The sequence below is a fragment of the Pholis gunnellus genome (genome assembly GCF_910591455.1).
Source record: "Pholis gunnellus genome assembly, chromosome: 7".
Taxonomy (NCBI): domain Eukaryota; kingdom Metazoa; phylum Chordata; class Actinopteri; order Perciformes; family Pholidae; genus Pholis; species Pholis gunnellus.
Window position 1 is genome coordinate 6369518 of NC_136533.1, and position 144179 is coordinate 6513696.

Consider the following 144179-nt stretch of genomic DNA (forward strand, 5'->3'; position numbering starts at 1 on the left):
ATGGATGAAAATACATGTTTTTTTTGTTAGCTTTTGTTCCTATTTGGGCAAAATGTAACCAAAAGGAAGATTCTTTTTCCATAATACTTCTCCATTAGTTCTGTCCTGGGGACGTGGGTTTTTACCACCTGACGTTGTCTTCTCCAGTCATTTGATTGGTGCGATATCTGTGTGGGCAGGCATTAAAAACAGTTTGAAATATCACTTCAGTTCCAAGGCCACACCAGCCAGCTGGGGCGCCGACATTGTTCGCTGGTATTAAATCCCTTCTGTCCCTTCTGTGAATTGTGTATTTCAAAGTAAGATTTAGCCTCGGATGAAGAGTGGCAGCATAAAACCTGTGTTACTGCCCAAATAACCTTTGGATCTGACTGCTGCTACCTAATAGTTAAATCAATAAAGCTGTGACTTGGTTTCAAATCACTGCTCTTCCTCACTTTGGAAGAATTTAGGCTTCCACCCACCTTCACATACTGAAAGTGAATGAACCTTTTTCTGAAACATTGAGTCAGGTTTGACAGACGTCTTCGTAGCACTAAATGCTCTACCTGTCCTGTATGAGCCTAATTGTCAGGTTGTTAAGTCAGTATAATGAAAAATCAGTCGCTTGGAAGAAGTCCATGTGGAAATAACAGGAAAACACTCAGCAACTTCTTTAATCACCCTGCTGACTGTATCTGACCCTGATCATGCTGATTCTAGAAAATAACATTCATCAGGATAAGATAAGGCAAAAACAATAGTTTTAAGTAATTATTCTGCGGTTAATTCAGCCAAAACATGCATTCTGTCTGGTGTGTGGTTTGATTGTGTGTGTAAGGTTGTATCCTCTCTGTAGCCTTTTCAACATTCAGATGTTTGATGCGGTTCAGAGTGAAGTCAGACGGCTTTTTTTTATCGAAAGCTCATTACTAACTGCACAGAGAGCTTTTTTTCTCTGTCTCTTGCAAAGAGAAATATTTAAATGTCAGATTTATTGGAGACAGATCAAATTCCAGTTGCGAGAGTTGTTTAAGGAGCCCATGACTGAATAATCAAAGTAGACAGAGCGCAAATATATCTCTGCTTGCTGGTACACTCAAAGACACCTCTTCCGTTGATGATATTTTCAGTTAAACTGATTTGCAAACATCACAGTCAAGTAGCTCTGTCAGTGTCATGACTAAAAGGTCGACTGGAACTGACTGTAAAATGAAAATCAAAGATATTTTGGGGGTCAATTCTGATCTTTTGTTTGTTAATCCAAGGCCGATCTGTACACAGAATTTTCGGAGTTTCGGAGACATCCTGGATTGAAACATCACCCTTAGCTCAAGTAAACATCTTTTTAGTGATGGCAAAGTCAGACATTTTGTATGGACATTCATGGTCCCCAGTGGATGAATCACTACCGGATGAATTTAAATAACTTTGGCGAAACTAATAACATCCACATCAGCCTCACCTGTGCTTTGTGTTCAGTGCTAACTGACAAAAGTTAGCATGCAAACATGCTTAACTAGCATCATCATTGTGAGCATATTAGCATGCTGGCATGAGCATTTACCTCTAAGTACGGAGCTGGTAGCAGGGACCAGAGGAGCCGGGGATCGAACCGCCGATCCTCTGACTGAAGGACGACCCGCTCTACCTCTGAGCCTTGCCATAAGAAGTTTGAGTTCAGAATTTGTTGTTTTAACTCTGACTTGTTGAACTGCAGGTTCATCCTGTCTCAGCTGGCGCCGCTGCTGACATTTCAAAGCCGGTGCCAGCCGGTGCAATGCTACTTTTGCCATGCACCAAATGAGCTGTCTAAACCAGAAAGTCAAAGTGTAGCTGGCATGGAAACAAACAGATCTGTGAGGAGGTAGCACAGAGAGACAGATTGCTGTGCCGTGTTATATCTGGCCGTTTCACTGAGGCAAGTTAATTTGATTAGGAGTCATTGGGCGAGATTAAAAGCAAAGTTGATTGATCAGTTGTTGGGAGAGCGAGCTGACAGGCCCGTGATCCCTTCTCTTCCTTCTCCTTCTCCTTCTTCTTCTTCTTCTTCTTCTTCTTTCCCAGCTGCTCCCTCGTTCTCATTGCTTTTTCAACACAGACCCTCATCTCTTCTTATTTTCCCCATCACGTTCTATTATCTCATCCATGTCTCACTTCTCTCCTTATCTAACCTCTCCTTCTTATTTTCTTCTCTTTATTGCTCTGTGTGTGTGTTGGGGGGGGGGGGGGGGGGGGGGGGGGGGCACATAAATCAGTGTGTCTGTTTCTATTGATCTGACCTGTTTCAACATGCAGCTCAAATGGAGGGAATTTCTTGTTTTCTTTCTTCCTGACTGTTAGCAGCAAACAGCGGCATATACGGCATATTTATACCCAGAGTGCAGAATCTGCTGCTTTGTGAGCAGGTGCGTTGGGTTTGCTGTTTGTGTCCAGCTGGGGACACAGAGGAGGCTGACTGTAGTGTCTGTTTCCTCCCTAGTCACAGCGATTTTTGGGGACCGTGCTCCAGACCACAGAGAAACCAAAGACACAAAGACACTGTGCACACACTGTGCATACTGACTCTTAGAACTACGATGGGATTACTGGACTAATTGAAAATGGAAGGAGGTTGGTTCACACGTTCAGTTTCTATCTGTGTATGAAGAACAGAGTGAAACCATATTCTTAATGTAAAGTTATTCCTATTGATGTGTTTAAATCAGTCATGCTGTTCCGATTAACAATCAGAATTGCAAAACAAAATGTTCTTGATTATTAAGGGGTTGAAGTCATTGTTGTCATTTACTGTATGAAACATAACAATTTGACGGAAACATATTAGGTGAAGAATCTAGTTTGCTGAGTTGTTGTGGGTGACAAACAAATTAAGTTTGAACCGTAAGTGGCTGCATTTATATAGCGCTTTGACCAGAAAGGCTTTACAATTTGCCTTTCATCCACCCACTCACACGCACACTCGCCATACAAGGCGCTGGCTTAATCATTGGAAGCAATGTGAGGTTCAGGCTGTGGTCGGTCGTGTTCTTTTGTTAAGGAAGGTTCCTAACTGAGTGAAATAACCTGTAAGTATCTGCTGTCAGTGGCAGCCTTGATAAGAGCTGGCTGAACTCTCTAAATGCTCAGAAAAGGTGCTTCCGTGCTTCCAACCTTTACAACCTTTCGGTCAAAACTATTGCCAGGAAAGTGTATAAAAGGCAGGTCCATTGTTAAAAACTCCACAGGTTGTCAGAGGTAAAGATGGAATTTATACGTTTAAACCACTAGTTGTTATGACAACATTCAGAGAGACTGAGGTTATTTCATTTTCCACATTGAAACACATGATGCATGATTATTAACTCTGACTTTTCCTTTTTGTTGTTGTTTTTTTCTTGAGAGCCTCATTACTGATCTGGAAAAAATCACAGGCTCCCTTCCATTGCATTACTCACATGCCACTTAACGCTCATCACAGCCTGTTTCGCACGCTGACATTGTGACAAGATATTCATTTCATGCATATCTCGGTAATTAAAACGTCCCCCCCCCCCCCCCCCCCCCCCCCCCCCCACACACACACACAACGTCTTTCTGTGTGCGCTGGAGGAAGACGGCCGCTTCAGGCTTTATGAGCGATGTTATCAGAGACAAGAGTCCCTGCAGCAACGGTGAGATAAATCTAAAGAAGCGAGAGAGTCTAGATCATGTGGGCAGGAAGATGACTCGTCAGTGGGAAAGCGTTTACGCAAATGCCCACCTTTCCCTTCACTGCTGTGTCTTAATGAGGTGTCAGCCGATTGGAAAGTCTCCAATCTAAAAGGGAAGATATGACATGTCTGATGATGTCATTGAAATAAGAAATAAGACACAATGGTTTAGGTTGAGGCCAGTGTACTTCTTGCTCCACTTCTTCTGGTTTCATCTGAATCATTGCAGTTAAAAAAGATGTGAACATTACAGGTCCACATTACTGTTTTCCTTCTCTGATTATGAATGTCCAATCAAAGCCGATGGTAAATGTAGTCCACTGAAGAAACAGATACCCTACTGCATGCTATAGTGACCTGGAAAGCCGATTTCTCCTGTTGTGTCTAAATGTACCACAATGCATTGCGGGCAAACGACGAGTTCACTACGTCTGATAAAGAAACAAACTCACAAAATGTAACACAAGTGAAGAGAACAAAGGATGTTTTTGAGCGCCATTGCGCCCCACAGCTGCCAAAGCTGAAGCAGCACTCTGTAGTTCTTTCTTGTCGGCCTTTTTCACACTAAATCCCTAACTCAGATAAATAGAGATGAGGTTGAAAATCTCCACATTTTTTCCTTCTGTCTGTTTGCGTCGTACCATCTTCCTTATCACACTGTCTGAGACACTTCTGCATAGATGGCATTTGTCAGATGGTGTCACGAGATATAGGAACGAGAGGGGAGATAACGAGCAGCAAAGGTCACAAGCTAAATTATGTTCTTCTCTGTCGAAGGCAGCGTGTTGGAGATCCACCTGAAAGTTGTGAATTTGACAACTCTTAACAATACCTGCTTTTGTGAACCATAAGTCACCAATTTCAAAATCGATTTAAAGAAACATAACATGGAACATAACAGCTGATGTCGAATATGTGATACTTGAGTTCATCTGACAGGGCTGAGGGGTTATCTCAGACGACTATATTGGGAATAATTGCACTTTTTTCGACAAATGATCACCAACGCCACCTCGAGCCCACTGAGGCGCCGGAGCGCCCACGCTGCCTCATTGTTATTTACTAAATCTGTCTGAAACATTGTCTTGCTCTATCTCTCTCTTGTTCTTTCCCCTCCTTGATCCTTCCTCCTCTTCTTCCTTCTCTTGAGATGCCCCTGGACCAACACTCATATGTTACCTTAAGCCGGGCTGAGCCAAGCTGATCTGAACGATGCCGGGCCGGGTTTGGGGGGGGCGGGGGGGGGGGGGGGGTTGGTTGGTGCTCACACTCTGCTAGAGATCCCCCACGCTTTGCTAATGGCACATCAGCATCCGTCAGTGGGCCCTGCACTGCGTCAGCCACTTTAATTGGCCTGCATGGCCGTTGCCTGCAAACCGCTCAGCAGAATTGAGTCCCCCCCCCCCAACCTCCAGCCCTTTTCTATATCATTAGTGTAATGCTCCCATTTCCCCCGAGTCACCAAGATATGGGGAGATTCCAACAAGCGGGGGAGCAGGAGGAAGGAGGGGAGGTTGGGTGGAGAAAAATGACTCACACACCATCGCCCACCGTTTTTTATTTTTATTATTTTGCTGTTTGCAGAGTGAGAGTGGGGCGCAGGAAAATATTGTTCTCTTTCGTTTCGTGGAGGAAAAAAGGCCCTGCTGCTGTTTTATGAAAACTGAATTGATTTGACTAAACTAAAAAAATCAAAAATCAAAGAACTATATGCTCCTATGGTGAATGTACAATCACGGAATTCTCCCAGAAGCCTAGTATAATTAGTCAAAGCAGTATAATTAGAAAACTAATAGTATGTCTTTCCTGTGTACGATACATTTCATCTCTGTTGATATAAAAAGCAAGCCAGTAGTCAGTTGTTTCATTGTTGAATTTCCCGAGGGCCCCAGACTATGATGGGCCCCAAAATTCACAGCTCCGTCTGTCACAGTCCTCGACATTTTCAGTGGAATTGCTTAAGTAGGAACAAAAACAACAACAGATTTCTGACAAAGTGCAGTCACTGGAACAGTTTGAGATTTTACCGATTCATTGTATTGTTTGTATAGAATATGCTCTCAAACACCAGCATCAGTAATTAGTCACCTTTAACACTTGTGGTCTTATAAATAAAGACTGTTGCCTCCGAAACAAAGACTTAAGTAGCATGAATAAATCTCTGACCGAATTGTCAGCAGTTGAATTGCATTGTGGGTAATGCAGGCGGCAGGTTTTGATATGAGGAACAAGAATGTGTGGAATTAAGAAGACAGTATCTCTGGTTCTGCTTTTAAAATATGTGAATCCGACAATATTATAGAAGGGTAATGCAAAATCAGTGCTAAATAAATTACTCTTTTAAACTAGGGTCTCAATCTTTACTTGACCTTAACCGTAAGTAGTTTTAATTACCTAAACCTAATCAAAGGATCGAGCTCGAGACATTATAAGGATGATAAGTTTTCCAAAGTGTTATTACTTGTATGAAAAGGTTATTGAATTATACTCTGCAAAACATAATTAATTCCCTCTGCTGAGTGTTCAATACATTATAGCTGAAAATCAACCCAAATATTATTCTGGATGATGAACCAGAATTACATTTTTAATTAATTCTATTCTTTAGTTCATTCTAAGCTCTGGTTGTCAGACTTTACTCTGTTGGATGTTGTTTTTTTCTCCAGGCTGGCTGCAGCACCATGTCCTCCGCTGAAACTGGGGATATATCAGGCTACCATCTGAGTGGTGAGTGGACAGTTCCAGCATATCCCTTTACTGTTTTGTTCTGCATGCGTGTCCTTGTTTGGGTTAATGGATGTGATTGTATCCACACTGTTGTAATTGTATTTGAGTGTGTATATCAGTATGAGAGTATTTGTATATCCTTGCATTTATGTTTCTGCTTGCAGGTTATTTGACAGCTATTGTCACCTCCGTGCACCATCTTTACAACTCCTCTGGCCTCGTCTGGAAGGCCATCGATGTTACAAGACATTTTGACTTGCCCTGTAATTGGCTTATCTCTTGTGTTAAAAAAAAAAAGTAGGGATAAAGCTGTCAAAGTCCCCCACAGAGGCAATTCATCTTGAGAAAGCCAGCTCGGCACAGGCTCATAATCCATCTCTAAAATGCAACATGAGATGTTTTGATTTTTAAGAGCGGCCTTTCAATTTTGTCCCAAACTATTATTTGATTTACGTAAAACTTTATACATCCTGAATGCTCCCAAAGTCATCTCACTGCTCAGTGCTAAATGACAAGGCCTGGAACAGACTGATTGTGCTCAGTGAATGTGAGCTTGTTAAGACTCTCACTGATCTTAAAATATCTGTCCTGGGTTTCTCCCAAACTTCCACCAGTGATCAAACTCCTCCATCACATTTCAAATACAGACGGTTATGAAGCCAAACATCATGCTACCTTTGATGAAATGGAAGTAAGGATAGCTTGAAGCACTTGTTTTGTGTACCTGTTTCAGTGGTGCGTAACCCACCCGGCTGGGAGGTGGGAATCTACCTGGTGGGCTTCCTCGTGCTACTGGCCGTGGCCGGGATCAACATCTGGAAGTTGTGGAAATCTGGAACGTTCCCCGCGCCGTCCCCCTTCCCCAACTTTGACTATCGATATCTGCAAGAAAAATATGGAACCTCCTTCTCAGAAGCCAGACAAAAGGTATACCTTGATATTGCTTCTCAGAAATATTAGTGTTGTGCGTAAAAATATATATATATATCTCTAAAAGGCAGGGAGATGAGAGGTTTAGTGAGGTTGAAGTTAGTGGTAAAATCAAGCAGCTTGGAGCAAGTGGTGAGCAATCATGTGGGACGGAGGGTCGAGACGTCTGAGGGTTTTCTTTCCAATTGAAGACGGCAGCAGCTGATTTCAAAGAAAGGTTTCCTGTGGCCGAAGCGCTTTTGGTTTTTTGAAATTCACTGCTTTTAGTTGCACCTTCAGAGTCTTGGGCCACAATGACACATGATTGACTATCTCTACATCGTTTAGGAAAACACGCTTTAACCAAAGTAATTTCTGAGATCTGAGAACATGACGACATTAATGCAAAGAAAGTTTAATGGCGCAAGACACACAAGCAGGACAATCACCTTTGTTTTTTCGTCCAAATCACTTTGGCTAACCTGATCATCTGACGTGTTTCTTGCCCATAGCGTTCTTGTTAGCGATGTCACAGTGTTTCCAGATCTCACCAGCTACTTCGACGAGTACAATGTTATTGATAACTATAAGGTCACGCGAAGAGTGTGGACACTGCCAAGGCCAATCCGCTCCAACATTGTATGGGTTTTACCTTGACCTACGCTAAAATGTCTGGCCCGAATTTCATGAAACTTGGTGGATGGGTGCATCCACCAAGTTTCATGAAATTCGGGCCAGACATTTTTCTGTAATCCTGGAAAACACTGGTAGCAACAAGCTGAAAGTGGAGCATTTAGCTGCTTAAGCGCATTTCCCTCAATAGTTGGTAGAGACCAAAAACAGAGCTAAAGGAGTGACATAACTCCAAGTGAATGCTGATGATTCTCTCAAACTACCGGATGTGTGAATAGTTTTTCCTGTATTGCAAACAGTTTACAGTTAGTTTTCCATCTCAGTACCCTTAAAATGTCGTTACTTAACTCCTCCCTGAAGCGAGTGGCTGCCAACAACCACCGGCGGACCTCCACCACCTCCAGCCGCAAACCCAGCCTGGCCCTCGGCGACACCCAGGACTGTTTCAGGGATCTGGGCCACCTGGAGCTGATGAGCAGGGAGCTGGACCCGACCGGCATGGCCCAGCTCAACCGATCCATCTCCACCGACTCGCTCAGCTCCATCTCCTCCATCGCAAACAACTTCGGCCACGACTTCACGGTCGGCCAGCTGGAGGTGACGCTCGAGTTTGAGCCGCCCAGGCATCCGGGCCAGGGGCCGGGACTGCTCCACATCACTCTGCACCAGGGCAAAGACCTGCTGGAGAGGGAGGAGGGAGACTTCCCCCGCTGCTTCATCAGAGTCTCCCTGGGCCCAGATGAGATCAGTGTGGGAGTCACAAGGGTAAGGAAGCTGTTGTCTTTTTGTGCTTGTACAACTATGTGTGTGGTTCCCCTCGGTATGAGGAGCTACTTGGCCTTGAGCGTGAACGACTTTGGAAATAGTAGTCCTGCAAAAGACTGGAACTTACCAGCTTAAACTGGAACTTCCAACCACATCTCATGGTCTGATCATGCCATGAGATCATCACCTGGTGGACAAAGTTGTTGCTCTCTGAATAGTGGGATAGAGTTTAAGGAATGAATCACTTCAAGGTACCCTGCAGTGTTTTAAGAGTGGTTTCCTGAGTACACATGTGCATGCCTATGCAGGTTACGCATTGCACATTACCGCCCATGGTGTTATATTCTACTAATCTACAGCGTGGTAGTAATCAAGAAGCAAAGCATTGCTGTAATAAAATAACAGGTTTGAAAAATACATTCAACACATTTGTTATATCTCAAGGATACTCACATTGTATTGTTGTAGATATCTGCTCCAAATGCAATCAGGACAATACATCTAATAGTAATTGAGACATTTCAGTCTGGACCAAAGCGATGGACAGGCCACGCCACAAAAAATTACCATTGCAACAGTTCAAAACTTTACTAGGTTACAAATTGATGGTCATAAAGACAAAAACAGCAAATCCCCACTTCGGCACTACAGTGTGTGCTTGTAAGTGGGAATACACGTGCAAACATGGCTATATGCTGATGCCAATGTTAAGTAGAGGCAATGCCTTTTTTTAGTGGTTCAAACTTATGATCATTGTATAATTTAGGCATCATTAAAGTTCCTTGTTAAAGACTTTCAGCATAACCGCCATTAGAGACTACTAATGGGGCAGAAATTCAGGACTGAAGAGGAAAAATAAAAATAAAAAAGCTTATCAGATGGTTGATTAGCTGTTAAAGCTGTGACGACTGAACTAGTTCAAAGGACTGAAGATAAAAGTGGTTCCTGACGTTGATGGAGTTGACGCTGTCTTGCTCAGGAGGAAGCTTTTGCTCACTTGAACCGTGTTGAAGATTTGAACCCTGGCTGAATTCTAGACAGAGACAGTGATCAGTCCCACGGGATGAGAGGCTTGATCCTGCAGCTTGACAAGCCAATCCGTTCCTGTCTGACGGAAGAGCCCGTTTCATTTACTTGAGGGGCGAGCCCTCTGGGAGCTGGATGTAGTCAGGAAGGTTGTTTCCACATCCTTTACCTTCATCGGGAGTAGATGTGATTCACTTTCAGCTCACTCAGGCTCTAATTTAACCTGTGTTTACCTGCTTTCTAGGTTATGAATATGATGATATTACGTCTCATGCTGTTTTTACGATGATAGGATTTGTAACGGCCCTAATTATGAGTAGTGATTGCTTTCCAGTTCACTCAGTTTAAAATGTTGATGCTTCAAGTCACAATATAATAAATGTGTGTGAAAGTTAGATGACAAGGTTGGATGATGTGAAAATATAGAAAATACCATGAGACAGTATAAAACCATACTATATCGGGTGTAAAAGACCTTCAGGGGCAGCAAATCAATGAGCAAGACAATGTGATGAGGTACATACATTTTTGGGGGATTTCTTTTTGTGGAGAAACATTTTACATAAGCTGTTCCTCAATTAAAATACCACAAAAATGTACATTGTCATTATTTATATCACAATATGAACTTTAATATATTGTGATATAAGATTTCTGTTTATTTATACAAAATAAAAAAAGATTGATAATTATGATCAAACTAAAAAAACTAACGGTATCTGACTCTAACTACTTCTTAATCTTCACACATTACATTATATTTTTGTTTTTAAATTCTGTGCTTGTGTCTTTTGTCTCATCATTTTGATTAACAATGAGTAGTTATATTCTTAACATCCATATTCTCCACTAAAAACAACTTCATGAAAAGCTTGAATCTAAGGTGAAGGGACAGTTCAGACAGGAAGAGAACGGGGGGACATTCCTCCATCTGCTGCACCTGCCGCTCGCCTTCTGCTCTTAGAGAGACGCTGCCAGACAATCCACTAATTCCTGCCCGGCTGTGAGTCACCGTCCTCTCGCCTCGTGTGGACGCGGTCTAGTTTGTGCAGGCTGACGGGGACGGCACACAAACTCACCAGGGGTGTCCCCTTACCTGAGCGTGTTGTTGTGTTGTATTAATGCGTTCAGGCTGGGTGTTATAGTAATGGAAGCAGCGGATCCCTCTTTAATGTCGAAGAGTGGCAAAGACCAAAGAAATGCTGACATCGGCTTCTCTCGCCCTAATGGTCAAGCCAGCTTCTCTCTCTCTCTCCCCTCCTCCTCCCTCTCTGTTTTCCTGTGCTTTCTCTTGCTCGTTTTCTCCTCTCTGTTGTCACTGTTTTTGTTTTCGCCCATCACCCGTCTATCACTCCCTCTTTCATCAGATTTTGCCCCCTCATCTCTTTTTCTCTCCATTAATTTGCCTTTTCTTGCTTTTGTTTTGCCTGTAATAATGTGCATGCCACTCTTCTCTCATTCTCCCTTTCTCTGTCTTCCGTAGAGCACACACACACACACACACACACACACTTTTATTGCCTCATTTTCACCACACACATCGCCATTGTTATCCCCCCCTAAGCAATAAGCCTGACAGTGCAGACGGACTCATATTGTGCATGGAGTGCAGGTCCGTGTGCTGGGCTGGCAGAGAGACACTGCCCGCTTTGTTTCTTTATTGCACAGCAGATGTTGGTATTAGATGTAAGATTATAGTGCTCTTCGTGCTCTTCATGTGTTTGATATGAGGGGTAATCCAAGGTCGGCCTCACAGGCTGATCCGCATACCCTGCGCTCTTAATTCACAATTCTTTTATTGTAAAGTGACTTGTTGTTTTATCGAAAACAACTCCTGCTGAACACATGCTTTTGTTTTATTCTGTTTGACTGTATTTGCATTAAAGTATTGTATTTAGCAGATATATTTAACACTTCAAGAAAAAACACTTGTGTGAAAAGAGCTATTATAAGATCCACTCTGCTCTGCACATTCGCTAGTTGCCTGGTAACTTCCGACTGCCTGGTAAACCCTCGTTTCAGCACGTTCTTTACTATAGGATGGCCTGAAATCAGCGTGTGGTCACTGAGGCAGCTGCAGTCTATCACTTCAATCTAAAGTAGTCATGGGGTGCTCTGCTGGCCGGGCCAAACTGCCTTCAGAATCTGCTTTTCATTGTAAAAGCTGTTTTTGCTGCCAAGAAAATAAATTGAATAGTGACTTGTGATCTGAATCTACTTGGTTTTGAGGCTGGACGATGAAAAATAAATACATATTTGTTTTCATGTCGTGCAGATTGGTTTGCATGTGTTATTTTCTTATTTCTTTACAGTATGATTCTGTAGTGCAAATCTCTATTTGCAGCAGAGTGAAAGGAATGTGTTTGGAAATGTGACATGGTGTGAAAAGTATCCACCATGACCTTGTTCTCTTAATGTACTGCATGTTCTCAACAATCCAGACACATTCATCAGAAATCTGTAAAAAAATGTTATTCGCTCTCTGCAGAGTCTTCTGCATAATGTCTTCTGATAAACCTACACATTTTGTATATTTGATTTGTTGTTGCTCCCAGTATTGAGCTCGGTATAGTTCTGTGGCTTCACTGTCGGTCTATTTTGACTGGTTCTGCCTCACTTTGAAAAAGAAAAAAAAAATGTCTTGCCTATAGATAATTTGGGTTTTATTTCAATTGCAAGATATTAGACTTGACTAATTTAGTTTACATTTGATTAAATTAGATTAAACTTTATTGCTTGTGCACACAGTCAGCACCGGTATAACAAAATACGTATCGGCATCTAACCACGACGTGCCAACAGTAGCATAGTGCATATTGCTATAAAAATGAGGGATGTACACAGAACAATAAGCCAATATGTAGTATCTATGAATGTACATAACTCTACAGCTCCACTCCAATACAATGAAGGTGAATATCATTTAGTTTGTGGTGCTGAAAATTGCATTTAAGAAACAGCAGCGAGTCTTTCCAGAAACAATGTCCCTATTGCTATAGATAATCACACACACTGCTAGTTTAATGGGTATTAGAGTATTTCAAAAACAAAATAAAAAGGTCACCTCATTTGAATTGAGGGAGCAGAAATCTCAGTCTTTTTTATTGTAGTTGTATTGACCCTTTAACAGACGTTCTGCTAAATGCAAAGTGTTGGTCATTGTGTGCTTCACAGCCTGACTCTGAAGTCGAGCGAGTCAGGTAGAGGATGAAGACACTAACAGATGTTACAGCCTAACACCACATGTTTTCTTGTAAAGTCAGCCTGATTCTTGTGATTTATCTAACAATCTTGCAAAGGAGTTTTTATTACCTCTGTGTTTATTTTGCCAAAGTCATCAGTAGCAATCAACCCTTACTTAAACTCAGATGACCAACGTGTCTGCTGATGCCTCTCAATCTAACACAAAGTTAAATTATCTAAGAGGTGAATGTTAGAAGTAAAAATACCCTTACATTTCAACTGTCTTATGCCTCTCACAGATCCAGACGAATGCATTCACCGTGATTTTTGACCAGCACTTCTCCGTCCCCATGGACTCGTCCTTTTTGGAGGAGTACAGCCTACGTTGTGCAGCTTTTGGTATCGACGCTGAGGAGAGAAACATCAGCGCTGGGGTCGCAGATCTCAAGCTGTCAGACCTGGACCTGACCATCCGACCATTCAACGCCTGGCTCTACCTTCAAGATGTCAATAAGGTCAGTTATAATTCAGTAATGTGTTCTCGGGTACAATGATGCAATGCAATACAGAAAAGAACTAGCAAGGTGCACGCAGTATGCAGATCTCCACCAGGTGTATCTACAACCACCACTGCTGTGTGATTGAATGAATACGACTCACAATTGGCTAATCCCCAGTCTAGACACTGATGGGCTGTAAGGTTTCGTGAAATTCAAACAAAAAAACAAGCGGTGATGTATGCAGGCAAGCAGCTCAAAGTCGTTGTATAGTACGCTACATGCAATCTTGCCACAAACAAAATTAAACTAAGCAGTATGCCCGTTTAGCTGCAGCTGAGTTGCGTCAAGGTACAGCAGTGTGTGTATTGGTAGTTATGTTAGCTGTTAACTGTAAGCGGTTAGACAAACACACCGTTCAAAACAATAAAAGGTACCCTCAGAGCAGCGGCCGATAGGTACGCAGCAGTGTGTGTACTGGTAGTTCTGTTAGCTGTTAGCGGTTAGCCAAACACACCGTCCAAACCAATAAAAGTAGGCTACAGAGCAGAGGCCGAGAGGTACGCAGCAGTGTGTGTACTGGTAGTTCTGTTAGCTGTTAGCAGTTAGCCAAACACACCGTCCAAACAAATAAAAGTAGGCTACAGAGCAGAGGCCGAGAGGTACGCAGCAGTGTGTGTACTGGTAGTTCTGTTAGCTGTTAGCGGTTAGCCAAACACACTGTCCAAACCACTCTGGCGCAGAGTAGGAACTGGGGGGCGGAGATGGCGGCCAGACTCAGAAATAACAATGCTGTAATAAATGATTCGGTTTAAGGCAAAGTTTAGGCACAATTCCAATATGACATTTCCTGCAGTACATTTCAGTGCTGTCTGAGAACCTCTGCTGGACATTCAGCAAAACTACATGTCATATTCAATAAATAAGAATCAAAACTGAGTTGAGTGGATTCCTTGCTAAATGTAATGAGATTACAGATTATTAATATATCTGATAAAACAGTCACAACAATGCTGATGCTCTCTGCCACTCTACTAGTGACTCTCACAGGTGAAAATAATCCCACCATGTGATACAGTGACCACAGACACATGAGCATGATCATTAAAGTCCTTGCCAAGACCAAATTACTCTTACTTACATTATTTATATCAGCAACAGTATTCATGGCCGTGGAGCCCCTAATGTGATAGTGGAATAATTACAGGCTTTGACCATGTTTAATTAAAATTAATAAATCAATTTAGCAGTTTTGAAAAGCTATAACTAATTAATTAATTCAATTTTCATTTCCATTACTTAGAATAAAACTCATTAAATCGTTACATTTGTTGATTCTATTTACTTATTGCAAATGAATACTGAAATGGAATTACAACATATTTGTACATTTGAATTTAACACATTGTTTTCAACATTTACAGTTTCCATTTTGTAATTGCTCTAATTCAAACACAGCTCTACCTGATTAAAGATGTATAAACCGTGTACCACCTAAACATGTAATTAAGTCAGACCCACAGTAGTTGAACACGCTCTGTTTGGCTCGACTCCTGCCGACACCAAGTAGCAGGCTGCTCACACAGCTAAATTTCCAGCTGTGTGAGAAGATATTTGCTTTACTGTTAAAGAGATGATGCTTGTGGAAAGTGCTTTAAAGTGTGCTGTATTCAATGACTGCCATGCTCTGGTATGACTCCACAGGCTGTGGATGCAGTTGGGGAGATCCTGTTGTCTCTCAGCTATTTGCCGACAGCAGAGCGCCTCACAGTTGTTGTGGCCAAGTGCAAGAACCTGGTGTGGACCAACAGCAAGAACACTGCAGGTCGGGAACATTCGTTTGTCTGCTGTTTGTGTTTTATTCATAAATGTGTGTGAATTGGAGCTGCATGAAGTGGCCGTTCCTCTCGAACTATAAATCTGTCTGCTTTTGAATCTATACACATTTTTCAAAATCTCTCATATGCCGTGACTGAACACGATGCGTACTGACTCGCTAAAGATATGTTTATTCATATAAACAGGCAGATAGGACTTAAATGACTTCACAATAAGTGCCACACTATCATTGTGCCGACAAAGGTCACCCTGTGAAACACTGTCATTATCATCCACAGAGCTAATTGTGTGTGCAGGACTGTGCCTGATTACTATTTAATGAGGAGTTTATTAAATACAACACTAACTGTCTGTGTGGGGGGTGTTTATGTTTGCACACGTGTAGCTTGGGTTTTAGAAGATTTAAACTCGGCCGTCATCATATTTGCTCATTGTCGTCATCAGATCCATTTGTCAAAGTGTATCTCCTGCAAGACGGCAGAAAGATCAGCAAGAAGAAGACTTCCACCAAAAGGGACGACACGAATCCCATCTTCAACGAAGCCATGATCTTCTCTGTGCCGTCCATCGTCCTGCAGGTGACACTTTGGACCGTGGCCACGAAGTCCTGAACGATGAAATGATGAGATGACACTTTATTAATCCACATGGGGAATTTAGGTCAAGGAATAAGATAAGATAAAATGTGATAACAAAAACAGAATAATAAACCAGCATTGCCAATAGTAACTGAAACAACAGTACTTAAAGTATTACAGCAAAAATAACAACAACAGGTGTGCAGGTATGTACATGCAGCTAAGTTATTACTATATAAATGGTTCTTAAATGTGTACTAAATGTCATGGCGATACCTTCAATAGTTGTTGAGGTATTTCACTTGAAACCACAAATGTAGACCTCATGGTGAGTCTACAAGAAAGGTCAGGGGATCACCAAAGTCTTAAGGGTTCGCCATCTGAGGTCGATGAATGTCTGTACAAAATTGCGTGTCAATCCATCTGGTAGTTGTTCAAATATTTCATATGTTTATCCATAAATACTAATATAAATATAACTACGATATCATCATTAAAATCTTCCTGTAATATAAAATGTGCTTGTTAAATGCATGCATCAGTCCATGCATTTAATCCCAGAGATGTAACTGCTCTTACACCTCTGGCTAGTTACAAAATGAGCCAGACAGTAATACAATTAATTCAGCATAAAAGGTGATGTTAAAATGCCAAAAACTATAGAAAGAAAAACTACTATTACACATGTCCATTAAACTGATTCCATTAGGATCTGGATGAGCATGCTGTTGAGAAGACGCTGAGTCATGCTTACACAGCAGGTTGTGTAACCATGTTATGTTGTTTGCAGGAACTCTCTCTGAGGGTGACAGTGGCAGAGGCCACGGACGACGGCCGGGGTGAGAACCTGGGTCATGTGATCATCGGCCCTGAGGCCAGCGGGATGGGGATCACCCACTGGAACCAGATGCTGGCCACTCTGAGGAAGCCCGTGTCCATGTGGCACCCTATACGCAGGATCTAGCTCTGTCTCCCTCTCGTACAAACCCGACCTGTTTCAAGTAAAACACTCGCTTAGTCGCGTTCCCTTCACCTCTACCCTTATTTGGTGCCATGCTCTAGTCTGTTAAACTGTTTTAGGGAGATAAGTGTTTTTGGCCCACATGAGGGTAGGTCAATCTGCTGGTAACATATTGGAGTAAACACCTTATCTTCATGGGGGAGGGGGGATCTGAAAAGCCAGTGTTTGACTCTGAACATGGTGTTTTTATTGACCCGTGGATCAATTATTCGCTTAAATCCTGTCTTTAGCATTTGGCTTCATTCTCACTCGGTTGCATTATGGGTGAGGGTGACATTTAGGATGGAGCAGTGCATATCCCAAATTACACACTGAAAGCTGATGAGTTTTCAAATGGTGTGCACCCTACGTATTAACCGTGTCCCCTTGGCTTGAGAATCGGGCTGAATCACAATTCTCAACGAGAACAACAGCAGAGGAGACAAGAATATGTGGATACTTTTTTTTCCCCCTCTCAAAATCTTTCGGTTTGGACTTTTAGTAATCTCAATTAACAAAATGAGCCCAGCCTAGGCAGGAGTAACCCCCTCTCTGCATGGTGCCTACTCTGGTTGTAGCCTGTTATAGCGTTCTAGAGAATGACCGACTGGACGGAGGGGTGGAATCGCCTCTCTTTCAGGAAAACACTCATTTGTCTTTTCAAACCAGTCATTGATTGCGCCTACTTGATTGATTTCGTAGCGGTTTCAGAGCCGAGTTGAGTTAGCTCTATTGGATTTGCTTGTGTAATTTGTTAACAGTGAGATTGACAAATAATAGAGGTTTTGGTATGTTCAGTATTTATTGTGCTTTTCAACAAAAAAAAAAAAAATCCAGGTACTCTTATCCAGGTGAAATAATTGTAATTTGTAGCAGTTGTTACAGGGTGGCCAAATCAGATGTAATCAGCATATAAATGTCATATTACATTGTTATATTTTTAACATTATTAATGACATACACATTGCATAAGCATATTTAACAGTGTAAATAATGTACTAGAATATTCTACTCATTGCCTTTTTTTCCTCTTAATTCTGGGTGCAAATTGTGTTTTTCATAGTGTTACAACTATACATCAGTCACCAAGTTAATTTATACAACACTATATTTAACACCAATATCACTGCTGGTCAACTAACTATTATCAAAACACCTCTGGGAATTTAACTTGTGATGTAAAGTATACTAACCCCTTTAAATGGGTTTACAGTTCATTTTGTCTTAGAGGAAACACCTTGATATTCTGATTTATAGTTGTTCGTCACCCGGCACTTGTCACACTCATTTTAGCTTTTGTCATTAAAATACCTGCAAACTTCTCGTTAGCACTGATGGTGTTCCTGGTTAAAACCAATAAGAGCCACTTTGCAGCTTGAAGCCTTAATGGTAATTTTGCTAAACGTTTTTATGATTAAAATGAAGATAATGTGACAAAAGTCAGAATGTCAAGGTGGCTCTTTATCTGTCTGAGATATTCTCTACAACATTGTGCAATAGTGCTATTTTGTTGTACTTTGAATGTGAATTATCACGTGAAATACTGCTAAATCTAGAAGCATCATCAGCCTTGTGCACTGTTGTGATTTTTGTTATAATCAAGCAGAACATAGGCTACATTTTTGGTCATGTTCTGATTGCATTCCTCACTTCACTTTGAAAATCAATCCAAAAATAACACACCTCTGGTCATACAATAGACAATATTTCCTACTGTGCCAAATAATGAAGCAATATTTTCATTTACAATCAGCATTTGCATTTGATTCAACCAAGCTGTAGCCTTCATTTGACCATGCATGAAGTTATTTAGCACTTGATGTGAATGTGCCTCAAGAATACAGTGTATTGTGTGAATGCTGTTTGAAATAAAAGCAATTCAACAGTAAACATTTGACTACATGTTTATCTTGTTGGATACCACGGCAGTAGAGAAAATGTAGGTCTTTGTACTGTATATATTATGATAAGAGGACTGTAAAGTGAGCTATGGTGTATACCAGAAGTAAGATTAAAACAGATAGATCTGCATATACATGTTTGGGAATATGCACCAGCAAAGCACCATGGTGGAAGGAGTATTCACATGTTTTACTGAAGTAAATGTAGCGATACTAAACCAGTAATATAGAATGCAGTAGCTGATTTACATTTCATAATCTAAATTTGCAAAGGAACTAGTAATTAAAGCTATCAAATAAATGTAGTGTAGTAAAGAGTATAATATTTGCCCATGAGATGTAGTGACTTAGAACTATAAAGTAGCACAAATAACTGATACTCAAGTAAGGTACAAGTACCTTAAAAGTGTACGTTACTTGATTGCATGTATTTAGTAGATACCACCATTATTGCTAATGTTAGCCAATGTCAGCTAACATGACCAAGGCCTAAAAGTGGGTACGACTTTATTACCTGAACTTGAAATCAGTCCAATTAAAGACTTTTGCACATTGAAACGTTATAGTGAAACTCAGTATTTTGTGAAGACAATAAACTTGGTTCTTTCTCCTCACACTGCGTCAACAGAGCCGAAAGCAGGTCAGGTTCCTCCTTTCAGCCAATCAGAAAGGAGGGGTGCAAGAGGGGGCGGAGCCACATTGAGCAAAGTCGAGGAAGAATTTTGTCAAACGTCAAGATATTTCTACAGCATCTACCCAACAGTTAGTAGTGTAAACGTGCCCTAACGCTGACCTGTCGAGATGGCTAACAACAGGGACAAAGCTACCGATCAAATGAAGACGTGGAAGGAGAACAGGGCGCTCCAGGTCCGTGTATATACACTGCATTTGATCAAATGTTGCTTGTTGTCTGACTTGGGATAAATGGGTGAGAGGTCGTTTGAGGTAAACCAGCCAACGTTAGCAGCCAAAACCTCAAGCTAGCTTGTCGGGCGAGCTAGCGTTCAAGTTTCCTTAGTTTCCAGCTGTTTGTGTTCAGGGCGTTTATAATCGTTGTTTTAGCAAAAGGCTCTCTAGAAAACGCTCGTCTGCTAACGTTACATGCTAAACTAGCCCGTGTAAAGAATTCAAATAACGTAAAGCAGCGTTAACTGTCATAAAAACGCATAAAAGTCCTTTTTTTTAAGGAGGGCAATTCAGTCTAGATATAGAGATATTAAGTAACTAGGTTAGGTCATTGTCTAAAGGCATGTTTGTGGTGGAACTTTACCCCTGTGAGTTATATAACCAGAGCAAATAGCTGCTATCACCTTAAGTAACCCTAGTTGTAGTCCACGTCTCCACAACCACTTCATATTAGATTAGATGTTGTACTTGTCTCAGTATATTTATATATATATATATATTAATTAGGTTGTTTGAGCAGCTTTGCAAGTTTTCAGTCTGCATGTTTTAACTGTGAGCAGAGTGCATCTTGGGAAATGATTTACAGCTGTGATAATAAAGAAGTTTAACAGTTTAATATTGGTACTTTTTATATTCTTAGTGCAATACTGCAAGCATCGGTGCGTGGAGTTGTTTGCTTCCATGCCCTTATTTTTTTGAAATTTTCAATTCTGTTTATTTCATCTCCTATGCAAATAAATGCACTAGGTACGAAGGAATTTCTTTCTGCAAATTTTAAGCGCTTCACAGTTACGTATCTTGCATAAGTTAATGTTGTTATTTTTTTTAAAAGCAAATTCTGTTTGCAACAGAGGCCAGACACACTGACCACAGGGGCCGGCCATCCCGTTGGAGATAAGCTGAACGTGCTGACTGCGGGACCGAGGGGCCCTCTGCTTGTCCAAGATGTGGTCTTCACAGATGAGATGGCCCACTTTGACCGGGAGCGAATCCCAGAGAGGGTGGTGCATGCCAAAGGGGGAGGTGGGTGTTGCATGAGTCTCTTCTGTGTCACCTGTGTGTTGGCTATACTATAAGAAGTGTTGTCTCCTAATTGTTACTCTTTGCAAAAGGGGATATTGTTGCCCTTTTCCCCACCTCCTCTTTACGGCAGATACTGAGCATATTCAGTTTGTTGGCCTTCTTTGGAGGGAGCATTCTTTCCAGTGCACGGCGACATAACACTCCACTAATCTGAGTCAACTGCGATATTACATATTTAAGATTATAAATCTTTTTATTCTCTCTATGATGCAGGAGCGTTTGGCTACTTTGAAGTGACTCATGACATCACTCGCTACTGCAAGGCCAAGGTCTTTGAACATGTCGGCAAGACCACGCCCATCGCTGTCCGCTTCTCCACCGTGGGTAAGAGTAACCATGTGTTTATGTCTCATTCAGTCCTTACTGAAATGCACTTTTGTTGGAAAAATGCCAATAGTTGCCAATTCTTTTTCTTTTGATCAACTCATTGCGTAATCGACTAATAATGCAGTCTTCTTCTTTTGAAATGAGAACTGTTGGCTCTGACAATGTCTGTGGAATTATCTTTTTCTTTCTATCAATCGAATGTTCTCTCTTATTTTAATTTTATTTCAGCTGGCGAATCCGGATCAGCAGACACAGTGCGAGACCCCCGAGGCTTTGCAGTCAAGTTTTACTCTGAGGAGGGCAACTGGGACCTGACTGGCAACAACACCCCCATTTTCTTCATCAGGGACACCATGCTGGTGAGTGAGTGGAGGATGGTGTATGAGCCATAACTTGAGACTGGATCTGAACACCCAAGTAACCACAGGAGCCCATTGTAGAACTAGTTTTATCAGTCATGAAAAACCAAACCTGTATGTCATACTGAGGCACAAGAAATGATCAAATACACATTTTACAACATTTTTTGTTAACATGGATCAAGTGTGAAACGTGAGCTGCCCACTTTTCCCTCTACAGTTCCCGTCCTTCATCCACTCCCAGAAGCGCAATCCCCAAACCCACATGAAAGACCCTGACATGGTTTGGGACTTCTGGAGCCTGAGGCCCGAGAGTCTGCATCAGGTAGCTGATTCTGGTTGAGTGTACAGAGGACTGTTTCAGAAATGAAGATTGATGGATGCATAATTCCCCTGGTTGTATTTATACCTGCACTAACCAGTTTATGGTTTACGTCTTCTGTCCCGACTCCCCTGTGCAGGTCTCGTTCTTGTTCAGCGATCGAGGTTTGCCGGATGGGTTCCGTCACATGAACGGCTACGGCTCTCACACCTTCAAACTGGTCAACGCTGATGGCGAGCCCGTCTACTGCAAGTTCCACTTCAAGGTCTGTTTGAGCCCAGGCTTAACTCAGATTTAACTTCATAGATCCACATCCTGGGACTTTTGGCATCGCTTGTGTTACAGTATGTCGTGTTTGTTTTTAGACGGATCAAGGAATAAAGAATCTGTCAGTAGAGGAGGCCGACCGCATGGCATCCACCAACCCAGATTATGCCATCGGAGACCTGTTCAACTCCATTGCCAATGGAAACAACCCATCCTGGACATTCTTCATCCAGGTCATGAGCTTCGAGCAGGCTGAGAAGTTCCAGTTCAACCCCTTTGACCTCACAAAGGTACCACATGCCTCCACAGCAGAGCAAACTGGGGATGCAGCCGCATTATAACCTGTTGTAGGATACCTAAAAGACTAAGTTGACATTATCACAGCTGTGTTTGTAGGTTGACATCATTGTTAGCCGTTCTTAATAAAACCTGCATCAGGTCGACTGAAGAAAAGTCCACTCAGGAAATCTTTCTGTTTGAGTGAGTCAACTAACTGTTCAAGCTGTGACCACATACAGGCTTTGAGTGTCGTACGGTTTAGCTCCATATTCAATGAGTTTATTCCCTGGGTGTGTTGTTTTCCCCACCCAGCAGTGGGCTGCAGTGATTTTTCAGCTAATTTGAGTTTTCTCATTCAGGTTTGGTCACACAAAGAATACCCGTTGATCCCTGTTGGAAAGATGGTGCTCAACAGGAACCCAGTCAACTACTTTGCAGAGGTAGAGCAGCTGGCCTTTGACCCCAGCAACATGCCACCGGGCATTGAGCCGAGCCCCGACAAGATGCTGCAGGTAACCCCACAAAAAGTCCAATGAGTTATTAAAGCTGCCATTGGTATACCTAAATCTGCATTCATACCTTACATGAGATAAAAACACCAATAACTAAATCTGTTTGTATATGTAGTGGCTAGAGAATGTCTGAGTGTCTATGGTGTCCTGTTAAAGGCCATGTTCAGGCTTCCCAAGTCTTAATAGTTTTATTCCCTTCCAGCAGACCTACAGCTGGACTAAATGCTTGTTAATACATTTCTCAAAGCGTGCTCGGTGTCGACTCTTTCTTTGAAATTATAGAGACCTACAGTGTAACAGTGCTATGTCTTGTGTATCGTGTCTTTGTCTAGGGTCGCCTCTTCTCCTACCCAGACACACATCGACACCGGCTTGGAGCCAACTACCTGCAGATCCCCGTAAACTGCCCCTTCAGGACCCGCGTGACCAACTACCAGCGCGACGGTCCGATGTGCATGTTTGACAACCAGGGTAAGTCGTAGTCCGGCGTGAACGTTTCTCTGTGCAAACAGTAACAAGGACGGCGATAAATGCTAAACTGTTTAAGCAGGAGATGTGGCTCCATCATTTCCATCATTGATTTATTTATTTTTGTCCTCGCCGACTCAACCGTGTTTCGTCTGTTTGGCCTCTAGGTGGAGCTCCAAACTACTTTCCCAACAGCTTCAGTGCCCCGGAGACCCAGCCTCAGTTTGTGGAGTCCAAGTTCCAGGTGTCTCCAGATGTGGCACGTTACAACAGTGCAGATGAAGATAATTTTACACAGGTAAAGATAGCGTCACACTTTTATAGGCATGTTTAGCTGTGTGCCTCCAAGAGTTAAATAAGTGTTTTTGATTTGTGTATTACATACAATATATTCATTCTCACCCTTTGTAAAGTGTACTTTCCAAAGCAAACACTTGATTCAAAACTATATAAACTCTTCTAAATGATAATCGCACGGTATTTACATCACAACTTTACACACAAGCACCAATTCTATAGAACAGTCTGCCAACTGCCCATTGTTTTTACTAAGTATACAACACTTAACAAGAGCCTTTGGAATTCTTATTTGTAGCATGCTTTGAATATAAATGCAATTTGTTTGTTCTCAATACGCATGTTCAAAATGATCAGACACACTTTCTTTAATTGACAATGACTTACTGTATTGTACTGTAAACACAATACAATATGTTCCATTAACAGTCCTCTTATTAACGCTCTCTCCAAAATTGCATTTATGAAGACTGCTGTTCATGTTGTTAGAGGATTGATGAATATATTATTACAGTTGTAATACTTACTTTCAATATTATTTAAAAAGCTGCACTGATAAATATAATTTTATGTCAATGGATCATATGACTACTTGTGTGTCACTCATAGTGCCAAACCTACTGAGAACTATCACCCAACTCTGCTGCTCCTCTCAGCTATGTAAATACATTCAGCCTCTTTCAACTAGTTTCCAGCATTCACCTCAACTGTTCTGGTTTCCTCTCTCTGCTCTCATCTCCAACCCCCCCCCTCCTTTTTGTAAACCCACTGTACACTTCCTGCCCAATACCAAACAGCAGACAGACAAGCTGGTGAACATAGTGGAGCGTTTCGCGGCTAATGAGCAGAACTAAAATAGAGTGAATCAGAAACACGGCTCCAAATAATGTTGCTCCTGTTCTCAATGTGTAAATAAGTCGTTCATAACAGCTCTATATGGTGATTATATTCCAATGTTGTGTTGACAGGTTGTTCCGCTGCCCCAAGAGGCCATTGACATTATTACTGCTTTAACTTAATGACATAAAATTCATATCAATTGATAATCGATTACTAATCACCCACAATTAAAATACAATCATGCAAAAGAGATCATTTAAAACCTCTTTAACATGGTTGGATTCAGTGTGGAGTCCTCATGCTCTCTGATATGCGGTTTGTCTGTGAAAGTGCCGTAGTCTTTGGTTGGTAATGGAGAACATAGCTCGCCGTGTCCTGGCAAAAAATAGGTGAAATTGTGGTACCACTTGTAGTATATAGTATTACTTTGTGAATATATATGTTTTTGAGTGAGTAAAATAGCTTACATGGTCCATTTTATCCGAATTTCTTCGTTACGTAGGTGTTTGATGTATCAGAAAATATAATTTTATTCGTTCTCAGAAGTGATTTGTACTACATGTGTGTACTCTGTCGCCCCCCCCTAGCCCCCAAATTTGGGGGCTTCGTGTGCATAAGGTGTGCCACCAAGTGAGATTCCTGCTGCTACTTAGCATATTGGTGGGGTATCCAATGTTCTTTTTAAACTGTTTTCTTAAAGAAATTCATTCATGAATCTCATTTTGAGTTAATCGACTTTGACCGGGTTGTCAACTTTGTTTTTTTGTTTGCTTTATTGCAGGTTCGCACCTTCTTCACGCAGGTCCTGAACGAAGAGGAGCGCCAGAGACTTTGCCAGAACATGGCAGGTGCCCTGAAGGGAGCCCAGCTCTTCATCCAGAAACGCATGGTGAGTCCAAATCACCTCCTATTGTATCCACAAACTTCATCATGAAGCTTATCTTCATCATCATTTCTATAGATACATAATGATTGTTGGGGAAACAATTGCACTCATTCAGATAAACTTCATGTTGAAACTACAGGATGTTTTTTAAAGTGCACCAGTGTGCACAGGAAACATTTGGTTATGTGGTTTTAAAGTGTTTTTCAAAGAGCTTTAAAAACATTAAAACTTTAAAGAACTTAAAACAAACTTTAATAGAGCATATATACAAATGTAGAGATAATCCTGATGTACAAAATAAACACATTGGAAGGCAGCAGAACATGATGGGGTTTTAAGCCTGCTTTTAAAGGCTGAGTCGGGGTAATATTTTTCCACAGGTGTGATGCACTGAATCGTCACTGCTTTTGATCTCACTCTCACGTCCTCTGCAAAGAAAATGTTCCACTGTTCTCAGAGGTCTGGCTGTTTGTACTTTACCAGCAGGCTAACACTTAAGTTATTTTGTCTTTGGTAGTGAAGTAACACAATTTTTATTTAGTCTCTTGTGGGTTGGAGAAAGTTTTGGGATATTCATACAGTTTATTATTAATCGCGTCAATGCACTGAATCAGTTTTTCAACAGGATGGGTGATGTTTAACATTTGAGTATCAACTGCATAGTTATGATAGAGAAATAAACAAAATGCATTCTTAATGCATATGCGAACACAGAAGCACTGTAACCAAACCCAGTCTGGATTTATTGGGCTAGTATTTGTTGTGTTCGTTCCATGCCTCCCTCACCAGCAACACAACCCCGAGGCTTTGTGCGGATGTGGGTACAGCTTTCACATCAGGGTTTCTACTTTATTTTTGTGGTCATATAACAGTTTCTCAGTTAGAAAAAAAGAATCCACCAAATTTCGGAAACTGTGTGTCTGAAACTATAAAACTCTGTAATTGGATATTGACTTGTCATTAACTTGTTAAAGCCCCTGAAAACATGGCTTCAATTCTTAAGTATTTCTCTACAACAATAACAGCTAAAAATGCAATCATCAGCTCATAAGTGATACCTAAAGATACATATTTTCAATAGTTTAAACTCACTTTACAACAAGACTTAAAAACAAAATGCTATTCTGCTTTGCCTGGACACGATCACACCCACCCAATCCAAACAACCCACCAACGGTCATCACATTTGGTGCACCAAAATACGTGACATCACCTTTTTCCAAAAGAACCCTGCCCAGTTCAGACCAAAAGAGGAAGAAACGGATACAGACTTCTCATGAGAAGTAACCAAATGAACCGTAACTTTGGTATATTTCAGTTCACTCATGATAAGAAGCTGAAAATGTGTTTTCAGGGCCTTTTTAACATCTGATTGTCTGGCTCTTCATGCAGGTTGAGAACTTGAAGGCTGTCCATCCGGACTATGGAAACCAGGTTCAGACGCTTCTCAACAAGTACAATGGGGAGGCCAAGAAGGTAAACCTATTTCCTGTAAGGTGAAATCCAGTGTTGAGTCATAGAACTTGGTCCAGACATTCGTGGCCCACAGATGACCAATCCTAATGACTGAAGTGATTGTCTGACATTTTCTCCAGTGCCATCATGACTTTGACATTTCTGATTTTGAGGGAATTGTCCCTTTTTCATCTAGCACCACAAGCAGGTTAAAATTCAAATGTGTCTATTACTTTAATTTATTACCAAATAGTTTCAAAACAAATGACTTTACCATCAGCCTCGGCTCTACTTGGAGTAGTTCTATGCTGCAAATACAGGTTTCATCATGATATTCCAAATTGAAATACCATCCAGATATGTACCATGAAAGAAGTAGTGTTATTTTCATATGGACCGACTGAACCCTTTAAACACTGAGCGTAAACACTAGATAAGTGCGACCTCGGTGTGTTTTGAAATGAGGCCATTTAAAATGGATAAGATGTGACTGCATTGATCACCGGGGGAAATTCACCTAAATTTCTTATCATTTATTTCGTAATGTCACCAGTTTATTGTGGACTATGCTGTTATATTCTGCACACTTAAGCCATTTTTTTCTATCTCTTCCTTCTACTTTGTCTTCCTCAGAACACAGCTGTGCATGTTTACAGCCGTCCAGGAGTCTCGGCCATCGCCGCGTCCTCCAAGATGTGAGGACTTCAATTTCTGCCTCTTCCATTTATCTTATAGCAAATGCACTTTTGTGATTACCAACTGCTACTACCAGTGACAGGATTGGGATTAACTTTCAAACTACCGTCGGTGCCGATACTGGAATACTAACCTTGTAGATGATCAGGGTTGGGGTTTGTTCATTTTTAATTCAGTCAATCCAAACTATTGATTTTCTCTAACATTCTCAAAGCTAGCAATACTCTATGATGAGATTACTGAATCTCTCTATCATGGCGTCTAATTCTTTTATTATTATTTTCTGAATTTATTAGCATTTTTGTTTGTCTGCATTAAATCAATTAACCCCAACTGCTGTTGAGTACTATGACAAGTGATAATTGTTTCGTTTAATTACTCAGGTTTTGTGTGTGTGTGTGTACTACTATGTTATGATGATCCAACTCTGTTCTTTGGCTTAAGTTTATGAAAACAAATCCAGCTATTCAAAATGTCTTCAGTCTTGGTTCAAATTTGTAAAATACCTTGATTTGTTATGCAGGATTGGCTCGTGGCTGTGCTAATGGCAGGGCTTTTGTTCACTATGGGCAATGATCACTATGTTTTATTTGAGTGAGTAGAATTGGCAATGGTAAACCCTCGTCAGTCTTACTGTTAGTTGTTATATCTAGTGAGATATGCAATTGCTAAAAAGCAAGGTTCAAGATGAGGACTTGTTTCCATTACAGCTAAAACAATAGTGCCTTTTTTGTGGATTAAAACGACCAAATACAGATAATTTCACCCTTAAACTAGAAGAATCACTTATGGTTTGCTTACAGTTTTTATTTGTTAGTTTTCCACATTTCTTCACATGTAGGAAGAGACTGAGTCAATAGTAACCTGATGATCAAAGATGTGAATCTACATTGACGAATAAGTTCTGATCTAAAATGATAAAATGCCGGAAGAATCTCCCCTGATGTGGTTTAACGGCATATTACAAAATGTGACACAGTTTGTAGAGGAGCCTCAGAGTTTCAGTTTAAAGATATCATGTTGGTGACTTTCAGACTACAAAGATCCACAACAGCAAACAATCAAAGGTAGCACCGTCCAATAGGAATTGTCTATGTCACATGCTTTGTTGTGTATTTGTAAACTCTCAAATGATCATCTCAATGTAACATTTTTGTTTTTATTAATGATCAAGTGAACGTTTTTCAGATGAGATGTGTTTAGTGCCTGTATTAATGAACTTGTAATCAAAGCGTATCAGCAGCTTCCCTTTATCTCCATTTCTTTATCTCTTAGCAGGTTTGCATCTTCATGGATCTTTTGACACAGTATGTGATCAAAATGGCAGCAAGACCGATTTAATCTGACATGAGTGGGTTTCTTGTCTGTCTAGTGCTTTACCCAGTACAGTGGTAAACCACTGGACATCTACGTGCTTGTGGGCTTTTAAATCTACCTCCCAGCAGTTACCTCGTACGCAAATAGGTATCAGCTGCTGGACTGCTGTTTCGGTTTATCTCCGTTTTAGGCTCTTTAGATCCAGATGTCCCACTCTACATAATCACTCCACATAAAAGGCTTTGTCCCAAATCAATACTACATACAAATTCTAAAAAGTAGCTACACTTGGCAATATACTGTTTTAGCAGTTGGTATACATATCGGCACATTTTACCATTTTATACTCGAGGGAAATAATGTGTGACGTTGTTACCTCAGATGGGATGCTTATTTTGAAAACCACCCAAACATTTTTTTGCCAGCTACGAATAACTTAATTTCCTTTGTGCATTGCATTGTGGCAGATTCGTGTTAGTCAACAGCACATTTAATAATTCACCGAATCAGTATGTATGATGTAGCCTGTAACTTTTTCAGTGAGCCTGTGCACAGGAAACATTTGCTTATGAGGTTGTCGGGCTTTTTTCAAAATTTCAAAGAGCTTTAAAAACATTAAAACTTGAAAGGACTAAAAACAAACTTTAAAAGATCGAATAAAACAGAGTGTATACAAATGTAGAGATAATCCTAATGTACAACATAAACACGTTAGAAGGCAGCAGAACATGATGGGGTTTTAAGCCTGCTTTTAAAGGTGATTCGGGGTAATGTTTTTCCCCCAAGTGTGATGCATTGTAAGTGACTGAATCGTCAATGCTTTTGATCTCACTCTCATGTCCTCTGCAAAAGGTTCTGAGAGCTAAATGTTCGGCAGCATGCCAACATGCCCACAATGTTGATGATGAATTCAAAAAGCACTATGCGACATAGTATGTCACAGTATAGTATGTCAGACAAACGTCCAAAATGTGATGGATCAGTATGCCCAAAATATTTCACAGTATAGTATTCCATAAAAAGTCATTATTGTATGTCATAAAAAGGAACAAGTGTGTCACAGTATAGTGTAGTAATATAGTCCGTCGAAACAAATCATTAAAAGTCATAGTACAGTATGTCGAAAAACTTAATCTTATAGTATGTCGGAACAAGTCATAAAAAGTAAAAGTATAGAATGTTGTATAAAAGTGAAAATGTTTCCCCAAGCCTTAATTTTTTTAAGGCTTGTATTGTATGTTCTTTGCCATATCCACAGCCAACCCTTGTGTGTTGCGTTACATTGGAAATCTGGTGAAAAAAAGAAACCTGTTAGTTACATTGACAGTTGAGTTCTTGCGCAACTTGACGAGGAGTTAAGTTCTTGCCCACCTTCCCCTCTCCACACTCCTAACTGCAGTTGAGCTGACAGCATGAATCCTGTGAGTTACCCGACTGAGAATGTTCCATTGCAGGGGATCAATGATGGGTTACCTGGACACCCTGGTTACCCAGGATACCCTGGATACCCTGTACAGCCGGGACACCCTGGACAGCCTGGAGGACCTATGGTTCAGTACACCACTGTGAACATCGACTCGGAGGCCCCCAGGGACCATGTCATCTGGTCAATCTTCAACTTTTTCCACTTGAATCCCTTCTGCCTCGGACTGGCAGCTCTCATCTTCTCTATCAAGGTGACTTTCATTCATGGAGAATCTTCTACTATTGCTGATCAAAGAATATTGAAAAAAGAAAAATTGTTTTTCAATTTCAAGTAGCACTTTTTTTAAACAAAGCAGAGATTGGGTTAGAGGAAAATAAAGGTTTCACCATATTTGTTAAGACAAAACGCAGCCCTCACTTAGACCATGACAAGAATCATGCAGAGCACGGGCAGTTAGGAGACAATGTTCATCTCTAAGATTATAGAAATCACTAGGCTTGAAAATGAAAGTTTAAATGTTGAAACATTAAATAATGAACAGACAACTTTAAATGTTTTAATAACTTTACTGGACATTCTTAAATACAAAGAATTAGAACACTTATGTAAGGAAAACTATATATAGGAAATGGGAGAAAATCTCATTTCCAAAGTAGAAGTACAGCAAACCTTATCAGACTGCGCTTAGGGTCAGTGTTGGCGGGTTACGGCCCTTGAGGTGGAGCATTACTATGAATCAACTTCTAAAATCCATGTGCTTTGGTCCTTCCAGGCCAGAGACCGGAAGATGGCTGGAGACATGTCTGGTGCCCGACACTACGGCTCCACTGCCCGCTGCCTCAACATCTGGGCCACAGTCCTGGTTTGCCTCATCGTCTTTATTTGCATCATTGTTGGCATCGTCATAGCTGTACAAGTGAATCAGGCGGTCAGCAGTTACAGGAATTATGGGACAAATTACAATAACAATTACCCTTATGGTGGCTCTTACCGTGGCTAAATTTCAAATGGTGTTCAGAGTTGCCTGCTGCTGTGGTTTAGTGACTCTTGTGGTTCTGTGCTTTACACTGACGGCGCAATTTGTAACCTTTTATACCTTTTTTTTTACTTATATCCTCAAGCAAAACAGATACTTTTGCTATTTGTGTTACAAAAAACTTAAACTCAGCCATGTTTCTTTAATGACAATCTGCTATTCACATTTATGCCGGACTATGTTATGAGATTGTGATTTCCTGTCTGCAAGGCATGTGTCTTAACAATGGTTCTGAAAAAAGAGAAGTTTTTAATCTGTCAATAAAGACATCTGTTTTATAACTTTGAAATGTGCTTGTGAGATTTTTAAGGTAAATAAACAGATTGTGAACGTACTGGCATGATTTTCATAATTTCCACAAATGATGATGTTTTGACATTTTCACTGGTGCTGATTTCAAGCCAAAGAACTCCACCCAAAAAGGAAACAGGGGGGGGGGATGCAGATGGAAATTAGCCTCTCTGGCTAACTCTGGCTCACTTACAGTTCTACTGTTGATTAGTGGGCATTGTCCCTGCTAAATAAATAAACAAATAAACAAACAAACAAACAAAGCTTGACCCAGTGTTACAGACGACACCAAGACTAAACAGTGTGTCCTAAATCTGTATGAATAAATGCAGGACTAATTCTGATGAGCTGATCAAAAAGCAATTTAAGTTTGTTCACAAGAAAACTCCCCAGGACATCTTACTTCAAAAATGTCACCATAGTTTATATCTCCTTACACACAGAGAAGAGAATTCATATAAACATAGTACATGTGTGTGTGTGTGTGTGTGCGTGTGGGTGTTGAGGGGAAATACAGAAAAGTGATCCACAATAAGCTCTCCAGTCTAACAGCACTGCTGGTGAAACATGAGGGACTCTTTTCAGTGTCATATACCAAATCACCACCATGAAACTACGTGTATGTTGGGCTGAATTCCTTCCATGCACTTGGTTCTGGATCATTCTTCTTTCTTTGGAAGAAGACGCACATGCAGCAGATCAATCCTCGTTTATACAGTGAGTTCCTGTTTGTTTATTACTATCAGGGTACGAGTAATTTAAATTACTTGACACCAGCATGCGTTGTGCTGCACAAAATATGTAAGACAAGTCTAATTCAGCTGCAACACATCTGTATATATTGCAATAAAAATCACATCCATCTGAGGTGTTACTTCAAACTGGGAACTACTGGAGACACATGATGTGAAGTCATGTGATCAGGGTGTAGTTTGTTTATAGCCATTAAACGTTAACGTTAAAGGTTTCTGCAATAATCCAATTAATTATTTTATATATATATATATATATATATATATATATATCACATTTGCTTTATATCACAGGAACCAGTGCGGGTTGGCCTACATAAATAGATCACCCTGGCATCACTCTATATTACATTACATTATATTACAGTCATTTAGCAGACGCTTTTATCCAAAGCGACTTACAATAAGTGTATTCAACATAAGTATTCAAGAGAACTACTCGTCACCAGAAGTCATAAGTGCATCTCCTATATCTGACCTGAAATCTAAAAAGTACTTGGAGTATACCTTTTCTTTTTTAAAGATGTTTGCAATTGTCTTTGTGTTTTGTCCCAACATTAGAAATGCACACTGACCATCCTTCCCACTACTCAGTTAATGCTGGTTTAACTGCCTATGCTACATGGTTCAAATTAAATAAACTATCTTTGAATATCAAAAAATCTAATTTCATTATTTTCAGTGGCAAAAAATCTTACTCTAAGGATTTATCTAAAATTATAATTGAATCTGTTGAGATGCCTCAAGTGTCATCTACAAAATTCCTAGGAGTTATTATTGATGAGAGTTTAAGTTGGAGTAAACAGATTGACTGTGTTAGTAGAAAAATAAACAAATCTATTGGAATAATAAGTAGGGTTAGACATCTTGTCTCTGCAGACTGTCTACTTATTCTTTATTACAGTATCATTTATCCTTATCTTTCATATTGTAATATAGTTTGGGCAAGTACTTTCCCTACTTCTCTGCAAAAAATGTTGGTCCTCCAGAAACGTTTTGTTAGGATCGCAACCCGATCACAGTCACACTCATCTTCTGCTCCTCTATTTCGGAAATTGCAGATTCTCAATATTTACAACATCAACACTTCCCAAACTTGTGTTTTCATTTATAAGATACTTTCTGGTGAAGGGAATATTCCTGATCATTTCAAGACTTACTACAAATTTAATTCACAGGTTCACTCATACTCAACTCGCCAATCTTCACATCTTCATCCTCCTAAATTACTGACTAGCAGAGGTCAATTTTCAATAAGGTTCAGGGGAACCAAATTATGGAATGACTTTTCCCACTTAACTAAAAAATGTCTCTCTGTAAAATGTTTCAAAAGGTGCCTAAAAGAACATCTAACTGCGGTCTTGTAACAGTCTTTTATGTATTATTGTTCATGTCTTTCTTGTTTTGGCTGCTACATTACATTTGCAGTTGTTTCACTCATAGGGACTTGTATTGCCATTGCTTATGAGTTACTGCAGGTGTATAATCCAACATCACTGATCAAACACAGGACAATGCTCACTCTCACATCCACACACATGCTCGCACACACTTGACACAATTACATTATTTTTTATCTTATCTTTCTTTCTTTCTTTCTTTCTTTCTTTCTTTCTTTCGTTGTAATGTAATGTCTTATTTATACTTTATGTTTGTAATTTTGTAAAATTTCAATATTATATAGGTGGAGGCTTCAAATAAGCCCAGTTGGCTTTCTGCCTCCTCCTGCACTGTGATATTCATTTATCTCTGTTATGTTTGTTTGTTTTGAATTTCATTGTTTGAATTGTGCAAATAAATAAATAAAATAAAAATACTCGTTATACTGTGAGCCAGGCCACAACACACCAAATGTGTTTCTAATGAAATCCCATTGTTTATATATAATGTTGACATCTTTAAACAAGAGCTACACAAAATAAACTAAATGATTGTCACCACTGTAAACTATAATAAAGCCTAATATAGCAGATCATGCCAGATGCATTGCAAGCTGCATAAACAGTCTAATTTATGTCACAGTAGTGGGAACTAAACTTGATTTATTCCGGTTCATTTATTGTGGTCCAGTTCCCAATGACCACTTTGTTTCAGACAGAGCCCTTAGTTCATCTGTCCAATTTCTCTACCATATCAGTCAATATTAGATTTTAAAAATGTAATATTGACAAATATCTGGTCCAATAATGTGAGCGACTGACCCAATTAATTGCCATCATCATCAACTAAATCTTAATTTACCAGTTTAATTCAATTGTTTGTTAAAGATAAAACACTGATTATAAATTTTACATTTTCTCTAAAAACTGCAACAAATTAAAGGGTTACATTTAAACGGACAGAATAATGGTGCTAGAACTGTAGAAAAATAAAACAATAATAATGTAATATAATAATAATAATAATACATATGTTATTAGGTCAGAGCTTTTTTTTATTTGCATCACCTATTTGAACTAAACTCTTTATTTCTGCAGGAAAGAATCTAAATACAAGACAAGAGGTTTGTATCATAGCTCACTCTCAACACATTAAATATCAGACGAGGGTCATTTACAAGAGGTTCTGCCCTCTGGTGGCTGGAGGAAGCTATCAACAGGTGGGCGTCGCTCCATCTCCACTTTGGACTTTCTTCAAGTTCAAGTCTTCAAAGTAACAAATGCAGAACAAATAAATAAGTTGAGTTATAAATGAGTTGTGACTAGTTGTTTAACACAAAATTATGAAGAAGAAAATGTGATCTTTTAGAGGCTGGTGAGTTAATGTGTACGAGTACGTACCAGGTCTTCAGACATGCCCTCTGTCTCTGCTCGTGTTGCTCCAGGTCTTAGCTTGAGCCAGTTCCCCATGCCTGCTCTGGCCCTGAGGAGGCCCGGTCTCTTCCCGGATCCCAGTCTGCATTCCAGCCCTGCTCAGGAAAGTATGTGACCTGTCCCGGTCTGTGCAAGAGTTCCAGACCTGCTCCTGCGTTCGGGTTCTACCCGGGCTTAAGCATCGGGGCCTCTGTTCCTGCTGGAGTTCCAGCCGTGGTCCAGAGGCTGCTCCCGGCTGACCTGGCGGCCTTGAGGCCACACATCCTTCGCCACCAGTTTTGGGGCACAGTCCTGGTTTGCCTCATCGTCTTCATTTGCATCATTTATGGCATCGTCGTAGCCGTACACGTGAACAGTTATTACCAGAGTAGATATTACCATTACGGCTAATGGCTAAATTTCAAATGGTGTTCAGAGTTGCCTGCTGCTGTGGTTTAGTGACTCTTGCGGTTCTGTGCTTTACACTTACGGCGCAATTTGTAACCTTAATATCTTTTTTAGTTATATCCTCAAGCAAAATAGATATTTTTTGCTATTTGTGTGACAAAAACCTTAAACTCAGCCATGTTTCTTAAATGACAATCTATAGTTCACATTTATGCCAGACTATGTTATTAGATTGTGATTTCCTGTCTGCAAGGCATTTGTTTTAGCAATGGTTCTGAAAAAAGAGAACTTTTAAATCTGTCAATAAAGACGTCTGTCTATTTCCTTATTCTAACTCTGAACAGATATTTATTAACAAAGCTTGACCCAGTGTTACAGACGACACCAAGACAAAAAAGTGTGTCCTAAATCTGTATGAATAAATGCAGGACTAATTCTGATGAGCTGAACAAAAAGCAACATGTTCAACAAGAGCAGAGTATTGAGCCGACCACACCCAAAAATCAATACACATGCATGCTAAAATACAATAATACGATTTAAAGATAATTAAGATGTGAGAAGTACGATGACCTTAAGTAAATATCAGGAAAACATGGCAAATGTTTTACATCACATGTGTTACACCTCACACAACGCCTTCAGGTGAATGTTAAGACAACTTAAGTTTGTTAACAAGAAAACTCCACAGGACATCGTTACTTCAAAAATGTCACCATAGTTTATATCTCCTTACACACAGAGAAGAGAATTCATATAAACATGGTACATGTGTGTGTGTGTGTGTTGAAGGGAAATACAGAAAAATGATCCACAATAAGCTCTCCAGTCTAACAGCACTGCTGGTGAAACATGAGGGACTCATTTCAGTGTCATATACCAAATCACTAACATGAAACTACATGAATTCTTTCCATGCACTTGGTTCTGGATCATTCTTCTTTCTTTGGAAGTAGCAAAGAAGACGCACATGCAGCAGATCAATCCTCGTTTATACAGTGAGTTCCTGATTGTTTCTTACTATTCGGGTACGAGATTTAGTGCAATTTAAAAAAAAGTAATTTAAATTACTTGACACCAGCATGCTTTGTGCTGCACTAAAGATGTTGTGTCGACAAAAGTCCTAAAACAGTCATAGTATAAAAAAGTATGTTAAAAAGAGTCGTAATATAGTCTGTTGAAACAAATAATTAAATGTCGTAGTATGCTATAGAATGTCATAAAAAAGACCATAGCATGGTGAAAAATTGTCATAAAAAGTATTAAATATAATAAACTACTAATAATCATAGTATAGAATCCTAAAATGTTGTTTGCAGTCAAGTTTGAATCCCAGAATTTGTTTGAGATTTCCTGTCTGTGATGATTGTGTCTCAACTTTCATTTAATGACAAATGAAATCAAAACGATTGCTTTAATTTGTCAATAAACAAAAGTTGAGTTTGTCAGTTGGATAACTTTTTGAAATTGAGATTTTGATGTTAAAAAAAAAGAAAGTCATATGGTAGTATGTCATATAAAATGATTAAAAGGCATCGTATTTCATCAAAGTAATAGTATAGTATGCCATAAAATAAATCATTAAGCGTCATATTATAGCATGTCATTAAAAAAATCATCAAAAAACTATGATATAGTATGTTTTATTTATGTGTCAGTTGGGGGGGAAATCAAAAGGATTGTTTAATGGACAAAATGTTCTGTTTTTTTAAATGAATCTGCAAACTCTTTGGGGATTTTTTTAAGAAGCCAAAAGGCTTGTATTGTATGTTCTTTGCCAACCCTTGTGTGTTGCGTTACATTGGAAATTTGGTGAAAAAAAGAAACCGATAGTTACATTGACAGTTGAGTTCTTGCTCAACTTCCCGAGGAGTTGAGTTCTTGCACACCTTCCTGTACCCCATACTCCAAGCTGAAGTTGAGCTGACAGCATGAATCCTGTGAGTTACCCGACTGAGAATGTTCCATTGCAGGGGAGCAATGATGGGTTACCTGGACACCCTGGACACCCTGGTTACCCTGGACACCCTGGACAGCCTGGGTACCCTGGACACCCTGGACAGCCTGGAGGACCTATGGTTCAGTACACCACTGTGAACATCAACTCGGAGGCCCCCGGGGACCATGTCATCTGGTCAATCTTCAACTTTTTCCACTTGAATCCCTGCTGCCTCGGACTGGCAGCTCTCATCTTCTCTATCAAGGTGACTTTCATTCATGGAGAATCCACTACTATTGCCAATTAAAGAATATTGAAAAAATAAAAATTGTTTTTTTTTAAACAAACGAGAGATAGGGTTCATGGAAAATAAACCTTTCACCATAATTTTGAAGACAAAACGCAGCCCTCACTTAGACCATGACAAGAATCATGCAGAGCACGGGCAGATAGGAGACAATGTTCATCTCTAAGATTAAATATTGAAACAAAAAATTACAAATAAGGAAAAATAAAAACATGGAGAAATGAGATTAAAGAACAAAGACAACTTTATATTTGTTGCAAACTTTGCTGGACATTCTTAAATACGAAGACTCAGAACACTTATGTAAGGAAAACTATATATAGGAAATGGGATAAAATCTCATTTCCAAAGTAGAAGTACAACAATCCTTATCAGACTGAGCTTAGGGTCAGTGTTGGCGGGTTACGGCCCTTGAGGTGGAGCATTACTATGAATCCACTTCTAAAATCAATGTGCTTTCGTCCTTCCAGGCCAGAGACCGGAAGATGGTTGGAGACATGTCTGGTGCCAAACACTACGGCTCCACTGCCCGCTGCCTCAACATCTGGGCCACAGTCCTGGTTTGCCTCATCGTCTTTATTTGCATCATTGTTGGCATCGTTATGGCCGTACGAGTGAATCAGGTGGTCAGCAGTTACAGGAATTATGAGACAAATTTGAATAACAATTACCCTTACGGTGGCTCTTACCGTGGCTAAATTTCAAATGGTGTTCAGAGTTGCCTGCTGCTGTGGCTTAGTGACTCTTGTGGTTCTGTGCTTTACACTGACGGCGCAGTTTGTAACCTGTTATAACTTTTTTACTTATATCCTCAAGCAAAACAGATATTTTTTTCCATTTGTGTTACAAAAGCCTTAAACTCAGCCATGTTTCTCCAATCTGTAGTTCACATTTATGCCGGACTGTTATGAGATTGTGATTTCCTGTCTGCAAGGCATTTGTCTTAGCAATGGTTCTGAAAAAAGAGAAGTTTTTAATCTGTCAATAAAGACGTCTGTTGAATAACTTTGAAATGTGTTTGTGAGATTTTTAAGGTAAATAAACAGATTGTTGACGTACTGGCATGATTTTCATAATTTCCACAAATGATGGTGTTTTGACATTTTCACTGGTGCTGATTTCAAGCCAAAGAACTCCACCCAGAAAGGAAACGGGGGGGGGGGGGGGGGGGGGGGGTGTAGTATTTCCTTATTCTGACTCTGAACAGATATTTATGAACAAAAGCTTGACCCAGTGTTACAGACGACGCCAAGACTAAACAGTGTGTCCTAAATCTGCATTACTGAATGCAGGACTAATTCTGATGAGCTGATCAAAAAGCAACTTAAGTTTGTTAACAGCAAAACTCCCCAGGACATCGTTACTTCAAAAATGTCATCATAGTTTATATCTCCTTACACACAGAGAAGAGAATTCATATCAACATGGTACGTGTGTGTGTTGAAGGGAAATACAGAAAAGTGATCCAAAATAAGCTCTCCAGTCTAACAGCACTGCTGGTGAAACATGAGGGACATGAGGGACATGAGCTGTCAGGGCCTGCAAAGCCTTCTCTGCTGGCCTAAACAGAATCACAAAGTTATAGCTATTTCATCATTTTAAAATATTTCATAAATACACTACATGTATCATAATTTATAAAAATATTTTTCCCATTATCTTATTTTCTCATTGCACAGCTACTGTGCTCCTCAGTTGCTCTGCTTCCAGTGCAGCTTGTTTTAAGTAGAGCTTTTATCCAATCAGATTTCACCTCTGGAGGAGACCCCGGGGAAGACCCAGAACACGCTGGAGGGATTATATCTCCCACCTGGCCTGGGAACGCCTCGGGATCCCCCAGTATGAGCTGGAAAATGTTGCGGGCGAGAGGGAAGTCTGGGTCAGCCTGCTTGGCCTGCTGCCACCGCGACCCGACCCCGGATAAGCGGAGGAAAATGGATGGATGGATGGATTTCACCTCTGTGTCTCTAGGTAAGAAGAGAGGCCCGAGGCCTGCAGACTCACAAGTGCCTCCATGTGCGGTTTAAGTGAATGGGGACGATATTGTTGATTGTCATAGTCTTCAACCAATCAGATCTTTAGTTTAACATTCTTTGATGCGCCAGAGCGGCCTGCAGGCCTACAGCTACGTCAGCATTAGCAGCAGCGCTGCAGTGAGATTCTGTGCTGTGATTGGTCAGTGGGCGAGCACGTGACTGTCGTGAAACGAAACTTAACAGCAGAGGCTTAGGCGAGTAGTAAGAGTTGATATTGAAAGATATGAATGAAATTATATTTTTTTCATTTTGCTTGGTGTAGATTTTTAATTTTTTTTTACCTAGCTTTGTTTTTTGGCTGAAGGAGGAGAAACGGATTTGTGAGTTGGGATTTAACAGTGGGATTAATCTTTGTCAACAAAGAAAAGAGGATGTGATCATTTGGTTTGTCAACTGGTTCGTTTTTTTACATCTAATATCTGAATGGCCCTTGAGTGTGTAGCAGAATGCGTGTTGCTGTTGTTGTTTTTCCGTTAAGCTAGTTAGCCTAGCCTCCCGGAACACTTGCGGAGCATCAGCTTTTTGTTGTGGTTCTTTTTGTTCTGGTTCAGAGGTCACACAGACCGTTGTCTCCTAGTGAGCTCAGAAAACATTATATTTCCTACAATTTAAGCTTCTGTATTTTCCAAATGCACTAGTATTATTCAAACGTATTGTTCGGTTTGTAAGCCTCGTACCAAACGGTTTAATACAAATACGTAACGTTATATAGTTACAGCCCAAGAAACAAATAATAACTCTGGGCTGTGGCGCCATCGTGTGGTTATAAGGTGTTATTTCAGCAGTGAAGGCCCAGGTATAAAATGCACAGCCCGCCACTGGTGTCTTATACCAAATTACCACCATGAAACTACGTGTATGTTGGGCTGAATTCCTTTCATGCACTTGGTTCTGGATCATTCTTCTTTCTTTGGAAGAAGACGCACATGCAGCAGATCAATCCTCGTTTATACAGTGAGTTCCTGTTTGTTTATTACTATTAGGGTACGAGATTTAGTGCAATTTAAAAAAAAATAATTTAAATTACTTGACACCAGCATGCTCTGTGCTGCACAAAAGATGTAATACAAGTCTAATTCAGCTGCAACACATCTGCATATATTGCAATAAAAATCTCATCTGTTTTTCTGAGGTGTTACTACAAACTGGGAACTACTGGAGACACATGATGAGTAAAAAGTGGTCACTCTTACTTACCAAAGACCGAGTTGTGAAATTTCCACTTTTTATTTCATTTGACTGAATTTGTTTCATGATGACAAAACCATATCCCTGATGAGGGCTGAAAATAGGCAAATTCTTAACTCAATTTGAAATACTGCAGATTTCAAATAATTAAAGAGATTTTGGTCCTAGTGAAAAACTGTTTATTGATAATGTTTATGTAACCTTTACCTCTCTGGACCAGAACATCTTGTCTACTCTGGTGATCGTATTTACTGCAACAATAAGAAACATAATTATTATTATGACTCTGAGGATAAGGATGTTCTCGTATTGTGCGTCCTCTGCCTGGTGACGACTTGTATCCCAGAATCCTATATGAGAAGAGTTAAATTAATAATAAATGGGTCGATACATTTATGGAAACAATGTTCCATTTTGAAAGCATTCAGTGTCTCATAATAAAGTGTACAGCAGTGAAATGGTCATATTTCATTTTTTTCAAGACTCCAGGTGGACCTATTTACATTTTAACTGGTTTGGCTGCCGAGCTAATTCATCTGTTGAAGAGGTGAAATAGAAAGCATAGAGGATTAGTAAAAAAACAATCCGGATGTTAACTATAACAGAAGCGACAGAAAATGAAAACGCTGGTCATAGAGCGCTGTAGGAATGGGAATAATGTTTGTGGTTAACACAGGCTTTAGAGATTTTAGAATTTTGGTCTACGACATGAAATACGTTACTAACTACCACACTTGTGAACCTTGATGTTTTTACGGGTCTTAAAGAAAGGCAATTGCTAAGTAGTGCCTAAATAAGATCACATGATGTAATCACGCAGAACACTAGTCCGCCTTTAGATTAGTGGTGGTGACGTGAAGTCATGTGATCGGGGTGTAGTTTGTTTATAGCCTAATGTTAAAGGTTTCTGCAATAATCCAATGAAATAGAAATATATATATATATCACATTTGCTTTATGTCAGAGGAACCAGTGCGGGTTGGCCTACATAAATAGATCATCCTGGCAGCACTAAACATCTAAAAAGTACTTGCCATTGTGTTTTGTCCCAACATTAGAAATGCACACTGACCATCCTTCCCACCACGAGTTATACTGCGAGCCAAGCCACAACACACCAAATGCATTTCATATGAAATCACATTGTTTATATACTTGACATCTTTAATTAAGAGCTACCAAAAAAAGTTTAGAAATGGAAGAAAGTCGACACAAATGGGGTTGAAGCTGTATAGTCTACCAGATGGCTCATGGTCAGCCATGATGTCATACTTAATCCCTGTTGAAAACTTCATTTTTTTCGATTTTTTTTTTGATAATACAAGACTCATCGAAGAAACATTATAGAGGCTGTGTTTTCTGAGAGGTGTGTGTATTACCAGCATTATTACTATCGGTTGGCAAATAAAGTCTGTTATAAACTATGGTTTATATCTCACACACACACACACACACACACACACACACACACACACACACACACACACACACACACACACACACACACACACACACACACACTTCCTTTCTGGGTGGAGTTCTTTGGCTTGAAATCAGCACCAGTGAAAATGTCAAAACACCATAATTTGTGGAAATTATGAAAATCATGCCAGTATGTCCACAATCTGTTTATATACCTTAAAAATCTCACAAGCACATTTCAAAGTTATTCAACAGACGTCTTTATTGACAGATTAAAAAGTTCTCTTTTTTCAGAAACATTGCTAAAACAAATGCCTTGCAGACAGGAAATCAAAATCTGATAACATAGTCCGGCATAAATGTGAATAGCAGATTGTCATTAAAGAAACATGGCTGAGTTTAAGGCTTTTGTAACACAAATGGAAAAAAGTATCTGTTTTGCTTGAGGATATAACTAAAAAAGATATTAAGGTTACAAATTGCCGTAAGTGTAAAGCACAGAACCACAAGAGTCACTAAGCCACAGCAGCAGGAAACTCTGAACACCATTTGAAATTTAGCCACGGTAAGAGCCACCGTAAGGGTAATTGTTATTGTAATTTGTCCCATAATTCCTGTAACTGCTGACCACCTGATTAATTCGTACGGCCATAACGATGCCAACAATGATGCAAATAAGGACCATGAGGCAAACCAGGACTGTGGCCCAGATGTTGAGGCAGCGGGCAGTGGAGCCGTAGTGTCGGGCACCAGACATGTCTCCAGCCATCTTCCGGTCTCTGGCCTGGAAGGACCAAAGCACATTGATTTTAGAAGTGGATTCATAGTACTGCTCCACCTCAAGGGGCCGTAACCCGCCAACACTGACCCTAAGGTTTGCTGTACTTCTACTTTGGAAATGAGATCGCTTTCTCCCATTTCCTATATATAGTTTAACTTACATAAGTGTTCTGATTCTTCGTATTTAAGAATGTCCAGCAAACACATTTAAAGTTGTCTTTGATCATTATTTAATGTTTCAATATTTAAACTTTCATTTTCAAGCATAGTGATTTCTATAATCTTAGAGATGAACATTGTCTCCTAACTGTCCGTGCTCTGCATGATTCTTGTCATGGTCTAAGTGAGGGCTGTGTTTTGTCTTAAAAATTATGGTGAAACGTTTATTTTCCTCTAACCCTATCTCTCCTTTGTTTAAAAAAAGTGCTACTTGAAATTGAAAAACTATTTTTCTTTTTTCAATATTCTTTGATAGGCAATAGTAGAACATTCTCCATGAATGAGTCACCTTGATAGAGAAGACGAGAGCCGCCAGTCCGAGGCAGCAGGGATTCAAGTGGAAAAAGTTGAAGATTGACCAGATGACATGGTCCCCGGGGGCCTCCGAGTCGATGTTCACAGTGGTGTACTGAACCATAGGTCCTCCAGGCTGTCCAGGCAGTCCAGGGTATCCAGGTAAGCCATCATTGCTCCCCTGCAATGCAAGATTCTCATACGGGTAACTCACAGGATTCATGCTGTCAGCTCAACTGCAGTTTGGAGTGTGGGTTGCAGGAAGGTGTGGAATAACGCAACTCCTTGTGAATTTGCGCAATAACTCAACTCCTCCTGAAGTTGCGCAAGAACTCAACTGTGAATGAAACTATCAGTTTCTTTTTCCCACCAAATTTCCAATGAAACGCAACACATAAGGGTTGGCTGTGGACCGCAGAAAACACGCCAATAACACACTGAATCCAAAGATATTGTGGAGAATTTAAGAATTAAAAGCATTATTTAGTAGAATTTATAGCACCCTTAGTGGTGAATAGAAGTGTCACAATAATAAAATGTAGAATATGTAAGAGTCACAAAATATTTACTGAAGAATGAATTATGTTTGTAATATGTTTACATGAAGGATATTATATGTTACAGTATATTGACATATTGAATGTATTGAAATCATGAATGCATAAACACTGGAGGATTTAAACACTGTAAAGAATAGCCATCAGGGAAAGTTAAGGAATTCAAGGCAAGGCTTTTCGGAGACATCAAAGGGGACATCAAAGGGGACACAGAGGTGCTGGACAAATGGCCAACAAAGGAGGAGGAGAACCGGAGACAACTGATGAGGAAGCAGACTGCCATAAAACAACAGAGAGGACTCCTGGGTAGGACCATGCGGCCGCAGGACAGAGGGCAGGTCAGAGGTGATGTCAGAGGTGATGTCACAAGGAGGCCAGCCATTGAGATGAGCAGTGGATCGATGAAGGAGGCGTCAGAGCGATTGGAAGCCAATCACTGACCCCAGAAGACGGCCTTTGTGTTTTACGACAGATTTCGGACACTTTCCGACCATCGAAGGACATAAAAGGACTGTTTGCGAGGACGTGCGCCAGGCCATGGTAGTTCGCTTTGCAGGATCCGACTTGGTCGGGCCTGTGAGTGGAGTTGCACGTGGTCTCTGCTCTCGAGATGCATACTATCGATAGTGTATTATAGATTGTAATTGTCATCATCAGTTTACAGTCGTCATTGTTTAATTAAATACTGTTTTGAATTTGGACCGGATCGAGTTACTTTATGATGCGCCTGCGCAGAAAGAAGTAAACACAGCAGCGGCCTTGCGATTCCTCCAGAAGCTTCAGCCTCAACAATATCTTCACTATTTATCTAAGTGAAACCACCACAGAGCTGTGAGCAAACAAGCACCAGAACAACACACCAGCTTCACCGCTAATATTTCATAAACTCCTTACCTTTGTGCTGTTTTGATGTAAACAAAGGCATATTTCTCCGGGTCCTACTGTTCTATCAACATCCTGTGTCGGCTCTGAACTGTTTCCTGAAGACATTGGGATCAATCTAACTTAGGGTAACTAACATTTGACCTATTTCAGTTTTGGCCAATGGGTTTGACCCATGGGGGCGGATCACGGTTTTCGATTATTTTATTGGCTTAAAATTCTGTCAAACAACTCGAAGATCGCATCATACACTCCTCACACTCTTCCGTTTCAAATCTTATGTCACATGCGCAAATCGGCCAATCACAGGCTTTAGTAAGGTTCAAATACATCACGTAAAACTCAAATTCTGACGAAAATGAGCCATATTTTACAGGTTTTTATATAGCCAAAGCGCTCAAAATGATGCCAAACTGCTGTATTAGATAGATTGAACACTATTAGTGATACAATAAGTGAAATATAGAGTTATATAGTATATAAAAGTCCAATAAAACAGCTATTTGTGCTACTTCCAAAATCAGAATTGACGTTGGCTGACCTCAGCTGACCTTGATTTCTCAGGCATACTTCACTCTATCAAAGCCAATTCTTTTTTAAAAGGACTGTTGACGTGTTGTGATATGATTTGGGAGAGTTTAGGCCAGCTTCTGCATCATTTCAAATCAATAAAAGTGCTTTTTGTGTTAAAAAAAAAAGTAAAACCTGAACATTTTCAATTTGAGTTGTGTGTAACATTCGTCCAGCATTTACCAGTAACATATACAATGATATGTACACATCTTAACAAAGCTCACATTTATTTGTGTTATTATGCCATTTAAATTATTCAAATAGACCTTGTAGTTAGCGAGATAAGTCCCTTTGCGTAAGGGTAGGACATTTTCGAGCACAGGGCTAAAAATAGACCGAGGGTTCAAGAGGTTAAATCAAGATTGAAGACTTTTCTGTTTGCTGCTGCCTTTAATTGAACCTGATTCAAGGATACTAATCAATTTCCTGCATTTCACTACTGTATTTTATTTCTTACACTGCTTTTTAGTGTTTTAATGAATGTTCTTAATTGTTTTTAAATCTAATTTTCTTTTGCCTTATGTTTTGATGCTTTTAATGGTTTTATGTGAAGCACTTTGAATTACCTTGTTGTTGAAATGTGCTATACAAATAAACTTGCCTTGCCTTGCCGTATGAGTTTCCTTTTTTTTTACCATCAAAATCTCAATTTCAAAAAGTTATCCAACTGACAAACTAGACTTTAGTTTATTGACAAATAAAAGCTATTGTTTTGATTTCATTTGTCATTTGTTTCATTCAGTTGAGACACAATCATCACAGACAGGAAAATCAAACAAATTCTGGGATTCAAACTTGACTGAAGACAACATTTTATAACTTTTTTGAAAAGGATACTATACTATAATTATTAGTAGTTTATTATATTTAAGACTTTTTATGACTATTTTTCACCATGCTATGGTGTTTCTTATGACATTCTATGGTATACTATGACATTCAATGATTTGTTTCGACATACTACACTGTGACCTTTTTCAACATACTACAATATGACTTTTAATGTTTTTTCGACATACTACATTACTCTTTTCAACATATTTTTTCATATGACTGTTTTAGGACTTTTGTCGACACAACATCTTTTGTGCAGCACAAAGCATGCTGGTGTCAAGTAATTTAAATTATTTTTTTTAAAATTGCACTTCATCTCGTACCCTGATAGTAATTAACAAACAGGAACTCACTGTATAAACGAGGATTGATCTGCTGCATGTGCGTCTTCTTCCAAAGAAAGAAGAATGATCCAGAACCAAGTGCATGGAAGGAATTCAGCCCAACGTACACGTAGTTTCATGGTGGTGATTTGGTATATGACACTGAAAAGAGTCCCTCATGTTTCACCAGCAGTGCTGTTAGACTGGAGAGCTTATTGTGGATCACTTTTCTGTATCTCCCTTCAACACACACGTACCATGTTTATATGAATTCTCTTCTCTGTGTGTAAGGAGATATAAACTATGGTAACATTTTTGAAGTATGTCCTGGGGAGTTTTCTTGTGAACAAACTTAAGTTGCTTTTTGATCAGCTCAGAATTAGTCCTGCATTCAGTAATGCAGATTTAGGACACACTGTTTAGTCTTGGTGTCGTCTGTAACACTGGGTCAAGCTTCTGTTAATAAATATCTGTTCAGAGTCAGAATAAGGAAATGCTACCCCCCCCCCCCCCGTTTCCTTTTTGGGTGGAGTTCTTTGGCTTGAAATCATGCCAGTACGTCAACAATCTGTTTATTTACCTTAAAAATCTCACAAGCACATTTCAAAGTTATTCAACAGACGTCTTTATTGACAGATTAAAAACTTCTCTTTTGTCAGAACCATTGCTAAGACAAATGCCTTGCAGACAGGAAATCACAATCTCATAACAGTCCGGCATAAATGTGAACTACAGATTGTCATTAAAGAAACATGGCTGAGTTTAAGGCTTTTGTAACACAAATAGCAAAAGTATCTGTTTTGTTTGAGGATATAAGTTAAAAAAAAGGTATAAAAGGTTACAAATTGCACCGTAAGTGTAAAGCACAGAACCACAAGAGTCACTAAACTAAGTAAATTCATATAGGACCAGGACAATGATAATAATAAGGCTGAGGACGCAAACCAGGACTGTGGCCCAGATGTTGAGGCAGCGGGCAGTGGAGCCGTAGTGTCGGGCACCAGACATGTCTCCAGCCATCTTCCGGTCTCTGGCCTGGAAGGACCAAAGCACATTGATTTTAGAAGTGGATTCATAGTAATGCTCCACCTCAAGGGGCCGTAACCCGCCAACACTGACCCTAAGCTCAGTCTGATAAGGTTTGTTGTACTTCTACTTTGGAAATGAGATCGCTTTCTCCCATTCCTCCCAAAAAAAGATTTTTATTTTTTCAATATTCTTTGATAGGCAATAGTAGTGGATTCTCCATGAATGAAAGTCACCTTGATAGAGAAGACGAGAGCCGCCAGTCCGAGGCAGCAGGGATTCAAGTGGAAAAAGTTGAAGATTGACCAGATGACATGGTCCCTGGGGGCCTCCGAGTCGATGTTCACAGTGGTGTACTGAACCATAGGTCCTCCAGGCTGTCCAGGCAGTCCAGGGTATCCAGGCTGTCCAGGGTATCCAGGTAAGCCATCATTGCTCCCCTGCAATGCAAGATTCTCATACGGGTAACTCACAGGATTCATGCTGTCAGCTCAACTGCAGTTTGGAGTGTGGGTTGCTGGAAGGTGTGCAAGAACTCAACTCCTCGGGAAGTTGCGCAAGCACTCAACTGTGAATGAAACTATCGGTTTCTTTTTCCCACCAAATTTCCAATGAAACGCAACACACAAGGGTTGGCTGTGGATATGGCAAAGAACATACAATACAAGCCTTTTGGCTCCTTAAAAAAATCCCCAAAGAGTTTGCAGATTCATTTAAAAAAACAGAACATTTTGTCCATTAAACAATCCTTTTGATTTCCCCCCCAACTGACACATAAATAAAACATACTATTTCTAGTTTTTGATGATTTTTTTATGACATGCTATAATATGACTATTACTTTGATGAAATACGATGCCTTTTAATAATTTGATATGACATACTACCGTATGACTTTCTTTTTTTTTAACATCAAAATCTCAATTTCAAAAAGTTATCCAACTGACAAACTCAACTTTTGTTTATTGACAAATTAAAGCAATCATTTTGATTTCATTTGTCATTAAATGAAAGTTGAGACACAATCATCACAGACAGGAAATCTCAAACAAATTCTGGGATTCAAACTTGACTGCAAACAACATTTTAGGATTCTATACTATGATTATTAGTAGTTTATTATATGTAAGACGTTTTATGACTATTTTTCACCATGCTATGGTCTTTCTTATGACATTCTATAGTATACTACGACATTTAATGATTTGTTTTGACATACTATATTACGGCTCTTTTCAACATGTAGTATGGTATGTCATAAAAAGTCATAAAGTATGTTGAAAAAAGTCATCGTATAGCATGTTGAAATGAGTCATAATATATAGTCTTTCGAAAGAAATCATTAAAAGTCATAGTATACTATAGAACAGTGTTCCCTAATAGGCGGACTGCGATCCGGACCCAGACATCGTTGTATCCGGACCAGGACCTAAAACCGATAGATAATTGAGAATTATAAAATGTTCATGGGAGTGCTTCTATTTCAACCGGCGCAGTTTTTCCAGCATTTATGGCACTTGTTCAGCAGTTAGGAAATACGCTGACCAAGGGTACATCCCAAGTCTCTTAATTGCATCCTCGTTTCCCTCACTTGGGTCCTTTCCTTGCGTCTTAGGGTACATCCCAAGTCTCTTAATTGTCATTTCCTCATTCCTCGATCCTAGCTTGAACCAGAAGTTGTTCTGCGCCGCCATATTAACGGCCGTCCCAAAGCTCTTATTTAGCTCTGAGGAGCGAGGATGGAGGATGGAGGAGGGACCTCCGAGGAGCCATGAGCGAGCAACCACGAGAACCAGGAAGTCTTTTAACGGCCGACACGCCCCCTCATTGTTCATCAGTTATGTGGTTGGACGCTGCAGCCGATCGGACTGACTGACCAGAGTGAAGACAGATCACAGAATAAACTAGTTTATATTTGATTAGTTTTCTGATTCACCGTCTGGCTTAAATAGATGTTCATTGTAGACTGAACAACAAAAGGACCACAAACAACTTTCTTCATTTATTAGAAAGATTTGTGTTTTCATGATCTGATGTTTCCCTCAATAACTTTTATTATGGAAACAATTAAAGTGAGAGAGAGCTTTTTACATCATGTATCATCATTTCATTCAGTCACGTGAGGCTGATCATTCCTGAGTGTTTGATTAGTTTTATCATTTAAGAGAAACAATAATCATATTCTGGATTATTTAATAATGATGTCCCAGTCACAATTTCAAAACCTACAGAGGCAAATAATTCATAAATAAGACGATCTCATTCCACCGGTAGAAATCGATCCTGATCGGCTGCAGCGTCCGATCACATAACTGATGAACAATGAGGGGGCGTGTCGGCCGTTCAGACACTTCCTGAAAGTCTGTTCTCGTGTGTCCTCGCTCATGGCTCCTCCGAGGTCCCTCCTCCCTCCTCGCTTCTCGATCCTCCGAGCTAAATAAGAGCTTTGGGACAGAACAACTTCCGGTTCAAGCGAGGATCGAGCGAGGAAATGGCAATTAAGAGACTTGGGATGTACCCACGTGACAAACGGGGGAAAGACGAGGAAATAGATAGCAAAGCAGGAGAGTTGCACGAGCCAGAGAAGTTATTTCACATGACGATCTCCAAAAAGAGAAAAGTGGTCAGAGAGACCAGAGTCTTTATTAATGAACACACTCTTAGGTTAATTCTTCCCACGGACAGTTTAAAAGCAGTAGGCCTATGTCTCATATGTTCAGAGACCGTGACAATTATTAAAAGCGGTAATGTCACTACCAGACAAAGCACAACTCTTTTGAGCAAACGCACCCACTCACATCTGAAATGAATTCACAGAAAATAAACCTAAGAGCCCAGTATGATCAGAATCCTAACACATTAGTTCACTGTCCAATGATGTTAACAGAGAGAATAGAGCGGAAACAAGTGGTTTAATAACCACAGATAAAGTCCATGCACAAAAATGTCTCTTATTAAAAGATGAGAAAAATATAATATTGTGGCTTTTTTTATTGACATCACTTCACACCTGAATGAACTGAATTTAAAGCTGCAGGGCACTTCAGAGAAATTCATTTTTCTAAAATAAATTACTTTATTTTAAGATGCACATTTTTCAAAAGCTTTCTGTTATGTCAGTTATTCTTTATTTTACTTGACATGTATATGAATGAATATGTAACTTCTATGTATTATTTATAATCCATCCACTTTCTTTATTTGATTTGACAGTTGTTGACAACAGAGACGTTGTTACTACTGGCTTCCTGAATATATATATATATATGGCACTAAATTGCGCAAGTTAGATATTATTGTAATGTTCTGGACCTTTGCCCGAGGAGATTTTCTCAATCTGGAACTTTTGGAATTTTAATTGAATACCGCTGCTATAGCATGTCATAAAAAAGACCATAGCATGGTGAAAAAAAGTCATAAAAATTCTTAAAAATAATAAACTACTAATAATCATAGTAAAGAATCCTTTTCAAAAAAGTTATAAAATGTTGTCTGCACTCAAGTTTAAAGGTCAGAATTTGTTTGAGATTTCCTGTCTGTGATGATTGTGTCTCAACTTTTATTTAATGACAAATTAAATCTAAACAATTGCTTTTATTTGTCAATAAACTAAAGTTTAGTTTGTCAGTTGGATAACTTTTTGAAATTGAGATTTTGAATGTAAAAAAAAAAAAGTCATACGGTAGTATGTCATATAAAATTATTTAAAGACATAGTATTTCATCAAAGTAATAGTATAGTATGCCATAAAATAAATCACGAAGCATCATATTGTAGCGTGTCATAAAAAAATCATCAAAAACTGTGATAATTACATTGACAGTTGAGTTCTTGCGCAACTTTAGGAGGAGTTTAATTATTACGCAACTTCAGGAGGAGATGAGTTCTTTCACACCTTCCTGAAACCCACACTCCAAACTGCAGTTGAGCCGACAGCATGAATCCTGTGTATGAGAATGTTGCATTGCAGGGGAAGAATGATGGGTTACCTGGATACCCTGGACTGCCTGGACAGCCTGGAGGACCTATGGTTCAGTACACCACTGTGAACATCAACTCGGAGGCCCCCAGGGACCATGTCATCTGGTCAATCTTCAACTTTTTCCACTTGAATCCCTGCTGCCTCGGACTGGCGGCTCTCGTCTTCTCTATCAAGGTGACTTTCATTCATGGAGAATGTTCTACTATTGCCTATCAAAGAATATATTAAAAAAAAAAATAGTTTTTCAATTTCGAGCAGCACTTTTTTTGAACAAAGGAGAGATTGGGTTAGAGGAAAATAAACATTTCACCATATTTTTGCAGACAAAACACAGCCCTCACTTAGACCATGACAAGAATCATGCAGAGCACGGGCAGTTAGGAGACAATGTTCATCTCTAAGATTATAGAAATCACTAGGCTTGAAAATGAAAGTTTAAATGTTGAAACAAAAAATTACAAATAAGGAAAAATAAAAACATGGAAAAATGAGATAAAAGAACAAAGACACCTTTACATTAGTTGCAAACTTTGCTGGACATTGTTAAATACGAAGAATCAGAACACTTATGTAAGGAAAACTATATATAGGAAATGGGAGAAAATCTCATTTCTAAAGTAGAAGTACAGCAAACCTTATCAGACTGAGCTTAGGGTCAGTGTTGGCGGGTTACGGCCCTTGAGGTGGAGCATTACTATGAATCCACTTCTAAAATCAATGTGCTTTGGTCCTTCCAGGCCAGAGACCGGAAGATGGCTGGAGACATGTCTGGTGCCAAACACTACGGCTCCACTGCCCGCTGCCTCAACATCTGGGCCACAGTCCTGGTTTGCCTCATCGTCCTTATTGCCATCATTTTTGGCATCGTCATGGCCGTACGAGTGAGTCAGTTGGTCAGCCATTTCAGGAATTACGGGAGAAATAAAAACCCTTACAGTGGCTAAATTTCAAATGGTGTTCAGAGTTGCCTGCTGCTGTGGTTTAGTGACTCTTGTGGTTCTGTGCTTTACACTTACGGCGCAATTTGTAACCTTTTATAGCTTTTTTTTTTACTTATATCCTCAAGCAAAACAGATACTTTTTTTCTATTTGTGTTACAAAAGCCTTAAACTCAGCCATGTTTCTTTAATGACAATCTGTAGTTCACATTTATGCCAAACTATGTTATTAGATTGTGATTTCCTGTCTGCAAGGCATTTGTTTTAGCAATGGTTCTGAAAAAAGAGAACTTTTAAATCTGTCAATAAAGACGTCTGTTTTATAACTTTGAAATGTGCTTGTGAGATTTTTAAGGTATATAAACAGATTGTGGACATACTGGCATGATTTTCATAATTGCCACAAATGATGGTGTTTTGACATTTTCACTGGTGCTGATTTCAAGCCAAAGAACTCCACCCAGAGAGGAAAGGGGGGGGGGGGGGGGGGGGGGGGGGGGGGCGACGACGACGACGACGAGGTGTGGTATGTCCTTATGCTAACTCTGGACTGTGTCCTAAAGCTGTATGAATAAATGCAGGCCTAATCAAAAAAACAATACACATGCAGGCTAAAATACAATAATACCATTTCAAGATAATTAAGATGTGAGAAGTATGATGACCTTAAGTAAATATCAGGAAAACATGGCAAATGTTTTACATCACATGTGTTACACCTCACACGCCTTCAGGTGAATGTTAAGACAACTTAAGTTTGTAAACAAGAAAACTCCCCAGGACATCGTTACTTCAAAAATGTCACCATAGTTTATATCTCCTTACACACAGAGAAGAGAATTCATATAAACATGGTACGTGTGTGTGTGTGTGTGTGTGTGTGTGTGTGTGTGTTGAGGGGAAATACAGAAAAGTGATCCACAATAAGCTCTCCAGTCAAATTCCCAACATGAAACAACATGTTTACATTGGGCTGCACCTGGGAAAACTATTTTAATCAATTAAAAGACAAAGAAACTACAACCACCAGTGTTTTTTTACTTTGTTAGCCAAGCCGATCACTTAAAAGTATTCTATATATTTCTCATAACTGTAATTGACCAATTAAATTGAATTTTTAATTTCATAGAAAATTAAAATTAGATTGTTTGTTAAAGATAAAACACTGACTATTACACATTTTACATTTTCTCCCAAAACTGCACCAAGTTACAGGGTTACATTTAAACTGACAGAATAATGGTGCTAGAACTGTAATGAAAAAAATAATAATAAAGTAATATTATAATAACAAATATGTTATTAGGACAGAGCTTTTTTTTATTTGCATCATCTATTTGAACTAAACTCTTTATTTCTGCAGGAAATAATCTAAATACAAGACAAGAGGTTTGTATCATAGCTCACTCTCAACACATTAAATATCAGACGAGGGTCATTTACAAGAGGTTCTGCCCTCTGGTGGCTGGAGGAAGCTATCAACAGGTGGGCGTCGCTCCATCTCCACTTTGGACTTTCTTCAAGTTCAAGTCTTCCAAGTAACAAATGCAGAACAAATAAATAAGTTGAGTTATAAATGAGTTGTGACTAGTTGTTTAACACAAAATTATGAAGAAGAAAATGTGATCTTTTAGAGGCTGGTGAGTTAATGTGTTAGAGTACGTACCAGGTCTTCAGACATGCCCTCTGTCTCTGCTCGTGTTGCTCCAGGTCTTAGCTTGAGCCAGTTCCCCATGCCTGCTCTGGCCCTGAGGAGGCCCGGTCTCTTCCCGGATCCCTGTCTGCATTCCAGCCCTGCTCAGAAAAGTATGTGACCTGTCCCGGTCTGTGCAAGAGTTCCAGACCTGCTCCTGCGGTCGGGCTCTACCCGGGCTTAAGCATCGGGGCCTCTGTTCCTGCTGGAGTTCCAGCCGTGGTCCCGAGGCTGCTCCCGGCTGAACTGGCGGCCTTGAGGCCACACATCCTTCGCCACCACTTTTGGAGGCAGTCCTGGGTCCGCTCCATCGGCCAAGCCACTCGATGACATCGCCGAGCAGCTGGTGGCTTGGTAATCTACGGTTACTGTAAAAAACACTCTGGTGATCCTCGTACCTAAAAAAAGCATACCTACACTTAATATTTCAGATATGACAATGAAAGTGAAGTTATTTAACTGTTGACATTATTGAATAACAGATTGATATTATAAAACTCATCGAAGAAACTTTATAGAGGCTGTGTTTTCTGAGAGGTGTGTGTATTACAAGCATTATTACTGTAGTGGCCATTTGTCGTATAAATCAAAATAAAACAAACAATAATAAAACGCCAGTGATGCACCGTGGTCGGTATTTTACGCAGGCAGAAGAGAGTAGATTGTCCATGCAGGATTCCTATTTTCTTATTTATTTAGTAAAGCAAACAAAACAAGGAAACAAACAAAAAGAACAAAGAAAACTCCTGTCGCGCTGTCTCTCCTGTGCTGGTAAAAACTATAAGCCCACCCCGGTGCATGCTGGTCCTATCTGTCAACTCATATATATAGCCACAGGTGCCCACAGTAATTACCAAAACAACAAATCAATGAACTAACCTAAATAAGCAAACATTTAGCTTAATTAAACAATACTACTTATTAATTAAATAACAAAATACTAATATAAAATAAATAGCTCCAACAATTACTATCAGTTGGCAAATAAAGTCTGTGGCAAATTCCCCAATTAAGACATCTGAAGAACAAACACAGTTCCACATAAAGCAAAACACAAATGGCAGCTTGACCGAGCAGTCGCTGAGTCAAAGGTCAGGAGATGAATGGCTGACAAAGCGAGTTTGGTATGATCTTGGTCCAAGCAAGATTTTTTAATTTCAACAAACAGTCATTTTTTACTCTGGTTTATTTGTGATGAGAGTGCAACAATATAATACAAGACTGACATTTACCGTTCTTGTTTGGTTTGCAGTAATGTACGCTAGACTCTGATGGTGAGATGCACAGTGCAACAATGTAATGTTGGTGTGATTACACACATGCAATGACTTTATTGGATGCTCTCTGAGTTTTCAATGGGTGTGCAGCAGCAGATGCACATATCCAAAATACACAGCTTGCACATTGGACTGCATTTCAGAGCATGAATGTGAACATAGCTCAACTTTAAACTCACGTTGTAAGAGGAGCTCTGAGTGTTGCATAATGTAACCTCTGTGAGATGTCTCCTGGTTACATGAATCTCATGGAGCTGGTCAGGCTTGTGGTAACAGCAGCTTTATTCCACATCTGCATTTATGACAAAGGACAACACAGTAGAAAGGTCATCTCTTGTGGACAACAGCGCATGATCTGTCTAGTAGCGATTCCTCCGTTGCTTTGAGGACTACCCAAAATCCTTTGCGTCTGCTATTCAGTGCAGGTACAAATTTACAACAGCAGGTGGCGTAGCTTTCCCATTTAGCGGGATTTAGCCTGAACCTTTTCACCTATGTTACAATAGCATGCCTAAAAAAAGTCATGAAAAAAGTCATGTTGTATGTTGAAATAAGGTCATAGTATAGCACGTCGAAAATAAATCATGGAAATTGAAAAAGTCTTGGTATAGAATGTCAAAGAAATTATCAGAAAACGTCATAGTAGAGTACATCAAAAAAGGCAAATTATAATATGTAAAAAAAACGTTATAAAAAGTAGAGCATGTCGACAAAAGTCCTAAAACAGTCATAGTATGAAAAAGTATGTTGAGAATGTTGAAGAGTCATAATATAGTCTGTCGAAACAAATCATTAAATGTCACAGTATACTATAGAATGTCATAAAAAAGACCACAGCATGGTGAAAAATAGTCATAAAAAATCTTTAAAATAATAAACTAATATTCATAGTACAGTATCCTTTTCAAAAAAGTTATAAAATCTTGTCTGCAGTCAAGTTTGAATGCCAGAATTTGTTTGAGATTTCCTGTCTGTGATGATTGTGTCTCAACTTTTATTTAATGACAAATTAAATCAAAACAATAGCTTTTATTTGTCAATAAACAAAAGTTGAGTTTGTCAGTTGGATAACTTTTTGAAATTGAGATTTTGAATGTAAAAAAAAAAGAAAGTCATACGGTAAGGCAAGGCAAGTTTATTGTATAGCACATTTCAACAACAAGGTAATTCAAAGTGCTTCACATAAAACCATTAAAAGCATCAAAACTTAAGGCAAAAGAAAAGGAGATTTAAAACAATAAAGAACATTCATTAAAACACTAAAAAGCAGTTTAAGAATTAAAATACAGTAGTATAATGCAGGAAATTGATTAATATCCTTGAATCAGGTTCAATTAAAGGCAGCAGCAAACAGAAAAGTCTTCAATCTTGACTTAAAGGAGCTGAGGCTCTCAGCAGACCTGCAGCTTTCTGGGACTTTGTTCCACATATGTGGAGCAGAAAAACTGAACGCTGCTTCTCCATGTTTAGTTGTGACTCTGGGAACAGAAAGTAGACCGGTCCCAGGTGACCTAAGGGGTCGGGATGGTTCATAAGGTAGCAGCAGATCAGAGACGTATTCTGGCCCTAAACCATTCAGTGCTTTATTAACCAACAGCAGGATTTTAAAGTCAATTCTTTGTTGGACAGGAAGCCAGTGCAAAGACCTCAGAACTGGAGTGATGTGATCCACTTTCTTGGTCTTAGTGAGGACTTGAGCTGCAGCGTTCTGATTGACTTTTTACAGAGACCTGTAAACACACCGTTACAGTAGTCGAGTCTACTGAAGATAAATGCATGGACAAGTTTTCCAAATCCTGTTGAGACATAAATCCTCTAATCCTTGATGTATTCTTCAGGTAGGCTGATTTTGTAATTGTCTTGATATGGCTGTTCAGGTTGAGGTCTGAATCCATAACTAAGCCTAGATTTCTGGCTTGGTTTGTGGTTTTTAACATCAGTGATTGAAGCTGAGCGCTGACTTCCAATCGTTCGTCCTTGGTACCAAACACAATTACTTCTGTTTTATCTTTGTTTAATTGGACAATTCTGGCACATCCAGTTGTTGATTTGATCAATGCATTTACCCAGCCCTTGTATGGGATTATAGTCCCCTGGTGATACAGTTATGTAGATTTGTGTGTCGTCTGCATAATTATGATAACACTGTTGTTTTCTATAATCTGAGCTAGTGGAAGCATAGATGTTGAACAGAAGAGGCCCCAGTATTGAACCTTGGGGAACACCACATGTCATTTTAGTCAGCTCTGTGTAATTAGCTACAGACACAAAGTATTCTCTGTCCTTCAAGTAGGATGCAAACCAGTTGAGTGCTGTGCCAGAGAGTCCCACCCAGATGTTTTGTCTTTCTAGTAGTATGTCATGGTCGACCGTGTCGAATGCAGCACTGAGATCTAGTAATACTAAGACTGAAATTCTGCCATTGTCTGTGTTTAAGTGGATGTCGTTGAAAACCTTAACAAGAGCAGTTTCAGTACTGTGGTGCTGTCGAAAGCCTGACTGGAAGACATCAAAGCAGTTATTTACGGCCAAGAAGTTGTACAGCTGTTAAAATTTTACTTAAAAATGGGAGGTTGGATTTTGGCCTATCATTTTTCATTGTTGCAGAGTCTAAATTAGCCTTCTTTAGGAGTGGTTTAATAACTGCAGTTTTTAAGGCTTGTGGGAAGACACCTGGGAGAAGGGATGCGTTTACAATTTGTAAAAGATCAGTGGTCATACAGTTTGAAATATTTTTGAAAAAGTGTGTTGGTAGAATATCCAAGCAGCAGGAGGATGACTTCAGATGTTGTATAATGTCTTCTAGGCTTCTAAGGTCGATTGAAAGAAATTGTGTCATGATATTTGAATGGATGTTATTCAGAGATGGGGACAACACATATCCTGTGGTTGGTGTGGAGGCACTGACTGCTTGTCTAATTTTCTGAATTGTGTCAGTAAAAAAGGAGGCAAATTGATTGCATGCCCAGGTGGATTGGAGCTCAGCATTCCGACACTCGTTTCTACGGTAGTATGTCATATAAAATTATTAAAATACATAGTATTTCATCAAAGTAATAGTATAATATGCCATAAAATAATTCATGAAGCGTCATATTATAGCATGTCATAAAAAAATCATCAAAAACTATGATATAATATGTTTTATTTATCTGTTTTTATGTTTTTTAAGAAGCCAAAAGGCTTGTATTGTATGTTCTTTGCCATATCCACAGCCAACCCTTGTGTGTTGCGTTTCATTGGAAATGTGGTGGGAAAAAGAAACCGATAGGTACATTGACAGTTGAGTTCTTGTGCAACTTCAGGAGGAGTTGAGTTATTGCGCAACTTCAGGAGGAGATGAGTTCTTGCACACCTTCCTGCAACCCACACTCCAAACTGCAGTTGAGCCGACAGCATGAATCCGAGTTACCCGTATGAGAATGTTGCATTGCAGGGGAAGAATGATGGGTTACCTGGACAGCCTGGACAACCTGGAGGACCTACAGTGGTTCAGTACACCACTGTGAACATCGACTCGGAGGCCCCCAGGGACCATGTCATCTGGTCAATCTTCAACTTGATCTACTTGAACCCCTGCTGCCTCGGACTGGCGGCTCTCGTCTTCTCTATCAAGGTGACTTTCATTCATGGGGAATCTTCTACTATTGCCTATCAAAGAATATTGAAAAAAGTTCAATTTTATCAAAATTTCCAACAGCACTTTTTTTAAACAAAGGAGAGATAGGGTTTGTGGAAAATAAATGTTTCACCATATTTTTGCAGACAAAACACAGCCTTCACTTAGACCATGACAAGAATCATGCAGAGCACGGGCAGTTAGGAGACAATGTTCATCTCTAAGAATATAGAAATCACTAGGCTTGAAAATGAAAGTTTAAATGTTGAAACAAAAAATTACAAATAAGGAAAAATAAAAACATGGAAAAATTAGATAAAAGAACAAAGACAACTTTACATTTGTTGCAAACTTTGCTGGACATTCTTAAATACGAAGAATGAGAACACTTACTTAAGGAAAACTAGGAAATGGGAGAAACAGCAAACCTTATCAGACTGAGCTTAGGGTCAGTGTTGGCGGGTTACGGCCCCTTGAGGTGGAGCATTACTATGAATCAACTTCTAAAATCAATGTTCTTTGGTCCTTCCAGGCCAGAGACCGGAAGATGGCTGGAGACATGTCTGGTGCCAAACACTATGGCTCCACTGCCCGCTCCATCAACATCTGGGCCACAGTCCTGGTTTGCCTCTCCAGCCTTATTATCATCATTGTTGTCAGCCTCATGGTGGTACGAATGAATGAGTTGGTCAGCCATTACGCGATGAATTTGAATAAGGAAAACCCTTACCGTGGCTAAATTTCAAATGGTGTTCAGAGTTGCCTGCTGCTGTGGTTTAGTGACTCTTGTGGTTCTGTGCTTTACACTTACGGCGCAATTTGTAACCTTTTCTAACTTTTTTTTTTACTTATATCCTCAAGCAAAACAGATATTTTTGCTATTTGTGTTACAAAAGCCTTAAACTCAGCCATGTTTCTTTCATGTCAATCTGCCATTCACATTTATGCCGGACTATGTTATGATTTCCTGTCTGCAAGTCATTTGTTTTAGCAATGGTTCTGAAAAAAGAGAACTTTTTAATCTGTCAATAAAGACGTCTGTTTTATAACTTTGAAATGTGCTTGTGAGATTTTTAAGGTAAATAAACAGATTGTGGACATACTGGCATGATTTTCATAATTTCCACAAATGATGGTGTTTTGACATTTTCACTGGTGCTGATTTCAAGTCAAAGACCTCCACCCAGAAAGGAAATGGGGGGGACGAGGTGTGGTATGTCCTTATTCTAACTCTGAACAGTGTGTCCTAAAGCTGTATGAATAAATGCAGGACTAATCAAAAAAACAATACACATGCAGGCTAAAATACAATAATACGATTTCAAGATTATTAAGATGTGAGAAGTATGATGACCTTAAGTAAATATCAGGAAAACATGGCAAATGTTTTACATCACATGTGTTACACCTCACACAACGCCTTCAGGTGAATGTCAAGACAACTTAAGTTTGTTTACAAGAAAACTCCGCAGGACATCTTTGTCACCATAGTTTATATCTCCTTACACACAGAATTCATATAAACATGGTACGTGTGTTTGTGTTGAGGGGAAATACAGAAAAGTGATCCACAATAAGCTCTCCAGTATAAATAGCACTGATGGTGAAACATGAGGGAGGCTCTTAGACTGTTTTCAGTGTCAAATCACCAACATGAAACTACATGTTTACGTTGGGCTGCACCTGGGAAAACTATTTTAATCAATCAAAAGACAAATAAACTACAACCACCAGTGTTTTTTTACTAGAGCAACTTTGTTAGCCAAGCCGATCACTTAAAAGTATGACCTGACAATTCTATATATTCTCATAACTGTAATTGACTGATTTAATAGAATTTTTTATTTCATAGAACATTTAAACTAAATTGTTTGTTAAAGATAAAACACTGACTATTACACATTTTACATTTTCTCCCAAAACTTCACAGAGTTACATTTAAACTGAGAGAATAATGGTGCTAGAACTCTAATGAAAATAATAATAATAATAATAAAGTAATATAATAATAATAAATATGTTATTAGGGCACAGCTTTTTTTATTTGGATCATCTATTTTAACTAAACTCTTAATTTTTGTAGGAAAGAATCTATGTAATTAATATACATGTTTCTCTGAGAATAGTGTATTTTTCATACAAGAACAACTGCAAAAAACAGTATATTTAGTTTGGGAAGCTTTTTTAAATACTAATTACATACTATAAACATTCGTCATCAGAACCATTTGTGGTATTTCAAAGTAGAGGAGCCGGAGTATTTCTTTGAGGGTTCTTTACTATCAACAGATAAATAAAGCCTTTAAGCATGGAGTACAGATTGATTCAACTGTCAGTAACTGGAATCAATACCTGGTTTGGTTTCCCCCTGCACCTGAAAGTGGAAAGATGTAATTGGACAGCTCTGCTCACTTCGTACTGATACACCCGACTGACATTTACTGTTCTCGGTTTGTTTGCAGTAATGCAAGCTCGACTCTGATGATGAGATGCAGAATAGAGACACTGCCACACAAATGCATTATATGAACAAACATAACGTTCCCATGTACCACAAATGTTGCGCACTACCCATTCTGCTCATCACGTGGAGGCAGGCCCGCTACGGAGCGGGGCGGCATCAAACAAGAGGGTAAAACACGTAGCATTCATGATTGAGCTTAAAAGCTAAAATGATCACCGTACCAGAGGATTGCACGTGTCAGTCACCCGGGATCAGAGAGGAAAAGCCTTAATAAGCAGCATACAGGGGGCTCGTCGGTGCAGATAACATAAGCCGACTGTTTGAAAACACGGAAGTAGGAAGTGCTAAGGCCCGCCCATTTACGTCTCGCCCTATGGTAGCCCGGATGTCAACAATAAGTCTATGACAATATTCAACACAGGACCAAATACGCAAGTTAACAAATAAAACGAAGGTGAATTAATGAAGCTACTTAGCAAGTGGTTGCTTATCTGTTCACTGGTTATCACATAGTCTTTGGTTCTCACACAACAACTAAATGTATCGGTTTCTCCTAATCTTAGTTTTTTCGCTGGAGACTTGAACATGCACTTATGAGGCTCATATATAACATCATGTATACGTCATATTTGTATAAATATACATTTTCAAAATCGACTCCCGATCATGCAGAAAAAGAAAAAAGTTCAGGTAACAAGAAATGTCGCGTTGGTAACTATATATTATCCCTGTCTGTCATCCACTCTCATAGAGCAGAGTGGCGCAGCGGAAGCGTGCTGGGCCCATAACCCAGAGGTCGATGGATCGAAACCATCCTCTGCTAGCTTTTTTTATTTTTTGCTCCACATATTACTTTCTTTCCAATTGCGAACATACTAATAAATAAATAACTGAAGAACAAGTCAACTCGATGAAGAACACGTATGTCTCAATGAGGAGGCAACCTGTGGGTACTAAATGAATCTTTGCACTAACCTCATTAATCAAACACGAACAATGCAGATCCGCAGTGCTTCCCTGAAACGGTGCGTTGTTTGATGCAATACAGTTTGTGATATAGTTGAATCAAAGTCATGTTGTCATGCTGTTGGCACTTCTGCATAAATATAACCACTAAACTCTTGAAAGAGTTTTTCTAAATTAAATTGAAGGCAGAAAAACGTAGATTGCTGGTGCAATTTCCCTGAAGCATTTTTCGCACCCCCTTTCATTCTTTTTAGTTCGGCTCCTTCATCATGATGAACGTGTGCTCCGTCGTCATCGCCACCCAATTCTCGAAGAGATTGGATCGGATGAAGGGAAATCCGAACGCCAGGACATCAGCGGGTGCTGTGTTGATGACGTGGCTCTGTTGCAAGTTCACCAGCTGCCTGAACATGCATCCAACAGGTCGGTCGCTGTAAACAACCTGAAGGTGTGGCCCTGTCCTCTTGGCTCAAAAATCCCAGTTTCAAGTGGAAAACAAAAAGCTGGGGCTGAGCCAATAACAGAACAAAGCAAACTATGATAGTGTGTCCCAACACGGATAAAAACACATTGCACCACAGTACAGTGAAGCTCATTGACTCATAATGGGCAAGTGTCGGGTTCAATTTGTTTTTACTCAAGTTCTTTGAATAACCTGAATGTGTGGCCGCTGTCCTCTTGGCTCAAAAATCCCAGTTGCAAGTGGAAAACAAAAAGCTAGAGCAACTTCTGAACTCCACCTCTCAAAACGTCACACTTCTGGGCCTGCTCTTGAAGGGTCACTAACCTCATTAATGAAACATGAACAATGGAGATCCGCTGAACTGTGCTTCCCTGAAACTTGGCTTGGTAAGCCCATCCCGGACCTTTTACTCAACAAAAAACCCTAACAATATAAGGACCTGGAGACTCTCCGTGTGTTGACTTAACAGTTACATCTATGTTTCCCATTTAGGCACTGATAACGGTGTTCGTCATGTACACCAAGGATAGCTGGGTAAAAATCATGTATAATGGACTGGCAAATTCCCCAGTGTAAAATATGCATTGTCAAAGTATATGGACTCTTTCAGAGTTATTACAACAACAGCAAGAGTAAAACGCCTTCCAGTGTTGATGAAGATATTCACTGCTACAAGACGTAGTGTACTCTGGAAAGAACTCTTTACTGTTGAAAGCCCAGCAGCACTTCCTTCTCCTTTCAATCGGACCACGAGTTTCAGCACCACGCCACACGGCGGTATTTTTTTTTTAATCACTTGACATTTCATCAGAAACAGTATTTAAGACTACCATTATATTGTTGTTTAACTTACACTTGAGCTGTTTTTGTGTCTTGAAAAAGCGAATTGCAGAGGGCTAACGTGACCAAGTTAAAAGCTAGTTTAAATGTGTAAGCAACATCAATGGCCAATTAAGGCTAACAAGCTAACGTTAAACTCAACAATGTGGGCAAGAGAGGTCAATGTGAAGGGATGACGGTGTTTTATCATTTTTAATGTCCATAGATGACAAAAAAATAGCAAAGACTGCATGTGTGTTGGTTTAACTAGTTATCATCAGTGAAATTATCTGGGGCAAACCTTCGGACACTCCTAGGATTAATTTTCAAGCCAGTGAATAAAGAAATTAGTTTGGTATAATTATTTACTGCATACAACTGCTTATTTTTTGGCTAGTTAAACTGAATAAGCACTTTTCAAAGTAACTTGCTGTTTAATTACTGTCAGTCCTTTCTATTGTGTGTTGAGCAAAAGCTTGTCAGTGTTAAATTTAACTTGACCGTGTTGTGTCAGTAAGGTAAAGAGGATGCAATTTTACTGCACATGTTGTTATTTAAGGACTCTGTCCTGGTTTTGATTGGTAGGGTTTCCGAAACTCGCTATTAAACGTGGAGACCGTATTGTCAAGGAATACAACCGGCCGAAAGGTCTAACTGACTCCTCACGGCGACAGATGTTGAACATCCTTTCTGCGGACATGACTGAAACTCATGGGTATTTTTGATGTCTTATCTTTAAGCACATCTGTCGTCTACGCTTGTGGAAAAATATAAATATTTATTATAGGACTGTACCCAACACAGAATTTTGTCCGTCAACTGGGATTTGGCTATTCAATATGAAGATTTGTTTGTTTTCAGCTCAGCACCACACTAAATTTAATTATCTGTCGTGTTATGACATCAGATTCTCACATCGGAGAAAGGAACATTTTATTTGGCATAGCATCCAGGATTCTCATTTTTTTATTAAATGGCATTCTACAATTCGTATTGCTCTGAAATTTATTGTAAACATTGCCGTTAATGGACTTGTTCACTCTACCCTTATCAAGACGTCACCGCCATGGCTTGTGAGACCACGATCTCTTAACAGTGCATCAGTGGCACATAATGTGTTACATAACGTGCTGCCACCATCGATGCAATTTAACGTAAGGTTTTGGCTATAAGCTAACGTTGCTTAGACAGCAAAACTACTTTGTTAGATTTACGAAAGAAAAAAACATGATTTCTGACTGAAGTAAATATTAGCAAGTTTAACATTTCTTTAGTCGATGTTTGTAGCCGAAATGACAACTTTCGTTAGCACATTATATTAGCCGTAACTAATTAGCTGGCAGAATTAAACACATGTGAGAAATGGTCAAAAACAAAAGGCTTAACAATACTACAAACTATTACAGGAAGCAAAAAAACAGGTTTCGGTTTCAGGAATCACAGGAATAAACTGACACAGGAGCTCTCGTCTATGGGAATGACTGAGACAATCTGGCACTGGCTTGTGAACAGCTGGGGTTTAAGTACTGAGGAGGTCTGATGACACAGGTGCGGAACAAAACAAGCGGGAAACTAAACAAAGACAGGAAGTAAAGTAATTGATGAAGAATAGGTGAATAAAACAGAAAGTGAAATCAACAAGAGTTCATGCAAGTCGTCAGTTAGTATGACACAAAAAAGGTTCTCGTTTTAACACGAGTCAATTTGAAACGGTTAAAAGGTGTAGAACTTAAAAAGCTAGTTACACCTAATTGAAGCTGCTAATTGTGATAGCTAACAAAATCTATATTTTTAAACATATTTAGCATGGAACAAAAAATGTATGAACACAGGATTCACTGTGTTTTAATTTAACTTCAATATATTTATTTTAGCACCACACAAGACATTTAAACCTGTTTCATATTTAGCTACAATAACTGCGGTCACCATTAACAACGTGGATTATAAATGAGCCAAGAGATATTATTTAATATAATTACATGTGCTGTAATATTAGTTCACCAACTTTATCATCCACAACATTTAAAACGTCCTCCCATAAAGTGAAGACAATCAAGTATATCTGGTATATCTGAATATAAACACCATATTTCTTTGAATGCTTGATATTTTATTATTCTGTAATCTTTTCTTTGTTTTCATTTTTAAATGTTATGCGTTTTACTTTTGTGTTTGCAACATTTGTGATGCCACCTGCACAATGACACTCTCCTGGTTAAATAAAAATAAAATAAATGCAACATGTGAAGCAACTTCAACTAATATTTGTGTGCTGATTTCTCTTTAAATACAACCTACACATTTGTAGTAAAAACTGAAATAAAGTCTATTTAATTTCGGGATTTAAAATTGAGGACTTAAATCAACTTGATGCCTCAAGATTCTTACAATCTTATTTTGCGGTTTTAAACTACTTCAACATATTATTTCTTTGAAGTTTACACCATAATACAACAACATAATTTCTCCTCCAGGAGGAGGTACAGAGCTGCATTTTTACTGTCAAGAAATGTGTGTAAATAGATGAGCATGGACGGTCCTTTAATACAACTCATTACACTGTTTGTATGATATACTACTGTTTATCATGTCTGTTTATATGATCATTTCTGATTTCTTTGTTTCAAACATCAATACAATTATTGACTTGTAACATCTTGGTTTACTACTACTACGGTTTCCTTTGCTTTATTCCCTCTTACAATAACATGTAGGATTTTGAATTGATGATGAATATAGTTTTTAAAAGTTAAAGTTTTGTCTGTAAACTTTATTGTTCTGTGTTGTCTTTTGGTGAACTGCGTTTGTCAGACAGTTAAATCAGAAGGAGCTGCCATCGTCTCCACAGTAGAGCTGGTCAAAAGATAGCAAAACCTCTTCAGACGACTGCAGTCATGAGAATGTCACGCTGTCCTCTCGAATACTATTTATTAATCAATAAAAATGAAAAAAAGTTTCCAAAAAGTTCTTTATGGACCCAAATGGTTCCATAAAGAACCCTTTCCAAATGGTTCTTCCTAGGAATAAATGGTTATTTGATTAACCGATTATAGTTGATTATAGTTATTTGATTAACCGATTTTTGGAAAATGTGAAATCTTTTTTACATTTAAACAGGATAATAATGGAATCAGGGTTCCCACTCTTTTTTATTTCTGGATTTGTTTCCGTGATGATCTATTAAATCATCTTTTACATGCAGAGAAATGATGGCAAATTGACTTTTGGATAAAACAAACACCTGCAGATGTACTGCACTTCACTTTGTCATAGAATGTAATCCATGTGCTACATGCAGCGTCCTATCTAAGAAATGTTCGGAGCATTTGCCACTCTCTGCACAACTCCATGTACCCGTGTGTCCAGCTTCAGGATAAATGCCTCCAAAAATGTTCAATTATTTGTAAACTGGCTACTTGTAAAACCATCTTGTTTTACATGTCGTTTCTCAACTCCAGTCTCGCATCTTAAGTTGCTCTTCAGACTCTAAAGAAACAAACAGCGCACTGAAAAGGAAGTCTGGGCCTGGATATCAGAACCCCAGAATCTTTTTTAATTCTGACTTTAAACTCTGAATTCTGACTTTATTCTCAGAATTCATTTGATCGTCTCCAACTATACCGCATCAATCATTTGCCCATCATGTTTTTAAATGTTTTATGTGTGTTTAAACACAAAACATCCCCAAACTAAACTGTGAAGGCTCCTCACTGACATTACATCTCGAACCCTTCACATCCAGGATGTTTATGTTAACAACAATGCTTTTTCTTTGTTAACATTAAATGATACAGTGAGTGTAAAGCCAGAGAAGCAGATTTGTTTCCATGTCTTTCCAGAGTCACCCCAGCACATGTGTAAGAATACGAGCAATGCCTGCTGTTCCTTTTTCGAAGGCACTAAACAACTATTTTCTGCAGTGGGGATGCTCAGTGGCCATCAATGGTAGACTGTGGTTGTACTTGGAAACTCCAATGTAAGTAACTAAATACATTTGAAATGCTTAAAAATATAACAGCCTGCTGAGCCAATCCTGTCTTGTAAAAAGAAAGACAAACTCAGACTCTACACTCAACCCTCTCAATTAAAGTTGTGTCATCTCTGTCTAATCAACATGTCATCTTTTCTATAAGATGTCAATACATTTTGAAAAATGGCCATTGTCATTATTTCTTAGAGCTTAATGCGACACCTCCAGCCGTCCAAAACCCAAAGATAATCTGTTAACTATCATATTTTACAATGACAAGCAGCAGATCCTCACATTTGAGATGCTGGACCAGAGAATGTTTGTCAATTCTGCTTGAAAAATGACAGAAACTATCAAAAAAGTGAATCGACTAATTAGGCCGTTTCGGCTTAAGTTTAAATAAAAACTAGACTGGATGATTTATGGGCATAACTTTCATTTTATATCTTGTAACTGTGGACATAAAAACCTAATGGAGTTATGTGTAAAATGCCCAGCTAGCTCCCTGAGAGACTATGCACATCGCAGATTCGTCTGTCAAGGCCTCTGGCTGACAGATCTTCAGATGAACTTCTCCTCAACACCTTCAAGGCCTTGGACCTGCACTACTCTGCCTCCGCTGTGCTCTGCTACCTCCGCCCAACTCAACCACCTGACCCCCACCACTAGGACCTTTAAGAAAGCTGAGGTGGTAGGTACTTTGGTGGAAGAGACTTTGCACTGCTCCCATGTCTCTGTTCGCTGTCTCTTTCTCTGTCTCCTCTCTCTCCGCTTTCTGTGTCCCTGTATCTCTATTTCAGTCTCTCCCAGGCCTCCCACATAATGACAGACCTGCTGTATATTAAAGGACCCTGCCCATGCGTCCTCTCCCGGTCACCTCCCTCTTCATGGGCCTTTATAAGCCTCTCATAAACGAAGGGGGGGGACTACTTTCCAAAGAGGGACAGTGCACAGGCTTCTGGAAGACTCGCCAGTTTGCAAACCCACCTATTCACCCACAGCCGAGGATCTTCTGTCTAAACGCTAACCATGGACAACCACTCGTACAACTTCCCCTCAGACTGCACCCCGCTCACCAACTGTAAGTCTGCCCGTAAGCCGGCTGGATCCACCGTGGTGAACATGGACAACACTGGCAAGAATCCTCCCCGGGACTATTTAGTCTGGTCGCTGTGCAACACCTTGTACGTTAACTTCTGCTGCCTGGGATTCATGGCTCTCGTCTACTCCATCAAGGTGAGAGCTTGTGCTTTTTCACCTTTGTGTCAAACTTAACTTGTAAGTTTCAGTTTAGAAACTGAATCGTGCAAGAAAGTAACTGAGGTGTTAAAAAACGAAGAAGATAGAATGAGGCTGAACTGATGTCCGAACGATAACTGAAGGATTGTCTCTAGTTATGTGTTTTAGAGATGAATCAAACAATACAAGGGTCAAGCAGCTGTCCTGTAAAATAGATTTATTTGACACTTTAATATTAACTTTAAAAAAGTATTTAAAAAATATTTAGCATTGCAAAATTCAGAGTGCCAGACGTAGAGTGACGCCATGAAAACACGCAAACATGTATCATGTGTTCCGCCATGTAAACGCAAATGTTTCAAACATTGTAGAAAGCTGTTATTGTCCCATGTCAGATGGCAGAGAGTAGAGTTGGTACACCCTTCACCACAGGAATGGACTGTGGAGAAACAGGAACGTAAACCAAAACAAAAGCTTTTCCCACTCAAAGATCCTTGAAAATGCCATGTGCAAAGCAGGATTGGACAAACTATATGACTACCTGAATAAAAAGGTTTCTGAAAAACTCACCACAAAAGGGTGTGCTCACTCTTTATTTAAGTCTTTAAAAAAAATAATCTTTCATCTGTCTGCATAGGGCGCAACTCTGAATCACAGGCCCGGCATTGGCTCAGCACTCAAATTAAAGACAGTGACTGGCTGCTCGTCTGTGGAGTTAAAAATGGCGTAATTGGCATCTTGTTAATGGGCAAGTACTCATGGGAAATTAGAGAGCGCTCGGGAAAGACTTAGCCTGGTCCGTTCCAAAATACACGGACACACTTAGAGGCAGCTCAAGGATTTCATATCACTCCACCCTCGCTCCAACCTTGAATCTGCACTCAATGTGGACACATCTGGAATTATGGGACAAGCTGCGATGAACCGGCTGTAAACAAAGACGCGACTGAACATTATGATATGCCCGTGTGCCCTCGTCCTCTCAAGGTTTACAGTGTACATGGGCGTAGACACTTACGAAGCATTTGTGTTCTTCAGAAATAGCTGGACCATGAAGTAGAGTCAAAGCTTTTATGTCTTCTACTGTCTTAAAGCTTTTATGAAACACACTGATTATTAATTTATGTATTGGTTAATACTGACTTCAGTGGTTGCATGTAATAATGTGTGTGTGTGTGTGTGTGTGTGTGTGTGTGTGTGTGTGTGTGTGTGTGTGTGTCTCTATGTAGGCCAGGGACCAGAAGACTCAGGGCAACCTGCAGCTGGCCCAGGAGTGTTCAGACAAGGCCAAGTGGTACAACATCCTGGCAGCCGGCTGGAACCTGCTGATTCCACTTCTGGCCGTCGTCCTGCTCGTCCTCCTGCTCATCCACCTGGGCACTTCCGAGGGCTCCTTCGACTTCTTCGGAGAGGACGGCTTCCAAAACTTTATGAAGCTGTTCAGCTGGTAGATGGAGGCAAAGGAGGGGGGGGGGAACACACAAATAAAACACACAAATGGGTCTCAAAGTCCACCCATTCACAATAACTGGCACAGGGTATTGGATTCAGCAGATGAGGGCTGACATAATCGCTCCTAAATGTTTTTAGCCAATCTAAGTCAAGCGATAAAGGAAATCTATCTGAGCTGAAATCTGCTCAGCACTAAAATAATCCTAAATGGTGAGAAAGAAAAGCAAGACTTGGTTCGTGTATTACAAGAATGTCGTCTTTGGGATGCACCAGTACTAATGCTGGTATCAAACATTCTGGCCAATAAAAGACTAAAACAGGAAATTCAACTCTCAGAGTTATACATATAAAGAAATGGATAAAAGATAATACTTTTGGACCATTGATCTAAAAGTAATGATAAAAGTTCATGTTGTTCAGTAACAGCAACGGTTTAACACTTGTGGGCCAACAAATATCAGAATTTGTATTCGTGAGAGCTGTTGGATATCAATATTGGGGTATTCCTAATTGTAATATCAGTATTAGAGGGAATTCAGTTCACACCAGCCAGTCGCCCAGACACGGTCAGTAGAGATGTGTTGATCAAAGACTGAACAGCCTGAAATGGAAAAGAGGGGAACAAACAGAGTGAAAGGCTCAGAGATTGAGCAAGCAGCTTCTCTGGGTCATTCCGTTGTTATTTATTGTATTTATGTTGAATGGAAATTTTGATGACAGCTGAAATTATCTCTAGTCCGGATAGAAAGAGCAGAGAGAACAGAGGACTGTGGAGCCAACGTCTGACTGTCACGATGATGACAAATGATAATCAACCTTCACCTCCCATCGCCGCTTATTTGTCTTCTTTCAGCCGCTTTTTACATTTTGTGACAACATACGTGTGTTTTTGATCATTATTCATGTATTTTAAGTAGTATTTTATTGCGTTAAGTGTTCTAATTTTACATCAACTTATTGCTGACCATCTGTGAGTGAGCTAAATAAACCAGATACTGCTAACACAGTGTTGCATTGAAAAACAAACAGTCTTTATTTTTCTCTTTCACATGATGCTTTTACTTCATTTATCAAAATATCTACAAACAATTTCAAGGTCTTGTTCTTTTTCAGATCCATCCTCAGCTAATGAACACGAGGATGAAGCGATGTCCCTTCAGTTTCGCTGCTTCACCTTCACTCAATTATAATGAATAATTTCAGGCTTAGGTTTGATTCTGGGGCGGGTCTGAGGGATCGGGCAAGGCACGTTTTTTTTCTCCATCCCAGCTGTGAGCCTGCTGCTGTACCAACTATATACAGAACATCCCGTTTTAGGAAACTGTTTTAAGTGTGCCCTCGTTTGTAAGGCAGGGCCGCCCAGGCTGACCACTACAGAGGCGTCAGCAGCAATGTGGGGCCCTGCAGCAGGACGAGATCCTTTCCATTCAACCTGCTCTCAGTCTGAGGAATTATTGCAGATGAAATGGCGAACGTTTTGGGAAAGACTTGCCATTTTATGTTAGCCGTCTGCTGGATGGTTAGTGCCAACCATTAGGTTCATCATCACAGATGTATGCTGTTCTGCAAGACCACAGAACAAATAGAAAGCAATACAAAAAAATGTAATTTGATATAACGATGCATTGGACGGAATTGCTTGTATTTTTATTATTAAATTAAGGAGTGGAACATGATTAGACAGGTGGACAGGCATGCAAATCAAGGAAGATGTGATTGCAGAGGATGAATCAAGATTTTACTTTCATGTGAAATACACATTCTGAGATGCCATTGGGCAATGCAGAGATTAAATCTGCTGCTCCATGAGTCCTCCTGCTCCTCGCCCCTCGTCTTTGATGACTTGGGTGTCCCGCTCCTCCAGACCTCCCATCGTATTAGCAGCCTCTCCTTTGCTCGCAACTTTATATATACGCACCCAAATCACAGCCTCTAGCTTCCAACTTACTATTTTCCTCCTGTGGTTGGAGATAAATGCCTACAGATGTCTAAACCATGGAGAATTACAGACTAGGAGCTGGCACTGCAGAGGGAGGGGGCGCTAACTTCTCGCTGCTCTTTTTGGGAGCTGTTAGCTGCAGGCCTGGTGGAGCAGGAGGAAGACATGCAGACAGAACGCATACACTTGATTTGACACAAATCAGGTTCAACAAACCTTCCAACCTGAACTAAAACATGCCTAATTTTTACCCTAACCTAAACTTAATCAGGAAAAGGAGTTTTATCAAATGGATTAGGCAGTTAGTTCCCTTTTGGTCAAATGAAGCACAATGTTTATGGCGTTAATGATGAATAAACAATACAAATTTGCAGGAATTGGGGTATCAATGTATAGTTTAATGAACATATTTAAAAAATAAAAGATCCTTTCAGGTGCAGTGTGTAGGATCTGGCGGCATCTAGCGGTGAGGTTGCAGATTGCAACCAACTGCAGCTTCTCCCGAGTGCCAAGCGTGTAATAGGACAACTAAAGCGGTCGACGTGAAAACACAATGATTCTTAATTCCAGTTGACTGTACACTACAAATAAAAATAATATATTACATTTCTGCCAAAAGATCCTCCTAAATGCTGCATGCTGTTTTAAAATAACCAAATATTGTGTCTCAATCCTAATAGATTTAATCTCAAAGACTAAAACAACCTTTTCCGTCTTTCTGACACTTGGTTGTTATTAGTATAATACTACTGAAACCAGTGAAAAGCACATATCTAACCAAATTTTTAAACATTCCAAAAAACCACAATCAACACTATGATAACCAGCTCAAAGCAAAAGCATAAACGCCCCCTGGAGGCTGCGCCACACAGTACAGTGTTGAATGGAACAGACTGCTGACTTTCTTTGAGCCTGAGTAACATTAGATCATGGCTCTGTCTCTGTGCAAAGCTGACCCTGCACACAAGATGGTGCAATAGGAGAGCTCATTGAGTATCCGGAGGGTTTGTTAATGTGCTCAGGTCATTCCATGGGCATCTAAATATGTTAGACTTTGACATTTCCTATGAAAAAAAGTAAATGTTGACCTAAAAGTGGCATTACAGCAAAGGGTATATGAATTTATACTCCAAGGATCCCAAAACTACAAAGCTAATATAATGGCAATCTGGTCCAAACAGCCAGTTGAAAAAATACAGACCTGCACATGTCAACACATGTATTTAGAAGTTTGTCCACTTAAATATACTGTGCACTCACACACACAGACACACACACACACAATAGTAACAATGTTTGCTTGAAGGCCTTTGTTTAAACAGTTGCTGTTTAGATAAGCTGATAATTATAACAGTGGATGAGTCATGATCCCAGTAGTTTTATATCATTTATATCAGATAGGAGTTAGCCATTCATATGCAACATAAACAGAGGCCAATCATCTTCTGGCTCAACAACCTGGGATCACAAATAGGAACTTAAGGCTGCATTTTTAATTGGGGGAGGTACTTTACTGGCAATGGCGTTGTTAGTATTATAAGTATCAAGCCAGGCGAAATACAGTGTTGCTCACATGGGAAAAGCACACCTATGTTGTGAAAACAACGAAGAAATACACGTCATCGGATGAACGGTTGTTGAGATTTGCAAGGACACACATACAGACAGAAAGACAGACTGAAATTCCTTGCTTTATAGTTTGATGCCTTCTAAAATAAGTGAAATTTGATTTCTTCTGATAATGGGTGCATAGCATAGTAGTTAAACTGGTTTCCCAGGTTGGGTTTCCAAGCCCTGTGTCCCTGATCCAAGGGCAAGTTAAGTTCAAGGGAAACATTATCAAAAGCACTCAGGAAAAACAAACCAATAAGCTCCACTGCCACTACTTTGGTGCCAAATGAGATCTTGCACAAGACTAAAGCCTGAGATTTATTATGTTTGTACTATCTCGTTCCTTCCATGTGGAGAAAATGCGTCTGCACAGCATGTTTTGTGCACATGTGATACAGCTGAATTGAAACACTTCCAAGTCCGGTGAGTGTCTGACTCTTTGTGGCCTGCTGGAGAGAAAGGCACCAACAGCGCTCTTCAGCAACACACTTTAAAGAACATATACTTGTTCGGACCATGTTTAATACAAATGAATATATACATTTCAAAATCAGTTATGTATCATATTGGCAGCATCTTAAAAACAAAACAAAATAGCAAAAGAAATGTTCTTATCAGAATTGTAAAGCACAATCAAGTGCCAGCGCTTCTCTGTTGAGAATATGTGAGGTTACATAACCAAGGATACTGTTACTGGTAAGCCTGTGTGGGAGAAAGACACTGATTCAAGACCAGTCATACATTGTGTGGAGATCAGACGCAGTCTGCACCAGCGGTGAAAAGTAACAAAGTACATTTTCTCAATTACTTTACTTGAGCACAATTTTGAGGTTACTTTATTGCTTTACTTCATACTTTCACTCCACTACTATCTCAGAGGAAAATGTTTTTTTTTTTACTCAACTTAATTTATTTAATAACTTCAGGTAATAATTATCCTGTAGGTTAAAATGAATGTGACAAAAATGCTATTTTGTTTAATATTACAGGTTAAGATAACACTTTATTGATCCCAGAGGGAAAATTCACACACTGCTCAATAGATGCAGTATGATGTATAAAGTAACTAAAATGAGCCCCACCTTTACCAGCTGCAACATCAAAGTGTCGTGCATTAATAACTACAATCCAGTAAATAACATGCATTATTCTGAAATGGACCACTCTGCATGATGAGTAGCCTATACTTTTACTTTTGGTACTTTCAGTATATGTTGATGCTTGACCTGTTAAGTGCAGGAGTCTTACAGTAAGGTTAGGTATTTCTATTGCTACTTCTAGTTAAGGATCTCAGCACCTATTCCACTACTGGTCTGTCATTAGTTTTCTGTAAGTGGCCAGGCAGCAGAGTTTAGAAAATAAGTAAGAAAATAAGGTAGGGGGAAATGTTAATTGTAAACAAAAGCATAAATACCTGAAAGGTAACTCTTTGTGGATACGTCTCTATGTTGGTGTTCAGTTTCAGGCTTGATTCAACGCTCTGTTTTGCATGTCCTCTGTCTGTCTCTTACATAACTGACTACACCTTAGCCTAAAGCCGTGCTCCCATTAGTTACAACAAGCACCAGAGACTTTCGCTGCTACTCAAACAGACTGTATCATTGGCTGAAACTACTACAAATAGAGACAGAGAGAAAGTGGTATTATGTTTTGTTCTCGCATATCCTGCAATCATGTATGTACAAAAAGCCCCTTAAGTTTATGAAAAAGTCACATATTTCTCTTGAGAAGAAGGCCTGGAGGTATGATGCAGGTATTGTGCAGGATAATAAATTGCCCTACAGGACTTCTTTTTTGGTAAAGTTTGAGAGGGAGCTTTTATTCTCATTATTTTTGGTGAATCCTTATTAGTTTCAATGATCCACAAACGTCTAATCAATGCAGTTGCTCTTCATTCAAGAGATTAAGGGGGAAGTAGAGCTTTCCAAGTGGTTTTATAGAAAATAAATAAGCAGGGTGGCCTCTTGATAATGTACAGTAGGCGTCCTTGTGTAAATATGTACGGGTGTTATTTTTGACAGCGGACAAACATGTGCGCGTCAAAGGCACGCTACCTATCACCTCAAACACGCAAGTGACAAAATGCGCAATTTACATAACGCCTTGGAGCCTCACGACCTCGCCTCAAACGCCAGAAGAGGCACGCCTGTGTGATGGCGTTCCAGAGAAACTCCCCCCGATACGCCTCTCCTCCAACACCGCCCACAGACGTATGATAGATTTAATAGCTTTCAGAAATGCTGGGCGGTTCCTCACTGTAGGGTTTGAAGAGGAAGTTGGCCGTTGTCTCATTTGATCAACGACACCAACCGATCACCAGCAACCAGAAGCAGGAGCGACAACAGCCATCGACCTGAAGCTGCAGCACAAAGCAGGACCGTCAACATGACAAGGTGAGGACAAAATGAGCCGCATGACATGACAGGCTGCTGACAGGAAATAACTATAATTGATGGTCTGAATGTCACGGCTCATGGAAGGTAACAAAGTAGACCTCAAGAAAGGACACATTTAGTATTACTTTCACATACTCTCTGCATTAAGAGTACTTTTACTTTATCTGTACTTTTACTTGAGTACGTTTTTGAATGCACACTTGTTATCATTGCAGCTGTGTTTTTTCTGACTTTTGGTCGTCAGCAATGACCTTTACAAAGTGAAACGAACAATAAGTTAACACAGTTCCCTTGAACAGTTGTGTGCATTGTTTGGCCCATATTTTGGAGCACTTTCTGTCCATGAACTCCTCCAGTCTGCATCAACAGAGAAGCATGCTTTTTGCTGAACTGTTTTTCTGTGTGCGTGCTCCTAATCTGATTTAAAAAGGACATTTTATTTGTTCTGTTTCATGTGCAGACTTTGAACTTTGTAGTTATGTGCTTTTTAGTTGCTTCATGTGCGTTTTTGAATTGAAGGCTTCATCAGAGCAGTCATGCAGATATTTCTGTAAGTAATAAGTAATTCTGCACAGTCTGTTGATCAAATCTCCTTGTGTCCAGACTTCAGTTAACATTTCACAGCCTGCAGACTAGTGGTTTCACTTGTAGGCCTGTCTAGTTCATATTCCTTATTGTTAAATAAACACTCAACAAGCTTAAAGTTACACATCCTTCTGCACACATTCAAGAGGATTCTCAAATTCTGTTCCTCCCAGAGGTGACATGATTCATAGTGCACTGTCTCTAAGGATTTTGGAGCAGTTGATGAATGCATTAAGAGTTACTGGATCTTCTTCCATTGTATTTTTTTATGTGTTTGTCCTATAAGAGAGCGTTGAACTTCTATCATGCAGCCCTGGTTAAAGTTTTCCTTATCCGTTCCTCCTTCCTCATTTCTCGGAATTTGTATGAAGGGCTTGTACTTTTTTCTTACATAAGACATTGCATAAGTTTCCACTGAGACCTCCTCCATACTTGGATGGGCTCCGTTCTGAATTTCATTATGGCTGCTATGTGTTTCATCCCCCCATCTCCCCATCCCAAGTCCAGCCTCCCTGCAGATGTTAGTGCTGTTACCTCTGTATCTGCCAGAGAAGAGGCCCATGGTTTGAATGGTTACGAGGAGGACGGCCTGCAGTAGAATGTCAATAAGTCGAGAGATTTGACCATGAAATAGTCCATATAACTGTGTTACACCAGAAGTGCATGTTGCTTATTGATAATCCTGCACCATGAGTTTGAGGTTTCTGCAATAACAGTGTTGACATAAAAACAGCAAGTAAATCTCATTGATTTCCCTTCATGATATATTAGTACAGTCTTAATTTGTAGCTTTACCTTCTGCTGAATATATTTTAAATACGGTGACATAGTTATATGTGAAAGCATTTAAAGGAATAGTTTGACATTTTGTGAATTGCTTTTTACATATGACCAACGCTTTCTCTCTCTTAGATGAGAAGATTGATACCACTCTCACACCTGTATGGTTAAATATGCAGCTGGAGCCCGCAGCCGCTTAGCTTATCTTAGCATAAAACTGGGCAACCGACAGAGACACCAGGAGGTTACTGGTCCCAGCCAAGAAATGGAAATAGTAAAACAAACATATTTTCAGTTTTACATTTTGATTTTGTGTACAGATGAAACAAAGAAGATGATGCGTTGATTAGTGAGCTTTAGAAGTGCTGTAAGGTGGACTTTATTACATCATAATGCTGGAATGGTTGACTTGTAGCGGTTATTGTATTTTTGAGCAGAGCCGTTTGTACAGAACGTACTGTTATTTTGGAAAGGAACTGGCCGATCCAGCTCTCCCACAGCCCAAATCTGGAGTCAATTATCAAGCATTCCAAAACTTTCCTTTATCTTTAACGACTGAATACCCCAAAGTACAGTGAAGGAAACTAGGGAAGGAGAAGAGGATGGAAGGACAATGGAGAAGTAAGGAAGTAAAGCGTTTTCAGCGTTGCACACTAGAAAAGCCTCAGAGACCTCATCCTTATACAGATGTTCTGTCAATAAAAACATGACTTTAAGATGGCGAAGACATGTTTCACCACAGTCGTAACATCTATCGTTCAACATCTGGAAAAGTATTTCTGAGGAGCATTTTTGCTTTTAACTAGTTTGTTTGGAAGACATCATTATATTACTTAAAGTTTTCTCTTAACGGGGATTGAATTTACAGTGAACACAAGTAAGAGGATGTCCTGGTTACTCATATGACATCCTAAACCCTCACAGAAAAGAACATCTGAACTTTACCCTGTGACAATCTTTTGAGATAAACACTACAATGGTATTGTCTGTAGTTTGTTTTCCATTTAACATTCTCACTGTGCCACAGGGGACTTTTTGAATCTGGTGCTGATCGAGGGACCATGTGCTTTTTATTTAGTCAAGCATGTGACAGCTACATTCATATTTGACCCTTTTCAAAAAGTTTGATCTTAGAATTAAAGGCATGTTAATGAATATTCTTAGTTTCACTGACCACTTGAGTCATTACCATGTCTTAGTCAGTGCCCACCCTAAAGTGTTCAACACATCTTTCACACTGTTTAACATACTGTAAGTATTGCAGTTCCCTGAGTGGTTTTCATGCACGTGACTTAAACTGCGACGGAAACAGACACAGTGACTCCACTGTTTATTGCGTAACACTCTGAAGAGAGAGAGACTGTTTTTCCAAAACATCATCTGGTACATGAAGTCCTGCTGGTTCTTATTTTCACACAGCTCAGAATTTCCTTGTAAAGACGACAGCGAGGTAGCCGTTTTGTTTATAGCATTTCAGTGTTTCTGCTAGGGGCCTACTCTGTGTGCAGCAACAACATAATGTTATAACAGCGTAGCTTTAGTGTAATGACCGCCATCATCTATGTACAGTTTGTGCAATCACTGTTGCAATGATGGACTTCAAACTTTGAAATAGTGTCAGGCTGGCATTCTGTCAAATCCTATAAAATGTGGAGCAAAATTATATTATTGGCTCTGAATTACCAAAGTCCTTTTTGATTTGCGACTCCATTAGTTCAGAGGAATTGAAAGAATGAGAAGAGACAGCCTATTGTCATACTCATTAACCAACTACAACAACATGATGTAACACTGCCATTATTTTGAGTTATTGCTCAAATGCTGATAATTCAAAACAAGCATTATCATAAAGTTTTAATGTTCCTCAATACAAATATGAAAATGAAAAGTCCAGCATTAAAAATATTATTTTAATTTTAACATGTGCACTGTCAACACCAGAATCTGAGTAACTGCTTGAAAAAAATGCATATTTCAGGATTTTATCATACATTTTTTACTCTTTGCAGATGTCTGATTAGCAAGTCGGAGGTGCAAGGCTTCATCGAGAGGTGTATGACGAGCGTGGGCACCAAGCCGCATCATGCACGCAGCCTGGCCGAGGTGCTGGTGGAGGGAGACCACAGGGGCCACTACAGCCATGGACTCAACAGGATGGGTCAGTGGGGCGCTGAAAGTTTATCGTCTGCATGTTTGACTTAAAGGTGTATTTAGTGGTAAACTGTGCAAAGGAATCTGGTAACCGGCCCACGGCTGCTCGTTATATCATATCAGGGGCATCCTGCACAACTCGCTTCCTCTGGAAACTCCTCAAACACTTTTAAATTAATCGCTGTTGATCGAAAATGAAGACCGATTCAGCAATTTCTGACCGCAAGTATTTTCAGAAACACTATTTTTGTAGTATAAGGGAAGAAGCGTTTCAAAATGAGCGAGCATGTTGGTTCAGTTTGAAATCCGGGAACAGCAGCCCACAAGTGACAACGTTCCGAGATATACTTAATTTTGTTCAATCATAGATTTGCTCTGAATTCTGTACAGAGATTCTTTTTTAAAAGCGAGTATATCTTCGGCTTTATATGTACAGTTTTCATGAATGCTATTTTTGTATCCATTTGATGACCCAGTCTTATTTCATCAGTTACATTTTATCCATTTATACATTCCTGATGTCCAACAGGAATGTATTTGACAAAGATTGGTCAGACTAATGAAGTACTATCGAATTTTAAGTCTGCGTATGAAAACAAATCTCTCGGCCAGCCTTCGACCCTTTGATTTGCTTTTTTTTTTTTCGTGCCTGTATTTAAAAGTGGTGATAATTTGTGCTTGCTGTCTTTGTACTTTTTACCAGACATGTATGTAAAGGACGTCGAGACAGGAATCTGCGCCAAGGACGGTGAGCCGGTGGTGGAGAAGGAGAGTGCAGCCACAGCATTGGTGGATGGGAAGAACCTCCTGGGTCCAGTGGTGGGAAACTTCTGCATGCAACTCGCCATGAAGAAGGCAAAAGAAGCAGGCGTTGGCTGGGTGGTGGCACACGGTGAGTCTGAGCATGCTGACAACAGTCGGGTGATAAATAATTACGTGTTACGTGTTTGGCTCATATAACAGGCAATTAAATGCGAGAGAAAAGAAACCAAAACCACTGTAGTGTCTGATGACTACAAAGTGCATTGGATTTGAATTAATAGAATTTACTTTCGAGAGGAAAATGTATTGATTAAATAAGTACATGTTTACTGTCTCAGGTTCCAACCATTACGGTATCGCCGGATACTACGCAATGCAAGCTCTGAAGGAAAACATGATTGTGAGTGAAAGGTTAACCTGCGTTTTTATGAATTTAATGTCCACAAAATGTCCTTCATTAAATAATGGAGTTTGTTTTTGTTCCCAAATGCTGTTATGTGTATGTCTAATAATAATCTGACTATTACAGGGTATGTCATTTACCAACACGTCCCCACTGGTGGTTCCAACACGTGGTAAAGAGGTAAAAAATACGATTTATTCTACAGAATAAACTGTACTTCATGCCATAAACAACCTCTCTGTCTCACTCTAACACCATCAACCTGCTGTTTGTAGTGCACTTTGGGCACCAACCCTCTCAGCGTGGCAGCTCCGGCTAAAGACGGAGACAGCTTTGTTCTGGATATGGCCACATCAGCAGTAGCACTCGGAAAGGTAAGACTAGGTTTATACTGAACAAATAAGCATTTAAGAGAACACTTAAGAGTTATACAAAATGTATTTAATTTATGTCTCAATGTTTTATGTGCACAGGTGGAGCTCCATGACCGGCGTGGGGACACCATCCCTGAGGGCTGGGGCTGTGACGCTCAGGGCAAGCTGAGCACCGACCCTAAGAAGGTTCTGAACGGAGGAGGACTGGTGCCCATTGGCGGAAGTGAAGCCACAGGTCAGAAACCAGCTGATAAACGTCTGCTCGGGGAGCATTTTTTCATACTGTCCTTAAAATAAAATATCAAAGTTATACTGTTGTGTCTTGCGGTTAGATTTTAGACATGTTTCTCACATTCAGATGTTGAAATAATCCTCCTCCTATCCTCACATATAGTTTAACAACCGAGGAGGAAGTGTACATTTTCTAATACAAGCACTGCTCTGACTGGCAAGTCTGTTATGCAAAAATAGCACTTGGTGTTCCGCTATGAACTTTTGACACTTTTTAACTTCTTTTTTTCTGCCATATAGCCCTCGTGGGTCTCATTTGGGATTGAAAGATGTGATTCACGTAGGTAGTCTTTCATGCAGCAACACTTTCTTAGGTTATGATAGTAACAGTAGTCCTGAACAGGGTAGGAGGATGCACCATAAAGGAGGGCTTGTATCATATATGATAACATTTGTTGCATTTATCCTGTCTCTACATGAAATAAATGGAGTTTATGTGTCTGTGTTGTTGTTGTCCTCAGGAGGGTACAAAGGCTATGGTCTTGGAATGATGGTGGAAGTGTTCTGTGGTATCTTGGCCGGTGCCCAGTACAGCAACCACATCCGCACTTGGAAAGTAACAGACCGCGTTGCAAACCTGGTACGTTATTTAATTATTTATGTGTGTAAAACCCACTGGTTTTGATGTGTTCTGTTCCCCTAGTCAAAGCGTCTAAACCACCTTGAGTTGGAGCTTGTGACTGAGCAGTTCCCATACTGCTGAGTAAATCAAATCCTTGACGAGATAGTGGACAGAAACCGCTGTTAAAAAGATTAACCCTCATTCAAAAGCAGCCAACATCACATTGTTTCAGGAGCCGGGCTTTGACGTGCTGAAATGCTGTCTCTGACAGCCACTGTTATCTAAGCGATAAGCACAATCGATGAGTCCGACGCAAGCCCTTTTATGTTGCATCGTGGTTCTCTTCTCTGTTTGTATTGGGTCAGTTCACTGTGTTGTCATTACTGTTTTTTGTATTTTCAGGGTCAGTGTTTTGTGGCGATCAACCCAGAGAACTTTGCTCCCGGGTTCGGCGACAGGATGTCAGACCTTCTGTCCATCCAGAGAGGGATGGAGCCTGTGAGTAGATCCTACTGCTGCCATGTTAATACAGACTAATTAGGAGAAATAAGATCAATGATTGCAACCCGTTAATTCTTATTATTGTAAAAGAAAATGAAACAAAGCCTGTTAATTGCTTTGAGCTTCATTTGATTGGGGCTGCTGTTTGTCTCAGGCTGACTCCGGCGCTCCCGTTTTGACTGCTGGAGATCCAGAGAGGATGAACATGAAGAAGTGTGAGGAAATGGGCGGAATCCCCTACCACATCAATGTCGTCAACCACATGGTAAGAACGGTTCCCAAAATCCACCCAGCACTTCTAAAGCTCACTAACTTACATGTTATATCTTTTTTCTAATACTTTTAATTGAAAACAAAAGACGAGTTATATCGGAGGGGTTACGTGCCGAACTGTTCCTTAGCCAGACACGTTCATTTCTGTTCTTTCTAATGTCTGTCAAACTCACCAAGACTTCAAGAAGTAACTACGTGTCGCTGCACCAAGAAATAGTCTGGTACACAACTCCGCGTATTCTACATGTTGTCGTTTTTACAAACGTTTCTTTTTACAAATGGGATATACCTTTTTAATAAGTGAGCTGTAGAGGTACTACAACGTGGAGCTTGTTAACTTTGGGCAGCGCTAGGCTAGCTTTTCCCCCCTGCTTCCAATTATTATGCTAAGCTAAGCTAAGTTGCTAAGTGGCTGCTGATGGTAGCTTTAAATTTACCGAACCGCAGTGACTCAATCTTTTCAAACATCTCTCAGTGAGGGAACAAGCACTTTTCCCAAAATCCAACTATTGCTTTAAGGAAAAAGCCTTTCAGATTTAGCTAACTTGACTCCATTTTTGCATTTTTCTTCTGCAGAACGAATGTGCCAAGAGAGTTGGGGTCAGCCCTCTGCTGCCGTGTGACAAAGTCGTCTCCAATTAGTCCGTCCAGTCAAGATGCTCTGCGTTGGAAAACGGCAACATCTGCTCATCTTGAAGTTCACATTCACCTACTTGGGAATGCAACCTTGTTCACGTACATTATACATGTATCTCATTTTACTCATTTTCAAAGTCCATACAAGTTTTAATGAAAAAAAAAAAAAAGCATTATAATAACCATGACATTTGTAACATAACAAGGCAAATACCAAAGCATTTTCTTTTCTTAAGGGACTCCTCTTCTGTCTGAAGATACTGCATCAAAATGTTAATTTAGACATGTCTTCAAGATGCTCTGTCTCTGGCAGCAGAATGTGTCGTAAATCATAGCTTTATGGCTGATGGCTGTATGTGAGTTAACAAAGTTTGAGAGGTGCTGTTAAAAGATGAGCTAAAGTTGTGGTTTGTTGTTATTAACTTTACAGTTGGGCCGTTCCCTATTGGTGAGCTGTTTTACTTTGATGCAGTTATAATGCAGTGCAATTGTATAACTGTGTGGTAATCTAGCTACTGTGTGATGCCTAAGAACGTTTTATTTCAATACTGACCTTTGAAATATGACCATGAGACTGTTTTTCTGCTTTTATATGTTCAAATCCCCTTTTTATTCAAAGGTCATCATTAAAACACCATTCATATGTGCCTTATTCAATAAAAGCCTGATTAACCAAAAAGTTATTTCCTCTCGAATGTCTGAGTTCATTACATTATCTACAGTATTCGTGTATTGCTGTTCTTTTCTTAGTTATGCTTCATTTACATGTTTACGGTGCCTTGCAAAAGTATTCAACCAAAGTATTCCTATTTTGTTGCATTACAACCTGGAATTAAACTGGATCTTTATTTGGATTTTACATATTGAACCTACACAAAGTGAAATTAAAAGCGGTGTGTGCGTATGTATTCATCCAAAGACAATATTATTTTCTTCAGGCACTGGATTTTTTATTGTGGGCCCAGCTCTGTGGAGGTTACGGCGTTAAGTGATCCTATGGACAGATTCCAGAGCCTTCAGGGTTGTCTTTGGTCTCTTAATGCCCTCCTCGCCTGGTCAGTGAGAGTTGGTTCTCTCTCAGTAAGTTCTTCATTGTGCTCGGTTAGATCATGTGATCTAAAAGGCATAAAAACAAGAGCAGATATAAATAAGCAGCTAAAAATCCACACACTCATTTTGTTTTGTGATCCATTCTTTTAACAGTTAACAGTTTAAACTGTGTTTAATGCCATCATTGCCAGACATCACGTATAACTTTGTCACAGTCAACGTGCATTATATCAAGTGTTGGCTTGCAGGTAATCTGTTTATTATGACACAATTGTTACTCATTGTTCAAGTCAATTATGTAGAGCTCAATCTCATACAAAAGCAATTACACTATACACATGGATTTGGTGCATTGAAACAGTTTGCGCTTTCATGTGAAATTGAACCATCCTGTGAAATCCAAACATCACAGCTTGCATGTAAGATTTCTCACCACTAGATGGAGACATAGTATAAGTAAACTTCTGGGTTGGAAACATCGCTCTGTCTACTCATTAGATTAGATTAGATATATACTTTATACATCCCCAAGGGGACATTTTTCTGTGGCAGCAGCAAACGACATTACACATTAAAATACAAATATTAAGTATGGAAAATGCACAGTATATACATGAATGCCTTTATGAATTTGCATACACATTGCAGGTGTTTTGTGATGTTGGTATTGTTGTTGGGTTGCTTTATCTGAACAGTTTAGGCATTTTTTATATTTACCTGTTTTTTTTATAAAATCATACTAAGTGTTACATTTGCCAAATGGTAAAGTATGACATGTGAGCAGAAGTTAACACACCGAAACATCATAATATTGAGACTTTAGACTTTTTCTTATTTCAAGATGACCCCTGCTGGCATAGTTATACAAGGTGGGTACATAAATTGCATGGATCTGTTTCTGTGTGTGTGTGTGTGTGTGTGTGTGTGTGTGTGTGTGTGTTTCTGCGGTGTATCTGTATGCTGATAATACACCCAAAATTTAGTTAAGTACGACTTTTTATTTTCTAAATTAAAAAGTACAGAGACAAATAAAAAAATATTGCATTTATTATTAATTTAAATATATATTTTTAATAGCATTATTATTATAGTTATTATTTATTGGTTATTGTTAACTTAAACAATACAAAAATAATGAATAATTTACAAGATTATGTTGTTATTTGTGAACGGTCTATGTTTTCTCTTCCTGGTTAAAATCAGTTTAGCCAGAGCAGCATATTTGTACTGAAAATGAAGGAAAGGCCTCTCCCAGAGCCACAAGGGACAAGGGGCACTGGCCAGTGACAGATGCCCAGATCAGGACCTTAATCTCCCATGCCAAAAGTCCTGGCACTGGGCCCCGGACCCTGGATGTCTCGTTAACACTCGGCCGGCCGCAGACAAAAGAAGAGAAATCAACAAATCAATGGGCTTTCAGCCCCACCGAGGGAGGGAGAAAGGAGGTGGAGTGGGTAAATGAGTGCTGGGCTGGGCCAGGTCTGCGAGTGTGTATGAAGGGAGATTAGGTTTGGGCCGGGGGGGGGGGAAGGTGTGCTGGTTGGAGGGCTCCACCGAGTCCAAGGATTAAGGGGCCGATTCAAACACTCTTTATGGGTGCAGACTCGGAGGTGTGTGCGCATGGATGGATAGATGGATTTTGGGGGTCTAATCTGCCCTGGACTTGGCCTGGTGCCCTTCTGCGGATTAGACAGGGGCCCCAAGAGCCCCAAGTGCAGGGCCGCTGTCTAGGATTAAGCAGATTCTAACAGGTGTTTTCTTTTGTGGTGCTGAGGGGGGATCTGTCCATCACTCACTAAGCGAGCAAATCATGAAGTGAGCGGCTACTACTGATAGAGCGAAGATACCAAAAAGGCATGATGTGTGTGTGTGTGTGTGTGTGTGTGGGTCAGTGTTTGTTTTTGGACTTGTAGACACTGCAGGCTGCTTAGGGATGACTGTGGAGGTTTTTTTCTCCATAAAGCCAGGGTCATATGTGGAGGAAATTAGTGATATTAGGGAGAGAAAAACTGAACCAAACAGGTTCTAAACCGTCAGATTATTAATACAGACAAACATTTTTTTAGAAGGTGACATCCTGATGCAGCTGATCAGCCGCTGTGGCTGTGAAGACGCAGTGCCGCAAGGATCCGCTGTGGAGAAGATTAGTGTCTCTGCTACTGGAGAGCGCTGTAGAACACTTTCACACTGTATGAGGATCAGATCAGAAGAGCTTAGAAGTCACAGAGCTCGTCATTAACCTCTTCAGCCAAGAATCAGAAACACACGCAGACAAACAGAAGAGCTGGTGAGAAAGCTGTGCTTTATCTAACTGATGAAAGTGTTCACAGTGTTCAACTCCATGGTTGATAAAATAAGTTGCTCTTTCATGTTTAAATACCAGATAGTGTTATTTTGGAACTCAACACAATACCATACAATAGAGCAAGTATTAAGTTTGACTACATCTTAGTCCTCTAATACACTTTAACATAAGAGATGGAACATTACGCACAATAACATTTGGCATCAATGTCACAAGATAGACATGTAATAAGTATTGCTGATTTGGTTTTATACAAAAACAAATAATGGAACGGACTCTTCATATTTTGATGGTTCTCACCAGCGCTGATGAGGGAAGGCGTGTATGTTGTATGTAATGACGGACAGGAGGGAGGGGTGCAGTGATGGAGAGAGTGGGAGGAGGGCAAGAAAAAAAAATGCTGCTCTCCTGCTGGGTCTTTAATGAAGTGGAGCGACTTCCTGTTTTGTTCCTCCCAGCTGTTGTCCCTACAAAGCCAAGATATTTGGCCTTGGCTCTTTGTCCTGCTCGGGCTACCATACCTCCAAATGATCGAGCGAACACGTACAAATAAAAGCAAAGCATCTGGTGTCTCGTTCTCTCCAACTGCTCCGGAATGCAAACGTCTCTCCATATGTTGTGTCCTTCACTAGGGTTCAGGATTGGTGTTGATCATGCCGGCCAAAAATGTGAATGCCATTAGGTTTTTGGGGATTGAACCCAAGACATGCATAATCCTGGAATATTGCATGGATCCCTGTCTATAGAACATCTCTGCCTCTCCTTCCCTCTACCCTTATTATATTTTTATACATCAAGTTTCTTTTTTCTATATTCATATTTTTGTCCTATTTTTCATACGTTATTTATAACTTAAAAAAAGATAAACACTAAATACAGAAACCTACACCCTCACATTCAAACCCAAAAGAACTAGTGCACAAGTGATGACATTTTTTAAGTCTATTGATCGCCTATACTGCGACAAATGTTTTCTATGACTACTTTTAATTGTCAAAGAATGTGATGGTTAAGAAATTCTTTTGATCGGAGACTTCAATTTGAACTTGCTAGACAGAGCGTGTACAAAGATGACAAAGATGTATTTAGGTAAACAAACCCACTAGTCTTACACAATCCTTATATACAAAAACAACATAAAGTGGCATCTTCTGCTGTCTAGTCTGACTGCAACATCTGGCTTCTTCTCACCTATGTGAAACTGCCATACAGCTAAAAGTGTCAACAGGGGAAAATACTTGCACTGCCGGAAAAAAAAAAGCCAGTCTGGGCTTTTACGTGTGAAACCGGCTTTTCTCCTGTCCTCTTGTAAACCAGGTGGCCCATGTTGTCGTTTTTTTTTGCAAAGTGAAATGAGGGAAGAGCAAATAACAATCAGACAAGCGGATGACATCCAACACTCGCTCTTCCTCCCTTTTTTTTCACTTTGTGGTGGCGAGTGGATTTAATTTCCTCTGTGTGGTTTGCACACCTCTGGATATCATGACCACCAGCTTGTGGCTCTTACACCCACACGTCAACAGACAGCTGAGGTGTTGGATGGCCCTTGTCTGTGTGTGAGGTCCTCACAACACTTTAACAGCTGTCTGCATGTGTTTTCCACTTGTAATAAGCCGGGGTCCATTTCATTCTGTCACAAAAAAAGAGTGTGTTGTATCCGTCCTTTTGTTGTGTACATGTAGCATTTTAATATCCATACATCCGTAGCACATTAGTTTAAAGACATTAGCTGTATTTCTCTGAGACCATTACCAATAGGATTGTCTTTAATGTTTTTCTTGGACAGAACATATTTGAAGCTTAAGGGTACAAAGTGGTTTACAAGGATTGAAACAACACAGAAGAAGTACAGCAACAGCCAAAAGAAAACATCAGATAACGAGATCAAAAGCAACATCCCTTTCGCAACCAGACGCATCATCAAGTTGTGTCATTTTAAAACAAACATAACAAACGCTCTTTCAAATTGGTCTTTATTCAATCCTTCTAATGGCCCCAAAATGACACTTCCTGTGAATCGTGAGGATTTTGTCACGTGCCGGCGCTAAAGCTAGCTCCATCTCCAATGGGAAGTGACATTTGAGTCCTGAAACAGAAGCATCACAGAGCAGCATGACTTCACGCTGCTCACCGTGAGCTGCCTGAAGGAAGTCGACGGGATCCTGCCCGTCCTGTTATGAGGTGACAGGTATGACACGAAGCAACAAAGAGCTATAATCTGTAATTATGGTTCAGCAATAAAGAAAAGAGTGGAATCCACCATTTGCTAACAAGCTGCAGATCAATTGTTCTTGCTCTGAGCCCTGTATCAGATCATTTGCATCAATACCTCGTCTGTGGATGAAATCAATGCACATTTAAAACCACAGTAAAGAACAATGGTCATTGATTGAAATGTCAATCTCAATTTCTCTCTCAACTGCGAATTAGGAATTTATTGGCGTCACCTTTTGTCCCCCAGAGTGGCAGTATCCACAACACCCAAATGAGATAAAAGCAACATAAATAGTAAAACAATTTGTAATATGATTGTCTTGTTTTTCTACAAATAAAAAGTAATGCTCCTCAACTCTAGAACATTTTCTTGAGTCTAAGAGCGGCTAAATCAGTATAAATCTAAAGCCAGGGAGGATCTAATGAACGACATTATAAAGTTGCGTTATGAGAAATGCTGAATGTTTGGAACTTGATCTAGAGACTGAGAATGCCTTATTTTATTATGTTTTCTTGTGAGTCCTGACAGTATGAATGTGCACTACTGAATCATGGGACTGCTCCTTTAAAACCCACATATTTCTCCTCTTCTTAGTTTAATAACTCTATATCTTATGGCTTCTCCTTGATTAAATATTTTCTTCTTTGTCCTTCTTTTATTCCCACTTTTCTCCTCTAATAAACCTAACTTTTGTTTTTTAAAAGTGCCATACAAATAAAATACCCTACTAGACACAATGTTAATTATTATTACACTAGGTCTTTTATTGTGAAGTGTACTAAGCAATATTATCTTTGTATGATTTTTTTGATGAAGGAATTAGCTGAGATGTCTGCTTGGTCCATTAAAGAAACAAGAAAAACTCAAGCATGCTGTTCACATCAAATAACAGTGAGATGACTTCAAAGCACACAAAGCTTTTGATCATTGACACTGGAGCAAACAAAGAGTCATATTGCTGCCCCTTCCTGCTAAAAAAACCTGCAATTTTCCTTTTTGCTTTGAGGTCTGCAATCCTCTTTGCCCCTTAGATAAAGGCGATGTACCATTGTGACTTTATTTCTCCCCTCTGGGCGGAAGAAGCCTTCATCTACAGTAGAGAGTACCTGGATCCAGGCACAACACCAACCCTACACTTTCAGAGCCAACCCCCAACACACACACAGACACACACACACACACACACACACACACACAGAGGATGCTCTGCTCCATCAGACCAGCTGCCGTCCAGTTCACTGTTCGTAGCCAGGAGACAGGGAGGCTGCTGATGTGTGACAACAATGACAGGTGATGGAGGGAGGGATGGGGACAGCAGCTCACCTTTCTCTGTGGCCACTCAGTGTTGGTTTAGGGGCTCCCAGGCGAGAGCCCGGGGCCTCTGAGATGGATGGGTACAGCTGAGACGATCCTGATCTAATAAGGGCCGAGTGGAGGCAAAGCCTGACCCTGAGGACACCCCGACGGACTCCTCTGAATATATTCTCACTCTCCGAAAAGCAGCATTAGAGCTATGTTTTAGCTTGCTGGACAGTTTATTGGTCTTCTTAAAAAGTGTTTACTGCCCCTGATAGTCTGCTCCCTGATCCCATAAGCAGGATGTAAAAGCAGCAATGTCATTTGATTTTTGGTCATTTATAATGATATATTTATACATTTGAATATATTCCAAATTAGGTTCTCTAGTCTAGTTCCAGTACACTGCCTTTCACATTTCTTTCAGTGATTAAAATAAAAATAATAAATAATGAAATGAAAATGAAATGGTTGAAAACAATGTCTGATTAGAGTTTCTCTGTAAAAATGGGTCAATGTGTAAGGAGTTTAACAAGTATTGGTTGGTTTCAGTGGAAGGTCTTTTGCATCCCATAATGGTCTAACTGCTATTTCATAAGTGATAAACTGTAGGGGGGGAACAAGCATAACATTCTGGTTTTAATTTGTAAAAGTCCATCTGTCCTGTTGAAGTTACTGGATTGAATTAGATGATGAATTAAATTACATTGAGATGAATATGATGAACAGAGATGGAAAGTAACTGTGTACATTTACTCAAAATATAATTAAGAGTACTTTTACCCTATTTTCATTTTAGTACTTTTTTTTGTTTTATGCTTTCACAGTTGATAACTTGTATTTGAAACGATGAGATGTGAATTTGCAGAGCGGTAATGATTTTCCATTTGCAGACTTCAAGGTAAAGATGAGAGGAAATGCAATTACATTATCATTTTGATGTACAATTGCATTACCTTAAATTAGACTGTAATTTCATTTACAGTTTCATTCCATGAAATTACAAAGTAATTCAATTTAGTGTCAGCTGGACGGACGGCCGTGTCAACAGCTCTGACCTTCGGTCTCCCACCGGTGGCATGTTGCTGAGTCTCTGCCAGCTCCAGGCCCAGAAACACACTTCCCATCCATTATCCATCTGGGGCCCCCTACTCCCTCCATCGCTCTCTTTCTCTCTCTCACACACTCCTCTCTGCTTGGTCATCCGATCAACCCCTCCACCCCCCTCTCCAAACACACACACACACACACGCACATGAAGAGACAGAGACGCCGAACCCTCAAATGTTATCATCTAAGTCTTATTCTGACACACTTTGACATATATTCTTGTCCTGAACAGTATATTTTTTCTTGGTATATATATATATACATATATATGATTAATGTAACAGAAAGTCATATATAGTTATACATGTATATATTATATACAATAAATATAGATGATATATATCATATGCACAACAGCCCTGCAGTATGTACTGTCTTTTCAATGCTTATGAACTTGACAACTTGCTATATCTTACACTATGCATTATTGTATTTTTCTTTACACAAGAGAGAGAATTGTTTGTAATGGTTTGAATGTGTCACAGCGGGTATGATCTGAAAAACAACATAAACGCTGAATGAACCTCTCCGGGGTGAATAAAAGTCAAATATTCTGGCAGGCACCGCGTCTCTGTCCGCTGAAATATTTGTGTTCATACTTCAGGACTGTTTATCCAGCTGTGCTAATGGACATATTAAGTGTTACAAAAGTAAATATACCAAGGTCAGGCTGGGAAAGTGTAACTCCTGTTAAAGGATAATTTACTTTCTCCATCCAGTGTTGAATTAAAAAAAAAAAGCAAACCCATGTAGAGCAAGATGCCAAAGTGGAGTACAACACATACAGTCAAGTGTATGATGGTAAAATGTCTTCATAACTACTCTTAAATGTTGTCAACGTGCTCAGTTGTTTCAGACACAATCTTGCAAAGTGAATGGAGCTTCACAGATGTGGGTTTTTCGGCCTAAATGTGGTTTAAGTAGAGAGACACTTCAGCACATATGAAGCTGATGTGTGCTGAACACAACCCTTAACCCGGACTGATAATGGAAAGCATAAACAAATATTCTTATCTTCACCTGATACTTGAAACTAGGGTTGGGGGAACCAGTGTTATGCAAGAAAGAGAGAGTATTGTTTTAGTTTTAAGCGGGTGAAATATGTTGGGTGGTTATCATAATCTAAGGCTGTTCTCATACAGCGTTTGTAGCTGGTAGCATACGCACAATTTGTAGATATCCGACAAAATTAAATCGCTTGTAATCCAGGTAATCATTAACCAGGAAGTGTAAAGATCGCAAATAGTCACACAAGATGGGCGGGACGGAAGATGGATGGGTTACATGGTTTGGACGGATACACCGCTGTGTGAAACGAGAAGTCAACGATGATTTATTTTAAGTAATGCCGCCTCCGAAATTATTTTATAGCAAACCACAATATTTTCCTAAACCTATCTAGTTATAATAATAATAATAATACATTTTATTTAGGTAGCGCTTGTCAAAAAACTTTAAGACACTTTACAAATAATAAATAGAGAGAAATATTTAAAAACATGCATCACAGAAATAGACAACTACACCATTTTTACGGACAAGTTAAGTACAAGTAGTTTTTTTGCTTAAACCTAAATAAGTTGTTTCTTGTGAAGACAGAAGTTTATTTTGAAAATACTCTTAGCATGTAGCGAGCAGAAATTGTCAAGTGTTGCTGGACATTCGTAGGAAAGCACACGAAAAATGAGGCATAACGTTTTGTAAGATTAAGACAATCCATTGCATGAGGATACGTTCATCATCTTCACTTCCAAACATCAAAGATTTAAACATTTTAAAATGATTCTGTCTCTTTTCATATGTAGGCTACAACTGAGTGCAACACCATGAATGGCCTCAGGGAGAAACGTTGAAAAAGAGTGCACTATATGATGTGGTTCACTATGGCAACAGGCTTTTCAACCTGATTGTGCCCATTCAGAACAGGTATAACAATGCAAGATGTGATTGGACAATACGATTGTTTGAGATAAAATTAGGCTTTTAATCTGGATATTGACAGTATTTTTTGTCTCCATATAAATGTACTGATCTTCAGCCCAATGTCTAATCTGTGACATTAGTGTAATTCACGTGTGTTTTGTTGTGTGGGAGCCAGCGGTCACAGGTCAAAGGGGAGACATTGTGTGTTTCCAAGCATGTTTTGTCTGGGATAGTTTTGGTCTAGAGTAGTGGTGACTGAGGGTTTGGGGGGGGGGGGGGGGGGGGGGGGGGTGTTCACAGAGTGTCAGCTGGTCCATACAGTGCGACGACACTGCATCACCTCCACTCCTTCCTCAGCCAACCCGGTCTGTTTGGTGCGATCATCAGGACAGCTGGTGCCTGGGCAGCTGCACGGCTGCGGGGTGGCTGGGAAAGAGCCCGTCCCCGGCAAACCCAGAAGGGGCTTCTGCATCTGCTCAGCTGTCGACCCACCCACTCCCACCCCTCTCCCCCACTTCCCCCCCTACTCCGTCAGCTGAGAGCAGCAGGAGAGACAGCTGGCCAGTGCTGCAAAGGAGAGAGGAGGGTGAGGGTGTGTTTATGTGTGTGTATGGAGTTGAGTGGGGGTAGAACCAAGCAGCGATGACATCACTGCCAGAGTGACAATGAATTGCTCCTACTAAAGTCCAACTCGTGGTTGCAAGGATCCAGGTGGGTCCACGTGACGGAACTTTTGTCATCCGCCCAAAATGTAGGACTGGGAGGTCGCTGTGTGTTTGTATGAAGTGTATTCCACATCCTGAACAAAGCTTAACAAGTATTGTCCGAGTAGCCGAAGCCCAATATATCTCATTCCTAAATACTATTAACAATCCATCAAGGAAACACACTGTTGCACTCATTACCATGAACATGATAAATGTGTGTTAATCCACCGCAAAAAGTAGTCCCCAAAAATGTCTCCTGGGTAATATTTGCTTAAAACTACAGTGCCCAGCTGTTTTAAGAAACAATCAAACCTCAATATATATATATAGATATATATATATCTATATATATATAACCTGTGGGTTGGAACTGAGACAACTGCCGGTTTTGGCCTCTTTCATAGGATTTATTAACAATTAGAAGAAAAAAAAACAACACCAGTCTTATTTGACATTTTTCTATAGCTGTGAGATTCATGAGTATTGAAGTTTTGAAAATGTCAGCCCCTTTTGTTGTGGTTATCTGTACACAATTTGTGTTGAAACTAAATCTTTCGTGTTTAATCTTTAGTCTGATCTAGTCTAATCTTTAATGTAGAAGGTATGGTCTATTATCAAGTCAGGATTTAAAATGTATGATCCTTTGTTGCCATTGATCGTGTGATAAGTCAAAAATACAAAACTCCTTGTATTATTTCTTTTTTTTCCCTCCTCTGGTATTCTATAACAGCATACGGCTCAAAGTCCAGGGCAAGTTGTGGTATCCACATCTATTTACATAAGCACATAGCACAACTCATCACTAGTTGACAATATTCAGCAGACATTGTAGAGGGGGGACAGCGGTGTGGGGGTGGGGCTTGTGTTGTTGTGTGTGTTTGGGGGATGGGGGGAGTCTGGGGAGTTTAAATGAGGAGAAGTTGAAGTCGAGGAGAGAAGGAGGGGGAGGAGGGAGATGGATGTACTAGAAAGCAGAGTTCCTTTGTCCTTAAAAAGTCTGGCCATACAGGTCAGGAACAAACCTCATTTCTAGAGATAGGCAAAGAAAGGAAGAGCGGCTGATGCCCCTCTGAGTGCATTTGCTCCGTGATTATTGTACAAATCATCACCAGCAGACGACGCCTTTAGAAATGTAATTGTTGTACATATTTGGCAAGAAATGAACTCTTACGTTTAGAAAAGAGCAGGTGCAGGGAAACAGTTAAATTGGGATTCTATTGTAATCACACATAAGTAGTGTTTTCATGTTTCAGGGATCATGCAGAAACTGTAGTAAAGTTTTTGTACATATTTGAAATCCGCTTGGACAGTAAGTGATTGAAGACAACAGAGGATATGTAGATACTGTAAATATTTTGTTGATTAAGTTAGAGCTGAAATTATGCACATTAACTCGTCGATTGACAAAAAATGAATCAGAAACTACTTTCATAATCTTTGAGTCATCTTTATAGCTAAAATGCCTGACATTTTATACAATAATATAGTATTAATTAAAGGGAATATTTTCTGTTTTCACAGAGAATCGGTTGGACAAAACAAGAAAGTTGAAAACTGTTCAGTAATTTTCTGACAATAAATATGCAAGTCAATTAATCTTGCAAATAATCACCAGACTAATCAATGTTGAAATTGAGTGTCAGCCATAATAAAAATAACAACCGAAGTCCTTTATGAGTGCTATTTTGATTTCTTTTTAAGACATGTTGATAAGCCTTTACTTGAGATGAATATGGAGAAAACACACAGCTTAGGCACTCAGGTTTAACTTCACTGTATCCTCTGGGTTAAAAAATAAAACCTTTGCTTCAGGGGGGAGAGTTGAGGATGAGGAGGGGGGATGAGGTGGAGGATGAGGGCTATACATATCCATCTGTCTGGGAAATAAAGCACAGTTCATCTCCACTGTTATGCATCTATGGTTTCATCTAAGTGGCCACAGCCCATATGGTCCAAGCATGAAAGGTCGCTGTTGACCATTGATCCCTTATTGATTCCATGAATTGTTTAATGACCACCGAGGTCAATTAATTAACCATTTGCTGGGTGTTTTAATTGCCTAGGGCTAATTTAAGTCCGCTGATTAATTCTGGGTCCCCGATGGAGGAAATGGACCTCACTGTCAATGGTGGGATTAAGAGCACAACAATGGATGACAGATGACTGACAGAGCACTGAGTGGCTTTGGAAAGCTGTGCTGATGTTTGCATTGTACATTTTAATGAGCTTATTGTGTTAAAGGCCTCAATGAACTCACCATATTGCCATAATTTATTCTAGACCGCCACGGAAACATATTGAACAATTTCTTGTTATTTTTGTGAGGTCAACCTTGTCAAAGAACAAAGACTGAAAGGCTATGAGGTAGATAAATATTCATATCACAGGGATGCGAGACTCAAAACATTTACTCAGACACCCCATTATTAAATTAGGACATCTAAAGATCTGAGCGTATCGGTAAGAAACTCTATTGTTTCAACTTGGGTCCAATTTCATGGCTTTTGGCCATTTGTGCTATCAAATATGATAACAGACTCCCTCTCGTGTTGTCACTGTCTTCAAAACAAATACATGAAATACACATTTAAAGAATTATTTATTTTCTAATTTCTTAATAATTGGGGAACCTAAAATGACAATTCAGCAAACATCATATCACCAATACAACAAGCCAATTCTTAACAGCACAACATAATGGTTATGTTAGGCAATAGCATGGGCCATGGCCTAAATAATCTAATTGAACATCTTCGGCAGGTACAGCGTAGTTCTAGGTTGAGCCTGGAAACTGGAACGGTTATTTTCTTGTTGTAAGATACATTTTCGGGGCTATTTATTGTCTTCATTTCAGTCCAGCTTGGAAAATGACAGGAAAGAGGGGACAGAGAGAGGGGACGACATGCACCTGAGGTGCCGCCGGCAAGAACCAAACCTGCTGCCAAGGCCCGTGCCTATAAGGGGCGCACGCTCTCCCACGGGAGCTAGAAGTCACCCGGAGTAATTATTTTTAACCTTTCTTGTCTCTTTCAAAATAGGTGTTAACCTGAGGGCTTGTCTGATTGTCCGTTGGCTCATGTTTCTGCCCCGTCTGACTCGTTTTCCCACATCTCAGCATTCCACTGTGTGTCCAATGTTACTGATAGCACAAAAGGAAAAGAAAAATACGACAATAAAAGCCAAGTTGTGACAAATAAAAAGTATCTCTTTGGCCAGTTGGGGCTGCAGAACAACCCGTAAACACAACAGTGTCACACAGTATTATCACCCTGTAAAGATGATAAAACAAAAACAATGAGCTGAAGGGACTCCTCTCTCATTGCATGTAGTAACAATATTGATTTTATGTAACTTTAAGTAGATGTTGAAATCATTTTTGCATCTGTTCCATCTGAGCTCATCCTCATTTCCACCTGACACACTGTCTTCCCCCTCCCTCGCCTCACCGTGTGTCAGGTGTCCGCTCTTTCCTGCCGATTAATCTCAGTGTTTGGTGACGTCGGTGTCACTTTGTGTTTGTTATCAAATACAGGGCCTCCACTATCAGCCCTCTTGGCCTGCCAGAAAGTCCCGCAGTCTGCGTGAGTGTGTGTTTGTGTGCGTGAGAGAGAGAGATTACATGAGGTTGTGTGTTTTCTCCTGGCCACGCCAAGATAAAATCAGTAAGCTCTAAGTGGTGACCTTAATCACTTTCTGTCTTCAAGCAGAGCTAATGGTTTATCACTGTTTCCTATGTTTAGATAAAGACTCTAAATTTCCTCTAAACTGCAAACAGTAGCTTTCCCTGCAACGTTTCCCTATCTCTCAATACACTCTAATGGAAACATCTCACTGTTATATTCCATTAGGGGAATTTCCAATCTGGCTCACTAGTAATATTTTGGAGTTCTGTGATTAGTTTAGTAAGTTAACTAGTTTGTTATAATAATTTCAGGACATGGAGAATGAAAAGAGGTGATTGACGGCTAAAATCAGTTGCTGAACACAGATTACCTACTTTAAAAACTAAAGTACCATTAACAAATGATCCATCACGTGATTGAAATGTAATTACTTTGGCTTCTGAATCTGTACAATATATATAGCAGTGTAAATGGACAATACACTCTACTCACTGCAACAGGTTGCAATTGGTGAGTATCACCCTTATTTACTACTGTTGTCAGTTGTGTAACATCTGTTTATGTTTTAACTATCACACAGATAATATAAAAATACAAATTCATACTGGAGGCATACGAGAATTGCAGTTGCTATACTGTCAGTTGATTTGTTTTGATTTAACCACACAAAGAAACATTTTTACATTTATTAGCATCATTGAGAGGCTCTTGCTCTTCTAATACAATATATATATATATATTTGTTTGTTATTTGTTTTATTAACTATAAAGTTTTCTCTTTTGGATCGATAAATAATTATATATTTATGTCTTTGTCATGCAAGAGGTAACCTATTTTAAAAGCTAGCTTCACCTTAAATTATTTATTACAGTTCTCCTTTCACATCAAATCACTGACCATTAAATCATCATTAAATAAATGAATGTGAATTGAATGGTCATTGACCACTCTCACCAACAGGAGGTGGTGTCAGCCCGCTGGAGGTTTCGATAAAATTTAGCCCTCCTCTATCCCTCTTTCCTTCCCTTCTTTTTATGACTCTTTCCATATTGTTATTGCTTATATTTGTATTCACTCAAAACGTCTGAATACCATTTCATACTAACATAAAGACATGCTAACGGATAAACAAAATAAGCATCCGCAGATAGAGGAGGAGGTGACAGTAACCAATTTGTAATGTTGCTGTATGGAAGAACTTTACTGTATTAGTGAATGGTATTTTTTCAAATGTATTTCACTGTTAGTTTTGTAAAAATGTAAAAATGAACCAACTTTGTTTGGAAAGTTTAATTCTAGCATTTAGTGAGATAAACATTTATTGATTCCCTGAGGAAAATTCAGGTTACAGCAGCAGAAAGACAGGAATATGTACAAATAAACTGCGAATGACAGAGAGAGAGAGAGAGAGAGAGAGAGAGAGAGAGAGAGAGAGAGAGAGAGAGAGAGAGAGAGAGAGAGAGAGAGAGAGCTGCTGCAACAGCTTGCCTACCAGTGTCCTTCAATTACTACCACTTAGTTTTTGCGCATATATACACACAGGCTACAGGCCAACCTCAGTCTAGCAACCCACCTCTGGTCAGTCACACCCTTGTTGGAGAGAACTGCCTCTTTGTTTGGGTGAAGGTGTATGTGTGTGTGTGTGTGTGTGTGTGTGTGTGTGTGCAGACTGTGTGTGTATGTGCATGCATAGATCGTGTGTGGATGGTATCGGTGAAAGGCCACTCTGTGTAAAATGGTGACTGTGCTGTTTTGGTAGCACTTTTCATACTTGATGTAGAGGTAATGGGGTTCATTTCCTGAAGCATGCCTGGGTGTGTGTGTGTGTGTGTGTGTGTGTGTGTGTGTGTGTGTGTGTGTGTGTATGTGTGTGTGTGTGTGTGTGTGTGTGTGTGTTTGTGTGTGTGTGTGTGTGTATGTTTCACTTCACATACAAGGTGTAGTCTTGTATGTGATTACAAAGAGCACCAAGCACTATTGTACAGTCATAAGTGAGAACACTGTGTTACTGTAATGAGCCGGATTATTTATTTGACTGGTGATCAGACCCAATGTATGTGTATATATATATGTTTGTGTGTGTGTTTCCGGCACCTTTGATATTTGTGTCTTTGTATCATTCTTCTCTATGCGGACATAAATGAATTGTTAAAATGTGTGTGTTCTGTTGTTTTTAACAGCCACCCTTTAGGATTTTAGCATTACGGTTATGGTTGGGTTTTGTTTCAAATTAAGATTAAGATCAAGATTAAGGTTAGACAGTCAGTAGTTGTGATTGTTATTGTTGTACATTTAGGTGACCCACTGTGTTCTTACAAAACGACCTCAATGTCTAATAATTGACTGGAATTAATTCATCGAAACCAAATGAGCAATATCTGTATTTTCCCTCAAACAAGGCTTTACCAAAATGTTTTCTTATTCTCATCCTGAGCCAAGGTATTTTTGAAAGTCATGAAAACTAGTGGGTCAAATTTGGGGAACTTTACTTCCTTATGTTTTACAGACACCAGAGGGGGGCAGTAGAGGTTAATTTCCTCCCTGCGGAGAAAGACTTGAGAAAAATGTTAGGTTTTTTCTCTCTCTCTCTCTCTCTCTCTCTCTCTCTCTCTCTCTCTCTCTCTCTCTCTCTCTCTCTCTCTCTCTCTCTCTCTCTCTCTCTCTCTCTCTCTCTCTCTCTCTCTCTCTCTCTCTCTCTCTCTCACACGGATTTACTGATTGTCCAACCAGTTTATCTATGACATAAGGAGAGTGAGAGAGACACGGAGAGAGGCGAAATATATTGTTCCTATAACTCCTCTTTAACATGTTGTATGTGACCGAATGCGTGTGTCACTACAACCCAGGAGGTCACAGGAGGAGGGGTCATTACTAATCAGGGTAGGTTGTGGTACACTTGGGGTCAGGGTGGCGATGCTCACTCATTTCTCTTCCCTTCCACCTCTTGTTCTTAAAACAAACAAACAAACAAACAATTCAGAATCCATCAATGTCTCCAAAATGTGGACTGTTGCCAACTATATGGTCAAAGTGAATGCTACAGTTAATGTGTGCGTGTGTGTGAGTGTGTGTTTTCATTAGCTGCAGATTCCTGGAGAGGCCGCCGCTTCACAGATTTGTGCACTTTCCTGTCAACGAGTTGAGGGTCAAATGCTTCCTCGTAATGTGTCACAGCTGCGCTAATGACACGCTCACTCATAAACCAGAACTGCAAAGTGTGTGCATGTGTGTGTTTGTGTTACTAACTCTTTGTCTTTCCAAACCCCTCTCATTCCTCCGTCAAAGTTGAGAGTAAAAGTAGCCCTGAGGCAGCCATTACTTCAGAGAATGATAAATAGATTGCAGGGGGCGTGGCCAGGTGCTGGTTGACAAGACCTGAGGTCCTTAACGATAACCCATTGAGATAAGACCGCAACGATAGTTTACCTGTGGACAAGCATTTGAAACTTGTCACTTTACTAGAAAAACTGAGATCTGATTGAAACAATGAGGTAAACGACACGCACACACACGCACACACACACGCACACACACACAGAGATGTCCGTATTATGGGGCCTCTTTGACCTTAAGCTCACAGAACACACCTGTTAGTAGATCCGTGTGTGTGTTAGGGACTTTAGCTCAGACAGGAACAAAACACAAATGATTTTCTGACGAAACTTAAGACTGAATCTCTGTTGACATTTGTTTGGCTGGACTGCTCCTAAAGAGAAGTTATAATAGGATTTGTTTCCTTGTGACTGTGTACATCTTTACAACATATGTGCTGAGCAATGTGTTACTCATTTTCCCCACTGCCCACTACTTTCACTTCCTTTGGAAACTGTGAAAGACGTCCCTGCTTGCTAATAATAATACATGACCTTAGTAGCTAAGTTGGTGTCAAACTTTGTCCTGCAATCATTATCTTCAACAAGTTCTCCAAATGAAATGGTACAATGTGTTGTTTGTAAGTGCCCTTTAGTACAATACATATAGGTGTTTTCAACTGCTTCAAATCAAAATAAAAGTGTTTTCTTATCTCAAACCTCTATAAAAAACGATTTGGTGAAGGTTAGAGAACATTGTTGGTTATTGTTTAAAAGAAACCAACTTTGCATCAGTAGTTATGGGATCAGTCCTCTCAGCAAATGCCTCGCTGTATTTTTCTTGGATGGAGAGTCTCCCATTAATGTATGGACAGGTATGGGAAAGAAGGCCGTGGTGTTTTATGGAATACATGGAATAAACCGCAAAAGGAATTTCAACCAAGGAACCTGCTCTCTCTGGCCAAATTAAAACATGTTGTATATTCTATAGCAAATAAATCCTCAATTGTTATTTGTCCGTAACCATTACAGCTTTCTTAGTATTGTTTTATCTGTTGCCTCTATATTTGAAAAGGAGGACTTGAAAAGGATGTTCCTATTTTGTTGTAGCACCCGTGGTCTCGTTGCTGAAAGGGGCACTTTGTGACGCAACCAACTAGACCCTTCCTGTTGTGACGTTGTAATAGCGCAACAACGTTTCCACAACATCAGACTTTAAGATAGGACACCGCATCCAGTTTCAAACCAACTGTCAATGTGATTATTTTGTAAGCATAATCAAAATCGTAACCTTCACCAAACGGTCACCATGATGACAAAGGTCACTTAGAACCTTGGTGAAGTAATCCAAACGTGTCCCTAACCTTACGCTATTATTCTAACCCAAACCCAAATCTTTCCCTACAATATTCTGTGACACACAACATCAACCGATTCATTTTAGTCTCGGCCTTGACAATCATAAGGCATGAGTCGAGCTGTGGAGGGCAGAAGCAGCAGCAGCCATGTGTGAACGTGTGAATCGGGGATATGCTGAAAGAGAAAATGTACACACCCTTCCTCGGATTCCATGTAAGAAACACATATCACAGTGTTTGAGGAGCGCCTCCCTCCCTCTTGTTAACATGATATAGTGTCTGTGTGGGATTTACAAACCGTCTTGTTTCGACCGCATGCATGTCTGTGGAACAGCGGGAGCCAGATGTCTTTACATCGCTACAGTGATTGACTGTTTTCTACATATGGTGTCATATATTTCAGTTATAACTGAGCTTTAATTACAGATTATCTGTTGTAGAAAACCCACATTTACTACATTCAGCAGAGCTACAGTGAATTATTGCTGTATCCTGTTTCTGCACACTTGAGATGAAGTGAACTTAAATATATGTGTTTGTGTTGATAATAATCTATATAATGCAACACGTGTCCCATAAATATGTCTCATATTGTCTATGCTGCCACATGTGATTAACATAACATCAGCTAGTATATTATTTTTTAGTAATTTAGGCAGCTGAGAAACAGAACCTTTGAAGCAACTGCTTTGTGAAAGACAACAGGCAGCAAATCAGAAGAATGTTTGACATAGAGCCGATATTTTGCGTTGAGATAATTGACCGCTGATCTGAGAGAGTATATGATGTTTTTATTGTCTGAAGAAATTCTCATCCAGTATGATATCTGTACACTCAACAAAAACAGTTAATCATTCATTTTTCCACGGCGTCTCCAGGGCTGGGTTGCAATGGCAGCAGACAAAATGCCTCGACGCAGTTTTTCTCTGTAATCATGTTGATGTTTCTCTTTTTGTAAACGTTAGCCTCAGCTCTTACTTTCAGAACGGACTATTGCGTATACTGCCATGCACGCAGATGCACATACTATATGTGCAAGTGGGAAACATGCCACCAGTCTTTCCATGTCCCTGGGGGTTCCTGCCAAGCTGTCACTGTTGGTGTGTTTTCAGTGCACCTGCGTTGGCATGGGACTACAGTCTTGATCTGCTCTGCCGCCACGTCGCCTGGCAGGGCACGCAGGGACCATGCTAACATCACGCTCTCCTGCCACATCCGTACGGGCCCGGTGCCACTCTGTCATTGGCCCTCTTTTCGCTGAATGGCCCGCTCTGTGAGGGCTTTCATGTCTAGTGGGCCATGTCATGGGTTTAGCTATGAGTTCATTTCCCAGGCTGGGGTCCAGGGGATGTTTAATTTGGCCCCGGGCTCTAATCATTTTGCTGAAGTGGAGGTGATGGCGATGTGTTTATACACTGCTCATTTAGAGGAAGTGTGTGGACTGTAAATGCGTGCGTATTTACCCAGGGAGCTAATACGCATGTGACTAGAGGACTTTGCCCACTTTTATATAGCTGTGGTGGAAGCTGTTAGTTCTGTTTTTTTTGTGTGTGGAAGAGACGTACTTGTGTTTCCCTTCAGTTAGCAGTGTAAGTACTTGGTGTGTGTCTAATTAAAGGCTTAAACTGTACATGAATAGCAAATGTGTGAATGGCAGGGGACAATGGTTGTGTTTTGTGCATTGAAAACACACACAAACACACACACACAGGGACACACGCACACAAAACAAACTGACACTTAAAGTTTCCCTCCAGTTTCCCCCTCCTTCCCGCTCAATGTCCTATTTTGTTGAAATTGTTCAGAGGATTAGTCAGTGATAAGTGACATCATTGCTCAGAATGTGGACCTTGACCTCATGAGTCCACTTAACACATACACACGAGTGCACACGCACAAAATGTTGAGTCACGCTTGTGTAGCAATGCCACAGAGGCAAAGAACGATGACATCATCTCAAAGTGTGTGCGCTAGAGGGGGGCAACTGCCATTGTTTGAGTGTGTATGCTGTTAAGGTGTGGTGTGTATGTGTGTGTGTGTGTATGTGCACGCCTTTATATCTGAGCTCTGTGCTTGTGTATAGGCATGTGAGTGTGATTCAGAGGCTGCAGGCCAGTGGGATGAGGCAGACAGTGACTTACCGTCTGTCTGCAAGAGGTAACTTTCCAAGTCCGTCTCCATTTTCCCGCCAAAATCTCCCCCTCTGTTTGTTTCCGCCTCCACCCCCACTGATGTCCTGCACTCCTCCTGCACTCCTCCCCCTCCATTCCTCTTCTTTCCTTGTGCATCATTCGAGCAGTTTTGACCTCCTGCCCCTGTTGACTCAAGAGGCCAGGAGAAGCCACTGAGAGCTCCTCGTGCCTCTGGCCACAAATAGAGCCTCTAGAAATTGTGTGTGTGTGTGTGTGTGTGTGTGTGTGTGTGTGTGTGTAGAAATGATGCAAGGCAATTAAGATGAGGCTGCAGTTTGCTGGTCATGTGCTCAAAACAAGTAAAAGTTGCAAAAAAAGGGTTTGCAAACATTGTAGTTCAATCCTTTTAGAAATGCTGTGGGACACAATCAGCAGTTCTTCATTTTCTACCATTGAAAGTATTTCCGGTGCTGTGCCTGCCACACCACAACAGAACCGGAATGGAATATGATATGCACAACCATGTTTCCATTAGTGTGTAGTCACCTGAAACTTATAATCATTTGTGTGTGTTCCTGAGAATGAGCCGTTTATATCTACGTTGGGAGCGGTCCGCCATGTTGCACTGTCATGTTTCTACAGTAGCCAAGAACAGACAAACCAAACACTCGCTCTAGCAAGAGAGGCCTCCTCGTTTTCTTCGTTCTCTGACACGCTTAGAGAGGGTTGAGCGGAGGAGGATTGGACTGGATGCAATCTGCAACCTCACCACTACATATCACACATTTTTACACACTGCTGCTTTAATAAAGTTTCTATTTCGCCGAGGATATGTAGAAGTTGCTCAAGTGAATCAATCATTCCTTTGGTGCTGAATGGACTTGGCTCAAGTATACTTGATCCGCATGTGTGGGAAGACTTCTCAGAAAACAACCATGTGAGCAATGACACAAAGTAAAGATGAGTAAATGACAAGGAAAGGAAAGATATTGCATCTTTGAATAGCCATCACATTTGGTGTACTTTTCATCTGCATTTCTTTGACTTCATACGGTCTCATGTTTAACAACAACAGCAGTGTTACGTTTCAGTCAGGAGTCATATCTCCAACACATACGTCTCATTTACGTAACACAAACACAGTCAGACAAAAGATGAGATGTGGTTGGAGGGATTGTTGTTGCCGCAACAATTTCAGATAATTTTGAAGTCATATCAACTCTCATTTTTTTTGGTGTAAAAACATGTCAAAGGACAAACAGAAACTCATCTGATTCTGGTCAAAGTTGTATTGTCACACACACACACACACACACACACATACACACACACACACACACACACACACAGGTACTCGTTTTACTGGAACATAGCTACTACTCTGTACCTTGTTGTTTGCACTTTATGCTCGATTCTTTTGTTTTACACCAGGAACCAGGGAAACACAATTTTCAGTGGGTAGATAGATATTCAGTGGGTGTGCAATATCGTATTGCGGTGTAATTGTTGTTTTTTATGTTTATTTACGCATGTGTTTCTATTGTGTGTGTGTGTTTCAAACAGTAAAATGTGATGAGAGGAGAGAAGAAATAACCACCATATCAAGTTATGTCCTGTCATTTCAAATAGCACCGAATAGTACTTGCAAGTTATCTAGGGCCATGAACACCGTTATGTAAATCACCACCATAGCTAACCGATTGATGTCATATTCACGGACAAAAAGAAAAATGAGACAAACAGTTCTGTTAGGGTTTTTAAGAATGCATATCAGATGTAAACATTACATTAAGTGATACAAGACGGATAAAAACATGCACACACACATACTGCCTAATCTTTGTGTGTCCTTCACTCGCACACTCACTGACTCATGCGATGTCAACGGCTTTGACCGCACATACACATAGAAAGCGCCTCCCAGAGCAAAAGCACATAATTGTCCAGAGCCTCTCGCTCCTAGACACTTACTCTTTGCTTGTTTGAAAGTCCACTGAATAATCTTGACCTCCTCGGTTCACGAAAGACGCACGAGAGCCAGTCATATGATGTCATGGGGGTGAAAGGACAGGATTGTGATGCCTACACAGCCAGACTGCCTGCGGTCTTCGAACAATCCCGAACTTTATTCGTCTTGACCTACTGGTCCAGTTACAGGACTGTAGAGAAACAAAGAAGCTGAAGCCAGAAACACAGAAACTGTCAAGAAAAGTTGCTACTGAGTTTAATCGACAAATAAATCAATGTCCATAGCCATTTTTCACCTGCAATAGAGCAGAATTTTCTTTTCATTATTTGATAAATGTGTTTCCGTCAGCATCAGTAACTGTACAGTCATTTTTTTTATGGTTCATTTTGTCTCCATTGAAAATAAAAGTGAGTTTGTGTTGAAAAATAAGGAAATATGATTCAAATGTTGCGTCCTTTTTTTACGTTATGCACTGTATTGTTGAGGTAAAACATTTTAAGTGGAAGTCTCACTGTGTCTAGCTTGTGGTTGCAAATGTTTGTGCATGTGCCTGTTGGACAGTGAGAGGCAGCAAACCAAACACAATTAAGCAATAAAGAACCAGGAAAGACCAAAGAACAAGAGGGAGAAAGACAAAGAGAAAGACTGAAGCAAAACAAAACAAACCCCACATAAACTCTGCTCTTAAGGGTCGATCACATTTATAAACAGATATTTTGCAGAAAACTCATTTATTCTAATGACGTTGCCATGATCAGGACTTCTGCATAGATTTTTTTGAGTCATATTCAACTTTGGTGAAATTTGACATGCAAATTTAAACCGTTGACTTGCAGCAAACGGTCTTGACAGTGCTGAGCTTTGAGGGACCTAAGAGCTGGGCCGAAGTCAAACAGTCTTTTTTGCTGAGGAAGGTTCCTAACTGAGTGGAATGACCCTCAAGGATTAAGTGGCAGCCACGACAAGAGCTGTTTGAATTCTCTAAATGCTAAGGAAGGGTGCTTCAATACTTCCTTTCTCATGTCCTTTAGCATAGAGAACACTGGACCATCCTTAAATGAAAGAAGATAATGCTGTCTCAGAATCCCTTGCAGCAGCAACATTTAAAGCTGCTCACCATTTGGCCGTCAATAACATCCGCCGTCGCTGTTTAATTGTATATCATCGATGAATTGGAACTATTCTTCTCAGGAGGTGTGATCTGTTTTTGTACAGGATTCCACAGTTTAATGTTGCAGCATTGAGTTTGTCACTGTTTTCTACTCATTTTGTGTAATAAACAAAGTTAAAAAAAACACCTTTTTTGCCCTTTAATGAGTCTACATGGAATGAAATGTGCAATTCCAGTCTCTAGAGCGTAAGTAGAAAGATGCACAGAGAACGTTTATAACTGGCTAGTGCTAGCATGTTCCTGGCTATCCCTGCGAGAGATTCAATACGTGACCAAGCCATTTAGTGTAGTGCTGTGGTGTTGAAAACTGATAGAATCTGAGAGGCACACTGAGATAAACAAAAAATATCTAAATTTAAATTTTTTTTAAAAAACACTTAAAAAGATAGAATAACCAAAAAATCGATCGGAAAAGAAAGAACTGTAGAGAAATGTGACAGTGAGACAGAAAGATTAGAGGTAGAGATATTGGAGAAGGAGGGTGTGTCCCGGCTCTCTCCTCACACAAAGTGCCATTGTCCTCTGAGCCCTGCACATGTCAACAATGGGTTTGAGTGACAGACGGCTCCCAAAAAACCTCAGGGTCCGCAATGGCGCCTTTGTTTCCTCAGCTCACATTGTGGTGGACAAAGAGTGCGCTGCAACTGGCCGTGTGGGGGGAGGCTACTTTGAAAGTGTAGTTTTACCAGCAGCCACTTCACACTGGAAGAAGTCAGTCAACAAGGGGATGAAAAACGGCCAAAAGTTACACTAGATTACACGCTGAGATGTGGGGAAGATGACTGTTGGATGTTAGAAGGTTATAGTGCCTTAGAATAGGAGTTTATGCAAAATGTGATACAAAAAAATAATAAAATATTTCAAATTTTTTACATTTATGCGGAAGAGTCTGTGTGTTCGCTCTTTCCTCGAATGTTACAAATTGTACTGCAATATATATATAAATGTCTATTTGATTTTACTAATTGAACAATCTTCACATTTTGGATAATGTTAGTCAGATCCCTTTACATTATGTAAAGTATAGCACTGGTGTAAACCCCCTGTGACGCATGTACTAGTTGTTTGATGCTGATATTTTCATTATTTAATGGCATTGTTATTTGACGTTAATACACCACACTATGAATATTCCTCCAGCAAAAGTATATTGTGTATGTGATGAAAAGCAACTTCAGTTCTGGACAGAAACTGAAAGTCTGTATCAGGATTGCTGTCTGCATGACTTGTCCATGCAGACAATGGCCCGATCCCAATGTCCCCCCTAAGGCCTTAAACCCTGAACCCTCAGGGACTTACTGACGTCACCTGGTAAGTGTTTGCGTGTGAGAGACTGTGAGGGCTTGTAAATGGTGTAAATAGGAATGGGACAGCACTTTGTTGCAAAATATATGTGTACAATGTGTACAATTTATTTTATATTTTTTACTCCCTGATTTGAACGTCTTCCAGGCTCTTTCCTCACAAGACGAGAGGTATTTAAAATAATCTCTTCACTCGTTTTTGTCAAAACAGCTTCGATGACAAAATTAAATGCGTATACGCATACAAGGAATTGAAATCCGTTTTTTACGTTGCTCTCAATTTACATACATAGAATATACAAATAAACACAAATAAATAAATACATAAAAACAATGATAACATGTCTGCCCTATACCCTCACGGGAGCAAGCCTCAAAGTCTGTGAGTCCGTGAGTGTGGAGATTGGGATCGGGTCAATGTATCAGTGACTTGAAAAGACTTGTCTCTCAAAGAGCACCTTCATAAAGCCTCTGCTGCTCACTTGATTAACCCACACAGGTGTTTTCACTTTACAGGCTGATTAGATCTCCTCTCAGGACTGAGTGGGCGTGCACTGATGTGATTGATATCTCTGACTCCCCTATTAGTTCTGTCGCACCTTTTAGGGCAGGGCAATTTACACCTTTATCATTCTTACTTGTGCACGATGCCCAATGAGAGACTAAAAAAACAGGGGTTTGTTTCGAGGAAGAGAGAAAGTAATCAATGTAGTTGGAGTGAAGAAGCAGAGTTGGGATTTCTGCCTCACCTTCATCTACTTCCAAGATGCATGGAGATGAGAAAAAAGTCTGAAGAGGTCAAAACTTGAGCAACATTAGTAGTGCAAAGAGCCACTTTAATGTCAATATTGGATAAAAAAAACAGTTTGCTGAGATGATGAAATTAAATGCCAGACATTTTTGATCAGACAGGTGCAACTTGACAAACCTGACCAACATTTTTCAATATGCAAAGTATAGACAGCCAAGTCCAACCACGGTTAATTTGTTTGGTGTTACACCATAATTCAGATATAATAACAACAACAATCCCTTTTTTTAAATGTATTGATTTCTAGTTGTTTTTCATGATCTTCTTTGTCACATCCCAGCGCTATATGCTACGTGATTGTGATATTTCCTAGCAGCTAACCGTTTGATTTCCTGTGATGTCACTGCGATGACACAGATGACTTGCTCACCGTCACAGCTTAAGGATTTAACATAATGCGAGTCAGAGTGTAGTCACCCTCAGAGAGAGTGGGGTGTTATAGGCTCGTGAGGGTACAAATTTGTAGCAACCATCTGTTAAAGAGTGTGAGTTTCTGTTCAGCTAGCGTAGGAGCGAATCACATCCCTGACACCGTCACAGTTTCACACAGTGACACTACGTGCATGAGTGAAGAAAAGGCATTTGTTTGTGTGTGGGGTACAATTTGGTGACTCCAGAGTTCGTCTTTTGATAGCAGTCACTAAACCATGACACAGCTGGCCTACGAAACCCACTCCTCCTTGCCTCCACTATCCTAACCCCTCCCCCCCTCCTCCGTCTCACTCAACTCCCTGATCCGGTGGACTCCGCCTGGTCAAAGTCCCCCCGTCAGATGTGGCCCAGCCGAGTGTGGTGGAGCTTGCCTGGTTTAACGCAGCGGGGACCAACGTCGGCTATTGTGCACGATCTTGCAGCGCAGCAGGAAGCCAGCAGAAGCCGCATGGCGGGAGCCTTTGAAGAGGAGGCGACTGGGGCCAAGTTTGTGTGGATAGTTGGGGTGTACAGAGGAGAAAAGGCGGAGGCAGGGGGGCTGGGGGGGAGCCCCCAAAACAGCAGTTTAATAAAGATATTTAATACCTCAGAGAGGCCCCGCTTTGACTCTTTGAAGGAACATGGGGATAAAAAAAAAGGGGGCCAGACAGCTGATTGTACAGCCGAGGGGAGGAAAATGAGGAGGGGAGAGAAGACAAATTAGCGGAGTGATTGTAGTGTACAGGGGGGAGGATAGCGGAGTTCAAACACGCAGTGCATTTACAGGGAAACCAGTTTAGGCATAACGGAGTTAGACGTTGGATGTAATTACTACGAATACAAAGATGTATGTAATGGTTTCTCTGCTGCTCTGCTGTCTCAGCAATAAAGGTGGAAAACTTTTAAAACCTTAAACGTATGCGCGTCAAGGAAATGAGCTTTCTCCAGGAGAGATACACCAGGTTACTCATTTAAATCGTTGTATAAAAATCTGCTACTCAGAGAAGGCCTACTGCGCCTAAATGCACCGATGACAGTTTTTATTTGTTTGCAAGTATATCAACACATATTTTTGCGTGTATAGCCTTTTTACACAAGCGTGTGATGAGCTCAGCTGAGTTTTGAAAGGGTAAATATCCTCAAAGTGAGCTAAGTTTGGTCTTTTCACTGACAATCCATCCCTTATGATTGAACTTCACATGAAAGGCGAGTCGAAAAACAAACAGCCACCCTGCCACCGTGGATCTTGAGCTCTGTCTGAGGAAAACTAATTCTGAATTGCCAAACTGTGCCGTCAACTTCACAGATTCAGTTCATCTATTGTATTTGTTAAGCAACCATAACCATGATTAAGTGACACTTAATCCACAGTCTAGCATTCCCAGGAGAAGTGTACACACAAATAGACAAATACACAAAATCACGCTGCCAAGGCAGAGTCTGGGCCGCCCTGCCAGCTGAAAGGGCCCCGTTGTCTGGTGTACTGTCCGTGGGCAGAGGTTTGCAATCTACGACCAAGCTTGATGTGCAGTCTCGGACAGGAGCGGGGCATTGTGCCCCCCAGCGCTCGGCTCTCCTCCATATTCATACAACTAGGGCGGAATCTAATAAACGTGGGCTCAGGGGAATCAATTGTCTCACATGGGAAAAGCAGCTAATTGTCCGGGCGTCACAGGCAAACAATGTCGCAGCTATGAGAGCGTGGAAACGGGACGTTTTTTTTGTATGTGACGCGTTCACTGTTGAGAGCGTAAAGAACGCCGATGAGGGTGGATATATCCGTGTGAACATGCGTGTAGGCTGAGCAGTGCCTGATCTACATCTTCAGATATTCCTGCTCTCACGGTTCACAATAACTTTTTTTTGTCAGAATATGATGATCTTCTAATTGTAATAATGGGCAGAATACATCATTTGACTTTTATTACCACAGTGAAACCGTTTTTACTGCAATAACCAACTGGTGTAAAATGAAAGATACGTAGCAGAAATATAAACAGCAGTAATCCTGAGAGTAAGTTTCCTTTCTCTCAGGTCGTCCTGTGCAGAGCTAAGCTTCTTATGGAAGCGCGATTCTTGAACACAAGTTTGACTGATTTTGTTCTGCGGGTATGTGAGTCCGTTTTTAGGTACAGTAGGTACAGTTTGACTTCCTGTTAACTTGTAATGAAATTGAATGCTGTTGTTACAAAGAAGATAATTCAAAGGTGAAATGTAAAAAACAAATTGTGTTTACATGTGCAGTGAATAACAATGTTGAGAGAGCCGTCGTTCCACTCATTCACATGAACAGAAGAAGTCAAATAAGTCTAAATTTGGCTACTAGTGCATTCAAATGTTCATACTGAGGAGTTGATCTACCTGAAAGAGAAAAATGATCTGCCGATTTACAGACGTCTCCTTTGCAATGTAAGTCAATGGGAAAAGGTCTTTTTGGGCCCCATGGCACCACATGACAGATCAGGAATTTAAGTTTGTTTGTGTTTTTGAATGTTTTAACTGTTTCATTTTTACTGTGCCTAAGGCATGGAAATCATACCAGCACTGTCATCTTATACAAATAACCCCCCGTGCAACCGTGAACACGATATAAAGTCACATAGACAGAAAGCTGATTCAAAGTGACATAAAACATGTTATTCAGCTTCTTCCTTACACGTTTCAGCACACTAAACTCAGCCCTCTGTAGCAGGCACAAGCTATTTATCACCTTGAGGATCTAAATGGCCTAGTTAACTGGGGATCCCATTACTGGCGCTGCTGCAACTCTCACTTTCCTCCCCTGTCGAGCTTTGATTTGTGACCTGGTAATCTGTCTTCTTAAGGCGAACATTCCCCCCGTATCATTTCTCCTGTGGTATCGTGACAATATGTGCTATGTTTACAGTTTTATAAGTCTGCCAGTGCTCTGTACCAGAACAAAGGGGATGGTTGGAAATCATATGGAAGGGTTCAGGGAAGTTTTTCCTGTATCTTCGATTGGTGTTTTGTTTAACAGCACTCAAGAGATGCCAAATGGAATAACCAACATGTTTCAGTATGTTGACCTTCTTAAGTTAAATATGCATTGTGATTCTCAAAATTGCTAAAATGATTTTTTATTAAATTTGATTATTTTATAAGCATGCACAAATTAAAAAAAACATAATTAAGGACTATTTGAACACTGACAACTGTTGTTTTAAGTCTGTTAGTGGTCTTTTATGTGAAAGTCTGTTATTTTGTCCTTTTACGGGATTTTATGTGTGAAACTTTAGGCCAGGAACCCCTTCAAAAAGAGATTTTAAATCTCAGTGGGACCTTCCTGGACAAGTAAAAGTTAATATATATATATTTTTAAGTTAAGAAGGTAGGAAAGCTGAAGAAAATTACATTTTTCTTCTATACCACACAAAATAATGTTTCCTAGTGTTTGCCTTTTTCTTGTGAATCACGGGATATTTGTTCCTTTTTTGGTTTCTAAACAACAAAAATGCACTCTTTGGTTGAACCGGTTGCAACCGCTAGCCTGCACACAGAACTGGTCATAAGGGATCACAATTAGACATTGGTATGCTTTTGGGGTTCACAGACAAAACGATTGGGAAACACATGGTCTAAAGTACAACACTTCATTGTCAAGGCCTCACAGAGCTCCAATGCAACAAACAGCCAACTGACAACCTGACCGACACACCTACACCCGAAGAAAGCCCTGGTGAAAAAGTGTGCGTGTCCTGTTAGGCAGCACAACAAACAGGTAGAACCCCTTACATAAAATGACCTTATTATCACCAAAATACCTCTCTCTGACTCGTCAAGATGCAGCAGAGATACCACAACCTGAATGGCCCTGTGTCTATTGTGACTTTGGCTGCTGAATTCTCTCATTGTGGGACTAATGGAGGTAGAGATAAGACTTTTTGGTGCTGTTTAACACCGCAGTCCCACTGGCTCCAGCACTTGCGGCCGGCCAATGGGCTGTCTGGCTGGAAGCAGGGAGGTGTAGGGTTACGAGACGAAGAGAACAATGGGCCGAGTGCCTGAGTCAGCACTATCTCCCTGCTTCACTCTCCCTGCTACTCGCTCCTTTTTTCCCTCCAACAAATCTGGCCAACCAATAGCAGCTTTGTGCCGTAGGGGGAGAATGCACACACTTATTGACACACACACACACAGACACACACACACACACACACACACACACACACACACACACACACACATACACACACAAAGAAAGAAGGAAGTCAGTGGGGGTTGGGAGGATTGTGATGCAGAAAGAAAGCAGTGCAGGCACTATTGTCTGTGCAGATGTGAAATGGCTAAATGTTTCACTGTACGCTTGAACTTCCAGTGAATTGTGCTCTCACACAAAAAAGCATAAATCAGTTTTGCTCTTAATTTGTCTGCCGTCTGAAACTCATGAGAATTACTTTTTTTGATATGTTGGAGAGAGGAGTTTTCTGCTTGAAAATAAGAAATGTGGTTCACACAAGCATTACAATGTTGTTGTGTTCTAGAAAGTCACACCCATCAATATCTAAAGAAGGAATTTAAAATGTTACAATGTTAACTTTCCATTATGAAATGAGTTTGTGGTTCAAATATGGCAGCAAACTGAGTTTATGAAAATTACCTTGTTGAACTAAAATGTGCGTCTTTGTTTGCTAAATGGCTTATTTTCCTTATTAAGCCAGTTAAAGATGTTCAGTGGAATTTAGTTCAGGAAAGTCTGCAGAAAAAAACTAAAGGGTGGTCAACACAAAGACATAATTGATGACTTAGTGTATTTACTGAATGGGACAAAAGAATAAATAAAGCATACTAGCATACTAGCATGGTTTGATTTCCTGATTAAAACTGGTCTACACCCTGTATCAACACCAGAAGTCAACCTCAGAGTCTGACAAGTGAAGCCAATCCAGAAATACCTTAAATTTGCATTCTGTCTACTGGCCATCAGGCAGCGACTGCTCTGGGTGCAAAAAGAAGTCTGATTGTATAGAAGTCTATGAGAAAATGACTCTACTTCTCACTTGATTTATTACCTCAGTAAACATTGTAAACATGAGTTTATGGTCTTAATTGCTAGTTTCAAGTCTTCTGTAATACAGCATGATGTTCATTTAGTAAATGATGGTCCCATTTAGAGTGAAATAGATCATAAAGCAGAGTATGCTTTAGGGCGTGGCTACCTCTTGATTGACAGGTCTCTACCACGATGTTGTCCGGTCTGGGTGTTGTCCGTGTTTTCATCTTACAAATTTAACCCTTAGTGTGTTTTCAGTTCAAGAAAGTTATTGAAAGATATTGGTCGACTACAAATGTTTTATTGTGTGTTCGGTTGCTTCCGCCTCTCGTGCCACTTCTGGTTCCAAAAAAAACAGATGGTGACGGCAAAAAAACAAGATTGTGGCAGCCAAAATGCCGAACTCGAGGCTTCAAAACGGCAGTCCACAAACCAATGGGTGACGGTGACTATGTCCACTTCTTATGTACGGACTAAGATCTAGACTCTATCTGACCACAGTCACTCGTACAGAGTGATCTTCTCAACTGTTAATCACTTCAAGTCACTCTTAGATGAACAGCATTAAGGTCAGAGACATTTGAGGAAATAAGTGGTGTTCTAGGATTACGCAGAAGCAATACATTGTGAAGGTGAACACGAGCACATCCCAAGATAATGTTGGTTACAGACAATAGTACTAGCTTTCCTCTCTTAGTTTCAAACCCAACACACCTGGCAGGAATCAGTTTCAGGAGAGAAATCCACTGTACAAAGACGCCTGCCCTTCTTAAACAGACAAGTGGTGATATTTCAAGGTTCAACAGATTCAACCGATATTTTGAAACAGTATCCGTGTCTTTATGTGGATTTGCTGTATAAGATTACACGTTTAAAGTCATCCTCTTAACTATATACCATCTGTTATCACTGGAAACCAAACCCTGATACTCATTGAATGACTCCTAGGTTAACAAAACAAATCTGAACTGTCTCTCAACAAAAGATACAATGTTGCACTATATATATATATATAGATATATACATTTTTTTTACATCTCATGGCAGCTTCTGTTTATTTTTTCCACTGCTTAGGCAACTGTCACAAAGTCGGTGTTATATGCAGTATACACTGTATATCATAATATTTATATTTATATTGTACATAGTAGTTAAATGTTTATGCTTACCTCTTTTCTACTTTGTTGTCCGTGTTTTTATTTTTATATATTCTGATTCTGATTCTGATTTGCAGGCGAGTTTAAGTGTAAGACACAACAAAGAGTTGAAAGTGCCAGAAGTCTCAGAGAGTATTAGAAAATATAAAAAAACAAGGCCTGCATAATTAATACACACATAATAATATAATGTGAAAAAGATAAACCATGATGCTCAAGGTTTCACCCCTTTAAAGGGGAGTTTATTCTTGCTCCAGTGCTTGCTCATGAGGGATTGTTGGGTCTTTGTAAATGAAAGATTAAAGAGTACGGTCTAGACCAGTTCTCTTAAAGTGTCAGAAGTTATGATTTGTTGCTATATAAATAGAAAATGTACTTGACCACATAATCATGTTGTGACTTGCAAAGGAACTTTTTCTTCCCTCTCTCTCTCCACACACACACATACACACACACACACACACACACACACACACACACACACACACACATTCACTCAGCCTTCCCTCTGACACCAACATCATGGCGTCCTCTTTTCTGCACTTGAGCTGTGGCTGGTTTCCTGTAGTATGACCCCCACCACCCTCCTCTCCAACAGATGTCCCCTGCTGAGTGTGTGACAAATTTACAGCAACTCTTCCATTCTATTAGGGAGCGACGGCTGTGTTGTGTGCATGAGTGTGTGTGTGTGTGTGTGGGGGGGGGGGGCATCTGACCTTTTAGCACTAATTATCAAACCTCTCTGAGTAGGATGAGAGAAGCAAAAGAGAATTCTAACAGCTTCTGTTTCAAATAGACTCTGTGTTTAGCTTTTCTCACTTTAAGAGGGCAGAAGAGCATTCTGAGCACCATTCACTTTGAATATTCAGGGTCATGTTAATGGTTTATTTGACACCACTGTACAAAACTGCGAACAGAACATAACACATTGCTTATAGCACATCAAAACGTTTCAGTCATACGTTTATTCATGTTTTCTCTGTGTTCTTTCAAATACTTTTTAAATACGTTTCTTATCTGTCTGTCTAGTTATGATCTGCCGTCATGTATCTGTCAGTCTGTCTGTTTATCCTTCGATCTGTCTGTCTGTCTGTCTGTCTGTTTATCCGCCTGTCTGTCTTATTACTGACTTATTACTAGTTGATGGTTAGCTAGCTGTGGAGCCAGCTGGATTCCAGCACTGGTCTACACTCATTGCCTCCAGCCCTAAATCAGCTCTTACACAAACACATGCACACTCATCACACGCACGCGCACACACACACACGCACGCACGCACACACACACACACACACACACACACACACACACACACACACGTGCACAATCATCACACACATTACTCTGGTTGCCTGCCGTCTTAAATGAGCACCATAAAGCAGAGAGGGGGTCGGTTCCAGCTCTCCCCGAGGGCCGCTGTTGCCTCCTGATACGGATTGTTGCTTCACCCCAACTAAGAATGCCTTGTTCAAACGCTGGGCGTTTATGGCAGGTGATACCAAGGGGAAATGTCAGAGGTCAGGTCAGAGGGAGATATTGTCTTGGTCAGTAGGAAGTTAAAGGCCGGCGAGCGGGTAAATACTGTGAGATGGATGTGGAGGTTTGTATGCACTCAAAAAAAAATCCTCCTATACGGTTAAGGTAACAATAAATAATAATTTGACAAAGACTAAGTCTTTCTAGAGATTTTAGCCTCATCTCACATGCTGTGAGTGAGTGTGTGTGTGTGTGTGTAACTACAGATTATACAATTGAAAAGCATTATAAATGACCTGTTGTCCACTGTTTGAAGTCACTTCATTAATTAAAGTCTTCATGGCTGCACTCCCATAATATCAAGTGCACCAAATGTCTATTCTCTTCAACATTTGTGAGGGAGTGCAAAAGTGACGGAGTGAAGGACAAAGACAATGGCAGGAGTTGTGAAGACAGAGAACTTTCCTTTAGGGCCAAGGTATAAATGAAAGAATACGCATCATCAAGAACAAAAAGACACTTGAAAGACGTAAAAGGTGGAGCAAAAATAGTGAAGTAAAGCGAAGTAAAGGTGAAAAGTAATGAGTAAAAGATAAAGAAAATTACAATTTGATACTTTTGTAGGGTGTAGAGCAGGGGTGGCCAACCCGCGGCTCCCGAGCCGCATGCGGCTCTTTGCCCGGTTTCATGCGGCTCTTACGTTCATATCGAAGTTTGTATTTGTGTTTTTTTAATGTTCGTGTTCGCTTCGCTTGAGTTAAATACGGTATTTTCGTCAAACGCGCATGTGCGGCCACAGATTACGTTCCTCGTCGACCCATTTAACGCCGAGACGGACTGTTTGAAAGCCCCGCTAGTCACAGATGAGGCTGCGGCTGAGTTGGAGATGATCGATCTTTGTGAGGAGGACCAACTCAAACCTGCTTTAAGGGAAGGGACCATTGAGTTCTGGAAAAGTGTGCCAATGAAAAAATACCCCAATGTCAAACGGGCTGCGCTTAAGATACTGTCAATGTTTGGGTCAACATACGTCTGCGAGTCTGTGTTTTCTACCCTGAAACACGTGAAATCAAAGCATCGATCTGTTCTGACTGACACCCATGTGAAAGAATTGCTTCGAGTGGCAACAACGGAATACAAGCCAGATTTGAAGAGGATTGTTCAAGGCAAGGAATGCCAGAAGTCCCACTAAGTAACATGCATAGTAAAAGAAAAACACTATTGTAAATTATTATATTTTTGTTTGTGGACTTGGTTGAACTGAGAGTTTGTCTGTGTGAGACAGTGTACACAATGTTCATTGTTGAAAATGACTGGCCTGTGGTCTTAGGAGTCAATTTCTGTCATTATCATATTGGTGTGTGACATTTACAATAAATCTGGCTGAGCAAAGATATGTGTGTGTGTGAGGAAGGGATAGGGTGATGTTCATGTGTGCCCATGTGTATGATGTGGCTCTTTGCGGTAACACAGTAAAAAATGTGGCTCTTGGTCTCTGACTGGTTGGCCACCCCTGGTGTAGAGCAAGAACATAGGCACAAGAGATACAACACAAATAATTATGCCCTTTAAAATATATTAAGAAAACTATATACAGATACAATAAACACATTTTTTAAGTTGTAAAGTAGGAAAATCTTTACAATATATTGAAATTTCAAAGCTATAAACAATGCTTTAACCTACACCATTACTATTAGAATATGGACAAGTTGATTTTCTTTGAATCTACTGTGACGAGAGGGTCTGTGTGTGTGTGTGTGTGTGTGTGTGTGTGTGTGTGTGTGTGTGTGTGTGTGTGTGTGTGTGTGTGTGTGTGTGTGTGTGTGTGTGTTCGTTGCTTGTGTGTAGTGTGTTTGCAAATGGTGTGTGTCACGTCACCTGTGTGGTGTGGACAGATGTTGTGTTGATGTTGAGTGAGATGTCGATCGCAACACAAAGTTTTTGTTTAGATTTTCACGGCTGCGTCGTTCTTCAGACATTTGCTTAGGGGTGTGTAAACAGTGGAGGTGGTATGTGTGTGTGTGATCAAGTGTGTGTTAAAGATCACCCAGCTCTTTCCTCTCCTTCCCAGCTGTGTGGATACAACGCTGAATCCAACAGGACTTTGTTGTATAATTATGTGTTTGTCATTGTTCCGGCACTGCTCTCCAGCACCTTGGATCAGAAATAAAACACTGACTACAAGAGTTTAAGTGCTAAACTTCAGCTGATAGTCATTTCGGGTGAACAGTGTAAGACTCTTAGCCCCTTACGAGTCCCCCAGCTTTAGGACAGTGATCCCAAACATATACAGACCAAGCAACTATGTTCTTTATGGCTTAAAAGAGTCAATGTCTTGACTGACCAAATCATTCCCTTGAATAAGAAAATTTCAACATGTGTTTGACTTGTTGATGACCAGATATCAGAGGGCAAAAAGGCCCCTAAATTAGCAAAAAATGAAGCTGCAGAACACTCCTTGCAGAAACAGCCTGGTTATGTCAACGAAGTCTTCATAGTATTGCCTTTACCCAATATATGTTTAAGGGCGTAAAATCAGTTCAGCTCAAAGGAATCACTGTGATCGGTGTATTTGCTCAAAGGGGCAACGTAAATCTGTGCAACGTCTGTGAATTTTGACATGAAAATTCACACATTTCATCAACAGCAAACCGTCTTGACAGTGGAGAGTCACAGAGTCCAAGTCATGGGACGATACCCTCAAATATAATCTGTGATGCAACGTCCACATTTATTGAGATGTGACAAAACAAGAGTCAATGGTACAAATATGTCTCCTGAACAAACTGTAGATTTATAGTCCTGTATAAGCGACCGAGCTGACTAGCTTGCTAACTGGCTAGCTATTGTGACAGGCTAGCACAAAGCATGGTCCTGGCTGGCTATAGCATGTTAGCCGGGCAGCTACAGTAGCTTTTGTTTTAATATTTGCCTCATAAATCCATGTTAATCTGCTTTATAGATTCTGTCCCTTCAAATTGGCCAACTACGTCTAAAAAGAGCCACATTTCAAGCACCGTCCATCTGATCAGAGTGTAAACTTCTTCAAGTTAAAGGTGCCGGTCAGCACTTTGACCTCGTGAACATTGTTTCAATGCTGCTCCGATATCAACCATAAATGTATTATTGTCCTCCCACTTTCTGACTCCGCTCTATGTGTATTACCATGTCATATCCATGTGTGTCTGTCTGTCTGTGTGTGTGTGCGTGTGTGTGTGTGTGTTGTCTGCATGCCAGTCCCAGAGCCCCGAAGCATTACACTTGGGTACACATTGACCAAGTGCCCAGCAGCCAACGCCCTGGAGAACAGACTGGTCAGTGTATGGGCCCACAGGAAATGTGTGTGTGTGTTTGTGACTTGGAGAGAGGAAGTCAGAGGGAGAGTTTGCACAGGTGTGTGAGAGGTGCTTGTGGGTGTGTGTGTGTGTGTGTGTGTGTGTGTGTGTATTTGCCCTTTGAAACTCTCATGTAATGCTCTTTCTCCTTCCATCTTTGAACATATATCCCGTGCAGAGGACCGGTGTGTTGAATGTAAAGTTATAAAGAAGGGACTCTTTGTATGTTTCACCAGCTGCAGGAGACTCATAGTGCTCTGGTTACTGCTAGACTGTCATGTCAAAGCTCAAAATCAAGGTGAGGGTCAGGAAAGAAATAACAGGAAATAATCGACTTATCCTCACAGCTACTGTGTAGATACTCTTAAGATGCAAAAGGGATCAAAATCAGCAATTAATTAGACTGATAATTTCCCTTCACAAACTTTCTACAATATCTAAAAATGTCCATCAGAATCCAAACATAGTTCCAAGAAACATTAGGAAATAAATTATAACATTTATACCTTCAAAAGATATAGTGTGTATTTCGTCCTGATTAAACAAGATGTGAATATGGTTTGGAGTCTTTTCTCAGACAGATCAGGGATTAATGACTACAAATAGTTGTGTGATTATATCTATATACATATATACTGTATATATCAAATCTATTCAGAGTGACTAAACGTGTATAGTTGACCATGTTGATACCATGTTTTATATGTATTTGTATAATATAACCCCATCACTGTTTGTTTTTTCGAACATTTCTATCTTTTAATTGTATTTTAACTTCTTATTGTAGTAATGTCTTTATTTTTTCCTTTTAGGTTTGTTGCTGCTACAAGCCAATTTTTCTAGTGGCGTGCATAGACCGAGGGACACAAATGAGAAAGGGGCACCTCAGGCATGTGCACGCTAAAGAAAATGTTTTCCCCAAGCAGAGCAACACTTGAGCTGACCAGAGAGGGATTTGTGTTAACCAGATGGGTACTTGGGCCAATCGGAGGGCACATCGGCCAATTGAGCCAACCAAAGGGGTCTTTGGGCCAACCAGAGGGCATGTGGGCCCCTCAAGTGTCCCGCTGGTGGGTCATTAGGGGGGACATGAAGCAAGGAAGTGTCAAATTAGGGCACAGACGTGAAGTCAAACAGAGGGGACGGGATATAGTTGCCACTGCTTCTTATACATTTCTGCTTAGCCTTATGAAATTTCCCCTCCATTTTGAGGGCAGTGTGTTGGTGATATAATACAGTCCTCTCTCCCACTCCTAAAAGGGGATTGTTGTCTTAGCAGTACAAATGGACAGGCTGGAGTGGATAGATAACACACAACACAATGCCAGTCTGCAGGCCACACACACTCACACACATACATACATCTGGGTGGTCTCTCAAGAGCCACAAGGGTTAATGACAGTCCTGTTGGGAGGGATTGACTCCTAAACCACAAACACACACATCCATATATACACACACACACACACAGTCACACACAAACCATGACGTGTAGTCATGTGGTTTGTCAGTCAGCGTCTGTAGACGACTGTGATCAGACTTGTTTTTGTTTTGTTTGTTTGATTTCAGTGCATGTGTATGATTGGTTCCCTGCAGTCATCTGATTCCCGCCACACACACTTTTGGTAGAAATGTTTTCGGAGAATTTCAGGTTTTGGTTTTGTCAGTAAAATATGAAGCATATCCTGGATCAAATAGCAAGATTCTGTGTGGAGAAGGATGATAACTTTAAAGTTTGTACTGCTTTGCTTTAATAAGCACATGGAAAAGGATGAGGAAAATAATATTAAGTAATGCTAGAGTATAATCACCATAAATAAGACCTGAGTTTCTTGATAGTACATCTTTGACTGAAATAGTTCCAATGAAACTGCTAATGACGTAAAATACATGTGATGGGGCTGGGGCAATAGGCAGGGAATCTGATTACATGTAAACTGGGAGTTAAGGGGTTTAACACTTAACTAGTTTATGAGATTATCTGTCTCAACCGGATTACTCCCTATGATCACAGCTGAGTCCACATTAGGATGTCCTCATTTAAAAATGCATCTTGTTCTCTATGTTTCAGCCCTCCGTCAACAAAAAGGTTTTTCTCATCCAGATTGGATGAATCTTAAAATGCTGGTGTGTAAAAGAGAGTTTTAGCAAAACAATGACACAATCGTACCTGATTGTAAAGTTAAGGAGTCAGTCTTTCATTACTTCTGACTCAATACAGCTGATCAGACTCACAGCTTTTTCCTACTTGCTCCGTCACATCAGACACAGAAAAACATGTAAATAACAACTACAATTGTGAGCTCAGCGTAGTTGATGCCATGGGCCCACAGGAAATGATGTGTCCGTCCCACTACTTTCTAGATGTTGGCAATGATGTCAGTTTGACAACTGAAAAGAGGGCAAAGAAAAAGATATTCAGTGTGAATGCTAATCTTTACTAAAACAATACTTCATGTTATCTTGTGCTCAACATATATATATTTTCTATTTATGCGTCATCCTGTCTTTAAAAAGCTAGTTAAAAAAATAATTTAATAATTCAATTAATCTCGTAAACTCCCCCACGCCTTCACATGCAAGTTTCTGGTGAGTGATGTTTTCAAATGCCATTATACAACAGGAAGTTTTAGCCAAATACTGTGATTTGTCACAGATGTGGTACCAGCCGTAATCCTCAGCAGGCTGTGCTTCTGTGGTTGCTAATGCCAACTCTGCCTGTCACCATGGAGCTGGTGAGCGATCATTCTTTTCTCCTCTCTGTTGTGCTCGTATGTTTGGTGAAAATTGATCAGAGAGGACTTTTAAGCCACACCATTCAGGTTGGTAGCTGTAACGCCTTTGTTGATATTCTGTGCAAAAGTGTACCTTATCAGGTGTTATTTCCTTGAAAAATATCTTGTGTTTTTGATTATTTTATCCATTATATCAAGAACATTTTCTATATTTTTGTTTACGTAAAAGTGTAAAGACATGGCTACAGAAGGAAGGGGAAGGGTGATGGTTGGTTCTAACATGACAACACATGAATGGGTTTTGTGTATGTGAGCCTGTAAAACAGCTGCTGTTTTTGTTTTGGGAACCAACATAATCACACAGACACATACACACACACACACACACACACACACACACACACTCACACTCACACTCACACTCACACACACACACACACACTGACACGCACACACACATGCACTAATGCTCTGACTGAGCCAAGTCACCCAAAAGGGGAGAAACACGCTTGTCACGCACCTTCCCCACCCACTCCTTCGAAAAACAAAAGCCAATCACTTTGGGTTTGCGCACACTCACACACACACACACACACCTACACACACCATGCAAACACACACAATACTTATGGCCCTCTTGTCTTTCCACTCAAACACTAAGACATGTTCTTTGTTTTGCACACAAATACACACTCTCGGAGAGACTGAAACTCAAGCCAACACCCCCCCCCCCCCCCCTTCCACAAACACATACACAAGACCATCCACAAAATAACACTTACTCTTGTTTCTCCATTCACTGACTCATAACAAATAAAAAGCCAGAGACGTTGGGGGAAACTCTAAACATGCAAACCGACTCACTTGGTTCTAATTGTACACGTTTATATGAGCATAATCAAGTTTTTGTTGTTAAGATGCATTGCTTGCCCCTTAATTTGTTTGTCTGCAGCGCAACATATCTGCATTTCTTTGCAAAGTAACAAGTATACTATGCATGCAATGTGTGTGTCTGTGTGTGTGTGTGTGTGTGTGTGTGTGAGGTGGTATAGGTGCCAAGGGCTGGACCAGGGCTTGGTGCCAGCGTGGATAAAGAGCAGATGGCGACCCTGACAGGGCAGAAAACCTCCAGTTCCCACATTCTCTTGTTCTATTCAGCCTTCACTCCTATACCTCCAATGGCAGCATGGCATGTGTGTCAGGGATAGCCTGGATTTATACTTGAATGCTCAGACGTTTATAAGAAAGAAAAAGGGAACAAAAACGTCTGCTCTCTTGTACATGCTATTTCTTTTCATGGGGTAATCATACAAGTTATGGGAACTGGGCAATCGTGCCCGTCTAATTACTGGAAAAAATGGACTGGAATGACCCCTTGCCCTGAGTGCATGGTCTTACATAGTGTAGATTTGAATTGAAGTTAAGTGGCTGATGAGCACAAATAGAGAGAGAATTTACATATATACTTGTTCTGCACGATACAGTTGTGGCTGTATGTGTTAACTCAACAGTCTTCCCATATTCTCTGCATTATTTTTGCTTCATTTTAAATGACCTCTCTGGCTCTCCTTTCTCAGTCAAGAGACTGATTTAAAATGATTCTAATGAACGAACAGACACTATTTAAAAAACTCTGACTTTCAAAAACGATAGATGAGATTCAGAGTGCAATACTAAGATATTACATATAGTGGAGTTCTGAATTTCTTTTTCTGAGAACTGGATGATCTCTCATGCTGAGAACTATACAGGCAGCAATTTCCCCAAAATGTATAGCTTCTATCACAGTAAGGAACAACATGGTTCATATATAAAAGCAAGTGGATGGTTTATCTTGCTGATCCAGAAGCATTTCTTTACATCCTGTTTCTTGAGAAATAGGAGGGAGGGGGGGGGGGGGGGGGGGGGTCGCTGAAACAGACGGTGAGAGATACAAGAGAGGAAATGAGGGATGTGTCCGAGGGCGAAGACAAAGACTTGTATGGCTGAAGAAGTGAATCGTGACCGAACCTTCTGTTTCTTTGCACCGGTGGATTCCCGGGCCAAAGGGCAACTTCTGCTTATACATACAGACTTTTACTTTACTTTTACTTTTTTCCAATTATGCTAAATCACTGAAAGTAATTCTCTTAGATTCAGTGGTTTAGCACTAATGTGTATGTAACAGCAGTTGCAGGCTTGAGCGATGAAGACAACTGTCTCACACTGAGGTTGAGGAGTCATCATTGAGAAGTCAGAAGATGCTGAGGTTTATTTTTGACTTGCTAATGTGAAAGGGCTTAGAAGCTCTCTATCTCTCTCTCTCTCTCTCTCTCTCTCTCTCTCTCTCTCTCTCTCTCTCTCTCTCTCTCCCAACTTTTCTACTCTTCCAAACTTGACTACAGCAGTATGTAAAGGCTCCACACAGCTGGTGTTGATATTCTGTAAGAATTTAACCAATCATAAGTCACATTAGTTATGGCTATTTTCCCCTAAAGTTAAATTATAAAAACACAGTGGTTATTAAACCACCTCTCACACCAACGTGCTTCTTCATATATCTGTAAATAGTCCATTGTTTGATGTGGAATGGGGAGTCAAACATTTTCATCCAGTGAATCTTTTCCATATGCACATCTTAACACTCATGCAGTGCTCCAGCTGTATCCACTACACTTATTCTAACAGTCTTTTGAGATAAGAGTTTCCACATTGGTACAATGACAACGTGTAGCTATACTTAAAAAAACAGCAATTATTAAATAGAATCACTTGCTCTTTGAGCTTTGACGGACACCATTGATACATGCAAACCGGCTCCAGATAAGCAGGAGAAAATGGATGGATAGATGGACACTATTGACCCTAAATGTGACACACAATGGAAACTTAAGAGTGACTCACAGCTGGAAAAAAAAAATTGGTCAGACATCTCGAAAATACTAAAAGAAAATCTAAATCTAAAAAGACAAAAAATCAAATCACTCTCTCTTGCTCATGTATGTCTGTGTATCAAAGAGCAAGAGAGACAAAGAAACAAAGACACAGGGACAAAGAGAGATTAGAAGAACAGGACGACAGATGGCCATTTACTGTATTACCCGTACAAACACTGATAAACAATAAAACCATAGGCCCTTGGCATCAGGAATACCTAAAGACTTTGATTTGATTCCCCTGCTTAGGTCGGCATTTGGTTGCATGCTCCACCCTTTGGTCCCCATCTGGCCTCCATTGTCTGGTAGCCCTGAGCGACAGGTGATATTGTTCCCACAAAGAGAGTTTGCCGTGGTGGCACACTCCTGAGGGTGTAGCCTGTCCACACACACACGCTCGCACGTACACACACACCAGTCACGTTACTAACCTGTATCCTGCGTGTGTTCCTGCCAGACGGGCGGTGTCGCGCCAGGAAGTGCGCCGTCTCATCAGGTCATGTTGCTTCTCTTCAGGCGTGGCAGGTGTCTCGCTCATGAAATTTCCCAGACAAGGCCGGATATGAGTTTGTCATCACCGGTTTCCTCCAATTATGCTCCAACTTTAAAACGTGTTTTGTGAGATTTATGTTTTAACTACCATAACTACCATCTCGACTTTACTACAAACTAGAGGATGCTATTTGTAAGGGTGCTATAGTTTAATGGTGACGTCAGCGGTAACTCAGAAATCTAACATTAACGATTTGTTAAGTAGTTTGAAGTGGATGCTTGCTCTCTGTTTGGCTCACCCTACACCTACCTGTGCAGGTGATATGTTCCAGTCAGGTGAGGCTGATAGTGTATAAAGCCATTCACTGGAGCAGTGTGAGTGATGTATTTTTTTTTTTTTTACTGCTGCCCATCAATCTGCTTTTTCAACATCCCTGGCACATCATCTTCCCTGTGTATGGGTTGGTGTTGCTTCTGATATTCCAATCAGCCTCAGCTGTGGCAATATTTATGGTTGTGGTTCTGGTTATAAATCAACAGCATGCATAGCGTTCAAATAAAAATTGGAACCTGGCTCAACTCTTGCTGCAGCACAACATGACATCATCCGGCAAGGCGCTGCAGCGGCCAGTCATACTATATGTGTTCTAGTGCACATTCTTGGTAGATAACATTGCAAGTATAGTGACTAAAGATAAGTTGTGAAATCCTCCTCCTGTAAACTCCTGTGCAGTGTTTGGGTATCTGATAAGCCTTCGCTGATCCTTTCCTCAAACTGGACTTCCTGGATTGTATTTCATTTTCTCACTGGTACCTGAAGCTGCGCGCACCCACCAATGCAGCCCCATGCTTTGTTTTATAGCAGGGCTGTTTCCTGCTCAGATACTGAGAAGAAATGATTACTTCAATGTTATATGTTATGAGCTTGTCCCCCCAAAAGTGGCAGCTTAGTCCACAGACTTGGAAGGAAACTCAATATCAACCAATACATGGTGGTTTTTCTAGGTTGTAACAGCGGAGTTGTAAGGCTTACACAAGCTGTAGTGTGCCAGAAACAGATAACGAGAATGGACATTTGTCATAAATCTATGAGTAATACGGGAGAATTGTGACCCCATGAGGAAGGTGGGAGAGCAATGAAAAACGGGAGGATTGCAAGTATGTAAACTACGGATAGAAAACGTGGTGATGTGGTGTGCAGGACCAATAAAGCTAATTAGGTTATAGAGTGAGTGAACACATAAGTACATTGGACTTGTTTCTGATGACGGGTAGTCAGTTAATGTAATTCATTCAGTGCTTCATACCAGTTGTTAAGGATAAAAAGAAACATATCCAAGGTATGTGTGTGTGCGTATCAGAATAAAGGTTCTAGACACCGTTATTGTGTGTGTGCGTGTGTGTGTGTGTGTGTGTGTGTGTCTGCGTGTTTGTGTGTTTGCTGGTTTTGCAGCCAGACTGACTTTAGGTTGTCAGTGCTCATTAGTATAATGACTGTGGGACCTGGCAGGTGTCCAAACTTTGAGAGAGAGATGGCTGGAGGAGGGAGGGGGTGCGAGGGAAGAGAGTTATAATGGTCTTTGGGGGTGAGGGAGGGGGGTGCTGCTTAATGGGATCATATTTCATCCACTCACACCCCCCCCTCCCCCCCCTCCCACACACACATCCCTCCTGCGTATTGTCTGCTATAAACAGACAAAGACAGTGACATACATTTATGCTCCGGCTAACACAGATCAGCATAAATTGTGAGTTTGAAAAAGACAAACATACAATAATGTCGGAGTTAAGTTTCCACTTCATATCATCAGAGCAACAGCTACAGGCACATGGTTTATGTTACAATTCTTCTATGAGGCAACGTACATATGTTCAGGGATTGTGGAGCTGTATCTAAAGTAGCATAATAGTATTGACCCTGGACTTTAGTGAAGTTCACACTGCAGCCAACAGTTTTATGTATTCCAACGTATACTATGCACAATGATATATAAGTGATGTTTTTGGAGACAAAAGAGGGAAATGGGGACAAACACAGGTTTGTATTTTTATACCTCTGCCAAGTGAAGGGTGATATCCTAAAATACACAACAGATAATACCGTATGACGTGTACAACATCCATTGGAATCATGGAACGTACAACCAGAATACATTTTTCTCCTCATAACATGGACTGACAATTACGATTGCGTTATTAAATTAAAACCATTATTTGTTGATTTACTTACATGACCAGATTTTGATCTTGTTTTCCTGTTTTAAATGTCATGAAATAAGTTTTGCTCTCGGTACGGTAACTTGCAAAATCCCCATTTCTACATTAGTGAATGTCAAGATTCTGGAAAAGATCAAACCGGTTTGGAAAGTTTTTTTTTCTCTTTAAACTATTTGTCTAATTTTACATTGGTTACTCTAACGACACAAACCGTCTTTTTTCACAGTTGAGGCCGGGGGTATGCTTGAAACAAATTAGGTTGTGTCATCTGTCCACGTCTGAAAGCTAAAGTGAATTACTTGTGATGCAATAGTACAAAAAGTGACGGCAGTCATTTTGTGATGAAAATGGATTTGAAAAAGAAACGTTTGCTGTCTGACAATCAAACAAGCACTTCATTTGAAACATACTGACCCAGTTAACTTTACAAAAAAACTACTACAGCAGCAATTCTGACTTGAACGTAAAGACTGCTCATTGTGAACACATCCTTGGAGACCAGTGTTTAGACAAGACATTCCTGGATTCATTTCCATGCCATCTTAAGTATTTAGCGAATGTTAAGAGAACAAGCAGCTAAGTGTTCACCGTCTCGTTTAAGAGCATCTAAACAGAAAGGTTGGAGATGTTCTCATTTGCCAATTTAGTGGTGAAACTTGTGTCCTTAAGCTCTGTTATGAATTACCTTGTTGTCGGCATTCACTGGAAAGTTTTAAGCTCTTCACACTCTGCACACAAAGTGGTACCAGTAATGATGTGTTGGGACACAAAAACACACACACACACACACACACACACACACAAACAGTCCTGCTCAAATACATTTAAACACGACATACAACTCCCGAGCTGAAGTCCAAACAAGATGGATATATGTGAAACTCTAGTCGTCTCCCAGAACTCTTTGAAGCGGTTGTGTGGAGTCAGATGCTGGCGTGAGGTAGCATGTTTGTCACAAAATCCCTCACCCGGGCGGATCAAGGGCATTCGTCACACACTCAAACATCACACATGTCTGTGGACAGAGGAATTATCTGTTCAAAATGAAAGGTCAGAGCTAGGGAGCAGCTCAGATCAATGGGAAGACGGGACGGACCCTGAATAGAGATTCACAAAAAGGTTCAAGAGCAACAGATTCCTTTTGAGAGGATTAGAGTGACATCTGGAACAATGTTGGTTTTCCATTCAGCTGAAAAATCATTTTGTGCCTTCACATCAAATATGCGACATTTAATTAAGCTGTTTTAATGAGGTTTGATGATCAGCACACTGCCTTCACACTATTAATCTAAACATCAACCAAATGTACCATTTCTATAATCTTAATACCACATACATTTCACACTTGAGCCAACATCAGTTGTGTTTTAACCTGATCTCGATCCCAAACCACGTCAGCGTCTAATTAGCCCAAAACGTGAAATTAACTAAATTAAAGCCAATATATTAATAGACGGGCAGAACATAGTATAAAGAGTGAGAGAGTCCATGTCTCATGGTGGAATGGATGAAACAAACACGGTCATTTTTCCTTTGTTTACCCTTTGTAAAACCAAGTCAACTTTGACTTATTTAAAATTTTGTTAGGTTACTTCCATACTTTACAAATGCCAGTTATGTAACAAACATACTTATTTTAACCCAAACCACAAACTTTTCCTATAAGCCCAGTACTTTATTTGTCTAAACCTTACCAAGTAGTTTTGTTGAGTAAATAACCCTCAAAAGTATAGCGACATTGAAAGTTTATTTTGAAAAGTGACTTTATGCATGTAACTAGCAGAAAGCGACACGGCGTCCCTGACACATCTGACACTAGAGCGATATCTAGAGCGTCATACTCTGAAGCGTAGGGCCACGTGACCAAGCGTCCAAGTGAGCATGTGTTGAGCATGTGTTGTTAAATGAGCTCTAACCTGTCAGTTTGGGCTCATGTTACAAACATAACTCCCTATCCATTTTGAACTGAGGTTTGTGAATGACAGCACACTTATAGCCCCTTTCCACAAAAAGACAGAAACGTAATGAAACGTAACATAACGTTGAACCTTTGTCCCAGATTCTGCTTTTCTTCCTCTGATCTTCGCATGTTGTGGAACTAAATTCACCTCTTAGGATGACCCAATAGCAAAGGCTGTTAGTGGTCACAACACGGACAACACCTGGCATGGTTATAATTGTGTGTGTGCATTGATGCAGACCTGGATCCTGGTGCATATAGAACATTTTCTTTACATTCATAATTTATGATTTTTGAGTAGAACCTATGAGTGTGCATGTGGAAGAATAAATGGCATTACATTAACATTAAAAATCTCTGTCTGCTTTCTGTTTGAGTTCCAGAGAATACATTATTATAATAAGGCATTAAACTGCCAGAAAATAATCCTGTTTATGCATTTTGTTGGCGTGGAGTTCTTTCAAAGCGTCATGTGCAACAGGCGAATATGGAACGATGTCAAGTGAAACCACGCAGACCACAGCTGCTGCTCCTGGATGAGACAACGGGCCTCCCTTCATACAGCACAATGTATATGAAAGCTTGTTCACCTATTCTTGAACATTTTGATGGGTGTGTGAGGGAACTCAGCTCGCCTGCTGTTCTCCAACCGGGCTGGAGGAAAGTGATCTGTGCCCCGAAACAAAGGGGACATGGAGGGGGGTTAATGCATTAGCAGGTTAATGCAGTGCGTGTGCGTGTGAGAGAGAGAGAGAGAGAGAGAGAGAGAGAGTGATGGTGCATGTTGTTGTGTGCGTGTCGGTGGCAGATTGTGAGGTTATGGGTGGGGGCCTTTTCTTTACTCTGGACCCAAGTATAAACTCTTTTCTAGCACACCTCGCTCTGAGAGAATGGTGGAGAGGCCTCCCAGGAGAGCTGACCTTCCACTGCCGGTGGGAACCTATTTGTCTCCTTCCCTCTTTCTCCGCCTGGCTCTGAAAGGAGGATGCTTTAACCTACGCTACACTAACTAGGGATGGTCTTAAGTTTCACCTTTTACCAGAGTCCCATGCGGATGCTCTCAGCTTTCTCAGGTTGAGGAAAACATGACAACCTTTTTCTAAGCATAAATGAGCAGGACAGAAAGGACTTTGACATGTATTTGAAAGACAGTATTCATTTACGAATGTTGGGATACAATTCACTGTGCATTTAAATCAGGTATAAATGCCTAATATAAGCAAACTAACGCTGTTGCGCTGATAAACCGAGTTTAGAAAAAGTGAGACTTATGGCGTTAATTGCAAAGATAGATTCCTTTAGACTCCGCGAGTGCACCCTTCTATCTTGCCCCATCCATGACATCAGCATTGAGTATGTTACTCGTTGTACACTACCTGTTATCCAGCAACAACATATATGTTAAAAGTTATATTCGTGATCCCACAGATCTTCCCTGAATGATAAAATCTTTGCCAACATTTCCACAGACTGCGAATCAGGATTTGGATTCAAACATTGTTTTTTATCATTTCAGGGATGAAGTGCCATCACAAAAATACCTTTTGAAAATTCAACCTGCTGGCATTGATTACTTTTTTTGCCAAGAATCATAAAATAACGTATCGGGTGTTGAGGCCACAAGTAGAGCTATCTTCCATCCAAAAGTGGATTTATGCCTCTGCATCACATCGCACAGCACCTCTGATTTATAGTTCAGTGTCAGATTTCACCCGGCGTTGACACCACAGCACTCGCTGAATGTGTTGTTCATTATTAGGCTATATTGTGGTTTGGGTTGAAAGAGCTGTGTGTACAGTCCAAAGTTATGCTATTTTTAGTGCAAAATTCCCTCCTTGTGTTTCCCTGGGCAGGGTTTCTTTCCTGAGCTGCAGAGGAGAGATGAGGGAAATCTGCCCTAAAAAGACTTCAGATGACATCTGTTTGATGTTGATGTAGCCCATTTCATGCATTGGAGTTGCACACTCAAGGGATCACTTTACGTCCTGTGTAGACAGGAGGGATGAGCGTTATTCTGTCATTTACATTGTGGTGTTGAGCAATGATTGCATTAGGCAGGAGGCAGTGTGCAGTGAAAAGTAAAAGATAAATCAATCAATTATCTGTTTATATTCGTATCACGTATCTGTCGGACCATCGACTTGTAGTTACAATTTTGAGGGGTACAACGTTAGCTCCATTGCTCCATAGATGCCAACAAATAAGCTCAGGTTTAAGGGTTTTTGAGATGGGCGATTGCTGTTAAAAAATCACAACTACATATCATGAAAAAGAACTTGAACTAGCACAACTCACGGGTTATAGCGAATGCTACAAGTTTCAACACTGAGCCTTATTCTGCCACATTATTTTCCGAAGTGCACATACTCACACACAGACACACACGCACCTGCACATCTCCTTGTTTAAAAAAAACAACAACAGCCAAACAAGAAGAAAAGAACGGAAACTTAAGACGAGGACAATTGTCACCTTGTCCCTGGAGAGGTCTTCCAGTCATATCCCTGCCACAGACAGGAAGTCACACATAATGCTGGCCAAACGAAAAGATAGGAGGGTTTCCCCGAAGGAAACCTGAGACTGCAGGACACCTGATCACCGAGGGGGGCCCAGGCCTCCGTCTCTATATCTGCAGGTACAATAGAACCTGAGTACTATTCACCACAGGTAAGGGATATAGGGCCACCATGTATGGTGAATAAAGTAGGTAGGTAAGTATCCGCTGCTCTTTATTCAGAGGGTATTATGTAATAGTGGCACAGGAAGAAAAGGAGGAGATCCCCAAAAACAACAGTGTAACTTTCACCTGCAGGTGACATCATTGGACCGTGGATGCTATTAACCATGTTGAGGTGTTGACTGTTTCATATATTGCACTTCAATAAAAAGGGTTTCCATCTGAAGCAGTTACAGGTGCTGTAGTTTACAGGGTTACATATTTGATGGAGATGAGCTTCATCTCTGGCCCGACTTCCGTCACAAGATGCTGCAGCGTTTTCCGATTCTCTTCTCACAGTGAGGAGGGGTTGAGGCCGTCCTGCCAGATGTGTACTCTGACAATTTGAAGACCCACTTGAGACCTGACTCAAGGCCGCCCCATCTATGGACGCCTGCTCTCTTCCAGCACGCCATTCCCTCCTTAAACAAAAACAAACTACAAAATACACAAATATGTGTTTATTTATGTGTGCCTGGGTGTGTGTTGTTCTTTAAAGGGTATCCCAGTACCCTCTTTTGTCTCCATCATTAACAACGTTGTACACAGACAGCATGCCTGTTGTTACATGGCTGTGTTTAACATTCTTTAAAATACATTGCAGAGTAAGTAAATACATGAAATACCCCCCACAGTATTTAGATGTGTGTTTATAATGCATATTGAAAAATCACAGTGATTCCCCAAGCTGACATCAACATGTCAGTGCACTGCTTAGATAGAGCAGAGCCTCTTACGTCAGCTAGCCCGACATCGTTAGCGCCCGGTCAAACTTTGTCTATCGTTAGCTTTGATTGGCATGTGAAAGTTGTCATATGGATGATGACAGCGACTTTTAAAGCCAACAGCTGGCCTCACCCGAGCAGTCTCCGCTCACTTTTGTGTCAAACAAACGATCCAATCAACCTCACCTTTGTCTTTACAGTGAAAGTAATCGCGTCTGTGACATCTAGACATTCCTGCATAGATAAATAAATCAAAGACCTGTGTGACTGAGATCAGATGGGTATCTAATGAGGCTCTATTTATCACAGATAAGGGCCTTATTGTCACGTAGTGATAGGCATCAGGCGCTGCCATTGTCAACAAGTGTGACTAAGAACACAAAACTGTCAAATAACCCCTTACCACTACAGTGTGCCTGAGGTTGACAAACGTGGAGGCCCACTTCTAAGTCATGACAGCTTAGTGTGTAAGTTGGATAAGCATGGGTGATAATTGCCAAAAATTATTAAAATAAAAAAGTCAACATGAACATTTTTACAGTTAAAACAGAATAATTTACAATTGACTACAGGCATGTCCAGGCAAGTTGTCCACAGTCCAAATGCCTGTAAGATTTAAAACTTGACTAAAATAGCACAGGTGATTTAGCTGTCATCTAAATGACTAAATGAGTCATTTTTGAATACAGTGTCTGTCATGTCTGAAATTAATAACACAGTAAAAGTTACACTGTTTAATTCATGCATTGCGCCGTCAGACAGTATGTATACTTTGATGCTGTTGATACTGTTTTTCGGATTGGCAAATCAATACTACTTGGTTTATAAATGTGTTGATACTTTACTTTCACTCGTTTTGAATCAAGTTTGATTCATTGGATTTTACCAAAAGGTATATTTGTGTCCATGTTTATTGGAAGTTATCTGTGGTTTGTTAGGGGGATTTCACAGTGTCAAAAAAAAATCCTGGAATGCACAGTGCAACAGATATTGATACGCCAACATGGGTGGATTATGAGACAATGGGCCTCCGGGTACAGATATGCAAAAGGACACAACACCTCTGCTACACAGGAGCAAGACTCACAGATTTTATAATTGTTTAACCATTTTGTTTTTTTTAGTCTCTTTGTAATAGTTTTTGTCTTTTTGTATTATTGTGGTCATGTTGTGTCTCTTTGTGGTAATTTTGTATGTCTTTGCACTTGTTTTTTGTCACTTTGTAATTGTTTCGGTCTCTTTGTAGTTTGTAGTATATGTTGTCTGTGATTGTTTTGCCCATTTCTTGCAGTTAATTTGCGTCTCTTTATGGTTGTTTTATATTTTTGCATAGTTTTTGTGTCTCTTTTATGTTTCTTTGGGGTCATTTGAGTCTCTTCCTGGTTGTTATGTGTCTTTTTGAGTGATATGGTCCGTTCAGTAATCCATCCATGTAAACCAGTGCCTGAATATTTCAGTGTAATACTCCTTCAAATCATATGGATTATGTACTTTTGTATACTGATCTGGATTGTATCATGTGTTGGTGAGATATTGTGAGGTCAAAGACCATTGACCTGTATGTTCTGTTGTTTCGTAACGATACCAGATTCCTGTTTTCTGACTGATTACACATCACATAAGTATGGATATAGAAAGTGAAATAGTTTCAATCACAAGCGTGCAGATGGTTTCTTTATTACTCACTTCAGATTTCTGGTAAAGGCACATCGTCATAGTTACATTTGTTCTCAAGAAAACAAACGTCTTCAACTGTTGGTTGAGAACGACTCACTAACTGTCACTGTCGAGAATGTATTATTGGAGTGAAAAATCCCCAAGTGCCGTCACAAAACCGTTTATCAATCACCGAGGTTGGTTTCTTCATTATGTTGCAATTTCTCTGCTCTCAAAGTTAATTTCCTCGTCCTGCATTTGCTTTCTTCATCTCATTGACATATCTCTATTTCTATGTGTAGGAAAATAAAAAAGCATGTATAGACAATAAAAGACATCAGTTCTCCCCCAGGGTGAATTTATCATAAAAAGACTCTCCTGCTGAGTGAATTACCTTCCAGCCTCTCAACACTTCAAGACAGTTTTTCATTTTTGAGTTATGTGTCTCCCTTTCATTCAAACCCTGGGCAACAAACCTATTGAGCTAGGCTTATCATGATTTGGGATAAAATAAAAGCAACAAGACAAATAAAAATTCACGTAGACTTCTCATTTCACATTGGTTACGAGCAGCGGGCTACTGGCTGAAAGTCCAGTTTTTGTTCAACCCATCCACCTCCACTCCCACCTGCCCATTGATTTCTTTGGATATCTACCAATTCTAACTTTCATAGGTATCGCTACGAACGCTGTACGAGAACAGCCAGCTCTGCCAAAAATCAAATGAGGATAATAACAACGTCCATGCTAGCTTCCCGTTAAAACAGAACTGTTTGGATTTATCCATGAACGTCTACACAACCACAACCACATCTCTCTGGTGTTTTGGCTCAGTAACTAAACGGCTGAATGAAGAATGCTCAGTCAACAAATGGGTATTCTGTCCCATTTACCACAGAATTACTCATAATTTGGACAACTCCAAAGAGCCATCAGTCATGTAATTATGAGTAACTTTCCCCCATCTCTCCCGCCAAATGTATGGATGGCCCAATAAAGCTTTTGCATATCTGATTCATTAAAGGTACTATTGTCATGTAGTACAACTATTTATATGTAAAGATATAGTGGAGTAATATCTACCTGAGCAGAGAATGAAGTCACTAGTTATTATAAACTTCATGTGTTGTTGCATCAGACTATGTGTTGATTTGTCTGTGTTTAGATGTCTATCTCTATTCAAATAAGTGGAAAATAAACATTCTTATCTTAAGCTGTTTTTTTCTCACTCATCAATTTCTACTTCTGTCACTTTCTTCTCTCACTCTTCTGTAAATCCCCCTTCCCCTTCTTCTTCTTTTTCTTCTTCTTCAGTCGCTGTGTGTATGTTGGATGTGATTCAATATCCCGGAGTCAACATGAGTCCCGGAACGTGTTTATTCTTGTAGGGCCTCAGGTGATACAGCTGCTGTTAATATTAACTGAGAGATGTGTTGAACTGTACAGTGCATCACATCAGAAGACTGATACTGATGGATGTTACTCAGGTGTCATTCCTCGGGCTTGTAGCTTTTAAGTTATATCAAACTCCCTTTCCACATTTTATGATAATGTTGTTCGTATTTTTATTCCAAGGACACTTTCAGGTATCTTATTTCTAATGACTTAAATATTCAGAATTGACGTGCACATGATTTCATAAATATTTCTCTGTAAATCAGACTGAATATGCAAATGAAAAAAAGACCAGAACCAGATCAAGTTCAGTAAAAAACCTCTAGCAGGATCATCACAGAACTGCAATTATTATTGGCCTTTTTATTACTGTAACCGTAACCATATATCTTCCTGATTTCAACCATACGGTAGCCACAATGATACAGCAAAAAGACCGAAATTAGCTGACTCAGGCTGTGGCTCCTGTAAGTCTGTTCTCGCACCATCTTCCTGTGGAGAAAATAACCAGATGGCCCAATAATTGTCGGTTTAACAAGTCGTGATTTGAACTTGTGTTTTTTAACCTTAAATGGCATTATAGATCAACTGAATTCAGATGACGCTTTTGGGTGGAAAATGTTTGATTAATTTTATGCAAACAGCAAGGCGGGTCACATTGATTAGCATTGTGCAAGCATCCAACACTTCCTTTGTAGAGAAAAGTATTAAAGCTTCTGTACTCAGCAACAGCAGACAGGTTTTCTGTTAACTATTCAATCCAGAGGCTAAACCTTCATCAGGATTTATTGCAGTCAAACTGAAATGATGTTTTACTGTGCATTTATCAAAGGCACATTTACATTCTGATTACTTGCCATACTAAACATCTAGTTGCTAATGAAACGGGAAACAGCCTGAAGCTTCGACTCGCAGGTCGTCTGCAGGTGAAAATAATAGAAGATCAAGCTGCTACACGATCATTCGTCCTTATCGAAAGAGATTAATCACATCTCTCCAAATGTCTGTCACGGATCAACGTACAGTGATTTGAGGACATGGAAAATCATGGCAGACATATTGCCACATATCCGCTTTGAGTGCATGCTGAACACACACACACACATGCACAGATACACAGATCTGGAAAATCCCCCATATAGCCCCCACCTCTGGTTGTAATTGTAATTGAAGCCTCATGCCAGCAATTGCTGCATTTGCTTTTATAGCCTAAATTCAGCAAATTATTTTAATGAAAGGGGCACAGAGGTCGAGTGATGCTAGCAGTTTAAAACTACTGTTTCAGTGGCCACTTGATGCAAAACAAATGTTTTCGTACAGCTTATCACTTGGCAGACAGAAAACTAAGTGAAACATGTTAACTTTATATAACTTCACATTTTAATTGGAACAAATGTTTCATACAAACATAGTATTTTGAAAGAAAGTTCTGTAACATGCGTTACCCAAACTTTTTAAGCCTGTTGAAGAAGCACTACACACATATTTGTATTTTTATATCATGACATCTTTTGAGATCTTCACCGCCGTCATGTCATAGAAATTCTGAGCAACTGAAAATGTCCTTTGATACTTCGTCTTTCTTTTAAGTTAGTCTGCCGAAGTGACCTCAAAGAAACAAAATTACTGTTTGGTGGAGGCTGGTGGAACACGAAGCACACTTGCCCCGGGGCAGCTCTGTCTGGGGAGGGCTCCACTCCGGCTCCAGCGGTCTCCAGTTAGTTGGGGAGTCTTCAGACAGATGTGGCGAGCTGCATGTGATCAGCGCCACTTTAATTTTAGTTTAGTCATCATGTGGTGCCGAACAAGGCTAGCAAGTCTGGCAGGAGTAGCATGGATGGAGGAGTCCTGCTTAGTCGCTGCTGTCCTCTCTTCCTTTCGCCTTAAAAGATTAATTTGATGTTTGATTTCTGACATGTGTTCAGTTGGACAGTTTATTTCAAATGTAGTTAGGAATACAGTTTGAAGGCCTTGGAATTGCCTCTTTGCATTCAATTGTCAGAGCAGGGCACATTGGTCTGTGACAGGTTACAAAGTTGCTTTCAAATTTCCTTATCTACTTCAATGAATCCCTAATTTTACCCTTTGATGTGGTGGATATCCCCCTGACGACTTTGAACACCGGTGCAAATTTGTCAGTCTGGAAGCATCTCTTTCATGATGGCTCTTTGATTCTGAGGTAAGATAACTAGCCAGCTTTCCTGCCAGACAGTCAGGCCACCAAAACGAAGCAAGTAATATAAACACAACATGGAACAAGCTCTGTTTACTCTGAACTAAGTTCTATAGCCATAAAGAATGGAAACAGGTAGCCTGGCTGTCTGCAGACAAAAGGAAATTGCATACCAACACCTCTAATTAACTAATTAACACATTCTATATACTTTGTTTGCACAAACAAAAACATTATAATACTCTGGAAAGTCACTCCGTCTGCTGTTCACCAATAACTTGTTTCAGCAAAGGGAGCAAGGAAGCAAATCAGTATGTTTCTAAATTTGTCACTTTTGTATTTCCCCCTCACCCAGTCTCCTTCCGCTGTTAGGAGTCTACCGGTGGAAGTGTCAGAGATAGAAGAGGGTGCCTTTGACCCAGAGAGATAGTTACTTATATAATGACTAGGTCGTGCACAGTGAGTAGGAGGGCTGCAGTGGACAATGAGGCAGCACTGTCAAGGTCAGCCTATAATTAGCACCTTTTGGCAGGTCAGAGTGGACGGAGACGGAAGTGTGGCTGCAGTCTAATCAGCTATACATCAGAGAGTAGGTGGTGGAAGGAGGCACACTGAATATGGTTCAAATACAAACTATGGTTACATGCATCACACCATTTCCAGCAGGCACCTACACACAAACACCTGTTGATGTTTGGCCTGATCTTTATGCTCAGCTTGTGAGTGGTGGCTCTACTTAAGTGAGAATACGGTGGCCTGCTGCTCTTGGGTGGTGCCACCCTAAAGGATTTGGTTTGAAGGCACAAAACAGGGGCAGTTACTTCCTTTGTTTTAGAACATCCTTAAAAGCAGTTAGGCTATCTCTTGTCTTTCTCTCTGCCTTGCTTCATATTAAGGGTGAACCATCCTCCAATCCTCTGTGACAGTGTACAGTGTGGTCCTAGTTCAATGCTTCTGTTGGACAATGTCCTAATCCTCAACAAGGTGACAAAAATGGCTGAATGTCCCTCGAGCCATTGTAATTATGGATACAGAACCAAAAAGTGTCTGTTCTCGTGGTTAAGGAGTGGATAAAACAACAAATGTAGTCTTGTAATTTCAATTCAGATCATGTTATTTAGTTTGCCTTAAAGTGACAGTGAACTTGCACAGACTGAATTAAAAGTCAGGTTACGCTATAAAAGAAGTAGTTCATACGACATGCTCTACACCTAATCTGAACAGCCACACACAAGTAGACGTGAAAAGGCAGCCATCATAACGAGGGAGTGAGACGTGAAATCATTTAAATGAGGCAAAAACGCTATATGTTTTCAGACATTCTCTCCTAGAAGACGTTCATAGTGTTACAGTCGGTTGTGCACATGAAAGGCAAGATAAATAGTTGTTTAAGGAATGTAAATAGAGGGCTTGAGGAAGAGGTCTAAGTCCTATTTCCTCACCTCACAGAGCTGGCCAATCGTGGCGTGCAGTAGCAGTTTTCGGTAATAAAACGCCAAATGCAGCTTCTAATATTGGATAGGTGTGTGTGTGTGGGGGGAGGGGGGTCTCAGACACCATGTGACTATCTGACAAGCACTTCCGATGGCCTATACTGGCCCCTTAAGTGTCTGTAGGTTGCTGGAAAAATCTTCCTGTTAAGCCAAAGTGTCACCTCATGTCAATACATGGGTGGAATTTAAGCTTTCCCTCCTTGAACCTGACCCTTAATCATAGTTTACTTTAGCAAACCAACAACACAGTGGCATAATCTAATTTGTGCTATTGTTGCATAGTTTGTGGTAGACAAATGATGTGATGATTATAATCCTCTAGCTGGCAGATGATTGTAATCATCACATCATTTGGGTTTACAACATGTGATCTGCATGTTACAGTCCGTGCTCATTTCATCAACTTTAAGGAGACGGTTTTGGAGCCATAATAGTGTATCTCCCCTCTCCCACCATGACTTGTCCTTGGCTCTCACTCTCTCGGTATCTGTTACAAATAATCCTCTCTTACACTCTGCTCCCACCCCACCCTCGCCCTCCCTGTTCAGTGTAGTGATAGATGGTATCTGAACTTTTGCAGCAGAAGTGGTGCAGAAGTAACAGTGAAGACAGAAGGTTTGGTTGGCTCGATGCCCTAAAGCCAGAGCAGAGCCTCGAGGTGATTGCAACACTCCAGCTCTGTGTGTGTCTTAAACATGTGTATAGAAACTGTGTGTGTGCGTGTGCGTGCGTGTGTGTGCGTGTGTGTGCGTGTGTGTGTGAGTGTAAGGGGGGGTGACTGAAGGAACTGTGTTCTTGCAGTGATTGGACGTCAGCCAGGTGTCTTAAAGTTTAGGATAACTGGAGAGCACCCTGACACTTAGTGGGAGGATGTGTGTATGTGTGGGCGTGTTTTACCCGTCTTGTGGGCACGTAAATCTGATTACACAGTTACATTGTGGGGACTTACCTTCCTTTGCAGGTCAAAATGCAGGTCCCCATGACATAAATCATTACATTTTAGGGTGAAGACTTGGTTTAGGCTGGATTGCCGTTATGCTATAGATAAGTCTCCAGGAAATTAATGTTATTCAATGTAATGTCTCCAAAAGTCATGAAAACCTGACTCTCTGTGTGTGTATTTTTGCTCCACGGACCATGACATATTATATTCACATGCATTCACAATGGACTCTGCTGAGTCCATTGTTTTCTACACCAGGACATCTCAAAGTGCATTATCAGGCTTACACCATGCCACTGACAAAAGTAACAAAGAATTTTTTACACTTTTTAAAGTTTGTGTTTAGTAGCTTGAACTTCAGGCAAATTTTACCAACTTTAGTTTGCAACGGCATAGTGTTGTCACCTGCAGTTGGAAAGATCTATTTTAGGTCTCTTTGTCTCCATAGTGAACGTTGGATGACTAAAGCACTTCTTACATGCACTGCAACCCTGAACTCATGTAAACGTTACCCAAAGGAGCTGTAAGCGACAATGTAAATGTCCAAAATATTCCGACCTGACATTGAACGGACTTCACTCTGCCAGCTCCCGAGTACAAAGTCTGTGTAAAGCCTGAATGAGCCCCCTGTGTGAATAGAGCCGCTCATTGTCAGGAGAATTAACGCCAAGTGAGTGGGCGTGTTGATGACGTTTCTATCATTCGGCTGGTGAAAAAAGCAGAATAAAACAAACATCCAAGGGTGAAGAAGAAGGGTCATTTAGGCCACACGAAGACGGAAAAGAAAACGTCTTACTTCAGAGAAAAATTTGGGAATTTATAAGGATCGACGCCAAACTCTTCAGGTAAATTCAAGGAACGGCAAAAGACTCAGTTGTTTGTGACCAAATAACGAACCGGCTATGTGACCTTAGTGTAATCAACTTGAAGTTAAAGCACGGATTAGACACGATGCCCTCCTGTTTGAATAATCATTTGAAAATCTATTTTGTTGCTAAAAAGTTGCAGGTACATATGCATGCGTACATAAGTTACTGTGAGAAATTACCTTTGATTCCTTTGGTGCAGAAACACAGAATCACCATCCTTACATTTATTCTAAG

At 40.2% G+C, this 144179-nt stretch overlaps 8 protein-coding genes and 1 long non-coding RNA gene across 9 annotated transcripts; 7 read left to right on the plus strand and 2 right to left on the minus strand.

Moving 5' to 3' along the window:
• Window positions 1–6352: 6352 nt before the first annotated feature.
• On the plus strand, window positions 6353–16803 carry syt12 (synaptotagmin XII; the record flags this gene model as incomplete). The annotated part of the gene is made up of 7 exons (XM_079163817.1): window positions 6353–6398; window positions 7132–7325; window positions 8301–8705; window positions 13214–13429; window positions 15116–15236; window positions 15695–15828; window positions 16619–16803. 7 exons carry the CDS (start codon window positions 6353–6355, stop codon window positions 16790–16792), a joined length of 1290 nt encoding a protein of 429 aa, XP_079019943.1. The 3' UTR covers window positions 16793–16803.
• A 2640-nt stretch (window positions 16804–19443) lies between these two features.
• cat (catalase) lies at window positions 19444–28674 on the plus strand. The gene is made up of 13 exons (XM_079163332.1): window positions 19444–19596; window positions 20487–20658; window positions 20932–21042; window positions 21274–21404; window positions 21625–21729; window positions 21866–21991; window positions 22092–22283; window positions 22632–22784; window positions 23117–23255; window positions 23420–23550; window positions 25171–25278; window positions 26668–26751; window positions 27364–28674. Exons 1-13 carry the CDS (start codon window positions 19531–19533, stop codon window positions 27427–27429), a joined length of 1584 nt encoding a protein of 527 aa, XP_079019458.1. The 5' UTR covers window positions 19444–19530; the 3' UTR covers window positions 27430–28674.
• A 1475-nt stretch (window positions 28675–30149) lies between these two features.
• LOC306698209 (uncharacterized protein) lies at window positions 30150–31493 on the plus strand. Its single transcript, XM_079162423.1, has 2 exons — window positions 30150–30419; window positions 30942–31493. The coding sequence occupies exons 1-2, from the start codon at window positions 30156–30158 to the stop codon at window positions 31167–31169; spliced, it is 492 nt and encodes a 163-aa protein (XP_079018549.1). The 5' UTR covers window positions 30150–30155; the 3' UTR covers window positions 31170–31493.
• An 11083-nt stretch (window positions 31494–42576) lies between these two features.
• LOC306698919 (interferon-induced transmembrane protein 3-like) lies at window positions 42577–43881 on the minus strand. Its single transcript, XM_079163419.1, has 2 exons — window positions 43629–43881; window positions 42577–43124 (listed from the first exon to the last, which is right to left on the minus strand). Exons 1-2 carry the CDS (start codon window positions 43854–43856, stop codon window positions 42897–42899), a joined length of 456 nt encoding a protein of 151 aa, XP_079019545.1. The 5' UTR covers window positions 43857–43881; the 3' UTR covers window positions 42577–42896.
• A 3529-nt stretch (window positions 43882–47410) lies between these two features.
• On the minus strand, window positions 47411–48218 carry LOC306698364. Its single transcript, XR_013767141.1, has 2 exons — window positions 48065–48218; window positions 47411–47837 (listed from the first exon to the last, which is right to left on the minus strand). It is a non-coding gene; the product is annotated as an uncharacterized lncRNA (long non-coding RNA).
• A 3534-nt stretch (window positions 48219–51752) lies between these two features.
• LOC306698457 (interferon-induced transmembrane protein 1-like) lies at window positions 51753–53076 on the plus strand. The gene is made up of 2 exons (XM_079162760.1): window positions 51753–51984; window positions 52548–53076. The coding sequence occupies exons 1-2, from the start codon at window positions 51766–51768 to the stop codon at window positions 52752–52754; spliced, it is 426 nt and encodes a 141-aa protein (XP_079018886.1). The 5' UTR covers window positions 51753–51765; the 3' UTR covers window positions 52755–53076.
• Window positions 53077–56990: 3914 nt separating this feature from the next.
• On the plus strand, window positions 56991–60437 carry LOC306698210 (interferon-induced transmembrane protein 1-like). Its single transcript, XM_079162424.1, has 2 exons — window positions 56991–59334; window positions 59870–60437. The coding sequence occupies exons 1-2, from the start codon at window positions 59116–59118 to the stop codon at window positions 60074–60076; spliced, it is 426 nt and encodes a 141-aa protein (XP_079018550.1). The 5' UTR covers window positions 56991–59115; the 3' UTR covers window positions 60077–60437.
• Window positions 60438–68974: 8537 nt separating this feature from the next.
• On the plus strand, window positions 68975–71729 carry LOC306698908 (interferon-induced transmembrane protein 5-like). Its single transcript, XM_079163406.1, has 2 exons — window positions 68975–69258; window positions 70491–71729. The coding sequence occupies exons 1-2, from the start codon at window positions 69052–69054 to the stop codon at window positions 70710–70712; spliced, it is 429 nt and encodes a 142-aa protein (XP_079019532.1). The 5' UTR covers window positions 68975–69051; the 3' UTR covers window positions 70713–71729.
• Window positions 71730–76522: 4793 nt separating this feature from the next.
• Window positions 76523–84660, plus strand: LOC306698633 (putative oxidoreductase YjmC). Its single transcript, XM_079163030.1, has 11 exons — window positions 76523–76656; window positions 80034–80182; window positions 80879–81067; window positions 81276–81337; window positions 81467–81520; window positions 81616–81714; window positions 81814–81949; window positions 82467–82585; window positions 82970–83065; window positions 83223–83333; window positions 83918–84660. Exons 1-11 carry the CDS (start codon window positions 76649–76651, stop codon window positions 83981–83983), a joined length of 1089 nt encoding a protein of 362 aa, XP_079019156.1. The 5' UTR covers window positions 76523–76648; the 3' UTR covers window positions 83984–84660.
• Window positions 84661–144179: the final 59519 nt, after the last annotated feature.

Coding starts and splice junctions, on each gene's coding strand:
- LOC306698908 (XM_079163406.1), top strand. CDS start 69,052: ATGGACAACCACTCGTACAACTTCCCCTCAGACTGCACCCCGCTCACC. Junction 69,259..70,490: donor CTCTCGTCTACTCCATCAAG/GTGAGAGCTTGT, acceptor GTCTCTATGTAG/GCCAGGGACCAGAAGACTCA.
- cat (XM_079163332.1), top strand. CDS start 19,531: ATGGCTAACAACAGGGACAAAGCTACCGATCAAATGAAGACGTGGAAG. Junction 19,597..20,486: donor AGGAGAACAGGGCGCTCCAG/GTCCGTGTATAT, acceptor TGTTTGCAACAG/AGGCCAGACACACTGACCAC. Junction 22,284..22,631: donor ACCCCTTTGACCTCACAAAG/GTACCACATGCC, acceptor TTTCTCATTCAG/GTTTGGTCACACAAAGAATA.
- LOC306698633 (XM_079163030.1), top strand. Junction 81,715..81,813: donor CAGCAGTAGCACTCGGAAAG/GTAAGACTAGGT, acceptor TTATGTGCACAG/GTGGAGCTCCATGACCGGCG. Junction 83,066..83,222: donor TCCAGAGAGGGATGGAGCCT/GTGAGTAGATCC, acceptor TGTTTGTCTCAG/GCTGACTCCGGCGCTCCCGT.
- LOC306698919 (XM_079163419.1), bottom strand. CDS start 43,856: ATGAATCCTGTGAGTTACCCGTATGAGAATCTTGCATTGCAGGGGAGC. Junction 43,125..43,628: donor CTCTCGTCTTCTCTATCAAG/GTGACTCATTCA, acceptor TGGTCCTTCCAG/GCCAGAGACCGGAAGATGGC.
- LOC306698209 (XM_079162423.1), top strand. CDS start 30,156: ATGAATCCTGTGAGTTACCCGACTGAGAATGTTCCATTGCAGGGGATC. Junction 30,420..30,941: donor CTCTCATCTTCTCTATCAAG/GTGACTTTCATT, acceptor TGGTCCTTCCAG/GCCAGAGACCGGAAGATGGC.
- LOC306698457 (XM_079162760.1), top strand. CDS start 51,766: ATGAATCCTGTGTATGAGAATGTTGCATTGCAGGGGAAGAATGATGGG. Junction 51,985..52,547: donor CTCTCGTCTTCTCTATCAAG/GTGACTTTCATT, acceptor TGGTCCTTCCAG/GCCAGAGACCGGAAGATGGC.
- LOC306698210 (XM_079162424.1), top strand. CDS start 59,116: ATGAATCCGAGTTACCCGTATGAGAATGTTGCATTGCAGGGGAAGAAT. Junction 59,335..59,869: donor CTCTCGTCTTCTCTATCAAG/GTGACTTTCATT, acceptor TGGTCCTTCCAG/GCCAGAGACCGGAAGATGGC.